Source organism: Nymphaea colorata, chromosome 12 (assembly GCF_008831285.2).
Source record: "Nymphaea colorata isolate Beijing-Zhang1983 chromosome 12, ASM883128v2, whole genome shotgun sequence".
NCBI lineage: Eukaryota > Viridiplantae > Streptophyta > Magnoliopsida > Nymphaeales > Nymphaeaceae > Nymphaea > Nymphaea colorata.
Window position 1 is genome coordinate 17,823,019 of NC_045149.1, and position 140,769 is coordinate 17,963,787.

At 39.3% G+C, this 140,769-nt stretch overlaps 11 protein-coding genes, 1 non-coding gene and 2 pseudogenes across 19 annotated transcripts; 2 read left to right on the plus strand and 12 right to left on the minus strand.

Moving 5' to 3' along the window:
- The first annotated feature begins 8,074 nt into the window (after positions 1-8,074).
- Positions 8,075-9,968, plus strand: LOC116265582 (chalcone synthase 6-4-like). The gene is made up of 2 exons (XM_031646288.2): positions 8,075-8,315; positions 8,704-9,968. The coding sequence occupies exons 1-2, from the start codon at positions 8,138-8,140 to the stop codon at positions 9,702-9,704; spliced, it is 1,179 nt and encodes a 392-aa protein (XP_031502148.1). The 5' UTR covers positions 8,075-8,137; the 3' UTR covers positions 9,705-9,968.
- Positions 9,969-15,225: 5,257 nt separating this feature from the next.
- Positions 15,226-16,718, minus strand: LOC116265584 (chalcone synthase 6-4-like; annotated as a pseudogene).
- Positions 16,719-19,545: 2,827 nt separating this feature from the next.
- Positions 19,546-21,287, minus strand: LOC116265581 (chalcone synthase 6-4-like). Its single transcript, XM_031646287.2, has 2 exons — positions 21,044-21,287; positions 19,546-20,729 (listed from the first exon to the last, which is right to left on the minus strand). The coding sequence occupies exons 1-2, from the start codon at positions 21,219-21,221 to the stop codon at positions 19,729-19,731; spliced, it is 1,179 nt and encodes a 392-aa protein (XP_031502147.1). The 5' UTR covers positions 21,222-21,287; the 3' UTR covers positions 19,546-19,728.
- Positions 21,288-24,265: 2,978 nt separating this feature from the next.
- On the minus strand, positions 24,266-28,216 carry LOC116265579 (beta-glucuronosyltransferase GlcAT14A). 2 transcript variants are annotated; one of them, XR_004175147.2, is made up of 5 exons: positions 27,494-28,216; positions 26,660-26,735; positions 26,429-26,544; positions 24,564-25,138; positions 24,266-24,464 (listed from the first exon to the last, which is right to left on the minus strand). XR_004175147.2 is itself a non-coding variant. In XM_031646286.2 (4 exons), exons 1-4 carry the CDS (start codon positions 28,056-28,058, stop codon positions 24,627-24,629), a joined length of 1,269 nt encoding a protein of 422 aa, XP_031502146.1. In that variant the 5' UTR covers positions 28,059-28,216; the 3' UTR covers positions 24,266-24,626. The 2 variants fall into 2 exon arrangements, 1 of the variants encoding a protein (XP_031502146.1); XM_031646286.2 differs by having other exon boundaries at positions 24,266-25,138.
- Positions 28,217-30,238: 2,022 nt separating this feature from the next.
- On the minus strand, positions 30,239-31,857 carry LOC116265583 (chalcone synthase-like; annotated as a pseudogene).
- A 2,998-nt stretch (positions 31,858-34,855) lies between these two features.
- LOC116265585 (uncharacterized) lies at positions 34,856-39,836 on the minus strand. Of its 2 annotated transcripts, XM_031646291.2 has the most exons (9): positions 39,742-39,836; positions 39,385-39,453; positions 38,418-38,499; positions 37,116-37,147; positions 36,448-36,489; positions 36,148-36,228; positions 35,579-35,667; positions 35,403-35,453; positions 34,856-35,212 (listed from the first exon to the last, which is right to left on the minus strand). In XM_031646291.2, the coding sequence occupies exons 3-9, from the start codon at positions 38,489-38,491 to the stop codon at positions 35,192-35,194; spliced, it is 390 nt and encodes a 129-aa protein (XP_031502151.1). In that variant the 5' UTR covers positions 38,492-38,499; positions 39,385-39,453; positions 39,742-39,836; the 3' UTR covers positions 34,856-35,191. The 2 variants fall into 2 exon arrangements, with proteins under 2 accessions (XP_031502151.1, XP_031502150.1); XM_031646290.2 differs by lacking the exons at positions 39,385-39,453; positions 39,742-39,836 and adding an exon at positions 38,588-38,737.
- A 1,077-nt stretch (positions 39,837-40,913) lies between these two features.
- Positions 40,914-45,755, minus strand: LOC116265429 (MDIS1-interacting receptor like kinase 1). Its single transcript, XM_031646021.2, has 2 exons — positions 42,340-45,755; positions 40,914-41,499 (listed from the first exon to the last, which is right to left on the minus strand). The coding sequence occupies exons 1-2, from the start codon at positions 44,972-44,974 to the stop codon at positions 41,111-41,113; spliced, it is 3,024 nt and encodes a 1,007-aa protein (XP_031501881.1). The 5' UTR covers positions 44,975-45,755; the 3' UTR covers positions 40,914-41,110.
- Positions 45,756-48,983: 3,228 nt separating this feature from the next.
- On the minus strand, positions 48,984-69,096 carry LOC116266278 (separase). 6 transcript variants are annotated; one of them, XR_007575043.1, is made up of 28 exons: positions 68,292-69,096; positions 67,879-68,056; positions 67,652-67,762; positions 65,849-65,983; positions 65,299-65,741; positions 65,061-65,160; positions 64,855-64,980; positions 63,322-63,621; positions 63,110-63,229; positions 62,378-62,599; positions 62,143-62,256; positions 61,885-62,031; positions 61,358-61,732; positions 61,185-61,274; positions 59,113-59,373; positions 58,896-59,019; positions 57,749-58,675; positions 57,431-57,662; positions 57,238-57,340; positions 56,635-56,835; positions 55,567-55,622; positions 55,253-55,485; positions 54,901-55,144; positions 54,253-54,655; positions 53,931-54,179; positions 53,418-53,502; positions 49,546-50,589; positions 48,984-49,444 (listed from the first exon to the last, which is right to left on the minus strand). XR_007575043.1 is itself a non-coding variant. In XM_050080975.1 (27 exons), exons 1-27 carry the CDS (start codon positions 68,960-68,962, stop codon positions 50,087-50,089), a joined length of 6,732 nt encoding a protein of 2,243 aa, XP_049936932.1. In that variant the 5' UTR covers positions 68,963-69,096; the 3' UTR covers positions 48,984-50,086. The 6 variants fall into 6 exon arrangements, 2 of the variants coding, with proteins under 2 accessions (XP_049936932.1, XP_031503286.1); XR_007575044.1 differs by having other exon boundaries at positions 48,984-49,447; XR_007575045.1 differs by having other exon boundaries at positions 49,529-50,589.
- Positions 69,097-72,214: 3,118 nt separating this feature from the next.
- LOC116266389 (uncharacterized) lies at positions 72,215-74,811 on the minus strand. The gene is made up of 4 exons (XM_031647588.1): positions 74,705-74,811; positions 73,856-74,334; positions 72,514-72,772; positions 72,215-72,419 (listed from the first exon to the last, which is right to left on the minus strand). Exons 2-4 carry the CDS (start codon positions 74,138-74,140, stop codon positions 72,400-72,402), a joined length of 564 nt encoding a protein of 187 aa, XP_031503448.1. The 5' UTR covers positions 74,141-74,334; positions 74,705-74,811; the 3' UTR covers positions 72,215-72,399.
- Positions 74,812-80,411: 5,600 nt separating this feature from the next.
- On the minus strand, positions 80,412-92,359 carry LOC116266049 (beta-adaptin-like protein B). The gene is made up of 15 exons (XM_031647119.2): positions 92,034-92,359; positions 90,039-90,236; positions 89,587-89,700; positions 89,223-89,473; positions 88,319-88,454; positions 87,178-87,357; positions 87,005-87,097; positions 84,050-84,261; positions 83,888-83,951; positions 83,632-83,811; positions 82,717-82,809; positions 82,255-82,643; positions 81,972-82,161; positions 81,687-81,890; positions 80,412-80,860 (listed from the first exon to the last, which is right to left on the minus strand). The coding sequence occupies exons 1-15, from the start codon at positions 92,118-92,120 to the stop codon at positions 80,564-80,566; spliced, it is 2,688 nt and encodes an 895-aa protein (XP_031502979.1). The 5' UTR covers positions 92,121-92,359; the 3' UTR covers positions 80,412-80,563.
- Positions 92,360-94,110: 1,751 nt separating this feature from the next.
- On the minus strand, positions 94,111-97,898 carry LOC116266070 (ras-related protein RABE1c-like). Its single transcript, XM_031647146.2, has 9 exons — positions 97,747-97,898; positions 97,497-97,634; positions 95,709-95,781; positions 95,523-95,623; positions 95,243-95,308; positions 95,050-95,147; positions 94,907-94,969; positions 94,722-94,814; positions 94,111-94,636 (listed from the first exon to the last, which is right to left on the minus strand). Exons 2-9 carry the CDS (start codon positions 97,564-97,566, stop codon positions 94,553-94,555), a joined length of 648 nt encoding a protein of 215 aa, XP_031503006.1. The 5' UTR covers positions 97,567-97,634; positions 97,747-97,898; the 3' UTR covers positions 94,111-94,552.
- Positions 97,899-107,863: 9,965 nt separating this feature from the next.
- On the minus strand, positions 107,864-108,970 carry LOC116265919 (zinc finger protein ZAT5-like). The gene has a single exon (XM_031646918.2). It carries the CDS (start codon positions 108,867-108,869, stop codon positions 108,096-108,098), a length of 774 nt encoding a protein of 257 aa, XP_031502778.1. The 5' UTR covers positions 108,870-108,970; the 3' UTR covers positions 107,864-108,095.
- Positions 108,971-118,823: 9,853 nt separating this feature from the next.
- Positions 118,824-118,897, minus strand: TRNAT-AGU (transfer RNA threonine (anticodon AGU)). The gene has a single exon. It is a non-coding gene; the product is annotated as a tRNA-Thr (tRNA).
- A 9,891-nt stretch (positions 118,898-128,788) lies between these two features.
- Positions 128,789-137,075, plus strand: LOC116265466 (transcription factor FER-LIKE IRON DEFICIENCY-INDUCED TRANSCRIPTION FACTOR-like). Its single transcript, XM_031646065.2, has 6 exons — positions 128,789-128,794; positions 129,903-129,950; positions 132,826-133,175; positions 133,301-133,498; positions 135,879-136,052; positions 136,790-137,075. The coding sequence occupies exons 3-6, from the start codon at positions 132,981-132,983 to the stop codon at positions 136,883-136,885; spliced, it is 663 nt and encodes a 220-aa protein (XP_031501925.1). The 5' UTR covers positions 128,789-128,794; positions 129,903-129,950; positions 132,826-132,980; the 3' UTR covers positions 136,886-137,075.
- Positions 137,076-140,769: the final 3,694 nt, after the last annotated feature.

The window sequence follows — 140,769 nt, forward strand, 5'->3', positions numbered from 1 at the left end:
GTAAGATAGAGGCTGTCCTATGGCCATCACAAGCGGCACGTATCCAGATCAAATTTAATTATCCAGATCCAAAAAGTAACAAGGGTTCCGCTTCAAATGGTCCGAACATCTATGCGTGTGGTTCATTGGCAGCGCTATCAACTACGAGATAATTTATTTAGCGATCTGCTTCGAGTTAATTAACTAGCCAAAGACTGAATCGGACATAACAATTTTCCGGGTCATTTTCGGCTGGATAAGCATTTCGCATCTGATCTATAAATCCACTCCGACATTTGGTAGTCAATCAAGAAATTGGAGTTGGTATTGGATCGAAGTTCAGAACTTGTGATCGGATTTTCTGCATGGTACATACATACAAGTCATGGTTAACAATATTGGACAGAAACCCAAACCCTCCAGGTCCGTGGCCTGTGACTCCTATGTGTTCAAGACGTCAAGGTCCGGACCAACTGTGTGTGCTCATCCAGATTAGAACTTGGATCAAACCTAGCTAGACAACCAAACAGAATTGATCCAATCCGTATTAGCTTCCTTGTATCCAAACCTAATGCATACATCCCTTCATCCATCCTTATCCATTATCCACGGTTCATGTGAGAGTTTTCTGACATGAGAAGGCAGAGGGCAAAGATGAACTACAAATTAACATCTTGCGTGGGACATGGCCATATACTGAAATAAATCATGATCGTCTGATAAAGAGCTTCATGGTAACTGATCTATATATAGGGAGGGACTCTAAGGAATGGTGGTAGAGAGGGTGTTACTCTGCGCCATTTTTTTTGCCTCTGTTCCTCCAGTTACTTCACCAACAAGAGTGGTTCCTCTAATCCTTGCATAGATCCACCTCTCCCAAAGTGGCAAAAAGGGGTGTGCGTGTGTGTGTATGTGCTGAAAATTGGGTGGGTGGAGCACAATCTGCGGCTAAGCATGTTTACTTTAGGTAAGCTAGGTAGCATGAAAACCAAGAACTCACACCTGCACGACTCACCCACACCTAGTATCTGTTCCTTTAAAGGATTGTTTGGCATTAGGGATACTATATGAGTGTGTCATGAATCCGACCCAAAGATTGGACAGATTCATAGAACACTAAAACTAGTATTCCATGAATATGCAGAATTTTTGGGACAGTATTTTATGAATCTGCCGAATCTTTGGGCAGATTCGTGAAACATTGATGCCAAACAACCCTTAAGGATTCACCAGCAGTTCATATATGCTCATTTGAGTTCATATAGGCTTGTTGACATATATTTTGAGTTCTTTTTGGAAGTAGAATGAAAAATATAGCCCACCACCATCATAAGATCAAGCAGGGTAAAACCCAACAGATCCTTCTTTATCCCAAGAGCTGCACCGATTTGACTCGCACACTATTATATATAAGTACTTATCTATTTTTCATGTTAATTATGTGAAGACCATGTAGTGTTGTACATGTAAACTTTTAGGGCATAATGCGCACATGCATATTCTTGTTGGCTTATTGTGAATTCACAAACCTTCTTTCTCTTAATGGATAGGTGAAATGGCAGAATGGCTTGACATAGCAGTGTAGGCAAGCATGAATGCACTTTGAGCATAATGTGTATAAATTAATTACTAGATTATTGCTTAGCTAAATGAGCCTAAAGTCCATCTTGGGGTGGTGCATGCTAGCAAAGGAGGTCACATGCCTGCGATGCTAACAGAAGCTTCCTGGTAAGATAGTTGCGACCATTGTTTGTGCGTGTTGCAGGTATTGAACATGTAGAGTGCGGCTTTCACATATCAGCTGATCTCAGGAATACTACAAAGATAAGCGTACTCAGATGAGAGTAGTATTAGAACAAATAACCTTCTAAATACTCGTGTAATGTTCCTTTTTCATCTCATGTTGCACCCCTTCTTTCATAAAATGTGTATACATGTATAGGTGGTTATATATCGTTCCGCGGTTCAGACTACATTGCCATTTGTATTGAGTTAGTGTGACTTGCATACAATATATGCAATTATCTTCTTTGTTGACAAGAGAGTGTATATGTCTAGGGGTTATTGTAGATTACATTGAGCGAGACTCATATATAGTTACTAAAAGATATGTTCTCTCTTTTACATAAATTTATTTGCCCTGGAACTTCTGTTTTCCATTATTGTCAGAGCGGCATCTCTTGCTCTAACCTACTTAACAATATTTTTCAAGATGAATTGCTTCTCTGCTTTCACTGCAAGTACCAACTTCCACATCTTCTTGATTCACCTGTAACTTTATGCCAAAAGCTCGACAGTATTGCAAGTTTGCAACCTAATGGTCAAGTTTTTTTTTTTTTTTGTTATTTTTTTAGGGAAATGCAAGTGTATGTTTCCATGTCACCCGTGCAAATGGGGATCTGTCTTTCACTGTTTTCGCAGAAGGGTATTTTTGTCTTTTTACAAAAAATCAATTCTTGAATCTTGCTGTTTATAGAGGGGGTCTTCTTTTTTACCATCAATATTTTTTTATTATTTTCGGCCGCTAACACATTGTCTCATGTTAAGCCTAACATATACCCTGCTCAGATGAAAAGCTGTAAATCACAGTTGAAATGTTATAACCTACTTGTTCCCGACCAGTAAAGCGATGAGAGGATATTGACACCATGAACAAAGATCATCAATCAGGAGAATGACAAAGTTGGAACTTGATTCAAGGTCTTCAACTTATAGAACTCCTCCTCATACCATCTCTTCAGTACCCAAAATATATGTTTAGTTCCATATATACAACAAAATTTATTCTTTTGGAAAAATAATATGTGCAGCAATATTAGCAAAGAAGGGACATACTGGACCCAGATTGTTAATTTCGACAACAATACGGGTGCAGGTCTTCGGTTTTAATAGAAGTAAATTTGTATTCTTATAGTTCGATCCCGATCCATATGCAACCGAAGTAAATCCTTGATCACTTCATTTTTAGGATCGCCAATCTGGGTCCCCATATTCTATGAGTGGTCGGGGGTATTTTGGTCATTTTCATTTTTTTACAAGAACTACTCCTTTTCATCTAAGGGGGACATTTGCATAATTTCAACCCCTTAACATGCAGCACCGTGTTAGGATCCGAACATGCGAACTCCTCCGGCCTCAGATTGGCCTCTTTTAGAAAAGAAAATGAGAACAAAGTCTTGTTTGAAAAACTAGATATGATATTCACATGGTATGCAATTGACTAGACATTAATTATGGTGCTTACGTTTACTGGGGACCGGCAGGCCTATAGTGAGTTGTGTGCCTAGGTGAATAGCAACGAACTGTTTCATAATTCAACCTGTCTGCTGATTAATGGAACAGTTTTTTTTACTGTTCCCACTGCCAAACGGCCTTTAGAAATAACTAAGATGCTTCAAAGAGGTTCATCTATAGGGTCTTTAGTGGTAATCCTCCGAAAAAACTAGTTTCTCAATGAAGTTATCCGACTTTATGTTTATAAGACTAATCTGGTGCACGCTAGTTTCAGTACTCTGGTCTATTAGTTGCTGTGTTTTGGTGCCTCTTGTTTCGTCTAATTCAATATTATAACTCATGTTGTTGAGTTTTACTGACTTGGTAGGCTGGGTACTTCATATTTCTTTATGTGGTCTTTTATGTGGTCTCATGAAAGGATTGCCAAATGAGACAACGGGCTCGGTAGGAGCTTCCACTCTTTTATAATGATAGTAAGATGAAATACTTCTCTGGACTACTTGATTTGATGGACAGTCTTAGTTCAAGCCCCATGGTTGTCAATCCTCCGTACAAGGTCATCCTAGCTGCCATATTAGCATTACGGTTTTACGTCACCCAGCAAGCAACAAAGTTTCCAGACCCGGGTGCAGTTTCCCATGTAACAAACAAAACGAAACACAAAGAGAAAAGTATATCTAAAGAGAGTTACCACCTTCAATAGTAGCAAACTATTCAATGAGGCAGTTGATGAAAGTCAGGTTTGCTTGCAACATGGGCCCTTCTTGTTATTTAAAATGAATCAGGTGACATGTCAAATCACCAATCCTACCAGTCGATCGATCGACCAATGAATCTCCACTAAGCACCAAATATATATGCATTGGATTCATGTAAGTGGATTTCAGATCTTAATTAAAAATCTCGATGTGTCTCTGCTTAGCGCCAAGTACGAACTGGATGGACATAAGTGTGTCTCGGACCTTAAGCTCAATTCGTTTCTGCTTAGCGCCAACCATGACTTGGATTCACATAATTGTGTTTTAGATTTTAGAGGCAGCAAGCAGGAAAGGATCAATAATCTAATGTACACAAATGTTTCAAAAGCTTGATCATGAGGGCACTATCAATTATTCAAACCTTTTACTAACTTTATAATGCACAATTATTGCCAACTTAGGGTCCGCGCTATCATTCAAGTTAGTGTTTCCCTAAAAGGACATGTAGACAACTATTTTTGTTTGGTGCATGGCTCCAATTAAGTGGGATCTCCCCGAAAACTGTTGGCGTTTTCTGGTGCTCTTGACCGTCTTTTTGTGCATCACCACCATTCGTAAGTCATGTGGCTTTAGGGCCCAATGCCCATTGCTCATGCCAAATTATGTGGGGACTAATTGGAAGTCCTTGTGTGAATCATTCTTCTCTTGAATCAAAAGGGAAGGATGCCAAAGCTTGTAATAAAGAGGGGGCTTGCTATGTCCCTTTCATAATACTCATCCGTGCCCATACATTCAATATTGATCGAGTTATTTTCTCTAGAAGTTGGCTTAATCAACATATCATAATCAAATGTGGAAATTATACTGAGTTGGTAAAGCTCAAGCTGAAATCCTCCGGCCATTTTGAGCTTCATTCAATTATGACTGCATGATACATTGCATTGAGTAGTGTATTGTGAGAAACCTTTCTTGTCCAAACCCCAATGGAGAAATCCACAACTCTATTATATATATATATATGTTCACTGAAGATGGGTGTATTCAGATCACCGGAATGATCAGGGCTAAATAACAAGCGCGAGAAAATGGGGGCTATATATACCACGAAGCCTGTTATGGATGTTTTTTCTTTTTTATCTCAAAAGTTGTGCCCAGATGAAAACTGATGTATTGTTTGAATAAATGATATGGATTTAGACTTGTCATAATCCAATTGGCCGACAAACTCAAACTTATGCAATCTCCAATGATCGCATAAGGACGATGTGGCTGCATAATGTTGACATAAAAGACGGCAGACGACACCTTCAATTACGTGAAGGCATGATTTAGAGGTTGACCAAAGTAGAATTACGTAAGGGCAGATCTAATTCAATTGTTGCAGAATGATCAACAGATGAACTCCATTTTGTAAAGTTTTCAATATTAGTATTACACTGATATTAACTTTGGATGATGAATTCGAGGAGTGTTTCATTCTAGCTACCCTCACCCCTTCCTCTCCCGTCCTTGAGGTTTAAGGGTCTTTGTTGCGCTTCAGCTCATGCATGACTTTCTTTTTTTTGGAGCAAGGGGAGAGCATCCATGCAACTCGAACTAAGGACCGACCACATACCAGCCACTGGCCTGAGTAGATCGTGCCACTGACACTCAGTATTGTACTGGCATTAACTGGCTAAGAAACACGACTGAAACAGGAAGGTAATTAAATATTAAAAGAACCTATGAAGTTACGATTACACACGTGAAGAAAGGATGATAACTAAAGATGCGCCTATTTGTTTTTATTGTTAAACACAGACCTGGGTTTTTTAATTCATAATGAATAAATTAAAAACATACATGCATTCATTTCTACCAGGAAGCTGTTTATTTAGAAACTCTTCTTTTAACGCTTAAAGAAAGTGCACAAGAAACAGATTCAGTTTCGCAAATACAACTAAGTTTTCGATGGCACAACATTTTGCCATACTTGCAATAAAATTTTTAACTAATTTTAATAATAACAAAATAAGCATTTGAATGCAGTTGACCATGAATTGAAAATGTCACTTGATATGGTTAAAAAGCTAGTGCAACTTAACTAGAACAAGATTTGCTTATACTAAGGGTTACCTCTTGTATCTCGTTAAGCCAACACAAATTTGTGGTAGTGTTTAATAGACGAACAAAAAGGTATAGGTGGTGTTTTAACAATATTAATTGACCAACGATATAGTTTATAGTGTTGGCACTTGATCAATGTCCCATTCCTTGTTCCTCAACCACCATGTCCAATTGAACAATAGATGAAGCGCAACTAATTACTTGAGATGCATATATATGAGATCCATCTCTCTCTCTCTCTCTCTCTCTAGATCTATACAGAGTATCGAAGCATGGGCCGGTGAACCATTAATTAATGGGCTTGTTTGTTCTCCCGTGGACTGGATACTCAAGTCCTCCAAAGGAAGGGGAGTAGATAGAAGTCATGAACTGGAAGGCAGGAGATGGTTGGTGCGGTTGGGAATGAAGAAGGGGGAAGGGAAACACGAGGTGGAGAAACCTCACTACAAAAAACTGAGGAATCACTGACGGCCAGAAAATGTTGGTAAAACACATGCGTTGATGAAGGTTTTTCCAATGTCTGTTTTGATTGTCTTGAGGAAGGGGCATATTTCTTGGATCGCGAGAAAAGGAGAAGCTGGTTATATGCATCTCTCTGGTACAGAAAAAATTATGCACTAATGAGCAAAATGCTCCTGATCGTTTACATAAGGACAAACAAAGGTAATGAAAAAAATTTAAAAACCAGAAAAGGAAATGCCCCATTCCCTCCTTTGTATTTTTGGGTGCATATCTACTTCATGTATTAGGGTTAGTTGGAGGCAGAGCCAAGGGGATGGGGAGGGGCCTTGCCCCCTTTTCAAAATTTCAAAGAAACATCATTTAGCTCTATATAAAAATTTTGAAAAATTATACTTCGGCCCTTATTAAACTTTTGAAAGTATAGTTGGATCTCCCTAACAAAACATTTCTAGCTCCACATCTAACCAAGATGGTGGTTCCCACAAAAGACGATCCCATCAATGTGTACATGACCCGCTGTGTTAAGGAACATACTGTTGCCATTGCACATGGTGCGGTCACTATAAATGGTGTGCAGGTGTGCTAAACATGGCGTGGTTACTACAAATGGTTGAAATGGGTTATGCACAATCTTATGCACCAAAAAAAAGTGTACACAAGAATGTGTAATTACCAAAATACCCTCATATTACAGATGCATGCAGAAAAAAAGAATGGTTGTTGAGAGGTAGTTACATGCATCAGGGTGCACCGTGCAGAGGGTACATAATGCTCTTTTGATGGATGATGTGTTTTTTTTACAAACTTGGTTATATGCGTCATATTGATGCACAAATTTTTTGTGCCTGTTATGACAAAAATACTTTCAATTCACGCAGGAAAAAAAAAACTTTTTGTGAAAACAAAAAATGAAATGTAAAAACGACTAGAAAAAACAATTCCATTTAGAAAATTACTCGAACGTTGCTCCACTTTTATTGTGTATATAGGTTGTGTGCACGTAACAGCGCATGCAACTCAATCCGATTTCCCTGACCCACTTCCAAAGTAGGTGTTATGCATTCAGACCTGACCTGAGCTTGTGTGTCCATCAACGTCCATAGTGGTTGGTGGATGATCCGAAAAGTTACAAGCTAGCACATAAATGTACAAACAACAATTTCTACCAATGAATAAGTCCATTGGAGGTTTCGAATTGCATCGGCCATTTAAATTAGTCGTTGGATGTGTATGCATGGTTGAATTTCGTGCATAAAGCTATTCTATAAAAATACTTTTGAAAGGATGAAATGACTTATTTTGTTATTGGGGAAATTTCAACAAAAAGGTTTTCTGTTTACTCATCTCCCTTTCTCTATCCAACCTCCCCTTTCTTTCTCCAATTGAAACAGAGAAAGGAAATGATGATTCTGAGATTTTGACACCTCGCTTTCTGAAGTTTAATTGAAGAAGAAGTGGGGTTCTATTCTCCTTTGTTCGATGCATGCTGCCAACAACATCACGTGGAGTTGTTCCCTACCGTCTTTTTGCTTTGCGGCAGCCCCCACTCCAATCTGTATAAAAAGGCACCGCCACCTTCATCCACCACCAACCTCAACCCTCCCTCCCCCTCTTCGCCGCTCCCTTATACACATCTCCGTCTCTAGATCTTCTACAATATGGGGAGCATCGCCGAACTCCCAAAGGCAGACAAGGCCTGCGGTGTGGCTACGGTGCTGGCCATCGGCACCGCGTCGCCGACGCACGTTGTCGACCAAAGCACCTACGCCGACAAGTACTTCAAGCTCACCGACTCCGAGCATATGATCGGCCTCAAGGACAAGTTCAAAAGACTCTGTAATTAATTTAACTCCACTTCCCACTTCCCCGACGGCGTTAGACCTTCTATATATAACTTACAATTGCCATGCACTTACATAGACATATGATGCTTCGATTGGATTCGCACATTATTTGGACTAGTTTTACGCAAAGACATCGATCGCCCGGCTTGGTAGAAACCCACCCTGATGACCGACGCTTCGTTTACTTGATCCAAGAAACGAGAAAAGTAGAAAAAAGCGAAGCTGATGACGCATGCCATCTTTTAACTAAGGAAAATGGAATAACAGAGACACTGCAGGAACCGATAATAATGTTCTCAATTGGCGTTCTGCTATTACTTTCTTCTTTGTTTTTTTCTTCAGAGACATTTGACTCTGTGTGTGTGTGTGTGTATGTGCAGGTGAAAAATCGATGATCAAGAAGAGGCACGTTTACATGAATGAAGAGATAGCGGAGAAGCACCCCAACGTTAGGGCCTACATGGCTCCCTCCCTGGATGCTCGTCACGACTTCATCATCCCGGAAGTGCCCCGGCTGGGGAAGGAGGCCGCTGTGAAGGCCATCGCGGAGTGGGGGCAGCCCGCCTCCAACATCACCCACCTCATCTTTTGCGCCACTGGCGGTGTTGACCTTCCCGGCGCTGACTTCCATGTCTCCAGGATGCTGGGCTTGCAGCCCTCGGTCAAGCGTTACATGCTCTACCAGCAGGGCTGCTTTGCGGGAGGCACGGTGTTGCGGCTGGCGAAGGACCTAGCGGAGAACAACAAGGGTGCGAGGGTGCTCGTCATAAACTCCGAGCTCATAGCCCTGATCGCTTTCCGTGGACCCAGCCTGACCCACCTCGACAACTTGGTGGGTCAAGCCATGTTCGGCGATGGTGCTGCTGCGCTCATCGTGGGTGCTGACCCTGTCCCCACGCTCGAGAAACCCATCTTCGAGATCTCATGGACGGGGCAGACCATCCTGCCGGAGTGCAGCACTGCCATAAGGGCCCACCTGCGGGAGAGTGGAATGACCTTCCACCTTCGGCCGGAGGTGCCAGCGCTGATAGCTGGCGGCCTGGACAAGATCCTGGCCGAGGCATTCGGCCCGCTAGGCATCTCCGACTGGAACTCCATCTTCTGGGTACCGCACCCAGGTGGCCCTGCCATCTTGGACCAGGTGGAACAGACGCTGAGGCTGAAGGAAGAAAAGCTGAGCACCACAAGGGAGGTGCTCAACCAACATGGCAACATGTCTAGTGCCTCCGTGTTGTTCATCCTGGACGAGATGAGGAGGAAGTCGAAGAAGGAGGGGCTCGCCACCACTGGGGAAGGGCTTGACTACGGTGTCCTTTTCGGGTTTGGCCCCGGCATCACCGTTGAGACCGTCGTCCTACGCAGCATGCCAATCGACGCTTAGCACTTAGCAGGAAGGTCTATATCTAAATATATGCAGCGTGCAGTTCAATAATCTGCCATTTCATATTCTTCCAAAGAAATACTGTCTTGACGAATCTATAGCTGTCTTTGAGTGTTCTTGCTGCTGTAAGCTTGGCTTCTTTCTTATGAATATCTCACATGGGTTTAGTTGGTCGTGTAACTCTTTCCTTTGTAGATAAGCTGGACAAAGGTGCACCGTTTGGTGCATCCTCATGAATGAATAAAATCTGGGTTTCATATTTTATGGACTGCGGCTCTTGTTTCCAAAGAAAGAATGCCCAATTGTTATTCTCCCATTGAACTTCAGTTTTTTATTAGATTAGAACGGAATATCAATTGTGCAAACAAAGTTAAACTGTCAACAACCATCCTTGCCTTCCTCCGGAACACATTGCAATATATAGTATGGAGTTGTGAATGCTAAGTACAAATGACACAAGACAAATGGATGGTCAAATGAGACTTTTGAAATTTGTGGTTGTTTGTGTTATTGGATCATAAGAAGTTAACTGCATGACACTTGCAAGTTCTTACTTAGTCTGTAAATTAGAAAATGTTCTGCTCTTTTTGGAAAAAGGCTGTTGTTTTCAATAAATATAGTAATGCTTTAACTCTTTGCCGGCATAAACAGATTTTGGGCCCAATAGGACATAATGTCCTGAAGTAGTTATTCGTGGCACATATAATAAGCTTTAAGACGTAATCTCCCCAAAATTCAGTCTTTACCAAAGTTGGGCATTACTTATGCTCTCCCATAAATGAGCATAGTATAAGTAGCAGTAACAACTATATTTCCTTCATATTTCTTCATATTAACGAACTTGCTCTCATCACTAGTCTTGTGATTTGAGCGTATAGAATTAATCCCAAACAATCTAAAATTGATATTCTGCTCTTTCTTTACTAGATTTATATAAGAAAGCTTGCATCCTTCTACCAACTCTTGCATGGTCATTTCTTCTGCCTTGATCGAGTATAGAAGTGATATATATATATATATATATATATATATATATATATATATATATATATATATATATATATATATATAGATTTATATAAGAAAGCTTGCATCCTTCTACCAACTCTTGCATGGTCATTTCTTCTGCCTTGATCGAGTATAGAAGTGATATATATATATATAGTTTTAGCAACTTCTCCATGTTATGAACCACTCGCTATGACTACAATTTTTTCATCTATCTTGACTCTGCAATTAGCGCAAAGTGTCTCAGCTTTCACATCTAGAACATTTCTCTTTTGTGGCCACTATTGTGGCTTTCCTCTTCTTGTACCTAGTGCACCTTTTTGTCTATTTTCTTGAATTTTCCTTTCTTGAGACCTTGAAATTGTCTTAGATGGTCTATGTGGTCTTGATTATTATTAAGCATTACTTCATTGCTGTTTATTTTTTAAGTAAAAGTCTCTTCAATTGTTTTGGTAATGTCTCTTGATTAAGAGATTCTCCAAGTCTTGAACATCAACCATAATGTGGCTAAAACTCTAGATGAAGTCTACGCTTAAGAATTCTCTACATATGGGTCTCATATAATTTTATACATATGGACAATCTGAGAAATCTCACGACAACAAATCAGTAGCGGAGCCACGCCAGCCCAAGAAAGCTCCACAGTGAAATGGAGCCTCAGTCTGCCTCACACCCGTGTTGATGACGTGTTGCCCATGCCAAAAATGGATCAGGTCCAGCTGTCCACAGCGATCCAACTCCATAAAACATAAAACAGTCGCCCGCCCAAATTCACTCGAAAGTAGAAACTCCCGAAGGGCGAACAGGCGAAGCAGCGAAGGGCAAGGCCTCAACCTCAAGGCGCAGCCGCGCAAGCCGCAAGGGTCAAGCCTCCAAGTCCAAGGGCGGCAGCAGCCGGCAGGGTGGCGCTGCTGCGGGCACCAGCCGCTAGGTGCTTCTTCTTCTTCTTCTTGAATGATTGAATGAACCTTTTCTTCTTGAATGGTGTTGGGTTTTCATGTGTTTTCCCCTTTTTCAACGCTTTTGCCTCATGCCTCTTCACTTATGTCTCTTGGTCTGATTTTTGTGCTAAAGAACAGAAGAAGCACCCAGATCTCGCCTACGCAGTCGGTGCTACGGTGGTTGCTTTGTCTTTGTCCCAGACTGGGGCTGGCAGACTCCCTGCTACGCCTCTACGGTAACTAGTTACTACGGTTTATCTTCTCGCTCGTTTTTTTTTTTTTTGGTTTGTTGCTTTTGTTCTTTATGTTATATTTCGTTAGGTTGTTTTCATAAAATACCGATTGTTCCCTTGGTTTGTTGCTTTTGTCTTCTTGAACAGTGTCTCACATAAACGATCCTCTAAAGACTACTTCCATTCTGTTTTGATACTTTTGTCTGTCCTATTGCCTATTGGTACATACTACATAGAGTCTTCAATCGTAGTCTAGTTAAGGAAAAAAATCAATCAGTCTTTTCCTTTTTCTCCCTTGTTAAGAAACCTAAATTGATTGCACTGCTATGCTATCAGATTTGGTTACAAATTCAGTTGACCTGATATTGCTTAATGAGAATCTGTGTCAAATTCAAATTTAGTTGTTCATAGAAGCTTGAAATATATCAAATTCAGCATGAAAACTTTGTACCAAATTCAAATTAGAATAGGGATTAAGCATAGACTTTCTTATTAAATTTCAATAATATATTTGAGTTCCAAATTTCCAATCAACTATTAAATATTCCCCAAATCATTTATGAGTTTAGGTAGATCCAACCGGCTTGTGCCAACGGATTGGTCGCAAGTATTTAGACAGAGCTCTTGTTGGCATCAAAAGTAATACTTATAACAATTATTTTTAACAGACATAAGGAATTTCAGTCATCCAATTGACTATTTTGATGGCCAATTGTAATTTTGTCCACAACACTAATGATATGATTTGCTTGTTGGGGCTCATTGTAAGTTTGTTTACAACTATGTTTATTTGTTTTATTTCAAAAAAACATACATTTTAGTTTGAAAATTTTTTCACATACTATGTACTATTGCTCCATAGCCAAAAATTTCTGGCTCCACCACTGCCACAAATAAAACTTTTGCGAACAATTGGAAACTGTTTCTAGAAGTATGAACGGTCATTCCTTATCAGAACCATTTTGCACTTTCTTTCGTTGAAGACAACTACAAGTTTGATGTTGTTTGACCCTTAAACACGTGATTAAGACAACCCTGCTCGTGTATTGAAACAGTTTTTTCTTTTTTAAGTTAGAGGGCTACTTGAGTAATCTTAATATTCAATCTAACAAGGTCATGTTTATTAAAGGTAGTGTGTCCCTAAAAGGGTTGGCACAATAGTCGAGGTGGAAGCTAGTACACTGTTGTTCTTATTTTGAAACTCTAACGGGTCAATCTCTTGTGTCGCAAAAGGGGTCACTTATACACAAGTTTTTGTAATGGCGGCACCTTGATGCACCAAAAGCATGCCCTATACCCTAAGGACAAGTAAGGCTGGGCATCGGGCCGGGCCGGCCCGACCCGGCCCAATAAAAATGTAAAAATGAAGCCCAATAACCTAAACGGGCCGGCCCGAGGCCCGGCCCGATTAATAATGGGCCGGGCGGGCTGAAATGGGCTTCGGCCCGGCCCGTTATTGAAAAAACTCAGACACAACGAATGCAGGAGGCAGCACAATTTACAGCTTCAGATGATGAAACACCATGGAGTATCAAGTTCTTTTATAGGCACATTGATAGTTTACAGACTGAAGACCTTCACGGCAACCGGCACACGGTCACCGGAGAAGGCAGTCGATGGCGACGGCGACGACCGGAGGAGCAGCCGATGGGCGAAGAGGAGGCAATGCCGCAAATGCAATGTCTCGAGTCTCGACGGGCGACGGTGACGACGAGTCTCGACGGGCGACGGTGACGACGGAAGGTCGAAAAGTAAACCCTAACTCTCTAAGCTCAAGTTCATTTTTATTTAACCCTAGGTCCCTAACGAGTAACGAAGTTCATTTAAAAAAAAAAAAAAACAACGGGCTTCGCGGGCCACCGCCGATCAAAGTGGCTGGCCCGCGCCCGGCCCGTTAGTTACTGGGCCGGGCCGAGCCCGGTAACTAACGGGCCGACTACTATAAAAGCAAGGCCCGGGCCCGGGACCAAGTCGGGCCGGGTACCCGGCGGCAGCCCGGGCCCGGGACCAAGTCGGGCCGGGTACCGGGTACCCGGCGGCGGCCCGGCCCGGTGCCCAGGACAAGGGATTGGGTTGGGAATTTCAACTTTTTTTTGGGCAGTAGATGAAATACTCTTTTTGCTCTCCCATTTTAGTATTAAAGGTGGTGCGTCCATGAGGGTTTGAAACACATGGTGCTCTAGAATTAACGCGAGTCTATTTAATTATTTCTAAAACTATTTACATGGTACGAATTTATTTTATGAACATTACAGTAGCCAACATTTACAAGTAGAATCCTTGAATGCCAAAAATGTAAACTAGTAAATGGCTAGGTGATTCAAGGCAATCCAGTTTGTTCTCCGAGGCTCCTCTGACACTAGAAAAGAGTCGATGAACGAATTTATGTGGAAAACATCTGCCTAAGTAATCCAGGCGATTGGCAATGGAAGCACCGCCGCTAGCTGGCTCTAACTTTGATGGAACGTATAGTACTAATCACCCAAGCAAATGACGAGCCAAGGAACCGCAGTAACAATGACATGATTTCGGCATAGTTAAACGAGGTATATGAATTGATCAATCATACAATCGTGATAATCGACCATAGATGAAGCTCGGCATATTAATCTTTAAGTTTAGTATCATGAATAGAATTATAGGACCTCCATCCTCATCATCATCATTTGTAAGTCATGGCATAGTGATCCAGTAATTAATAACAAAAGATTTTCTACTCAGAAACAAAATAAGAACTGACAAATTAATACTTCTTATGATCCGACGATCGACATAAAGAAGCTCAAGTTTCTACAAGTCTCATTTAAGCCTCCACTCGTCCTGTGTCGTTCGTACTTATCTTTCACAACTCTATCAGCAACTATAGTGTGATAAGGCGTGTGGCAAGGAAACAAAGGAGAAAGCATGAAATAGTTAGTGCGAGAAGGCGTGTTGTTCACAGGCACTTTGAATTTTGGCATAATTATTGTTGGTTAATAATTTAACTGTAATGGAAAAAAATAATATTCTGTTCCAACAAAGTGAGAAATTTTCTGTTGGAACCCATCAAGAAGTAGAAGGTTATCGGAACAATGACACTTGGGTTTTCTTTCTTTGTAAACAAGAGCTTCAAAATGCATAAAGTACATGAAACCCTAATTTTATTCATTCATGAGGATGCACCATTACATAACATGAGAAATTCATAAGAAAGAAGCCAAAACCTACAGCAGGGAGAACACTCAATGATTGCTATAGAATCTTTGAGGCATTATTATTATTATTATTATTATTTTGGTGAATATCACATAGAAGGTAATGAACTGCATGGTGCATATAGTCTGGGTGTAGACTTTCCTGCTAGGTGTGGATGGGAATGCTGGGTAGGACGACGGTCTCAACGGTGATGCCCGAGCCGAATCCAAAAAGGACACTGTAGTCGAGCCCTTCCCCGGTGGTGGCAAGCCCTTCCTTTTTTGACTTCCTCCTCATCTCGTCCAAGATGAACAACACGGAGGCACCGGAGATGTTGCCGTATTGGCTGAGCACCTCCCTTGTGGTGCTCAACCTTTCTTTCTTCAGCCTCAGTGCCTCCTGCACCTGGTCCAAGATGGCAGGGCCACCTGGGTGCGGTACCCAGAATATGGAGTTCCAGTCGGAAATGCCCAGTGGGTGGAATGCCTCGGCCAGGATCTTGCCCAGGCCACCAGCTATCAGCGCCGGCACCTCCGGCACCAGGTGGAAGGTCATCCCACACTCCCGCAGGTGAGCCCTTATGGCATTGCTGCTCTCCGGTATGATGGTCTGCCCCGTTCACGCGATCTAGAAGATGGGTTTCTCGAGGGTGGGAACAGGGTCAGCACCCACGATGAGCGCAGAAGCACCATCGCCGAACATGGCTTTGACCCACCAAGCTGTCGAGGTGGGTGATGCTGGGTCCACGGAAAGCGATGAAGGCGAGGAGCTCAGAGTTTATGACGAGCACCCTCGCACCCTTGTTGTTCTCCGCTAGGTCCTTCGCCAGCCCCAGCACCGTGCCTCCCGCAAAGCAGCCCTGCTGGTAGAGCATGTACCGCTTGACTGAGGGCTGCAAGCCCAGCATCCTGGAAGCATGGAAGTCGGCGCCGGGAAGGTCAACACCACTAGTGGCACAAAAGATGAGGTGGGTGATGCTGGAGGCCGGCTGCCCGCACTCCGTGATCGCCTTCACAGCAGCCTCCTTCCCCAACCGGGGCACCTCCGGGATGATGAGGTCGTGACGATCATCCAAGGAGGGAGCCATGTAGGCCCTAACGTTGGGTAGCTTCTCCTACAGCTCATCGTTCATGTAAACATGCACACACACAAAATCAAATCTTAGTTCGTTGGGTAGCTTCTTGATGGTCGATTTCTCACCTGCATGCACACACAAACACACACAAAATCAAATCTTAGTTCGTTAGCAGCCGCTCTGTTTCCCAATTTAGCTTAATTCAAAGATGACATGCATGATCAGCTTCGCTTGGTTTATCTGTGAAGGACGATGTCTTTACACAAAACCAGTCTAAATAAAGTGCCATCCAAATGAAGCATCATATACGTGCAAATGCATAGCAAATAGGTTGTATGTAACGTCTAAAGCCGCCGGGGAAGTAGAAAGTGGAGTTAAATTGATTACAGAGTCTCTTGAACTTGTCCTTGATGTCGACGGCCATTTGGTTGGAGTCGGTGAGCTTGAAGTACTTCTCGCCGAAGGTGCTTTGGTCGACCACCTGTGTTGGCGATGCGGTGCCGATGGCGAGCACTGTAGCCACACCCCTGGCCTTCTCTGCCTTTGGGAGGTCGTCGGTGCTCCCCATATTGTTGTTGGAGAGAGTGAGAAGAGAGCAGCAACCTAGAGAAGCGAGGAAGCTGAGAGGGCTGAGGTCGGTGATGAAGGTGGTGCTCTCCATGGCCTTTTATACGGCGGACTGAGTGGGCGCTGCCTCTGGCTTCCTCATTTTCATCATTTCATGTTTGTTCAATGAGAGTGGGAGGGAGAATTGTTTTTATCACCGTGAAAGTGCACCTAACTTGCCCAACGCAGTTGCGCACAAGGTGTGTATTGGTTTAGAAAATATTCTGTGGTTTTATCTCCAGTCTTAGATTGTATATGTCGATGATTTATTGGTAACATTCATGTCTATCAAACTTTACTTGTTGATTAATGAAAGACATTTTTGTTGACAAGTTTTTTTTTATATACATACAGGTGTAACGTAAAACTATATAACTAGCGTTCCATACGAAACTTTTGTGCCTCCACCCGACATCCAGCACCAACTTAACACTAGCTAACCCTCAGTTTAAGCAATTTTCTTTTTCTAGTAAATTCACACTACCTTTTTAGTTATGTCAATTAATTTTATTAATCCATTTTTAGATAAATGATTTTCCCGGCAACCTTATAAGGAAGTTGAGCAAGAGAAACTTGGGTGTATTTGAAAAGTTGAAATACTTCTCATGTTCTTTCTTTAAGTGTTGAAATAGTAATTTTACTAAACAGATTTTTCGATAGAAATAAACTTATAGATGCATTTTTTTTTATTAACCATGAATGAGCAACTGAGTTCTGTTTTTGAAGACAAAAAAGTTGAAGTGCATTGTTAATTATTGTCAGCCTTTAAGCGAACTTTCTTAATACTGCCATGTGCCGGATGTCGCACGCTGTATGGTTAAATTTTGAAAATTGACCATTAAAAAACAGTCGCTAAATTGGTGTCATGGTTTATGCTGCGGTGAAGGTTTATGGTGGCTTTATTGACATTTTATGTTCGTTTTGGAGACGAAATTTAAATTTAAGTCATCCAACAATCATACACTGCAGCATTGATTTCTATTTTATTGATCAATAAAAAGGGTTATGGGGGCCCTTCACCCCTGCAGGCTTGAAATGGAATTTTGTTGCTTGCAGAGAGATAGATTCCATGGCAAATCATAGGTTTTCAAGCTGGTATATACTATTTGCCATTCAATTGTGTTTTCATTCTTCATAAACAAGAGCTTCAATGCACAAAGTACACGAGATCTGTGAAACCATCCACACCCACAAAACACATACACACAAGAAAACTTATCCTCATTTCCACAGCAGCTGAAGAGATATAAAGATATAAGACTAAAAAGAACGCCCTGCCTCCTGCTGCAGAATATTGCTGTCATCTCTTTCTCTCTCTCTCCGTCCTTGCAATTTTTTGGTAAGGATTATTTCATCTGGCCCATTGAATGGTTCAATGGATTGTTGGGATTGAATGGGCTTTTCCTTCGTGTAGTTTCAGAATCATGACTGAATTTTGAAATATGTTAATCCGTAGATTATGTATCTGTGAAGTTTGTCATGATTGTGCTTCTTCTTGATGGAGAAGAAAAGAAAAAGTAAAGATATAGATGTACACTGATGACAGTATATAAACTTCAACTTTAGAGACATCGACTTTTGATTGTAATTCATTTTTTTTATGTATAAATTGTGTAATTAATAATGAAATTTCAATTTTAAATAACTTTTCTCTTTAATTGATATATATATATGTATATTTACGCAAGTATAGAAGGATGAGGGACTTTGCCCGCCATTTGAAAAGAGTCGGTGGTTTCCCCAACACAAGCAAGCCCGGCACTTGTCAATTGACGGTAGATGCTGTTTGTGGTGTTATTGGATGAATGCAGAATTCAAATATGGGCATCCTTTCGGGTTCGAATGTACTTAAATATCCAATTATATTTAAGCACAGATTCGAATCAGATTTATTTTCAAACCAATATCACATAGCAAATTCAGTTTAAAATTAAGATTTAGATTGTAAAATCGGATTTCAGATTTAGATATATTTTTTCTCTGTTCGTATTCAAATCTAAATATATAAATATCCCAAAAAGTGGATAAAATCAAGGGTATATCAATTAGAATCTGATTCATTCACATCTCTAAATGGGAGAAGGAGAGAAGACAAAATTTTTTAAAAAAAAGGAAGAAGTTTTCTTTTTAATATTCATAAATCAAACTTTGTCCAACCAAAATTTTTAATTTATATCGAACGAAGTGGAGAGAAGTTAAGGAAGGTACGCTGCTACATTTGGTAAGGGATAGGAACATTCTTGAAGGGCCACCTTAGAATGCGTTCGGTCACTGCTACATTTACTTGGGTTTCTTGTTCTCGGGATCAATCCTCAATCAGGCTGTGAGTTGATCAGTAGAGAGTAGAGACGTTCTTTTCTCAAATGTTTCAATGTGTTTTCAAAACCCTTTTGAAAAAAGAGAAAAACAAGAATGGTTTTCTGGAATTAACAGCAATTCTAGAATTAATTTAATGCCTGTTCAAGTTTTCAGTTGGACAAATATGCAGGAAACTTTTTGCGCCTACGTTTCTTTATCACAGAAGCAACTCCCTATAGCATACCCCAGCGAGAAATTTTCCATTCCAACCCATCAAAAGGTTGAAGATCATCGATCGGAAGAACGACAATTGGGTTTCTTATTTTTCTTTGATAAACAAGTGCTTGAATGCATGACCCAGATTTTATTCATCCAAGAGGATGCACCAAACAGTCCACCCGCGCCCAACTTATGCACATAACAGAGAGTTATATAACCAACCAAAACCTTGTGAGAAATTCGTAAGGAAGAAGCCAAAACTTAGAGCAGGGAGAACACTCAAAGACTGCTATAGAATCTTCAAGGCATTATTTATTCGTGTGAATATCACGTAGCAGTTTATGAACCGCATGGTGCATCTCTTTAGATGTAGACTTTCTTAACATGTATCGATGGGCATGCGGCATAGAACGACTGGCATCAACGGTGATGAACTGTATGGTGCACATATTTAGATGTAGACTTTGCTGCTAGTAGGCAATGGGCTTGCTGCGTAAGACGACGGTCTCAACGGTGATGCCGGGGCCGAATCCGAAGAGGACACCGTAGTCGAGCCCTTCTCCGGTGGTGGCCAGCCCTTCCTTCTTCGACTTCCTCCTCATTGCATCCAGGATGAACAATACGGTGGCACCGGACATGTTGCCGTACTGGTAGAGCACCTCCCTCGTGGTGCTCAACCTTTCCTTCTTCAGCTTCAATGTCGCCTCCACCTGGTCCAAGATGGCAGGGCCACCTGGGTGCGGTACCCAGAAAATGGAGTTCCAATCGGAGATGCCCAGCGGGTGGAACGCATCGGCCAGGATCTTGTCAAGGCCAGCAGATATCTTCCCTGGCACTTCCGGCAGAAGGTGGAAGGTCATCCCACTCTCCCGCAAGCTGGCCCTTATGGCATTGCCGCAGTCTGGCAGGATGGTCTCCGCCGTCCATACGATCTCGAAAATGGGTTTCTCAACGGTGGGAACAGGGTCAGCACCCACGATGAGGGCAACAGCCCCATCGCCGAACATGGTCTGACCCACCAAGTTGTCGACGTTGGAGATGCTGGGTCCGCGGAAGGCGATGAGGGAGAGCACCTCAGAGTTGATGACCAGCACCCTCGCACCCTTGCTGTTCTCCGCTAGGTCCTTCGCCAGCCGCAGAACCGTGCCCCCCGAAAAGCAGCCCTGCTGGTAGAGCATGAAACGCTTGACCGAGGGCTGTAGACCCAGCAATCTGGAGACATGGAAGTCGGCACCAGGAAGGTCAGCGCCGGCAGTGGCGCAAACAATGAGGTGGGTGATGCTGGAGGTAGGCTGCCCCCACTCGGCGATTGCCTTCAGCGCCGCTTCCTTCGCCAGCCGGGGCACCTCCGGGATGATGAGGTCGTGGCGAGCATCCAGGGAAGGAGCCGTGGGATCCCTAAGGTTAGGGTGCTTCTCCAACATCGCCTCCTCCAGGTATGTGTGTCTCTTGTGGACTGTGGATTTTTCACCTGCATCCAGACACACACAGTCAAGTCTCTCGTTCTCCTTTGCAAAAATATTGAAAACAAAAGCAAGTCGATTTGAGAATTTTATTGGTTAATTCGGTAGCAGAGTCTCTGTCACCCGATTTAGCTTAGTTCAAAGATGGCATGCATGATCAGCTTCTCTTGGTTTATCTGCTACACGAAGGCCACTGTCTTTGCATAGAAGCAGTGTAAAAGCATCATATAGATGTAAATGCATAGCAATAGCAATGGGAAGTTAAGTCGTATGTAAGCTCTAAAGCGGCCGGGAAGGTGATAAGTGGAGTAAAATTAATTACATATTCTCCTGTGCTTGTCCTTGAGGCCGGCCATATGTTCGGCCTTGGTGATCCTGAAGTAGAGGTCGGGGAAAGTGCTTTGCTCGATCACGTGCACCGGCGACGCGGTGCCGATGGCAAGCACTGTAGCCATACCACTGGCCTTCTCTGCCCTTCGAAGGTGGCCGGTGCTTCCCATATTGTTGTTAGAGGATGTGATAATAGAGCAGCTGGCTAGAGAAGAGATGGGGCGGAGAGAAGCCGAGTTCAGTGATGAAGGTGGTTGTCTGCATGGCCTTTTATAGAGCGTACCGAGTGAGGGCTGCTTCTTAGCTTCCTCATTTTCATCATTTCATGTTTGTTTCAATTAGAGAGGGCAAGAGAAGTGTTTTTGTCAGCGTGAAAGCGAATTAAACTTGCCAAACACAATGCGTGCGCACAAAATGTATATTTAATTGAGAAAATATTCTATGCGTGATTTTATCTCCAGTCTTAGATTGTATCGATTATTGATGTCAATTAAACTTTACTTGTTGATTGAAAGAAATTTTTGTTGAAAAGCCCGAAGAAAGACGTTTGTTCACTTTTTTTGTTTAGTATGTTTGCATCTTTTCATAAGAGGCATACACTTGCAATACTAATCAAATTAAATAGCTGATACGTTTTGAAACCTCTGACAAACTTATTCATTGGTTGAAATAAATTAAGTGTTGTTTATATTTTTATGGGCTTGTTATTTATAAAGTGATCATATCATTGGACAAAAGCCAGACTGATTACAAATGTTAATACAATCTAAGTCTGTTGAAGTAGTAATACTTTAGCAACTAAACAGCTTTTTTTTATACACATAAAGTTATGGATGGATGTTTTTTTATGAACTTAGCTCTGCTTTTTACTGCATAAAAGAGTTAGGTGCTTTTAAAATTGTTGTGAGCCTTTAAGCATGTTTTCTAAAACGTCTCTTCTTCTCTTTAATTAAATTGCTTCTCCAAAATAGTTTAATATCGGTGTGTCGGATGTTGTTGTATGGTTAAAAATTAAAAATTGATCTAAAAAAAACTAAATCGGTGCTTATTTACATTTGACAATTGTACAGTACACGAAGCATTGGCTTTTCCCTTATTTTGGTTCCATTTCTCAGCTCACACTGCTCGTCCAAGTACTGCAACATTAATCTTATTGAAAATTTTACAGAATGGGGTGAATGGCGTCTGTTTTTTTATTTAACTTTTTACAGATCGACGCCTTACTTTTCATCTTCTCAAATGTCACCTCATATTATCATTTCAGTACCGAGACATCAATTTGATGGAGCAAATGTTTTTTGTGCTTCACTTGATGTTTCTGTTTGCTTGTCATTTTTGTTTTTTATTTTTGTTCTTCCTCTTCTTTCAAAAGGGTTTGAGGACACATTGAAACATTTGAGAAGAAGAATCTCTGGTGATCAACTCCCGACTTGATTGAGGATTGATCTCAAGGGCAGATGAACAAGAAACCCAACTAAAATCCACAAAGCGCCAACAAACGGAAACAAATAGAATAATCATATGTGCGACCGTCCGCATTCTAAGGTGGCCCCCCAAGACTGTTCCGATCCTTTTCCAAATGTAGGCAGCGACCCTTCCCTAACTTTTATCTCTCCTCTTGGTGCTCTCTAAATTAAAAATTCTCCTTCGACAAAGTTTGATTTATGTATAAGTGAATCAGGGAGTCTTCGTATTGCTTTTTTCCATCTTCTTTAGTGAAATGATAATCTTAATTTTGCTCTTCAACGGACACTTTTGACGATCTAATTTCATCAATACAAAATAGCAGGTATACGATAGGGCAGTCAATGTATCTAATGTGAATCAGATATTCGACCGAATGGTTTCAAAAATGATGGATATGGAAAAAATTTTAACATCTGAGTAAGATAAGATGAAATGGCATGTGATCAGATTCAGATTTAGACTTAGATAACCATAAATATCTGGTCAGATTCAGATTCACGTCGGAATTTATTTTTGGATTGTGAAGTCAAATACAGTTAAAACTTTTCTTTGTTCATACTCAAATCCAAATTTGAATCGAATTATATGAATATCGGAAAAAGTGTCAAAAGTATATGAATATCCGAAAAAGTAGATACATTTAATTTTAATGTTTAAGAATTAATAATGAAAAGCCTGACGCAGAGTTCTATGTTCAAGTGTGTAAAGGGGGGAGTATTTTTTGTCATCTAGGAAAAAGAAGTAGGTAGATTTCTCACTATTGGAAAAAGAAAACTTTGTCCTTTTTATAAATTTTGTCCGCTCTCCTCCCATCCAAAGTGCGTTTTCATCCTTCTCTGCAAAAAATTGAGCCTTCAAGTGTAACACGACAGCGTGAAATGGAACTAACGAGAGTGAGGAATTTGAGGTGACGGACTCCGGGCTATTCCGATCTAACCCGAAGTGAGATGAATCTGAATTGCATGTAAAGCATGGAACAAAGAAATGACAATGGCTCTCAGATGTGACAATGCTTTTTTTTACATCATCAGAGGAAAAAAAGTTCTTCGTGAAATGGAATACCAAGTCCAGGGCCCTATTCACCACCGGTCGCTAGAGACAAGGGGAGGGAGGGCTGGCCATTTTTTGAGCTGCTTTAAAGCTCACCTAAATTGTTGTCTTTATAAAGCTTGGTGGTTGGATATCAGCAGAAAAGACAACCTATCGCATGTGAAATAATACTAATGCTATAAATATTGGTTTCTATCTATCCGAAAATTGAATGGTAGCTGTATCACCCATACACGTCGGCTTGTGGACTGTATGAATATTTTGTTACCATTTCACTGAATTACCAGATGATGTGAAGCTGAATCCGCCAATCTGGCCTCGGTAAGTTCGGCTCTATATTGGTACACACCATATCTGCAGACATGGTCGGATGTTGATAACAGTGAGTAAAAAGCATTTAGTGACAGAGGCACGAAAATAATAGTAGCTGTCTCTCGAACATCACTAATATCTTCGTTTTTCTCGAAGCATAGGAAGCCATCTCTTTCATATCCCTGATCAATGCTCAGAATATCAATCACGAATAGAAATCAACCCAGGGACAAGACAGGTGAGGAAAATGAAACTGAGATGGATAAAGGAACTGAAATGGGTACATAGATGATCAATGGTTGAAGCAATTTTGAGATCTTAGCATTCAATCACAGCTCATGAATCTGATCCATGATTTTACGAACAAAAATGGGATTTTCAAATATCTTCACAAACAATTAAAAATTCAATTAAGATTAGATTTTAGTTCTTTACAAGCGCTTATGTAAACAATGAATAAGGAACCCCTTGTTAGTAAAGGTACATGACATGCCCAGTCTTCGGTGAGTGAAACTCGCGCCTGTTCCTTCCAATTGTGAAAAAGAAGGCAATGGACGAAAGGCTTGCATCTTCCAGGAGAACACCTGCCATCCCAGTAAATCAATAAAACATCTTGGTTTTCATCTCAGATTATGATGGGCTGAACAAAAAACAGCCTCCTCTCTCGCAAAAAAGAACCCTACCCCATCCGCTGGTGAAGTATGCCAGAAAATATACTTTACTGCAACCAATGGGCAAGGTGTGGATTATTCAGATAGACACTGCATAGAATGGAATGTCTCATTTGCAAGGCTTTTGATCAGAAGCCTCTCAACCCTTCTGGCTCCAGCTCCAGGCTTAAGAATATCAGCATCTCCCCACACAACGCAGGGGTCACGTCCCTTGCCTATGCACCATGCACCAGGAACAACCTTCCCGCTTTGACGGTTTAGCACCACCTCATCTATCTTGTCAAGCACTGCATCATCTCGTTTGAAAGATTGAGCAAATGCTGCACCACTTTTTGTCATGTTGTCAAGATCAACCAATTCAAGCATTCGATATGTTGACTTCAGAGGACTGTCCCATGCAGCAAATTGTAGATTTTCATTAACAATTGTTCTTTTGAATTCTTCTGCATTGCAGGCTACCGTATGAAAATAACACTCATGTGAAGCAGGAACATTTGTATAATACATCAGAAGAGTCCTTGGCAAGTTGTCCATACCCAATATGCAGTATTCAATAAACTTACGACTCAAAATAGCAAAAGCAGAACCTGCACAGAAGTTAAATATATATTCAAGACTGGCCAACCATCATAATGTTAAAGATACTCTGCAAGTTCAAAGCCGTAAAATGATGCAGCCACTAATATAAATGCTTTAACCGACTAAATCTACAAGGTTATCCGAACAAACATTTATCCTCTAGCAAACAGTATCAACCAATCATGTGTTTCGGTGTTCAGATAAAAAATGAAGACAACTTGGGAGAACGTCACTGTGTTAACAGGTTCCTGCAAAAGATCGTAATTTTCCAATTCATGAAGTCAGGAGAACAGATAAAACAACCCATCCCATACAATATGGAATTCCTGATAAATCCAGACTTTTCATCAAACACAGAGACAAACATTTTGCAGAGACAAACATTTTGCAGGTAAACCCTTAGAAGCAACATATGCCAGCACTGAGAACATCCCTCGCTAAAAAAGTAGTTGAGATAATTAGTAAAAATCAAACAAAAACATCGCATAAAAGAAACACCAGGCAAAGAAGAATGATCAACCAGGAAACTTTACTCTCTAGCAGCCTGATCAACACTATCAAGAGGAGAAACATGAGAAAAACCAAAGCATGGCACTACCAGAATTACTGTTTGTCAAATGGTATATTAAGACAATGCTCACAGGACCAAGATTGTCTATGAGCAGAAGTACCTTGCTGTGAACAGAAACTCAAAACACTCCGATATTTTACTATGACTAATGACTGACACTGGTAAGGTTAAGCCAGCCAGTATCAACCACGGTAACTTATCCAATTTACTGCACGTTGAATTAGGTCATCTGACTATAGAAAAGGATGCTTGCAAGTGGCGAAACAAAATCAAACTTTGAAGTACATGTCACTTATTGGTTCTCAACCAAATGCTTCAAGAGCCTAAAAAACATAGCAACAAGGACATTTCTTCTTCTTCCCCACATTCATAGGACAATACTACATACAGATATTTAATAAGGAGATTTTTCCAAAGGATCACTCAGGATAATAACTAAAGTGAACACAGATTACAAAAGAATACAATATACAGGCATATAAAATGAATGAGTTGCTGAATTTGCTGAATTAGACAGCATAAAGATTTTGTAACTTATCATCCACTTACGTATCTTATTCTCAATGGTCAGAAACTGTTCTGTGTACAAAAATAAAGTTCATAACTCTAAATTCATAATCCGGTGTACAGTTTCCTTTTCCAATTCAATTATTCACCAGTTAATTTGTTTGTTTTCGGATGTAGAACAAAAAACAAATATAAACAACCTAATCAATCAACCTGATACCTGTAAAAAATTTGTAGGCATTAGGCATATCACGCCTCTGTGTTCCATAAAATACATCACTCTTGGATAAAAGGTAAAGTCCGGGGTCAACAATAATTGGCTTGAGCTTCCGGTACCTGCAGTATCAACCTTGTAATCATTAACCATGTGACACTTAGACCACGTCAGGTGTGGTGCATTATATCTGAAAAAATAAAAATCAATCCATGTATGAGTTAGTTTGATGTATACTCTTTCCAACCAATATGACTTGTGTGCTGTATAAAGTTTAGCTCCCTTGGTACAAAGGATAACAAATGAAGCAGATCTGCAACCAAAAGAACCAAAATCAATCAGTTCCATAACTGCCGGAAAATGAGCTACTAAGTGCACGCAAAACATATGCATTCAAGGAAAACTTCCTCTTGTAGAAGTATGGTAACTAAGTATTTCGGTTGCACGTTTTGAACAAGCCAAATAGATTATTTTTCCTAATTTTCATGTTCATGTGAATCATGTCAGCACATCATGCTAGTTGAGCAACTCCAGTCTTACAAGGCAATTAAGCCCTTGAAGACCTTTCACTGATTACTACTACAATACTTACAGCCAACGACCCACATAACATTAAGTTCCAAAGTAGCTTCCATTGGCTTAGCAGAGATGCAGAAACAACAGCATAATGACAATAACTGCTTAAATCATGCTTGAACAAGGGTACGTAAAGAGACGAGCGTGGTTGAGCCTTTGCTGCAGAAGGCTCGAGCAGGGGGGAAAAAAGGCAGGCCAAATCGTCGCAATGAATATCTGAATCAATCAAGTTCCTTGCACATTATGAAGCTGCTTTGAAGCTAATTTTTCAGAAAATTCCGTACGGTCTCTTGAGATATAGCCCCAACCGGTGATTGGCGAAGGTAATGAGGAAATCGCAGAGGGACATAACCAAGGGGTGGATCCAAAATGGTTAAAAGTAGAGGTTTCACCATATAATAAATGCAGAAAAATGAAGGCAATCGCAAAATTAACGAAATGGAACTCCAATGAAGCTAAAAAGGAACTAATCATAGAGAAGGAAAAAATGCATACCGTCCTGAGTGATCAGCGGGTAATCTGAGGCTGACAAGTTGATGAACCAATCCCACTCTTCCAAATACCGAAGCATGATGGCGGCCCCATGGAGAGTCGCGGAGACGACCGTCGATCCCCGGGGGTTGACGGTATCCGGCTTGCCCATGACGTCTACATTTCCGGCAGCCTTAAACACGGGGACGGACTGCACGGCGAGAGCAAGCCGTTCCCTCTGGTCCTGAGAAGCGGAGCTGTCGAGGTGGAGAAGATACCGGTTCTTCGGATGGTAGACAGCGTGGAGAAGGCGAAGGACTCGGTCGCCATCGCCGTTGGAGCCGGAGATGAAGTAGGCGAGAGAGGGAGGCGGTGGAGTGGTGGAGGCGGAGGCGGAGCTAGGCTCACGGAAGGGGATCGGGGGGTTGGACTGAAGGCGGGGCCTGGAAGACAGAGGGGAAGGCAAGCGGCAGGAGAAGGAGAGTATGAAAAGGAGGAGAGAGGCAAGGGAGGCGGAGAGGAGGCAGAGAAGGCGCTTCCCCTCCTTCGTCGACGTCAGGTTTATGCTTAGGGCGTGCTGCGGCTGCATTTCCCCTCTGGTAACAGCGCAGCGGCGGTAGTCGGATCGGTGGCGGAAGGGGCAACCGGTGGGTGGCGCTTCTGTACGGGACCGCCGGTTCGTCAGGGCAACGTGTTGATATACCGGACACTCACAGGCCACCGAACTGCTCTCCTTCCCGTTTCGGTGCCTCCAGACACCCCATCATTTCCCTGAAAACTACTTAAATGCCACTGTTGAATCAACCCCCCAGGAATCGAGATGGATATGATTCGACCATCCGACCCGAAGTTTGAGGGTCGGTTCTGGATTTCGGACCTGGACCAGACCAGGCTCAGTTCCCCATTCGGTAATAGTTTGTTAGGATTTACGTCCATAATTATACGTGCATTGAACGGTTTAGTACAATTTGAAACTTTTTTATTCAATTTTAGCTTCTTCGAATTCGACCCATTTGCAAAACAGGGTTAAGATATGTACAAAGACAAACAATATTCAACTTGAATTTAAATTCATATAGCTAGATCCGATGATAAGATTCAGATATAATTAATTATTGATCGGAAAAAGGACATGGTATGGGATCGATGTAAAAAGCGCAATTGAACCATTTTTCATATTTTCCATCTAAATATGATTCAGAATAAGCTAAGTCATAGTAAATCCAATTCGAATTCAATTTATTAACATTACGCAAGTTAATTTTAGAAAGTCAATTTTTAGTTCGATTCTTGTGGATGTTAACTTCATCCAGTTTTGGACCCTAGTGAAAAAGAAAAAAATTGAAAGAAGAAGAGTTTTAGCTTCTTGTGTTTAGCTGAAACTGTTTACACATATGAAATCTAAAGCACTTTTCTTTTTCATTTCTGCTTTTGTCTTTAGTAAACTTTTTAGGTTCTTGTCTCGCTCCAGGATAACTCATTAAGTAGTTTGTTCATTGGAAGGAGAGCTGTTGGAAACTCATAGACGGAATGTCCGCAGCGTACTTGAGACCAGAGAACATGTTCTGGGGACGGGGCCAAGTCAAGGCCGGACAACTAGAACGGGACAAGTTGTATGGTGCAGTTTGGTCAAAGTGTAACTGAAGCAAATGGAGGGCCTGTCTGCCTGGACTCAACCCACCTGATCAAAGTAGCTTGTACTAATAAAGCCGACATCTGGGCCTGGTCTTAATGATTTCTTAAATGTCTTCATGCATAATAACTTGGGCATAGCATGATTTGATTCTCCTTACGATAAATTATACGCGATTAATGTTTTATCATTTTATAAGGTTAAATGATAAATTAAACGTTCTAATATTTCAATTAATAAACAAATTGTTACAAAATCTTGTTTGCCAGAGAAAAAAAAGTCATATAAAAAAAATAAAACGATATTTTGCCTCCAAAACGCCTAAACTTACAAGTAATTTAAACCTTTGCAGACACTTGCATCAAAAAGTAAGCGTTATTGAAATGTGACTTAGGCTTAAATTTACGATTAGTCTACAAAAGTTAGTTCAAGTTTTTAAAATATTTGCAAACGCCTATGTATCTATTGAAATAATTTAAAAGTCATTTGAGCAATTATCTGATAACAAACAACCAAAGTTGAATGTATACCACATATAAATCCTAGTTAAAATATTAGTTGTTACTTTTCCTTTATCTTGTGAGCAATCATATGAGGTTTCTACCAAGTTCTTATGAAGTTTTAGGAAATACATTTCTTCCTTTTCTCTGCGTACGTAGCAATTTCATCGAATAGTCACAATGTGCTGTTGATTAATGGTCGCAACTGCCAATCTTCAATGCCCGAAACTTTTCCCACCTGCTTCCACCAACTCCTACCTATCTGTTCTTAATCTTTTCTTCAAAGTAATATTTTCATCATGTACATCATACCATCATACTGCTTTCTTTCTTTCTTTATTTATTTTTTGTCAGAAACGAATACATTGTATTTTAGACTTTCTCCAAATTTAAAGCTTTAAGACTAAACCCTGTCAATATAGTTTTTTAGTTCTTTCTTGTTAAAAATCTTAAATCCAACCCCTCGATTAAATGGAGCTTGGAAGCAACAGTTAATCACTCTTCAAAAGCATTGGATAAAGAATTTTAAATCTTTACTACTAATCGAAGACTTGAAAACTTGGAATCTGAGAACTCAAAATCTCAGATCCCGTAGGAATATCTTAATCGTTGCATCAAAGTTAATCAAACACACCATCACATAATTATTGTGTATTTGCTGGCAGGAGCTGTTATACATGAATCTAAAAGATAAAAGAGTACTCAAACCTGCAACTGTTTATGATTTTGCAAGGATATAACAAAGGTCTAAGCGTCGATGGGTACGCTACGTAGGACGACGGTTTCGATGGTGATGCCGGGGCCAATGGCGAAAAGCACGCCGTAGTCCAGCCCTTCCCCGGTGGTGGCGTGCCCTCCCTCCTTAGACCTCCTCGTCATCTCATCCATGATGAAGAGCACAGATGCACTGGACATGTGGCCGTACTCGCTGAGCACATGCCTGCTGGCGCTAAACTTCTCCTCCACCTGATTCAGGATGGCAGGGCCACCCAGGTGCATTACCCAGAATATGGAGTTCCAGTCGGAGACGCCCAGTGGGTAGAACGCCTCCGCTAGGATGTTTTCCAGCACCCCCGCTATGAGCCCCGGCGCCTCCGGCCCGATGTGGTAGGACAGCCCACCCTCCCGGAGGTGGACTCCTATGGCCTCACCGGTATCCGGCAAGTGGTCCTGCCTCGTCCCGACGATCATAAAAATCGGCTTCTCAATCGTGGGGACTAGGTCCGCACCAACAATGAGGGCGGCAGCGCCGTCGCCGAACAAGGCGTGACCCACCAGGCTGTCAAGGTGGTCGATGAGCTCAGAGTTTATGACCAGCACCCTCGCACCCTTGTTGTTTTCTGCCAGGTCCTTGGCCAGCCGTAGCACCATGCCCCCTGCAAAGCAGCTTTGCTGGTAAAACATGAAACGTTTGACGGAGGGCTGCAGGCCCAGCATCTGAATGATGCGGACGTCGGCCCCAGGAAGGTCCACCCCGCCGGTGGCGCAAAAGATGAGGTGGCTTATGCTGGAGGCAGGCCGCCCCCACTCGGCAATGGCCTTGACTGCTGCCTCCTTCCCCAACCGAGGCACTTCCGGGATGATGAAGTCTTGGCGAGCATCTAGGGAAGGAGCCACATAGTCCTTAATGTTGGGTGCTTCTCCACCATCTCCTCGTTCATGTAAGTGTACCTCTTCTTCACCGTCGTTTTCTCACCTGCATGCAAACACACAATCAAATCAAATCTCTCTCTCTCTCTCTCTCTCTATATATATATATATATATATATATATATATATGAGGAGAAGCATGTGGAAAGATAAGAATAAGAAGAAGCAAATTAAATTTAGCATATATGTATTCTTAGGATTACTGCAGTCTCTGTTAGTGCATTTCAGCTAAGTTCGAAGATGGCATGTATTATCAGGTCCACTTGTTTTTTCTACCCTTTTTTTTTCCTTAGCACAAATAGGAGAAGCCTCTGCCATCTGCATGGATTGCCACCATCCTGATTTCTTTGTGTAAAAATAAAGTGCAAGTGCAAGTTAGGTTAGGTCGAGGCAGCAGCAAGCGGAGTTATCTAATTACAGAGTCTCTTGAACTTGTCCTTGAGGCCGATCATGTGCTCGGAATTGGTGAGCTTGAAATACTCGTCGGCGTAGGTGCTGTGGTCGACCACCTGCGTCGGCAACGCCGTGCCGATGGCCAGCACTGTAGCCACACTCCTGGCGCCGTCGCCGACGTTCGCCATATTCTCACAGAGAGTTGGTGATGAAGGTGGTGGTTTGTGTAGGCTTTTATAGAGTGGAGTGGAGGCGTGTGGGCAGCCGCCCACGCAAGCGCGTACATAGCCCTGCCACTGACTCTAAGTGAAGTGACAATTTTGTCTCCATGATTAAATTTGTCAAGTGAGAAAGGATCCCACTTCTTTTTCAGACTGCTGAATGCTAGGCTTCATACTTTCTTTTCATTTCTCTTTTTTCATGTAGACATTATTTTCGGCTTGGAGGCTGAAAATAGTAGTGCGCAAGAGAAATGTTGTGCGGGCCCCTTTTCATTCGGGAGACCAATAATGCGACCGGCAGCGACAACACATCCTTTTCGTGAAAGCAAAAGGAGAGTTGCCATCGTGCAGACCACGAAAAACTAAAGAACAACTGCGCCAAGTTTTATATGCAATAGTTGGAGAAAAAGGGCGTGGAAGAAAAACTCACCCATGGGAATATTATATTTTTAGAAAAGGTGAAACTAAAATTTTTTAACTCCTAACAGGTAAAAAATCTTGTTTTTCAATATTCTTGTAGAAGCCTTTTTATGTGAATTAGTGGCTGGCAATTTTAGTTTTCTTTTAAAAGATTATTATTGTTGTAGATGTTAGTGTAGTTCGGGGATCGGTCAAGCAACGTTCTGCTGTTACAATCATAATAAACTGGTTATATGCGTCATATTGATTCATCAATTAAAAAAAAAAATTTTTAAATATATAATATAATAATATACTTTTTAAAAAATATATCTAAAAATTATTAAAATGTCCCCTTACTCTTCCTATGTATTTGATGGTACATTATTATAATGTTGTTGGTATGGTCCGACAGAGAGACGTGTTTTTTTCAAAGAACTTTTCTTTTTAATGGCCAAGCATTTTCGTCATTTAACACAAAATCATTGGGTTCAACTGTCCATGCTATTAAATGAGTCTTATGTATGTACAACATGACCTGAGCCTTGAATGGAGACTTTTCGAGTGATGGGACCTGTCTTGTCTTCTGTATATATATGAAAACTGGTAAAAAAAAATTCTCAGGCATAAAAGTCTGACTCGTTAAACTTAATTATTAAAATAACTTTTCTACAATTTAACCTCATACATATGATTTAAAGAGCGATTTAGTGATAAATATATATATAATAGTGATTTTTTTACTTTAGTAATGTTTTATTAATAATAAGAAATGAACGGCTTTTATAACATCAAAATTTTGATAATCAAGAAAACAAGTTTTTTACAACAATAACTTAAACTGAAACATTATTTATAAAAAACCAATGTTTATAAACACATTAGTAGGTTTAAATTTTGTTTAAAATACTTTTTCACATATATTTAAAAGGTCTGCTTTCTATCCTTAGTTAGTAAGTGGTTGGCATTCCGTATTATAGAGAGAGGGAGAGAGTTGAAAAGAACTGTATTAAATGAGACAATAACTAAAAAAAGTGGATGGAGAAAAGTTATAAAGTAACACAAAATGGGAATAAAAGATTCTCACATCAAAGAAAAGAAGATTAGCCAGCAACCTTTACCACAGTAAAAATGACAAACCAAAGAGGCTGCAAGAAAAGAGGGAAATTATAATGCATCCCACAGAACAAGATGTCAATGTCATTAAAAAAACTGATTGGAGGAGAAACCACCACAGGGCGAGAGAGAAAGAGAGGAGGGTGGCCTGTCTACAGAGTTGCCGCCCGTGAGTCCGTGGCCTGAGAACCAGCCGACACTGGTGAGAGGCCGCCTCCTTGTAAAGTGGGGGTGTCCTTTTCTGAAAGGTGGAAGTCCGTTATTAGTAGTTCAAAAAGGACGATGTTGTAAAAAAACAAAAATTATTTACAACAGTAGCAACAATACAAAGTGAAAAAAAATATGAGCAAATACGGCTGTCAATATCACTTTTACTTGTTGTACAACAGCAACAGACGAAACGGATAAGAGGTTTTGCCGCTGCTCCAGGGTAAATACATTAAAAACAAAACCGAAACTACGTCCAATGTATTAGAAAATAACAAAAACTTCAAATTAGATCCTGGCTCATTTCTTAGAGCACCTTTTGCAGGAGGATTTGTCAAGCATGAAGCTCTTCATATATACTTTCCTAAATAAATCTAAAATCTCCATGCTTCTTTTTCTTAATGAATGACCTCCATCTCATGCATCAAGTTCATTGTAGTGAATTTTCACTGTATGCATTCTAAATTGAGAATCCGAGTCTGCCTGTGTTGCACAATGTAGCGGAGAGATAAGCAACCTCAACCCACTGAAAACATTTATGCTGATGGAAGCACGTCTAAGAGGTTTTGCCGCTGCTCCAACAGATGAAAAGTTCTTTGTGGCAGTTTTCCTGAGTAACAAGGAAATGAGTTGCCGAGTCCACAACAGTCAATTTTCTTGCTCAAACGTGGGGCGGACTCCGTCCAATCCCAACCAAGGTGCTTCACCAGTTGGCTCCGAAGCAGAGTCTTCAACTAAATAGAAGAAACTCTCATCGATTGGCCTTGCAAGATAAGCACAGAAAAGAAAAGAAAGCCGAGGACGACGGTCATTTCCTCTTGGTATACGAGATAAATATGAACATGGGGTGTTCAGCCACAGCTAACTCTCATAAGCTCGTTTGTGCATATATATTACACACGCCATGAAACTTTTTATCACATCTTCTGGTTATGCCAATGTGTACTCGTTCTCGATACTCCAAGCAACGCCGTAAACATCACGTTTCTACCGTATCATAATTCATAATCCTCAAATCCAACATACATTGGCCTGTACAGAGCCATATTGGCCATAGAAATGGTAACTAGAAATACAGGGGTGTATTGGCAGATACAGGCCCAATGATGGTGAATATTCCACAGGAGCAATATTTGCCCCCCTTACCATTTTCGCTTTGCAGGCTGCACGATGCATACCAGCGGGAAGCCAATACACATTGATATTGATGACATCGAATCTGGCTTCAAGTCATCAAAAGCAAACTATCAACCAACTTGATCTAGAATTAGAATACTGGCCAACCAACAAGAAACTTTCAAGTATTTAGCTTTGTAAATGTACACAAATGCCAATTACATGCAACATATGGCAATGTCTTCTTTCCAGTACGACAAGTTGGAGATGCTCGACTTTATCATGCTACGGCTGTTTCTAGCAATTTGGATGCATCACGCTCGGTGTGGCCTCCGACAAAAGAGAGATGAGTGACAGGGTCTAGAAGGAAATCCCCATTTTCAGAGAAAAATGTGGTCCTGATCGTACAATAACTTACAAGCAGAGAGCAAAATCTGTTGGTGGTTTCGATGCATGGCATGTGCAAGCAACCGATGTCTTGTTCCTGTCAACCAAGGAAAGACAGAATCTGCAAAGGGAAGGAAGCAGAAGAAACAGCCGCATAAGAGCATACTCAAAGATGCTACTAGTTCTATGCAGTAGTTGCAGTAGGTAATTATATATTGGCTATTTAACCTGCCAAATAAATCTCATCAAAGCATATAAAACATCCGCATATTTTGCTCCACGTTGCACCTAGGAAAAATTTCTGCTGTTACCTTGTCCGCGAACTCTCTGAAGGACCCTCCTTCCATGGCTTTCTCCAGTTCCTAGTAAAATGTGATGCAGCCACCGCACTTTAAATAGCATTCCTTGTGAAAATGGAAAGTAAAGAGGAGGAGAGGGGGAAGGAAATAAGGGGCTGTTAAAGAATACGATATCCAAAAGGGCTTACATCATATCCATTTGTGGAACAGTCAATTTTGCATATAATTTCTCGAAGTTTTTCGTCCCTCAATGCATCTCGGATTTGATCTGAAGATGCTGAAAATAAAAGGAAAAGAAAACCTTATCCCACAGTTAACAAAGCTTACATAATCAATAATATCATCATCACCATACAGCGTTCACACGCCTTTCATAAAGGTCATATTTGGAAAAGTACAAGAGGCCCATTAATCAATGGCAATACAATGCAGACAAGTCACGAAGATAAGCAACAAAACAAGTGGAAGACTGGAAGTACTAGGATCATCGAAAATGTGAGTGGATCTACACTCGTCAATATGTAGTATATATAGGGAGCAAGGAACATGCAGATAAGTATTTCAGAACTCTAAACGTCAAAACAGACAGGTAAAACAGAAAAGACATACACATTCTTTCAGTGAAATAAATTATACACGACTGCTAACACAAGCATAAGGAATACACCTGCACAAGCCACTCCTGAGAACAATCTTAAAATCTTAAGAAGTTAATGAAGATCATGCTTCCACAGTCCCTGAAAATAGAAAAAAGTACCTAATAATTCGTACTGTTTTTTCTGAAGCAGCCAATCTTGTTTATCTACTTGCAATGGCCTTTCAGGTATTACAACGGGCACTGCAAGACAGTGAAATGATTACATATAATTCAAAAGCCTGAGAAATAAGGAAAATGTGAATTAATCGCAAAAAACTGGACTATTATTAGTAAGCATAACCAAATCTAATCAGATTGGCAAAGATTAATTTTCAAAAAGTTATAGTAAAAAACTAAAGCATGAGAAAAAAATAAAAAGGAGAAATGGTTAACAAGTTCAAATGTTGGTAGAAACCTTACCCAGCTTTGCCTCAGAAATTGATGGTTTGGAGCAAGGAACTTCTGCATTATCAAAAGGTAAGTGATTCTCTAGTACTCCAGCAATCAAATGTACAAATCTAATAAAGATCATTTTGAGATATACAACACAGATATAACTGTTACTTGGAAACTGTAAATTCTATACCTGAATTTGTAATGACAAGGCCAAACAGAAATATGAAGAGAAAATGATTTTTTTTTTAAGAACTTATTGAGTTATTGTCCAGAGGTTCATGTATGGAACTATTGAAAGATGAAATCCTGGTGCACATTTGCACTAGTCAAAGACCACGGTATACAAAAGAGAAATAAATGAACAGAAAGAGAGCAGTACAAATTAAAATTACAGGGCATATCACAAGAGAGGGAGATGCTTACAAACACAATACGGAAAGAAAGGCTACTTTATTTTATTTTTATATGTAGGTTGCGAGGCATCATGCAAATTAAACAAAAATTCTTAAACTTTGTCCTCATTGGAACGCAAGAACAGCCAGCATTCACTATTGGCAGTTGGTCATCTAAGGTTCAAGCTTCTCACAACCTTGATTTCTTTACAGACAGGATTAGCTATAAATACACATTATCGTACATCTATTTGGAGGGCTGCATATAAAAAAAAAAAAAATCATGTGTGAAGGGCATACCTTTGTGTTTCTTGAAACAGGCAAGTGAGCAACTGCACATTTAAAAACCTTTATAAATGACAAACTGAATAACTTGGCAGTTCCTAAAAAATTAACTTAGCCAATCCTCCAGTATATCAAATAAGCTCACACAACTAAACTTAACAATAAGAAACTACATCTGGACCAGCCAATTGCATAGCAGGACATCTCAAGCAACAGCATAGACGGTTGCAAACTGTCAATTAAATTCAAAACCTTCTCATGTGATGTCTACAAAGGCAGTAAACTAATCAAAGGAAGTCTTCAATCCAACGATTCATCAAGTTTACAGAACTGAAGATTCAAGTATGTCTGTGTCGAGCACATATAAGCATCCCATCAGCAAACACCAGTCCAAATCTTGACATTAAGATATGCCTCCGGGTAATGAAGGATTCAGACGCTAAGTGCACACATTGGAAATTCAAAATTCAGAATTACGTTAATAAAAAACTAATAATTACTAACTGAGTTTGTGCGTCAGATTGTCAACAAGGGCTCTCTTCAATGGTCATACAAACTACAATTTTGAAATTATGGAAGGGAAGAAGCAGAGCAGAAAAATTGGTCAATGAATGTCCTGACATTGCGCCGAAAAGAGCACGGGTTGTTTCTGCAAGCATTAAGCAGTCGTGTCATATCTAGACATCCAGCAGCTTAAAGCTTATAGCCGCTAAAGCAGACCCGCCAAATGGACACCGGTCTTTTGGTTCAAACATCTAGAAAATGTCGTTTGTAAACTTCAGATTTCCCCTCCTGGTTTAGCATAAAAACTTGTCAATCCCACATTTCTAGTCACGTTGTCACTCTAACCCAAATACGAAGCAAGCCAAATAAATTAAAAACATCAAGAAACATTTAAACCAATTAAATAACAGAAGTAAGAAAAAACAAGAAGGATACACCAAAAGATAAAATCATAATCCATTATTGCGCGGTGATAACAAATATCTCCTGATAATAGCACGGACTACACTGAGACGTAGTTGAAAACTCAAGATGAAGCCAACCGACATTAGCAACAGTGAGTATTTCAAATTCTTTCAATGGAAAACTAGTAAACAAACGCAAAGAACCCACAAAATACTCAAAACCCAAAAACACTAAGCTAAATTATACAGTCCAACTTCCAACCAACACCGATGAGCAAACCATAAACGAAAGCTTCCAGAAAAGAAACAAAGAAAAAAACACATACACACTGATACAGGCACTGTTCAATAGCTTAAAAAGCTGCCCAAAAGAAAGAGAAGATAGACATGGGGAGAGGGATATTCTTACTATGGAATAAGACATATGGGACACTTGTACTTGGATTGGACTTCCTCACACACCTGACATTGTCGAACACCCATCCTATTTCCTGCAACTCACAAGAGGAGAATATGGGCAAGCAGATAGAATCAATTAGAGGGCAAGCTATTGAAGAAGATAGCGGAATTTCATCGCACCAGGTGGAGGGAAGGTGAAGAAGAACAGGACACTCGAGAAAAAGCGAGGGAGGAGAAGGGAGCAAGGACGATCCTCGGTAGACGGTAGTACCGAGAAAGAGGGAAACGCGCAGCCCACGTTTTGACTGGCAACGTTTCGGTTCGGGCTCTGGGTCGAACACCCGTGTGACTCACCGTACGGGGTCTAAGACTCGGCCGGCTGGATTTTTTTGTGGGGGAATTTTTTTAAGGAAAAAAATTCATGGTAAACTGGCATGGGAGGTAATTTTACTTTTTTTTTTTTTTTGTTGGGATCATGTTTGATGGCCTAGAATTTTTTTGGAGGATAAAAAATTCATAATTTAATAAACAAGAAAACATGGCCTAGAATTTTTTTTGAGGGTAAAAAATTCATGATTTGATAGACAAGAAAATTTTTTTGTAGACAAGATTTTTGACAATTAAACCTCCCTTTTTTAAAAAGTCAAATAGAAACATGGCAACCTTAAACCAAACATTATAAACATTTCACTGTTAAGGAGTGTGTGTATAACGATGTATGTTGGATACGAAAATTCGAGTAAATTGACAGTAATAAAATATAACACCAAATAACTTACAGTAACGAACCAAAACGGCTTTCTGTTCTTGTTTCACGAAGTGCCCATAAACAATGAAATGAATGTAGTTCTTTTTTTCTCGTTTTACGAAGAGCCCATGAACTCCTAATCTAGATAGAACAAAAGGGAAAACCACACGAAACGGAAAACAGAAAGCTGCAACTGTAACAAATTCTGGTTTCTGATTCTGCTTCTTACCATCAAAAAACAAGGCGATGTTGAAGAACAATTACTACTCGTATCAATTGCTGTTCATCAGTATATGCTCTACAAATAAAAATGCAGAGAGTAAATTCATAAACATATTAGCATATTAGAACAAAATGCAAAACAGGAAAAAATGGTTTCTAAGAAAAGGAGAAATTTGAAGAGCGGCGGACAGAAGTAGAGATGGGGCGAGAGAGGAGAAGTGGCGGACACACAGTTCTCCTTCCAGGCGTCTCCTTCTGATGTGTTCCTATGGACACAATGCGTGCGGTGGACACACAGAGGGAAAGGCAGAGGGAGAGAAACAGGGTAGAGATGGGGCAAGAGAGGGGAAGTGGAACGATCTACCTGTGAAGAAATACGATCGCCCCGCCGACTCTGTGATGAGAAGAGAATCGAGGGAGCTCGGTCGATCGGAGGAGGAAGAGGCAGTGGCGAAGGAGAATAGAGACCATTGTTTCCCGTAAAATAAATCTTGCTTGGAAGCAGGGGCGGAGGGAGGTGTGGGTTACGTGTGGACAGTTGCCCACACGGTACCCAATTTTTTTTTATTTTGTATTGATTTTTTTAGTAATTTTTTTACTTACATGTTGGTGCTCTTTCAAATTTAAAATTTTACATTTGGTGCCCATTAACCAGAATTTTTTAGCTCTACCCCTGCTTGGGAGTTTGGAAGTTTTGAGAAACATAACTTTCCTGTGTTCTTATAACTATTTTCCCGGATTCATATGGTTACAATCTTTGAAATTGTTTGGAAGCACCATTTCGTGTATTATTTAGCTTTTATATTTTAGAGATGGGTGATATTTTTCCAAACATGCAAGAACATTCATGCCATACTAAAGCATCACACGAATACATAAACGGAGTAATAAGCACTAATTTCAACTCTCTGATCATAGTAGGCCGTGTGGTCAAATATTGTGGGATTGTTGTCAAAGAAGTGATCGTTTTGTCTACTAACTTTTGCATGTGTTCACTTGCGAGTCATCTGGTCATAGCATAGTGCTTACATCTGCTGGTTATTGCATTCCCTAACATGTAGTATAGTCATTGACTACCTACTGGCTATCAAGTTAATCCCTGGTGTTGGGCTTGAAGCTGGTCTGGTAACGCTTATCTGCAGATTCTGCACCAGTGTTGTGTATTGAAGAAAATTGGTGTTTCAGAACATTAGACTCTCCGTATTTATCCCCTTTTACAATGTTTTCGACTTTTTAGGGAAAAAAAAATTCTCATTTCATTGTTGTCCTTACAAGAGGGATCGTTCCCTTTTGTCATCAAACGTATTCTTGTCATTTTGGGCCTTGAACATCGTCTCCGTCTTTGAGGCCTGAATGTACATCCAGCTTTGAACTTCAGACCAGCCCATGGCAGATACTGTCATGTACCTGCCATTACCTATATGTTACACCTTGTTCTAGACCTGATGTTCATGACCCTGAAGCCCAATATACGTATGCAAAGAAAAAACAGAGAAGGAAAAAGATGCGAGCTTCAGATGGAACTAGCAGTTACATGAATGAAGATAGAATGTTTACAAATATCATAAGGGCAAACAGTAAATACAAAAAAAAATTAAGAATGATGGAAAGCTTGTTCTCCGGCACTTTCTTTTATCCAAGATACATTTAGATACCAAAGGAGGGATGCTAATCCCCATAAAGAAAGAGGTACATCGTTAGACATGAATTAGATGTACACTTATTCTTGTTATCTACAAAAGACTAGAAATTGGAGGTGGAGTAAAAATTGGCCTCTCTTTGTCATCACTGCTCTTTCTCCTTGGCTTAGCCTCCCCCAGCATGGTGACCACGTCTCTCATGGATGGTCTGTCCTTTGGCTGTTTGGCCGTGCACAAGAGAGCAATCCTAAGGACCAGAAGCATCTCTTCTTGGACATGCCTGCATTGGCCTGCTATATTTGGGTCAAGAGCTTGTTCTATCCCAACTTTGTTTCGAACCATTCGGAGAATCCACTCAACTATATCTACACCCTCTCCAAACTCAGGCTCTAATGGCTTCTTCCCTGTTACAAGCTCCATTAGCACAACGCCAAAGCTGTATATATCGATCCTCTGGTCTACTTTTGATGTGTACCCACATTCTGCAAGGAACCATTATTATGTCAGGTGAAGTTTACAAAACGAAAATATTGACAGAAGCACAATAGCAGGATAGTTTTCAGAAGATTGTTGAGACAATTTTGGCATTGGACATAATAGAAATTTGGTAAAGCCAAAAAATGGTATCTGGATCTATCGATCACTGCATGAAAGATTGAGAGAACATTAGACTGCCAAAAGAATTGCTTGCTTGATCCTCCTCATGGCATCCGTGTCAGGCAAAAGGGACCCAAAAGGGCACGTAAAGGCCAAAAAGACAACAAAAAAGGAAAAATTAAAGAAGAGAACATCCACGTGGGCCTGTGGTTAGCCTTTTGGAATCTAGCAAAATAATTCAAACTCAATGTGCCACGTGCACGTGCTAAAGGGAAGCATCAAATGCCACATGGTATCCTCAAATTAAGAGACTTAATGTTTGAGATGGATAATAATGACTCGTTCAATGAAGCAAAAGGACCATTGCTTCAATGAAATCTGACCCTGCTGTGAACTAAGCTATTTAGTTAATGAACTTAAATTATTGAATATTTGATATTTATGATATGAATTCTCATATCTGCAATAAAACAAGGGTTTGCGAATTCAACATTTTTAAAATGTAAGAACCACATCTTCAGTTGAAAAATATATCTTAAAGATTTGTAGGAAACTCATCACCATGAATCCATCGGTGCATCAAAATTTGCTTAAAACAGCGGACAGAAATGAGTTTTTAGTGCCTGCAAAATTCGGGATAAGACGGTACTAAGAGATGATCACGGCAGTGAGGATCAATAAAGTGAGGAAAAGGAAGATCTGAATCTTTTTCAAGTCCAACCCACCTGGAGCAATGTAGCCACAGGACCCAGCTACTGTTGACATGGTCTCATACTTCCTCACCATCAGCCTCGCTAGCCCAAAGTCAGCTATCCTTGCCTCCAGGTTCGAGTCGAGCAGTATGTTGTTGGACTTGACGTCTCTGTGGATCACCGGAGGGTAGCAGTCATGGTGGAGGTAGCAGAGCCCTTGCGCCACCCCGATGGCCACGTTATATCTGGACACCCAGTCCATGAGCAGGCCGCCTCTGCCATGCAGCGCCTCGCCCAAGCTTCCATTGGGCATGTATTCGTATAGAAGCATGGTGTTCACGTGGTTGTGGAGGTAACCCAAGAGCCGCAGCACGTTCCTGTGGCGGAGCCTTCCCAGGAGGTTCACCTCTCCGATCAATTCGCCATTTCTGTCCATATCATCATCCGCAGTTTCCATCCTCCACAGCTTCTTCACGGCCACTACCGAACGGGTTCGAGGGATTTCAGCGCGGTAGACGATCCCCGCTGCTCCCATTCCGATCACGTTCGCTTCCTTGATGCATGCCACCACCTCGCTGCTGGTGAAGCTCAGCCTCTGGAATGCCGTCAGCCTCCATGGCCAGTCTCCCTTGCCTTCTGCGCGACCGCGAAAAAATGGGAGGAAGAAGCCGGACTCGCCGTTCAGGTGGCGCTTGTACGCCCATCTCCCTATGGCGACGGCCAACCCGACGGCCGCCACCGTGCACATCCCGATCAGCCAGCCCAGGAGCACGTGCCGGACGTGCCGCCTCTGTGCCGCTGAGTGGGCGGCAGAGCTGGCACCGAGGCATGGCGGTAGAACGCCCCCACACAAGCCGACGTTGCCGATGAGGTCGTTGGGGTTCACCGTCCGGAGCATGCCGTTCATCGGCACTGGGCCGGAGAGGCGGTTGTAGGAGACGTTGAAGGACTCCAATGTCGGGGAGCTGCCGAAGTTGTCCGGGATCCTTCCGGTGAGGAGGTTGCTGGAGAGGTCCAAGATGGCAAGCGCCGGCATCGTCGCCAGCGTGGCCGGGATCTCGCCGGTGAGCCGGTTGTTCATGAGGTTGAGGGTCACCAGCTTCTCGCAGGACCCGAGGCTTGCCGGGATGTCGCCGGAGAGGCGATTGTTTGACAGGTCGAGCACGGAGAGAGATGGGCAATCTTGGAATTGATCAGGAATTGGTCCCGTAAGGTTGTTGTTGGAAGCTAGGAAGCTCTGAAGGTTAGGCATGGAGACTATGCTTGATGGCAGTGATGACTGCAGCATGTTTCTTGAGAGATCAAGGAATGAGAGAGATAAGGACTGAGACAGGTCGGTCGGTACGCGTCCTGATAGGCTGTTGTTGGCTAATTCTAGCCTTTCTAGCCTAGGGAGTGTTCCGAAGCCAGTAGGGATGCTACCCACCAAACGGTTGTCTTGAATTCTAACTCTCACTAAAGATGCACACCTAGAGAGACCCGCCGGAATACTACCGGAGAAGCCGTTGTTGAAGAGAATGAGCTTCGTGAGGGCACCACCATTGCACAATGCCGGTGGCATTTCGCCAGAGAATGAATTTGATGAGACGTCGAGCCATTGAAGAGCTGAATGCTGGCCAAGATCCGGTGGCAGCGACCCAGTGAACGAGTTGTTCCACAGCTCCAGCACCTCCAGATTGGCCAACTTGCCGATCCCGGCCGGTATAGATCCGTTCAGATGATTGCACATCAGGTTCAACAGCTGCAAGCTCTTGAGGTTAGACAATTCAATCGGAACCTCGCCGGAGAGTAAGTTGTCTGAGAGGTCAAGCATCGCTAAGGATGTTATGTTTCCAACTTCTGGTGGGATCGAACCCTCAAGTTTGTTCTTGTAGAGGAAGACGGTGTTTAAATGCGGTAGACGGCCTAATTCCGCCGGAATTGTGCCGCCAATGTTGGCAAGAGCAAGATCTAGGTACTGCAAATTGGTCAAATTGCCGAATTCAGGCGGGATCGAGCCCTCGAATTGGTTGTATCCCATTATCAAACTTTCCAACGTTTCAAGTTGGCCTAACTCAGCTGGAATCCGACCACCAAGATTGTTGCCTGACAAGCCGAGAAACTTGAGAGTTTTCATGTTCTTGTAAGATACAGGAATCTTACCTCGGAAAAGACTTCCCCTCAGATCCAGGATCTCAAGTCTACTGAGATTTCCAATCTCTTCAGGCAGGAAGCCAGTGAAATTGTTGCCGGAACCATTGATGGTCACCAAACCAATCGCTGCATCCAATCCAGAAGGAAAATCTCCGGCAATCTGGTTTGAGCTAACATCGAAGTATGTCAGCATTGCCAACTTTGAAACCGATCTTGGCAGTGAATACAATGAATTACAGCACAGGTTGAGGAAGGAGAGCCGGTGGAATGACTGTATCGCATCGGAGACATTGCCAGTGAGATTCATGTTGGACAGATCAATACCAGTGACAAGCCTGTCGGAGTCACAGGAAATCCCGGTCCAGTTGCAGTGTGACGATTGGTTCTCAGAACTCCACCCCTTCAGGCAGTCAAGTGGGTCGTCTAAGCTTGACTTCATAGACAACAAGGCTGAACCCTCATCATCAAACTCAGTGCTCTGTGCTCCGGAAATGCAGAAGACTGCAACAAGCACAAAGAGCACAACCGGAGGCATTTTGCTTTTCGCTTATGCCTCAAACTTCCTGCATTTTTTGGCACTGCAAAGCCGAGGAAAGAAGAAGTGGGGACGACTACCAAGAGTGCTATGTACTTCAGGAAGACGATGATGCCGTTCGGTATCTAACATTAAAGAAACCATGCACCTCGTGCAGCCTAGGAAGATGGAACAGCCTGTTTATTACTTCATTATTGAGGGGTAGCATTTTCTCTAGTCATGAGTAGATCAGGAACTCATTCTACAGTAGCGACAGATAGAATGTGATTAGCCCATGGGAATTACCACAAGAGATAACTCTTTCTCTTGCCTAACGCAAGAACAAGAACTATCCTTTTGTAAACATGGTTTACGCCACGGAATTTCCCGTGTAAGAATCACCAATAGAGGGCTTTCTTATTATTTGACGGGAAGCAAGAAAGCATAGGGCCGGAGCAAAAAGCTCAACAAGTTGCAATTGGTGAGTAGAAGGGGATTGAACTTGGAAAAAAAAAAGAGAAGAAAATAAAAGGGGAGGAATCTTTGCATGTTAGGAAGGTCTAAGCAAAAGCCAAATAATGGATGTGCAGCGAAGGTGCGTGATGTATGATAGCAGTGATGATGGTGAGGGTAGAAAGCATAAAGTAATAACAACAATTATAGTATAGCAACAGACCATGGGCTGTGAGGCAGTTCGCCTCCCACTCCCGTCCCTTTCCACATGCGCACATGATCACAGGCGCTTCTAAAAAATGCTTCGATTTCAGTAATAAACGTGGGCTCCATGTGACTTCTGACAGAATGCCTCCAAGGAGTCTCTCTCTCTCTCTCTCTCTCTCTCTCTCTCTAGCATAATTGAGTGCGTAGAAGCATCCTACACACATGCAAGGTGCAATTAGGGAGTGGTTGAATCGTGGATTGCTTTCATTACGATGCATTATTTAGCCATGATTAAGAGGCGCGGGGAATTCAAGGGGTGCCAGAGGTAGATGAACCTTCACCATCATCTCTCTCTCTCTCTCTCTCTCTTTTGCTTGCATGATGGGCAGATTGGGTTGTAAAATAAGGCACCTTTACGTTGGGGCAGCATGTTCAGAAGCGTGTTACGCGCAGGAACTGTGCCTCCTTCTCTTACTAGAAAAATGCCCTCGTGCTTCGACAGTCTGCACAAAGTGGAAGGAAATTAGTAACAAATTTTAAATTTAAATGGACTGTGGTTTACGAATTTGTTTCGCGTTCTTTATTGATATATCCCTATGTGCTTTACATATACATTATAAAGAAAAGAATGCAGAAACTTCGCTCCACTATTTTCCTTCAACTTGCACACAAGTGTCATGGTAGTCCTTCATTTAAGCCATCCAAGCACTTGAGCTCAAAGTCCGTTCTCTTGAAAAGCTAAAATAAATTAACTGCGGCCTCAAAAACTTTCAATCATCTTAAACTTTTGAGAGCATTTACGTAAAGCGTGTGATCAAATATGAACAGATAACTAACTATAAATTAGTTATATTTTTGTTTCAAAAGGTTAGACTGTTTATTAGGAGGAAGAAAGAAATATTAGGAAATTAATTAGGAGAGACAAAAAACTGAAATAAAATTTCTTTAATAAATGACGTAAAATTACCCTTAATTTTTCTGAAATTTTATATAGAATGCCATGTGTTTTACATACTATAATGCCTAAGATGCCCCGATAAAAGTTCAGAATTATAAGAATTTCAGGGAAGTTGATGTCACTCTCAACATATTATGAACAGTTGACTGATTCATAGTTGGCCATATCAAGATTTACAAAGTAAGGATTAGATTAAAAAACTGATAAGATAATAAACATATATTTTACCTCGCGAAAGAAATTCACCGCTGAAGGCTCCACATTGATTTATTGGTGAAATCAATCGGAACCAGGGTGGGCATAGGCTTCATATTCAAGTCCGACCAAATCAACTACCCAGATCAGGGATTGTTTCCGCTTTCAGATTCGGCAAGCAGGAAAACCAGACGCTTTGGGTTTGGATTGTACGAGTTCACAAAAAGATAACGGGCCGCTCATCATATTAACGACATACAATTGCCTTGCTTTCCTAATTCCTTTCCTCTTTAGGTCCCGTTTGATTGGGAAGACAATTCATAGTTCCCAATTCTTCTTCCCACATTGTTAAATGAAATCATGCTTAGACATAAAAACAACTATTTTGCTTTCCTATTTCAATCTTAAAAAGGAGCACTTTTTAGATGGATTTTATTTGTTTTCCATACATATCTATATAAAAGCTTCATAGTTCCCAATTCTTCTTCCCACATTGTTAAATGAAATCATGCTTAGACATAAAAACAACTATTTTGCTTTCCTATTTCAATCTTAAAAAGGAGCACTTTTTAGATGGATTTTATTTGTTTTCCATACATATCTATATAAAAGTGGCTGAATCAGCATACTTGAAGATGGAAAATCAATTCAATTCACAAGAATATACAACTGTGTCACGTGTCACGATATTTATTATTTTAAGGCCTTTCTTATTTTAAATTACTTTCATAAACTTTCTTCTTTCTTTTTTCAAACAACTCTGAAGTCCCTGAATCAGCCAATTCGCTGAATGAGAAGCTTGGATGATTTGGTTCAGTAGTGAAATTTTACAACACCTACATACTTAGTGTCTTTCATCAGCACCTTCTGGAGCTCCGAAGTAGAGGTAGAAAAACTTAGGGCTCCATATCCTTCTGGCGCGCCCTCTCAGAAGTAAAATCTCTAGTACCAACATGGATATGGAATCAAACGGCAAACGACCAGCAGATTCAAAGAACTTCACAGGGGAATCAAGTGCCAACCAATGCCACCGTTGGGAACAGGCTAAAAGTGAACCGCCAAAACTAAGCAAACCATGGACATAGAATCAAGCAGCAAATAACCAGCAGAATCAAATATCTTGACAGGTGAATCAAGCGCCAACAATCTTTGAGCACAGACTAAAACCGAGTCACTTGGATATAGTTTAATAGACGAATGTTAACAAAAAACTCATCTAATCATCTAAGTATCTATTTGATGCACCAAATTATCCATCATCTCTGATTCATATCCAAACCATAACAAACAATCAGTAACTGGGTTAAGTCAAAAGATGATTTTATCTAAGGATCTGAGATTGAAATTTAGCTCATTCAAGCACGACAGAGACAAAGTTCGAACTGCCATTCCCAAACGCCAAGGAGTAGGGAGACCGACCAGAGATCTGAAATTTCATAAAGTGAACTATTTTCAAGAACCCAATGGACCACGGAAGGGGAGTACAAAACTTTAAAATGGCAAACACTTGCAGAAGTAAAAGCTGAGGAGCACATACATGGGGAATTTTTCAAAACTTCTTCATTTCTCACTCACCCACTTTTTAGAGAATGGCTGAAAGAAAAAGTAAAAGAGAAAAAAAGTTGAAAAAAAAAATGTCGTATCTATATATAGATATATAACCCCCCATACTGATCTCCCATATTTCCTTCACAAAAATCATGAACAAGAACAGTTAACCCAACTTTTACAAAAAAAAAAAAATGAAAGAAAATGCAAGCAAACGACTACCCCTTTAGCCGGCACATACCAGCAAAGTCTTCTGTTCTTTCAGTTTCCATCTTGTACATCATTGTCAAACGATCAAAAACCTTTTTAGTAAACCTACACACGTCCAAAAACTTTAGATCCACACAATCATGTGGCAAGATGATTTTGTGGCGAGGCATACAAGGAGCTCAGGACGCACATATAAGCAAGGAACAATTGAAGACTATGGTAACCGTTTAACAATCCATTTCAACCGAAAAAAAAAAAGATTAATAAAATGCAAGGCATGTTCAATTCATAATAAGTTCCAGCTCAACTCAAACAACCACTTGTTCGCAAGCCATTAGAGACTGAGGCTGATTAAAGCTCCACCAGTCAGTTGAAACTGCTTAACACGCCCCACATTTTCCAGTCTAGACCATGTTGAGCCCTGATTGAGAAAATACTCCATTCCCATGCTCGGTCTTCAAGAGAGATAAGGCGTATATGTTTTATATACACTCATTTTATAGAGAAGGATCTCAGTTAATTCATGTTCATCATCACAACTCAGTCTCTTACATTACATTCCTAATCCTTATTGGCTATTATGATCATGAATTTCCAAGTCCGGATTTAGTGGACTGCCACAATAAAATTAAAACAAGAAAAAGCGTTGGATCGGTATACATTTCTCAGTGCCACTTCTCGACACCTAGATTATTATGTAACAACTAACACTCAACAAAATAATAGATGCTTTCTATCAAAAATTGACAAACAAAATTTCTAGTTGTCCAACTAGAAAAGAATCAGACTTACATATTAGCTTCTGCCCTTCAGATATCCAGCTACCTTGATCAATAAAAAATATGACTCCGAGCAGCATGCCAGGTGAACGGTTGATAAGCCAAATATTGCACGCCAACAGGGATTAATTTTGTACAACACTGCTAAGAGAAGGAACAAACATTTTACCCTCTGGCACAGACCAAGTGAGAGATAATCATAACAGGATGTTATGAAGGCAGAACCTGTCTGCAGTTTATACCATAATTCCCAGAGGTTCCGAATCGCTTCACATTTTGATTTCCCTTGTCTCTGAACATGTCGATGTGATATAGTTGGAAAACCACCTTGCTGAAGTGTTACCTCCATGGCTCCATCATTTCATTGCAAAGAATTAAGTATAAAGAATCATAAAAGCACAGCAAACAGAGGATGAGGTTTTGCCTCCATCCTTACCAAAAGCATAAGGATTTCTCAAAGGGAACACAAAGCAATCAACCATTCCGATCTCAAAAATATAGCAAGTCCCCCCACCCCTTCACATTTAGCCTTCAACCACTGAATTGATTCTTCATTATTTGAGATGATACAAACTTTCTGCTTGCCAACTAACTGCAATCTGCCCACCGTCAATTCCAGCACCTGCTGCTCCATATGAGGACCATCCTTGTCAAACCAAAGGACCCTAGAAATCCATTTTTCCCAACTCAGAAACATACGATGATACGACGTTAGGCCCCACCAGGAGTAACCAAAGAGCAGTGCAGAGTGCAGACATGTCCAATAAAAATGGGCTGACTTTTCTATTTACCCTTTTTGCTGAGGAAAGTGGGCACGCCATAACACACACTAGATGCACCAATCAAGAATGGGAGTCGACAGGCATCCCGAGCTTTTCCCATGGAAGATGCAACTCGGAGGCTTCCTTCACCATCAGAAGGTCGAAATTTATGATTAAATTGTTGAGCACTGGTAGCCTTTTTATTGCCCCTAGGTGCTTTCTTCCTCAACTTAGTTGAGGACGCCACCTCTAAATTTTGAAACTTTTCCTCCAGAGTGCATGCTGTTGAATGATGTTCGAGCCAATCTTTTAGCAGCTGTTTGCTGAGTTTATCAATATCTTTGTCTGTAACATCCCATAGATTGGAAATAACAGCAGGACAACCAGCAATGAGATAGGATAATGGGATGCCTTTCGGCAAGTAACATCCTTGATAGGATAAACAACCACTGCTGCATCCCATTAAAAGAGCAGCTGCACAATGGTTCAACATTTCAATCTTATGCCTAGAAAGGTACTGCTCTCCTGCAAACCACAATGAGAAATATCTGTTTTATGACAGCACAAAAACTGGACGATTATTACACTAAAAAAAATTGGTGCTAGGGTATTTTAGAGGCTCATAACAGAGTCCAACTCTTTTAATTACGAGTGTCATCCACATGCACACACAGAAACTGAATCGTGTTTCCTGAAATTCCCACTCCTGCTACACCACAAGTTAAAGCACAACTCCTTCATTTTCACTTAATTTAATCGCATAGACAGATTCAGACTATCTAGAGATCATGCTTTGGATCACATCTTTCAAAAAATATAAAGATGACTTTTAATTCCTAACAAAAATATGACCATCTGAATGAACTCGTGGCCAAAGAATAAATATAGAGAGCATATTTTTCACAAACATGAAAAGTTAATGGCTTAACTGTAAATAATGCTTACTAAGAAGAGAGAGATGATAGGAGAACCTATTGTCACAAAGATCATTCTCAAATTTCTACTGGCAATGTTTTCTCATGTCCCTTATGAAAAATTTTTCTCAAGAAATTCTCAAAAATGCAAATATACATACATACATACATACATACATACATACATACATATATATATATATATATATATATATATATATATATATATATATAACGAAAATAAGACATAAGCTATGTCACATAGGTACGAGTGCGGGTGCTGATACGAATCATTTTCCAAAAACTTGGGTGCGGGGTTATGGCCGTACACACATATATATATATAAATAAATAAATAAATATTATATATATATATATATATATCAAAAAAATTACAAACAAAATAGCATATTCATAAATCATTAAATCATGATCCAAAATTTGTAGATACTAAGAATTTCAAGACAAATAATCTGTCCTTTGGGAGTTCCAAGGGGCGAAAAGGCGAGGAATGAGAGGGGCAAGGGGGGAGAGGTGAGAGGATGAGAAAGACAAGAGGGGTGAAAGGGGCAAGAAGGCACGGGACGAGAGGGGTGAGGGGGGTGAGGCAAGAGGGCAAAGGCATCGTACGAGAGAGAGGGAAAAAAATGGTTTTTTAAAACGTGCAATGGACGATTTTAGACTCGGTCAACTTTGACCGAGTCTGAAAATGGTCAGATTCGACCTCGGGTACTTTGACCATACCCGACACGGTCAACGCCGCACCCATGCCGTACCCGACGCCGTACCCGTACCGGTGTCGTACAGGTACGGTCCGTGTTACATAGGACATAAGTGGTTGTGAATTTTCTATCAATTTTCTTACAGAAACATTGACACAGGCTTTAATTGTTAAGAGAAACAACAAACCAACAACAAATGTAATAAAATAAATCAAATATGTTTTTTCAAAAAAAGCAAGAATGTAGGATTTTTTTTGTTTGAAATATTTTAAAAGCATCATGATATCTGAGATAATGAGGACAAATACCTAGAGAGTAGAATTAGTCTCATGTATTAATGTGTTATATGCTATAACTAGTAGCAATAGTATTTTTCTAAGATATTTGAGTAATTCTGATCATGCAACAGCAGGGAAACTAGATCCTGACAATTACATACATGATGGACCTAGACAGCTATCACTTTCTCCCAGCATTCAATCACCATAGAGAGCACTCAATGCGAAAGAAAGAGAAGGATTGTTCGGACATCACATTTATAGTTGTCAAGATCAAATTTCTCTTTATAACACATATTTTTAACAACTTCAAAGCTTGAGGGGCAAGCTTTTTTCTCCAAAATCAGGAGGTATTTGTAAATTGTAAATAAACTGATATCTAGCCAAGCGTGTGTAACAGGACGATATTTCTTTTTATTCAGAAAGACTTTATAAACCACTATGAACTCTACCAATAGCCAAATGAAAATTTTGTCCTCCACTGCCCTTCATCAATCCTCAAAAGCATGTGCATCGTGCACACCGGAATGCTTGGAAATCTTAGATAATCACGCAAGAAGTAAAAGCATGTGTCTCACCATCCTATGAAGAACATCTCACAGGTGAGGCACATGCCATCATTTGCAAAGTTTCTACATTGTTCGTATTATTTCATTTATGTGTCTCATGCAGTCTGCAGTGTTCACTTTTTCTGTATTGTTATTTTTCTCCTCATATACACGAAGGCCATTGCGGTGGAAATTAAGCTGTAAATATAGAAGCCAAGTTTTTTTTTTTCAAAATACCCTTCAAAGGAGACAAGGGGACTGTTTAAGAAAATTCATCTCTCTCTCTCTCTCTCCCCCACCCCCCCCCCTCTCTCTTTAAAAGGGATTTGAAAATATAGTTTGGTTTTTATATTTGTAACTTATTCTCCACCATCTAATCTCACTGCAATCAATGGCCCAGATAATTCCCATCAAAGTCTGGTATACGAGGGAACAACAGCTACCTGTTTTTCTATACACACTTGCATACAATATAAATACACATGCATACTTACAAATATTGATACATACATAGATATAGATACGTGCTGGATTTTGTGTGTGTCATATATATAAATTAGCTAAGTGGTCATTGTAATTGTAATTCATGAACTGTGTCTATTTCTATATATAATACCTTTTGATTCTTTGTGCTATTATTTATTTGCTCATAGGTAGATTATGTGTGTCCAATTTTTATTTTCTCGAAAAAGCTCATGATTTAAGCTTTGAGGCTCCCACCTCGCTTCAAGGCCGTTGGGCTCTGCTACAAGTCAATGCTTTCAACAACACTAACATATAGTGAATAACCAATAGCCAAGGCCAAGCTGGTAAGCATGTACTTGCTTGATGCCAATGACACAGAAAAGATGAAAATAGGAACTGTGAACCACTTATATTAGCAGAACATACCACTTCCATGACCAAAGTAAAGGAAAAGATCATGTTTTTCCAAAGCCCAAGCCAGCTCTTCCTCCGAAGGAATGCTTATCCTTCCCTGTAAAACATAAAATGCAAGTCAACTTGTTGATCGCTAGAGTATGTAATGATACAGAAAACACTTGGTTACAACTAAGCAGTATGCCTTCCCGAATTATGAATCTACATTGGGTCATCTACAAATTTACTTTTTGCATCCTAGCATCTGATTTTCATTTAGGAATTTAAGCTGCCTAAATTCATTTCTCTTCATCTTCAATAAATCAGCATGTCAACATACTATGGTATAGATTCCCTCACGTCAATAATCATTTGGATCAAGAAGTGAGAATCCCAAAATGCAGGTGTCGTAAAGCATTCCATGTATCATGCAGGAGACATAATATATCATCAAATCATATGGATTATGCTCACTTGTAGCGCACAAAAAAATTGGAAGTCTAAGAACATTGGCAACATATACCTCTACTCCTAATTTCAACCTACCTCCCAATTTTGACTTTTGAACCAATCCTCAAATTCAGCTTGGGTGCCGCTTAAGTCACCGCCAGGATTCAATAAATAGAACGCATCAAAGAGGTTAATACATGGAAAATTGCCACCATCATCAATGCCCCTTCTAGCCCATACTTCATTACTACTCCATCGGTTGAGTGTTGAAAGTACACTACCTACAGATGGCATACGATATACCTCTTGATTATGCAATACGGGTAAGCTCTCCCAAGGAAGCATCTGGAAACAACAAAAGTTAGTTTGATAATTTCTCAATGAAAGCTGAATCACATGGCATTGATCATACACTTACTTGCACATCAATATCCAGAACCAAAATGAAAGGTTCTCTGGGTGCTTCAGGTTGTTCTTCTAGCTCACTTAAGGCATTCAAAATCAACTGAGAAGATGCATCAAGAGATTCTTCTTCATCACTGCCTGAAGAAGGAAATAGGACCCTACCTTTTGTCCTACTGCAACAATCCCCAAAACCCAACCAACCTCCATATGACAGCAACTGAGAAACACATGCTTCAGGATCAGCAACGGAGCTAGCTGAACTAAGAACTACACGTAGTAGGCTCTCATTGACTTCAAAATTGCAACTCCTCAGGTTAGCCATCAGCTTCTTCAACACCTTATCCAATGATGAGCAGCACACAAGATCCCCAAGTAGCAAACACTTCCATGGTCCAAACCAAGATTCTTCAATATTCCTGAATACAAGCATTCTTTGTTTTAAATCCCTACACTCCACAAAGCCCTCAAAAACAAAAAAGGTCACCTATACAGAGATGGCCACTAGATTCACTGTGATGAGAGGGTGATGTTACTAACAGCAAAATGAACTAAAACAATTGATGGAAGACCATAAACTACTATACAAGACAAAATAAAGGCTTGCAACAGCAAATTCTTAATGTCAAAGTTCGATAAGCTTTGATTTCCAACACGAGCTTACCTCAGCAAATCATCAAGGTGTTTGTTTAGCAGTGTTCTCCACTTCCACCATACAGATCGGTTATGCCCTGTATCAGCTAAAAAAAGTGAAGATCCAGACATATAGTTTTCCTCAAGTATCTGGCGAAATCCAGGTGAAACTTCATCAAGAATGGACCGACCCCAAGGGCACACCCATCGCTTATTAGAATTTCCTGAACTAGAAGCCATCGGCACCATAAAATCAGCATCAACCTGACCAATTTCTGATTTAAAAGAGGAAAAAGAAGGCCTAAAATATGTTAGTTTCAATAAATAAAATTTACTTTAAGGTGCGTGTGGGTTGTATGTATCATGTAGTGTATGTGAATCACCTTGAAAAATTACATCCACAGGCAAAAGAAAAGAAACAGGTTGCTGGTTTTGAGCTAGTCTTGATAGAAATATCCATGCTGAGACATGAGCACAAGGTAGAAGTGACATTTCACTTAGAAAGTTTGCACAATCACCGCCAATTAAACTTATACATAAGATAGATGTACTTGGAAGATGCTGAAAAAATCCAAGTACAAATCCTTCAAGTTCACCAATGTTATTAGGTGCAACCCTGGCAAGAATAAAAGGAGAGTTATGCACCTATCCAGATGATGCATAACAAACATACTCATGTAAGCTTTTCAAAAATAACCTGAGAGAGTCGCATGCCTCAACTAGCAAATCATCTGAATCTGGAAGACATGGTTCCTGAAGATAAAAAAGCCGTGAATACAATAACATATAATGCTATGACCATATTCATATGATGTCCAGAAAAAATATCCGTTGACTGATTTGGGAAATATTATTTCTTGGTAGATGACAATCAAAAATTAGAAAATCTCACAGGTACAAACACCAATCTTGACCATTTTTGTGAAGGTTGTTCTCAGAAGTTTTGAACATTTTGTTTCTCTCACAAAAATTTCAGCAAAATATAAAAACTCAAGAATGAAAGTATAGAGGATAATAGAAAAAGTAATGAAACCATGATTTTATTTTACCGTCATTTGATATTCATAATTTTTTTTAAATAATAAAAAAAGTACAATTAAAATATCTATAAAAGATTTCTTACTTTACGGAAAAACATTGTGATATTATTGCAACATCAACGAAATCATATAATGATATTGATTTTGTAGCAATATCTTAAAAACATCATAATATTTTGATATCAACTAGTTTCAAAATGTCGATGAGATAAAGATATCTTCAATATATAGGCAGTATTTGACTATGAATTTTCAATTATAAGCAATGAAAATTTAACCAGTGCCAACTCTTTGTGGGTGTTTTTGTGCACACAAACGTGCTTGCTAGTGGCAAAACGCCACTTGATCTGAGGTCAAACAGCAGCAAATTGCCAACAGATTTTCATGGTAGTACTACTGGGAGTATTGAAACCTGTTACAAATTGAACAAAGCAAGGGTTCAAACTTCAACTTCAGCTTCACTGGTTGCAGAATGCCAATCTGAAACTGGTGTGAAGAAGATAAAATATCTTTTTCTTTGGTTCACTTGTTTATGCATATGAGAATAATATTTTCATCCCAATAAATGAACATCATGGCAGTCTCTTATAGTTTGGCATCGATTTTGAGAGCCACCACCGCAGAAAATGAATTGCGTCAAACAATTTTATTCATTTTTTTAATCTTGTGATGCATAAAAACTTATTAAAAAGGGGAAAAAAACGCTGTTGAAAGTGAACATAAACCTCAAGATTAGACGAGCCGACCTGTTCCTGCTTTTTGCCCAGAGCAACAAAATTCTGGTGATGAAGATAACTACCAATGGAGGCTTGGTGAAAGTACGCAGCCCAATGGATTAGAGAAAGAGAACTGCTCGTATCAACTGGCAAAGAGAAAGGGCCTCCTGGCATTGAAATTAAGTGTATAACAGCAAGCAGCCTAGACACCTACATCCACTAATGACCATGCATAAGTAATGCAAAATCCATGTAATGACACAAACTTCTGAAAAAGAAAATAAATACTTTTTGGCAGGAAGCAAAATAGAACGCAAGTCACAATAAAAACTGAATGCTTTATGACAAGTTTTGACAGTTAAGGTTGGTTGATTGAAGTAAAAAGACAAATTAGTTATCGAGGTAATGATTCCTGCCCGATACATACAACTATTCTACTCAAGATTTGCCATGAAAATGCAAAAGTTAACTATAAGCAAGTCCAAAGCTTGTCATTCACCATGGCTGAAATATATAACAGCAACCTTACAAAATATTCACAACGAAGAATTATGGCTAGAACTGTAAAGTATAAAACTAGAATAAAATCATTGAGAGAGAGAGAGAGAGGACCTTCTGAAAGACCAAGGGCACCTCGCGGCAAATAATGAATGCATGCAACAACAAGGATACAATAGTTTCTAATGGAACATTATGAAGCCCGCAACTGCACATCCTGAAGTTATTGATGGCCAATGTGGAAAGAAAAACAGTGTAAGAATGTGACAGTTTTTACACAAAAGCCTGAAAGAGTTTCACCACTCACTTAAGCTGGTCAGATAGGCGATGGTCCAAACAGAACCAGCTGATCTGGTACAAAAGCAAAGCATGATCAACGCTGAGCAGATCATCTTTGTTCCCTTCTCTGATGTAGTCAATGAGATGATGCAAAACACCCGAATGAACCACAAAAGACGCATTTCTATAAAATAAAAGGACAATGCTTTGACAAAATATGGCATGTGCCTCCTCAATTTTCATCAACCTTCTACATTTACCTGAACACAAGAAAAGCACGATCACAGGTGGTTTCAAGAAGATGAAACATGCAAAAAAAAATTTTTAAACGCCTCCTTCACCCTACCCATCTGAATCAATAATTTAAGGAAGAGGTTTCGCCAATGGTTCTCCAATTTCAATAAAATAAGATCCACAATGCAGCCAGTTTGTGTCACTTCCACATTGAAGCATCGCCAGCAATCTGAACAGGATTGTAATCTCAACCCATCACCTCCAAACTTGAGGCTGAAATCAGCATTTACTTCCTGACATGATGACATTCTCTTAGGCATAGAAGGACGAGACAAAATTTGCTTTTCAGATGAGTGTAGCTGACTTGTATCTTCTTTTTCTACTTGATGGTTGATAGGCGTAGAACTGAGATACCTTCTGCAACCCCTTGCTGTTCCTACGCGCTTTCCTTTGGGCAACTTTTGTTTTGCTGTATCAAGCAACAGGCTCTCAGAATCTGAAACCAGGTTCTTTGAGCTCCTAGTTTTTCTAGACCTGGATTTTTTAGATCCATTGTTCGGATGTATCCTTTCACCTTCCATCACATCACCTAAGCTTTCTATTTTTGACTGATTTGATCCACTTCCTAGACATGCATAATGATTGTTCCATGTAGCACAAATTCCACACAGGCCTTGCATGCTATCCGTTGAACATATGCATGTATCCGTTTTGCTCCAATTACCATCATATGCAACACAATTTCCTTTACAACAACTTCTAGAGTTTGGTTCTCTATAAGAAATTATCTCAGATCCAAAGGTATCCAAATGCCCTTTTGCCAACTTGTAATGCTCAAGAGCAGGAGCTAGTGTTCCTTCCCTGGACCACTCAAAGCGACTCCTCATTAAATCAGCAAGTCTCATTTCCAAAGTTGATTCCAAAGTCAATTTGCACAAGTTGCAAAATCCAGTGCCAGTACATTCCTTCAGCACGGTCTTGCCATAGAAAATTTCCTTTTCTGATAAATCCCATAGTTGCTTTCTCCGATATATATGCCCTGAAAAAAAAAATTATTTATCTTAGCACTATTAGAAAAACACTTGTTAGAAAAGTTGTTTAAAACTACTTAGAAACAACAAAATCTACATTTTTGGAGAAGAAAAGCTTCCAAAAAAAAGAAAAAACTGTCGAATAGGAGCCTGAGAGGGAAAGCCATAAATAGCACGGAATATGGACAAAAAAAAAAGTGAATCTTCAATAAATTAGTCTTGTATTACCTAACCAGGAAGAGAATAATGCCTCAAAAAATGACAAGCCTTGCAAGTAAGATATTTTTTTCCCAATCAGAAAAAAGTCCTCAGCGTCATCGCCGTTTCCAATCAAATCATGAATAATTCCAACCTACCAGTTCACAAGCAAATGGTCACCAAAATTTAAATTTCAAGGGAAAAGGCTAAAACAGCCTTGAGCACTTGTTTACATGGTAAACCAGACCTGCAAAGAACTCTCCAGAAAGCATTTAAGCAAGGACCAAGAATTAAAAAAGGAGCTTCTAGGATTCCCAGACTTAGCCATGTCTGCCCAGACTGACTTCATTGCAGCTCCCGGCGCCTCGACATGAACATGATAAGATTTATTCTCTACAATAGCTTCATCAGATCCGCCATTTATAGTCTTCTTCTCAACAGAAAAAGGGAAAGATCTTTGCAAAAGTTTCCTCCTTAATTGCAAAGCTTTTCTTGAGTATAAAAGAGCCTGAAGACAACTAAAAGTCTGTGAATACAGGCGAATACAAAAAAACAATTGCAGATGTTACATGAGAACAGGAGGAAGACTGTAGTTTTCTCTCATAGCAGTGTGAAAAGAAAGCAGGAGATGCTTATTCCACTCTCCTTTCAAGACATAAATAAAAACAAATTTGTTCTATGTAAATACATAGATATATATAGCTTCCCATGCCCAAGCTTTTTCAAATTGCTTTGCAATTACTTAGTTTTTGGCAATGTTGCAAAAAGCGTAGGTAAGCCGTATCAATCAGGCCAATAGATACTCCGTATCGTAAAGTATCATAATGTATCATATCTGTATCGCAAATTTATTTTTTTAATTCAAAAAAATAGAAAAAAATAGAAAAAAAAAATAGAGACAAATCAGATAAATCAAGAAAAATAAAAATTGTCTTTTTAATGAAAAAACATGTTGTACATAATGGCAAGTTTATTATAGGTATGAATTTACTTCACAAACATTAATAAATAATAAGTGGTCATAATATCATATAGCAACACAACATGAAATAAGACATCAAGAAACATAATCTATAAGATGATCTACATAATAACTCATAAGTTATAAGATCCAATAACACATCAAAAACCAAGTTTTACATACACTATACATCACATCACAATACAAAATTGTTCAATGTTAATGCAAATAACAAATGAAAACAGCTTCGTTCATAATCTTTATCATCTCATTCTCATTTTCATTTTCCGTAGAAGATATAAACCCTCTTTATCTAAACAAGAATCAACCATCCATGCATAAATCTGCCCTCAAATTGACGATTTCAAGGTGAAACTGATTATTCCTTTTGAAAATTGCCACAATCTCCCTTTTCAACTATTAGATATGTTCAGAAATGAAGAGGGAGGCAAGTTTTAAAAATTAGCTTGAAAAAGGGTGGTTTTAATCCCATATTTTTCAAAATAGACATGTATTGTGCGATACAGGGTGTATCGCCCTATATCATACGATACAGGTTGTGTATCGCAACGATACAAGCGATATACATATGATACACCACCTGTTTGCGATACAGGTGGTGTATCGTATCGTAAATTTAAAACGATATGAAACGTATCGTACGATACGGGGCTGTATTGTATAACGCGTACTGCTTTTTGGTCCCATGAGACAATAAATAAGAGAAAAAATAAAGACCATATACACGAAAAGGAATCCAAACTGTTCAAAAACATACAGAAAATTAAATAATGACATCTTGAAAGAACCATGGGAAAGAATGCTACCTTTAGTAAAACCACCACAAAGTTACTTGTTATTGAATATTCAACTTTCAATAAGTAGAGCTATAATCTACTCTTACGAAACAATCATTTAAAATCTTTGTTTGCAATTTTACTGGGAATTCATATCAAATGGTCTCAAAACTCGAAAGTGAGAATGCATGTCAACCCTCATAAACGAATTGCACAGACATGCATCAAAAAATAAAAAAGAACCACATGAAGTCAATAAATAACTGACAACCAGGTTTACATGGGAAAACCAAAAAGGTCCTCGCTTGAGGCATGGAGAAAAAGCACTAAAGAAAGTACGTTGAAAGACGCATCGAGTTAAACAAGCATTTTTCATTGTCCAAAAGGGGGGGAATCTTAGGTGAATGAAGCACTAAACTAACAATTATATGTGACATTTTCTAGTACAAAGGTGAAACAACAAACTTTCACTCACATATCAACCCAAGAAACTTGAATGTGAATCCATCCAAATAAACAAACCAACCTAGTTTTCTGATATGTGATTCCAGTGTACCTTACCTCATTCAGCTGCCCACGTGATGAAAGTTGATCACATAAATCATAATAAAGATATGCAACCATGAAAGTTGAATGGCTGTCTCTACATTCCTAGAAATAACAAAGGTAAATACCTCAATTAGTCAATGCTTCAAATTACATGATCTCAATAATAATATCCAAAGACATCTTACATTTGATGATAAAGCAGACACGCTTGCTTTTAGTTCTTCTGTATTTTTAAAAGATACTGGTGCAGATCCTTTCCATATGCCACAAGATCCTTGTTGAAAGACAAAATGTGATGGAATAAATTCCTGCTGAAACCCATGGAGTGACAATGCATCCACTTTCACACAAGACATCCAGAAAGCAACAGAACAGTAAGACACATCAAACTGCTGCTGCAGCTTCAACAGCAATTCTTTATCAACAGGTAACAAACAAAATGTATGGTGAAGCCTTCTGTATCTGCATAACATCGCCAAGATCTCCTCCTCAGGTATCTCCTTCAGCTTGGATAGCATCACTATGAGCACCAATATTTCGTAACGCAAATGCCAAAGGCCCTATTATACATGCATCAAGAATTAGCTCAGCAGAAAATACTGGCATCCAAAGCATAGAGTATGAAGATATGTTTTCATGAGACTGACATAGACATGCCATCACAAGAATAATGAGCTAAAATTTACTGTTCTGAGCCACAGCTGCAGCTCACCTTCACTGCTAATAAATCAGCCGTATGGTACAACAAAGGCAGTTCATTGCCAATGACCAACCCAAGCTGGATATTTGAAAAACTCATATCCAAAGCTTTCATGCTAGACCATAACTCTAAAGCAGAATAAATATCTTGCAACACAGCCTGCTTTGAAAAAGAAGAAGAAAAAGGATTAATAAATGTCAAAAATATTTTTTAAAACAAGTAAGATAAATCAAAATGCATTACCCAAAGACAACATTAATAGCATACAACCTCTATGTTTTTATCTGCTTCACTTGAACAAAGTGCACGCAAGCAGTGTGTTAGAGCCAACAGATGAAGAACTGAAGCATTTCCACTTGCACGTGCCTCATCAAGGTTATAATTCTATTACAATAATAATTTGTTTAGTATCAAATTTAGAGTGAAAAGAAAATTGTTAACGAGGTTAGCTTGAGATAATAATAAAGAATGAATTACTATGAAACATGGGAAAGAAACAACTCACGAGTACAGAAATTGCCTCATGTAGAGAATCTATACTACATTTGAGGCCTTCCACACCATGCATGCTAGCAATCTGGCTCTTAATTATGAAAGCCTTGGCTTTTTGGAAATAAGAATCAGGGGTAACATAAACATCTGACAGGAGAACATTTGTGATCCTTTCCTGCATTGCACTACAGAAGGATGGGTAGGAAGGACCCAATTCTGCATAAGCTAAAATCTCCTGCAACCAACAATGTCCCAAAATTTCAAGGTAGTCAAATCACCGATCTTGCCACAAGAAAGGGCAGATTATATCACTCTGAAACATTGTCACAAAAAATTGTTTTTGCTTATCTGTTAGAAAATTTTTCACAGATATTAATCGGTAAGTCTGCTTCGTCCGGAAAATATTGGTAATTCAAAATTTAAAAAATATAGAAAAAAGTAAAAAAATATGAAAATTTGAGTTCTCCACTAATTTTCTACAAAAACCATTGACAAAATTCAAAATATTTAACTATATGTTAAAATATATATCAAAAAAATTAAAATATATTAAAAGTCATTTTTCCAAAAAAACGAAACGCAATAGAACTGTTTTATTTCATTTTTGCATTATTTTAAAACATCATGATTTTTTGTGGGTTTTTTTCTTCTGGTCTATGCTATTTTTTTGTTTTTTTTGGGGGGAATGCAAATATTTGTGACAGCACTCTAATGTGAACAACAGGACGGTGGAAATAAAGCATACCTCCTCTAAAATTATGCCCAGCTTCTGGTCCGACAAATTGGTATTGGAGTACCTTAAAACAGAATAGAGTGTCGGAGCATCCTCAAACAGGCTATTATCCTTGAACTCTTCACAAATCATCTGAAATCAAGATTATGGCTAAATCAAAGTTGCAAGAGAATAAAGAATGAAAATAAAATAAAACAAACCGAAAATAATATTTCAAACACTACCTTAGCCCAATGCTTAACCAAGGCCTTGGGGCGACTCATTCCTCCTAACTTTACACATGCATCAGACCACCTTAAAAGACTTTCCACAACCATGTTCTTTCTAGATGGGCTACCACATAGATTCAGAACCTCTAGAAAGAAGGCAGTTTTTGAGCATGCATCAGCAATAGAATCTGCATCTTCTGCTTGAACTGATAAACCATCATCAGAAGACTCCCCTAAACTCCTTGCAGACCTCCCATAACCAAGTGAAACAAGAGCCCATGATGCATGATAGCATGCCTCCAATGCAACAGAGGCCTTAAATAGAACACCAACAGATCAAGAATTATATTAGCAAAAGATTTAAATTTCAAGCAGGCTATGTAAAAACAAGAACAGATTTAGGAGGGTCCAAGAGAAAAGAGCAATGGTGAAGCAACCAAGCATTTCAACCCACAAGGAACAAACAGATGCACTTGAGAAAGAAAAATAGAACGAATACTGAAATATCAATAACAAGGATAAAGTTTCAGTTGAAAAAATGGAAACAGGAAAGCTACCCATGATACAACAACAAACATAATCCGGCCAGTTCAAGCAAAGAGTGCAAACTGTGCGATATTACAGGCTTTGTCACATGGGTGCAGGGGGAGCAAGGAGGTGTGTATGTTTGTGCATGTACCCATATATATAAGCCTCTTCTGTAAATTGTGATAAAAGAGAACTTTAAAAATAAAAACGTAAAAAAGATTAAAAAAATCATAAATTGTAAAATAAGTCTTTCTTTATAAATTGTAATAAAAGAAAAATGTAAAGAAAAGAAAAATAATAACACATGAACCCAAAAGCATCTTTAACTTTTTTATCCTCCCATCCACAGCCGGTCTGCCTCTCCTCCTCCAAGTGCAGCCAGGTACTCTTCTTCCTTTCTCCTCCTTTTTCTTCCCCTTCTTGTGAACTTTCCCGCTCCCAAGGAGCACTGCTCCAGCATCATGCCATTGCAGGTGCAGCACCCAGATAGGCACTTCCACGTGGCATGGACTACATGCTTAAAATTGATATTCATCCAACACGCTTAACAACAGCAAATGACATTACATAACTTAAGCCAGATTTTTGCCATTAAATTTTTAAAGAACATAGAGTTCAGATACCAAAATTATGCGAAGCTATTTTTGGAGGATGAATATACAATATTGGAAATGATGGAAACTTTTAGAACCTAAGCAAACTCTGGACTACTTTATTTCATGAATTAACAGTACATATGAAAATCTAACACATTTACATGCCTATAAGAAAAGCCAACACTGTTGGCATCTAATCTTTAAATACAAGAGGTGGGACCATAGATGTAGCTTTTTGGAGAAACCATCCAGACACAACTAAGCCCAATGTCATCAATGATCAAACCAAGATCAATCAGTAAAATCATCTTTTCACACTCAATACTACATTTAACAAAAATAGAGGGATCAAAGCATTTTCAAGTTTTATTGCAAGAAATATTATTCACACAAAGGTATTTTTGAGATAATCATGGAAATGTACCTTGTCTAATTGATTTTCTTTATAGTTTAATAACCCAGCATTGTAGAGAGTTGATGTAAGAAATTTTAGATCCTGCGGCTGGATCCACTCTCTTGAGATAATACATTTAATAATGCTCAAAATTTTCTGAAACAAGTAAACCAGCAACCCTCAGCAGATAAACAATCAGTTGGAGTTCAAATATTCATAACAGAACATGTCTTTACCTCTGAATTGCCATCTGCTACAAATGAGATTTTTAAAGCAGCCTTAACAACAAGCAATATTCTGCCACACATTTTCTCTCTTTCCTTTATAGACATGTCACTGCATCCCCAATACTTCATTGTATAAGTGTCCATACAACATTTTCATACACACCATGAAAATGACAAGAAGCTGCAATTCAGACTAGTACAAGCTGTACCAGAGACTGGGAAAAAGACAAACATAAAGGTAATTTACCTGAATCCAGTCACAACGGCATCACAGAAAAGGTACAACACATCAAGGATGTGATTGATGCTTCCAGAACTTAGTACTTCTTTCTTCAGACTCATATATTTCCACTCTGTTTTTGCTAGATCTGCAAATGGCTTGCAGAAGAATGCTAAGCCATTTAAGTACGATATCAAAGACAATTTTCCATGAATAACGGTGCAGAAGTCATTGCTCCTTGGATTAACCTTTGAAGTTCCACCCAGTACACCTCCAACAATGTCGCTATGGATCAAATTTATTGACATAGACAAAGTATGGAAACAATTTTCAAACTCTTCACTATAAGTGGATGCACTCAGTAAACTCCCAGAGATGCACTCTTCCTGGTTCCCCAGTACATCACTGATCAAAATGAATAAACCAGCAGAGTACACATTTAGAATTGCCGTCAGAGATGGTGATACAACCTGATGAAAATTGAATTGACCATATATAGTCAATAACCATGTATCAGTAGATATAGGACTCAAGTGAGCTACAATCACATGAGACCTCGTAAAAGAAATTAAGGTACCTTAAGAGAGCTCCTGGAAGCATTGTCCAAGAGAAGAGCAGCATCCTTTTTAACGGCCCGAGTTGCACTTCTCAGGCTGTTCATGCAAAAGTTAACAATTTCGAGGATTTGATTTGAAAACAAAATCATACCATGCTGTCAAAGTACAAAAAGACAATGTCCATGAATGTGTTTTCATAAACAAGTTCTAATGCAAGCATGCATATAAAGCATACTGTCGTGCAACCACAGAAGTATAGTAATTATAAGGAAAAAGAAAAAAACTGCACTAAGGAGCCCATGTTACAGGGGCATCACACTGTATTATATCACATGATCAAATAAAAAATAAATAGTTCCTAACAGAGTCAATATTCCTAAACATCAGATAATGTGACAAAAATCATAAAAATTGTTAAAAGTCTAAAAGATCAAACTAAAGCAGTAATATCAACTGGATGCAGATATGCAATATTACAGCTTGTTAAATGACATACAACAAATAGGAAGGTGTAATCTAGACATTGAAGAGCCATCAACAAGTACCACAAAAGAAAAAAGTAGATCTAAGTCTAGCATCCCATTATTTCATGACTGATGCACAGGATACAACCTCCCCCCCTCCCCTCCCCCCCACCCTCCCCCCAAAAAAGAACCCCGTGGGTGGACCTTAGCATCCATTCATGAAATGGTATACAAGATTTATTGTACTCTCTCTCTCATTTCGTGCAATGTACAAGACTTATGTACTCTCTCTCTCATTTCGTGCAATGTACAAGATTTATGTACTCTCCCTCTCCCCATCATTTCATGACCATTGTGCAAGATGCATCCAGATACAGATGGCAAGAAAAATAGGAAAAATTGGAATAACCAGAGTAGTATCACAACCCACAAATATAGAGAAGCAGAAAATGCAAGTTGTGACATGAGGGAAATTTTCTGTGGAAAGACAGAAAAACAAAAGTCCATCTGAACTCTCTCCCTGCCCTCCAAAAGCGTCGGCGTCCCATCATTTCATGACCCATGTACAAGATTTAGTGTAATACCCTTCCAGATATCCAGTCAGAGACAAAAAATGAAGGAGTATTTTTTATGTAATTTTTTTAGTCATACAGCAAACCAGCAGGTGTCAAACCTAAACTTGAAAAACTGAACGAATGTCATCAATTTAGCAGCTAAAGAAGCCTAAATTATTGTAAGGATCATTGCCTAGTCTTTCTGGATTTCATGGAATATTTCTCCTCACTGTTCATTGTATGCACTTTCATTAAACATCCAGATATAGATGTCAGGAGAAATAAGATAATCTGGAATATAACCAGACTAGTACTGCGACCCTTAACAGAGAAGCAAAAAAAAAAAGTAATGTTTGACATGAGGAAACTTTCCTTGAGAAGGAAAAAGAAAAATCCATCCAAACTGGCAAAATCTAAACAATGCTCATCAATTTGGCGGCAAAAAAAGGCTACATTATTGTAAGGATCATTGCCTAATCTTTCTGGGTCTCATGAAATATTTTTCCTTAGTGTTCAATCTATGCAATACCCGCTAAACATCCAGATGCATGTCATGAAAAACAGGATAATATGAATTATAAGCAGAGTAGTACCATGACCGATAATAGAAAAGCATCACAAGCAAAGTCAATATTGACATGAGGAACTTTTCCTTGAGATTTAAAAAAAAAAACATACGAAACAGGTGACCAGATAAGATTTAATACATGTATACCATGCCAAAGTAAAAAGGAAAAGCACACCAGCCAAATTATAATATATATAATGGTTAATGATAACTGCACATTAGTTGGCAAGAGCAAACCTTGCATTTGCAAACAATGGCTTCCAAAACGTACTTAATAATGTCAAGAATGACTGAAGGCATAAGGTTACCACAATGTGCCCCCAAGGAAGACGAAAGTCCACACACTATCTGTAAACCATAGTGTTGCGAAATCAAAATATATTCTTAGCAAACAAAAAACCACCATATGTCTCAAATGAAACAAAATGCACAGAAAGAAACTTTCAAAAGTATAAAAATCTAACCGTAGTGAACATATCCTTCGAGTGTGATCTCAGGCACATAGAAATGGTATGTATGCAAAGACGGCTTACCACATCTCCTTGAAAAAATAGAGATTCTCCGACTACAAATTTAGTACAATTATATACAGCTTCTAGAAGAATGCCATGAAACTTTTGAAAGGTTTTCTGATCAATGATACTGCAGTCCAGAAAAAAAAAATCAACAAACGGAAAGACAAATAAGTACCCCTTCAAACTCATCAGAAATTCACGATAAACAAATGTTGACACCTCTCCATTTTTATTAACATAGTACTCCAGGTCAGGAACCAATAAAATTGGCACTACAACAGCATACATGAAGCATATGGAGATGGAACCCAGAGGAAACCGCAAGCAAGATGCAGGCGACTCTATGTTACAAAAATGCATACCTCAGCCATGGGCAGACTTGCTCTATTAAGATCAGAATTTTATCATATTCTTTCATTTCCTTGCACTTGCTCTTGAATGTACATCGGACAATGCTAGCAACTATCTCCACCACCAACAAAGCAAGCTCCGGATCGCACGTTGCAGCTTTATCAGGAAACAAACTTGGACTATCTTCCTCACTGCCCATGGGCTCAATTTCACTAGAGAAAACATGCGACCGAAGGCGTCCAAGGATCAAGTAGCACTGCTTCCGTGCATTATCGTGGAATTTCCAGCCCTCCAACCTGAGGACGAGACGATACCGTTGCAGATCGACCTGGAAGGGCTTTCCATCAAGACAGGGGGAGACGCAATCGAAGCAATCGAGCGTCATCTCGAAGATCTGGAAGAGCACTAGGGCGCGAGAACGCGCGTCCGCGTCTGTTGAAGGGCTGGAAAGGAGGTTCGGGCAGAGTTTGAGGAGGCGAGAGAGGATGGGGAGGAATTGCTTCGCGAGAGCGCGAATTTGAGAATCCTCCGCCGCCAGCCCATTGTTTTTCGCAGTCGCCTTCCTTTTCTTCTTCTTCCCCGCCTGATATTGGAGGAGAGGCTGGAAGAAAGCGGAGAAATCGTGACGAAGGCCGTCGGTTTCGAGCTTCTCCAACCGAGCAATCAACCCATCGGCGTCCATCGAGAATTAGGGCAATAACCAGAGATTGGCATGCGATCGGGCAGAAAGAAAGAGACTGCGAGAGAATGAGGAGGGAAGGAAGCTTGCGGGAGAAGATCGAGTGGTGGTTTGGGCGGGAAAATGTTCGCGGAAACGTCGACGATCCATAAGGCGGTGCAAAAACGGATCTGATCCACATCTGATTATATATTCGAAATGAATCCGAAAAACTACACGTTTCGAACATTAGATCCGATGGATTTGTGAGCACAGCTCAAACATTTTGTGATCTTATCAGATCCGATCAGACGTGCTCCAATACCATATCGGATCCGATAAATAAGTATGAAAAAGTGTGCATTTTGCATGGAAAGATCACGCGTTTTCATAGGATGTCCATTTTTTTTTTTTTTTTTTTTTTTTTTTTTTTTTTTTTTTTTATATAGGAGCGATTTAGAACCGCATTAACTAACTATAGCATGAGGTCGAGCTACACCAATCAAATCCTCTTCAATCCACACACATATTAGCTTCTCTGTATGTATGACATAAAACACACTCTCAGACTCTCAATCACGTCTCAGCAATTCTTGACACTGTTTCACTATCTGGAATAAAGAATCACAAGACTGCAGGTCTTTTAAAACATTGTTCACAGCTAATAAGGAATCTGATTCAACAATAACTTTACGAAAGTCACGTTCCTAAGCCAATTTCAAACCATAAAGAATAGCAATAAGTTCTTCATTAGTTACATGACCATAACCCGCACAACAAGTAAAGCCAAATAACCATTCACTATTATCATTGCGAAATAAACCACCAGCCGCTAAGTCTTTTGGATTTGTTATAGCAACCACATCAACATTTAACTTAACAAACCTCAAGGGAAGTGACATCCATGCAATGAAGGTTTGAACTTTTTGTTGAGATAATCGAAGTTGGGTCATATGGTTTCTAAACTCTCCAATAAAAGCAGTTATGTAAAATATAACATCATAAAAATCTTCTTCAAATACAACTCTGGGTCTTCATATATAAGCAATCTGGATTTAATTATCAAGAGCAGTCCTGATCTGAATCTGAATAAAACAATAAAATCCAAATCCAATCGATTAACTCGATCTGCTAAGTGCCCAATATATTTCATGAAGAGATATTTCAAAAACATTATTTTAGGTATCATTTGACTTATTATTAGCGCAATAAAAAGTCCGTCTTCACATCGCATGCTTTTTCAGAATTTTTATAAATAGTCCTCGTCCTATAAGCAAGGTGCCATCTGTTGATACTTCATTAATCCTCCTCTTACTTAACAAGGCAGTTCGTTCTTATTCAGGTTTGAATAATGTCAATTCTTCGTCCTGCATGCAAGTTGAAGCACAATGGTGATGGAGCGATCCCAGAACAAGTCATTAAGCTTTCAGTTGAGTGGTAGATCGCCTCGGCACACCCGGGCCAAGTCATTCCATATACTGCTACTTTATTCGGTCAAACATCCTCGTCCATAACGGGGTATTTGATGATCGAAACACTCACACAATATAGCATGTTGTGTTGGTACGTTGTTAATATATGTTGAAGAGAGGGGGCAGTGTTCCATAAATCTGCTATAATCTTTAAAACAATTAGGACTAAAGCTGAGCACGAGCCAAGTCGAGCTCGATCTTTGAGCTCTGTTGGGGCTCAAGTGGATCTTTAAAATGTCAACTCAAGCTTGACTCGATATACCAAGTGGGAGCTCAAGCCCAGCTCATCTAAGCTCATTTATCCCACCTCTTTTGATCTTTATTTGCTTGCTGAAACTCATAGCATTATGAGAACATCGAGCAAATCATTCTAACCCATTGGTAATACATAATCCAAGGCACTGTCTGAACAAGATGCTACTTTGGTTCTTGAAAGCATATTTGGAGGCCTTCTTGAGTAGGCATTCAGTGGCAACTTACTTGCCCACATCTGCCACTGCCTCTAAATAGAAGAGGTTGGGCAAAAGGAAAGAGAAAGCAGAGAGAGAGAGAGAGAGAGAGTTAGACTTTAACCTAATAATATGTTAAATCAAGTCGAATAAAGCATAGAGTTTGAGGCGAGACAACTCAAACTCGACTTAACAAACAAGTCGAACTCCAGCCAAGTATAGCTGAAAGAGTTCCAGTCGAATCCAAGTTGGCTCCACTTGGACCCCTTAATTGGAGCATATTCATGCAACACTAAAAGTTAATAATACCCCCAATATTTAGTACAAAAAATTTAACCTTAGATGCTTCACTATGGATTAGATTTTCATGGCAACATTGTATATATATATATATATATATATATAATGTTTCAACTTTGAAATTATATAGCAAATACATTTATACAATTTAAAAGCTGAAACAGAGTTGTATATGCTTATAAGTTTCTTAGAAACTCAACATTTTTAATATTTGGAAAATATTTAAAAATATTTTTTAAGGGCATCATTCACATATGTCCAAATTTGAAGGAGAATTCATATACATAACAGATCAAATATTTAAAAACGCTAATTGAAAATAAAGAAATGTTGAGAGGCTGGTATAGACAACTACCCATTCAAACTCATATGTGGCTCCAGCTCTCCACCTGTGGACATGTGCCCCGACCAGTCCTGACAATGTATGTGGGGGCATATGTCTGTCTTTTGACATATAAACTAACTCTTCGTGACACAAAACTGTAAATGCTTTCAACTTTATTGCAGAAATAGTTTTACTTTAGGCTTTCTGTAGAATAAGAGGCATGTCGATAAGAAGATTGAGACTTGATGCAGATAGTTGGTTGATTAGCACATTACATCTCTGTGCATATTTTAAGATCAATACCCACATGTTTATGCAATTGCTTACTTAAACAAGTTTCCCTGTTGTGAATGCCATTACCCTTTAGTATGCTTATGAGCTTTATTTGACAATGACATTTTGTTGCCAAGTTACTCCCAAAAAATGCGCAAAAAATAGTTGAAAATCTCCAGTCGGTGGCATTTCTTAGCCAACGTGCAAATGAATTGGGAATAATGGGAACGTTAACACAGAGTTATATGAATTTGTCCTTAAAATTGTAACGGATTCATGGGATACTAGATGCAACATTTGACCAGGGCTAGGGCTCTAAGGGTGCGGGTGTACACACACATATATATATGGTATACTGCAAGAGTCAAAATTTTCAATTCTTTTGTCCAGCATTTCTCACGAAAGCTACTAGAGATTCACATGCCAAATATACACAGCATCCCCAACTTGTCGACCTGAAAATTCATCATCATCCTCTCAAAAGAGATGATTTGACCTCCTACTACTAGTATCCCCAACTTAATTAGCATCCTAAACATGTAATGATATCAATCACAAAGCTAAATTTTGTTGAAGCCTAAATTTAAATTTCTGCACTGCAATCTTTTCGTCCGCTTCCCTCCATCTTGTGCACTCGTCTGTTCATAATTCAAGCACCACAACTGCACATTAAGAAATGAGAATAAACAAACTTATCAGGAACAACAGTTTTTTGAATGCAGTGACTATAACTGTGTTTGTTAAGGGCAAGCTTACAGTCTGAGTCTGTAGTGATCCAGTTCTCTCTCTTCATGACCATGCACTCGTCCACACTGCATGCAGAGATTGAAACTTTGGCTGGGGGAAGAGATGAGTGTCTTGTGATCATTCTTTCACTCCTTACAGAAATGGGGGAGCAGGCAGATGAGGCAGAGCGGCTGCCAACATCAAACTTGAAGCTCATTTTGCTTGAATCTGACGCTAATTCATCGTCACAGCGGCCTCTGAGCGCTCCTCGGTTCCGGAAGTACAGAACCTTTACACAAAATGAATATTAAGTAAATATACATATCCAATGGGTGTCATCAGCAGCCGGCAAATGACTTCTACCGTAACATAAGGGGCACACGTCTCTCTCTCTCTCTTTATATATATATATATATATATATACATATACAACAGACAGAAAGAGAGAGAGCTTGTTTATTTTAATGCAGGGAAGTGGCATCAATTTGATTGTGAACAAGGGTCTCTATATGCTACACCACCATATGCCTTTTGTTTGTATCCATGCATTTGTGTATTCCTCATTTTATATGTATCAAGATTTCGTGACCTTTCCCGCTAGAGAGAAGAACTTCTGTAGTTTTACAATGTTCTTCCATTTCAAGGAAACCCCACGACTAGATTGATGCATAGACACCGGCTTCTAGGAATATGGCAATCTAGAAGCTGCACGTTCTGACCTTGAACAGAGGACCCTGTTTAAGTTGTTCACTATGGTTTCCTTCCCTTTCATCGAGATTGAAGCCACTGGTATCTAGGAAAATGGCAATCTAGAAGCTTCATTGTCCAAGAGAAGACTAGCATCCACTATGACTGATTCGTTTCCATTTTTGGCTAAAACCAAGTCAGATGATCCAAGTTGCCATGGCTTGGTATAGCTGAAGCCAAGCGAAACCCAAGGTGCATTACTTTTCAGAGGGTTTACTGAACTAAAATTCATGCCCATTGACACAAGGACTGTCAACTTTGTACTTCAAGTTGGCATACACAGTAGGAACACCGAATCTCAATGAGTTTGTGCAGTGAACTTGGGTGAGAAAGTGTTGATTCGCTTTAAACGTGAGATCCGACGAAAAAGACAAGTAAAATTCTACACTGCAAAGTTATACCAATGAATGTGATCAACATGATTGATTTTGTAAGAATCAAAACTTGGTTTTTCAATCACGATGCATAGTTTTATAAAGATTTGGAAATTAACGGCCTAAAATTTTTCCAAATATTCTAGCCTCAAAAAATTATTTTTCCTTTTTAACATAAAACCATGACTTGAAAGTCTTAATTTTTTAGCAAAGTGGAACATGGTGAATGCGTCGGTGGTGTTGCAACTGACCTTCCAGCGTTTGCTTCCCCCTTTGTCAGGGTTAGATGATGCTGCCCAGCGAATTAGCTCCTTCATCTTTGACAATGCTCTTCTCTTCTCTCCCTCCTTGTGGGAATTGTTCTTGTGTGGGCATTCATTTCCAAAGTTGCTCTTCTTTGACCTGTTCTTTCCATGATCTGTCTGAGCAGATGAAGGTGCACTTGCATCACACACAGGCAAAACCTTACCACCGACATGACGAAACTCTGCCATGCAGTTGTGGCCCATGGTGATGTTGATGAGGTCTGCTCCCATTGGTATCAAAAGTTGCTTCAAAGTCAGTCTGCTGTAGAAGAAAGTGGAGCTGTTAGGGATCCCCTTCTTGAGAAAGATATCTGATTTGTTGCACTTTCCTTCGTCTTCTTCTTCTGCACTTTGTTCTCGGTATTCTTCTGAGTCTATGGATGCGCCGGCCGTGTTAAACAAAACAACATCCTTGGATCTTGCTTCTGTCAAACCAACATATCGTTGAGATCACCAAAAACAGGTTTAAGTCTAAAAGGAGTCCTACGAATGCCAGCATTACTCTCTTCTTATCAGTGAAGAAGATAAAGTCAAGGATCAAAAAAAAAAGGGAGAAAAGAGAAGAATCAAGGACCAAATAAAACACAATTAGCTATATTTGGTCACTTATTGAATACATGGCACTCATTTCACAATGATGAGTAGAGGAGCCAAGGAGCAAGTTTATCTTCTGCTACCTCACTATGCACAATCTGAAGAGCTTCAACAATGAGCGCTTGGGAATTCGGTTTGGTATAATTGTTCAGCCTAAAAAGCTATAGACAAAATAGAGATATTGGTCTTCACCAAACATACCTGTTAGAGATACCTTACTCCCATTGCTAGCCTCCTTCTTATGATCATGTGCTGCCTTAAGAAGCCACTGAAGGATCTACACCCAAGATTTTTTTGGGTCAGACATGACTAAATTGAAAGGAAAAGAAATTCAGACAATGCGGATAGTTCCAGTACCTGCATGTTGCTCAATTGGTTACACTTATAGAATGGATGTGATAGGGGAGGCAAGCAATGAGACAAACAGAATACAAATTCTTTTTTCTCTTGTGTCTGTACAAGAAGAGCAATGAGATTCCTGTCTCCTGAAATAACTTTGACTGATTCTAGATAATGTGGAGTTCTGAAGAACTGAGTTGGCTACTGACACTCCCTTCAGTTTATATAAGCTGCCCATGTGGGGAGGAGATAGACATGGACCATATAAAATTGCATATTTTGTAGCTAGTCTTTAGAGAGCATGTGTGGGCACAAACTCCTGGGCTTCAGCCCACATGGATGACTCATCAGCTGACCTCATTCTCCCCGTTCGGCTTTGATTTAGACAACACCATATCTGTGGTCAATACGGGTAGAGATCTTCATTCAGGCATACTCTAACCTACATAACCATACGTGAGTTTCAACCAGCACCATCCATCTGAAGGAGAGATCAAGAGGGGCCCTTTGATTGGTGAAAGAATCAATGACAAACGGTTTCAAATCACTCAAATTGTGGATGGCCTCTATGGAATTACAACACTTATCAGTAGGTTGCCCCCTAACAGACAATCAGAAGAAAAGGGTACACGTGCCCAAATGAAGGCGCAATATCACCGATAACGTTAGTCGAAGGTTTCGCATTCTTCAGTAGTCAAGTAATTGATTCTCATTCTCCAATTATTATCAACCCATTTGGTCATATTTAATTTGTCTATTGGATTTCTAACATTAAGTCAGAAGCTAACAAGCTTCGAACTGCCAAATTTCAATTAACAAGATCTGGGTGTGTGTCTCTGCGTTTTTAATGCCAAAAAATCAATGACGTAAATGCGTTGTACTCTTAATACTTTGAGAGACATGTAAGGCGGTAAATCTCTGCTTCTTTCTAAAACATGCATCAGTACAGATATTGAGATATCAGGATTTAAAACATAATTTTCACGAAGTAGGAATCACTTGCATAAAATCCTAGTCATGAAATACTAAATTGCTGGAACAGGGGGTGAATCTGTAAACCTTAGATCATTGTAGAGCTCCATTAGTGAACTGTCTTTCATGAACAGGATTTTTGCTGGAACAGGGGAGAATCGTTAAATTTGTAAATAGATGATTTTGTTTTTACTCCAAAAAACTACACATCTTAAAAGATAACTGAGTTCAACTTGCCCTTTTTTTTTTCTTTCTTTCTTTAGCTCCATCACAGGTCGAGAGCAGGTGAAAGATGAGATTTGCCCAGAAAAAATATCACAATGAAAACTCTAGATTAAGATCTATCCCTGCCATTTTGCAGACAGCTCTCTGTCACATTTTTCCTTTTGGTGTTTTAGAAAAATTCGTTTTATCTTGCATTTTGTCTTTTCCTTTGAAACCCAAGAAAATTTTCACTCAAAAAGTCTGTCGCTGTAAAAGATACCTGCTTCAGGTTGAGGCTGATTCTTTCTTCCTAACTAACGACAGACGACGCTCTCATCACCTCACCACTGTTCTGTTCCCCAACGCTTGGGGAGTTGTTGGGACTTGGGAGGCCCTAGGAGATCCATAAGTGCCGTGAATGACCAGGTCTCAACTCTTCAGCTCCAGCCCGCAAGGTCATTGGGCAGGGAAAGCCCAAGGCTGTCACCTTCTAGTGCTGTTTGCCTCACTTTTCAGGAACAAGAAGTACAGAGGAATGAGAGTTGCTGGTCTTCGACGTGCCCCCTCTGGATCTGTTCTGTGGTAACAGATTTATCCACGTTTTGGCTCACATGTAAAATCCCGAGAAGTACTCTCTTGCATGACCAATTTGGCAAAAATTTTTAGCTGACCATCTTGGTAGTTGCACTTGATGGGGACAAATTTTTGAACGTTTCCGAAAGTTCCTGCTTCTCAGTAAGTCTAACGGGCTGCTCTTCTTTTCTTCTTCTATTCTGACAGGTGATTAAGCTGCGATTAACTAAGCAAGCACCAGTTCATCGAAGAAAGAAACTTTGGTTATTGAAATCGAACTCTTGGTCGCCTGCCCCAAAGGGTTTTACATGGCTAGTGGGGCCGGTGACTGGCAGGAGGCCTGGTTAGATTTTCATAGGCGTCAATCTTTTACGTTAGTCGATGCAGCCCTCAACTCTGGAGGGCAATGGCAGAGCAAAAAATTTTGGGTGGATGGGCTCTAATTCAATAATTTTAATGTTTTTAGGGGTATCAATATATATAAACAATCGAATATATCAAAACATTTATAAAATTAATGTAGGCATCACCTGGTGGGGGCAAGAAAGAAGGGAGTCTAGATAGCTTTTAATTGTTCAATGAACCCTTGGTCGCTGCAATTTGGAAGCCTTAAGTACAACTCCTAGTGAGGTTGCCCAAATAAGAAAATGCCGTTTCTTAAAACCAAAAACTGAGATAATATGTGAAAAAGATCCTTTATAAGAACAAAATGACCGAACACACGAGCAGTGTATTCTACCCCGAACATGCAGCGCCTTCTACTAGTTAGGTAGACCGAACTCTTGTCAGAAGGCCACGGATCTCACTGTCACCATCTGCACCTTTGACTCAACATGTGGCTGGTAGTGTACCCACTCGACGTTGTTAGCATGCTCGCGAGGAGTAGTTTCTGTTTGTAAATGCTCTGGACAACCAGAAGGCACTTTCAAGGACCCCACAAAAGAATGTTCATGACTTTCTTGTTTGTTTGTCTTTCTTTCTTTCTTGGTCAACATAATTTCATTGATGCTTGCAGTGCTGGTTTGTATGTTTCAGTTGGACACTTCTCAAGCCATCGCCGGCCGGCGACAAGTAAAGGCCTGGACCCTGCAAAAGCATGCACGCACATTCTTCGCCGGTTCACTTTCACAGAATTCAGTTTGTGAATGCTAACGTTCATGCATCTTTCACTGGGTTTAGATCACAGCTATGTACTGTCTGGTGCTTTAAAAACTACATGATCGTTCGTTTGTGGATATAAATAAGGTCCAGCAACTGCAGTTAGTTGGATTAAAACTTCAAATATTTTTTCTTTTTTTCTTTTGGGGGTCCCTTGACTTCAGCACTAGCAATCAGTACTTTTAAAATAAGTGGTTGAGAGATAGTATGCGTGTTCATGCACCAAACCCCATGGTTAAGCAGATTAGAAACATACAGACCGAAAGGAAATCTAAACAAGCATTAATTATTTAAGGACCTTTTGTATCGACACTTAGATTGGTCCCTTCTTATACTTAAGAATGTCAATTTGTACTTATAATATGCTTATAAGCATTTTCTAATCCCTGTAATCTTGGTCCTTTTCGTTGTCTGCTAGGCAGGAAATCCCTAATCTTGCGGATTGCAAACACAAATAGAAGGGAAGTTGATCTCAAAACCTGGTTATTAGCAACGCGAAGAATATGCTGGGATTTTTGGATCCCCAGGTTGGGTGCCACGTCTTATCACTTGCAAGTGGACGTCTAAGGCTACCATAGATGTGTCATTCTCTTGGGAATGGCAGATAAACTCTAGGTAGATGTCAGCTTGTATATTTATAGCTTTTCCTTTACAAAAAGTGATGCATATGGGAATTAAAAATATGTGAATGATGAATAAACGAAGTTGAATGAAGTATAAATAAAGGTGAATGATGAGAGATGGAAGAAAGTAGTTCAGTACATGTGCATAAAGTACTTGTTTCAATTGGAAAAAGACTAAACTTTCTTTCTAGATTTTGACTACATATTTATACAAGTTAAGGACTTAATGCTAAAAAATTAACTAGCTTAAAACAGATTTTTTTAGAGGATTGTGTTTAGCTGAGAACCTTCATCAGTCATCCATATTTTGTTGCATAATTTGACAAAGTATGACTTCCTGTATATACGACACTCACAACCTGCCCCATTGTACCTATCCCTTGTGAGTCGTGACGATTTAAAGACCTGCCTATTTGGTAAAACAGTTGAGTTGCTTCTGCCTCCTGTGGAGCACTTTGGAGAAAATACTGTTTTTTTTTTAAAGTTTCTCGTGCCACAAATTCTAAAACTCAAATCCTATTATCAATTTTCTGAAAATTTAGAAAATTAACATTTCATACGCTTGATCTTGATTCTTGTATGAAAAAAAAAAAAAACAAAGATATTGGAATAGACACTCTACTTGCCAGTCGAGGTTGCTGTCGTAAGGCCACACAGTGCCTTGGTCCGCAGAGGAATATAAAATAAGTTATACGAGATTTGTTTAAGCCTCAAATGGGGATTGCCGGATTGTCCGTGCAAGAGAGACAACAGCTCAATTGACCTTCTTCTTCCATGGGCAGGCCAGTAACTGAGACACCCAGCAATTCATCACCAGAAAAGGTGCAACATGCAGTTGCTATGCAACAAGTGCTTATTATATTTGTAATCTGGTTGTAGTTGTACCGACTTAGTTGAAGAAGATACGACTGCAATTACTGCTTTGAAGAAAGGTTAAAGACTCAATTTTTGGAGGCCAAGAGGGCCAACTTTTTGCCTTTTTCGACTTCCAAGGAAAAGTGGGCCTTTTTGAATGTGACCTTTTTGTTCACAGTATTTTCAGAAAACAAACTTTTTGATCAAAATCACCGAAGGTTTCTAAGCCAAACAATTCCCCAAAACATTACCCCAACACCTCGTAGTTTCTTTTGATGTAGCTTTATGTTTTTCCCTGAAATGTTCTCTCGTTTGATTCCTGTGAACGTTATATTTTTACGTTTTAAGTGGTGCAGTGCAGTACATAAGTTGAAAAATACACCATTGTTATTGATGATGCCGGTGCAGCACAAGAACCAGAAAGCAAGGGGAAGGGGAAATAGGGGACCTTTAGGCAGCAGGTTGTTAACCTCAAACTCACCCTAAAATATTCAAACTGCTAACATTTTTTGGGTCTCCCCTTGTAACATACCTTCTCATGTTATTTCATTGAGCAATTCCGATGCCAACAACTAAGCGGCTGGTCATGGGTTCGACCTCATTCTAGTATTCTTTTTATAAGGCTGCCTCTGCCATGCCTGCTTGAGTGATGGCTTTCAAGCCTTTACATTATTGAAGAGGCGATCTTAGATACATACAATAAGTTAAAACCAACACCAGGGCCTTCTAGAATTTAACATGAAGAAGGATATGCTTTCGTTACCTGAGACTTGTGACATGATTTGATAATGATCTGCCAAGTCTCGCCCCTTTATTAAATAAAACTTGAAGTATACTATTTAAGCCATGGGTTAGCAGATGCTAAAGCCCTTGTTCTTCCACATATAATCCTTTCATTTCGCAAGTCCACACTCGATCTCCTCCTTATTTCCAAGAATTAAAAAACGAAAAAGCCAAATGATTAGGACGATTATTGAATCAACTTGTGATTCAGAATATGAACGGGATTGTTCTTTGCCTTGGTGTGACGGAAACATTTCGTTCCAAGCATCTCCGAGTCACGGAAAATATAACATTCCTTTAATATGGCAAAAGAATTAAGAAAGTCGCCCAAAAAAATGTAAAAATGATCAGAGGACAGAAAAAGGTAAAATGGGATGACTGATCGAGAAAACACCAAATCAGAAACAAGGGTATTGCACCTGCCCACAGAGAGCGAAAGAGCACCCGGTAACTTTTACTCATAAAAAAATGCAGCCAAAATCTAGGAACAAATATACAATAAGAATAACAATACATTTTACATAATTTATTTTTAAAGGAATGCTTAACGACGTCATTTTAGAAGGGACTCCATAGCTTCAAAGAAGAGAGGTGCCATCTCTGGATTCGGGGTCTTGATCGAACACTTGACTCCAGGAACGCCGACTGCAGCGGTCAGTTCTATTAGGAAGATTATATTGCGAGGCACCTTCGCAGACAGGTAGATAACTTCTTGATTTGCGTGCCTTCGTTTGGCTATGAAAAACATGTTGGAAGCACCCAACTTGTTAAGTATGGCATCCACACTGTTGATCACAGCACTTGTAAAATCCTTTACAATCTCGTGGGTATCAGGAAGAGACTTCCATGTCTGTGCATCAAACAAGATAATTAGATGCAATCAAAGAGGCAAGAAACTCAATGAAATCAATCCAGAATCAGACGCTAATTTCAATTTGTAAATGTTTTGTAGGCGCTTGATGCATATTTTGAGCTACAATCGCAGGTTTTCAAGTTTGAGGGTCCGTTGGTACACTAGCTCAAACAATCCAATTATCACTTTATGAAATGGCGGCAACTTTTTTCTTAATCCATACACCTCATCAAACACCAATTTATTGCAGGATGCTATCCGCTTGTCTTTGGGAACCCACTAGGGCAGGGAAACTTTTCTAGATCCGGTCTTGCAAAACTGAGTGCTGGACAGTGGCAACTGCGGTGCTTTACAGCTATGTACTCTTACCACTCAAAGTTGCAATTGTGTAAACAAAAATTCTGTACCCTTTCTCTTCTCCCCATCTCTCTAAACACGTTTCAATGGTTAAAAAGAAAAAAAATATGCAATGTCGTGTTCTTCCAGGGCTCATGCTTTGGTGTAGCTGTATTGCCCAGAGATCAATCAGCTCACACTTCACAGCAAAAATTTATCTCAAGCTGCTGCCCATCACATCATGCTTTGAATCATGTACTTCCGTCATGCATTAGAACAGTCAATTAAGAATTATCAATCAATTAAACATAGGAAGTTCCTCCAGATAAACCTTATGATTTTCATTGCAAGAACTAAATCAGTAAGCAGCAAATCTAGTAGCCATTCAGAAACAATGTACAAATTATACATGGGAAAAAGATCCATATCATGGCAAATCTACGTGCAAATGTAAGCTGCCAATAGCTATCAAACAAAATTAGCATACCTCAAGGAAACTTGCACGCTCCATTTTTCCGTCTTCTGAGAAAAACATTTGCAATGAGATCTTATCATTGAAGTACCACACTGGCTGCTGATTGTTTTTCACAGCAACCTGCAGGAGTGAGCTTGGAGGTCCAGGTGATATATTTTGAAACACCACCATTGGAAGTAGGGTACTTGCAGATGCACCCGGTTGCACTTGTCCAACCTAACCAACATCACAAGATCCCTTTTACTATTTCATTTGATACATTCTATGAGAAAAATATGAAAATAGAATTGTTCTCACCTGAAGTGGTCCAGCAGCTGCCAGCCCAAATGTATTTTTGTTGAACTGAATCATGAACCCATCCAGAACAATAGGTGAATTATTTTCAAATGACATACTGTAAAATATTTCGCCACCACGCCGTGTGAGCTGCGCGCTAATTTGGAGTCCTTGACCAGAAGATGATGGAAGCAAAACAGGCAAAGGAGTCCTGTGTAAACACAAAGAAACCAATTTTTAGCAGCTATGGAATCAGATATTGTGATTTCAAATTAGAATATCTTAATCAGTCTATATAACTTACTCAGAAGCTGCAGGCTGCTGTTCAGCAGGGACACGTGCATTATCAAGACCTATCAGATCACCAAGCAAGTCCGGCACTGGAGAAGTAGCAGAAGGTGCTGGTGCCGAATGCTTTGGTGAAGCATATGAAACATTACCAGAGCTGGACATAGCAGAAGCATTGTCAACAACAGGTACAGGATTTTCTGAATCAATTCCATCAGGGTACTCATCGTCTTCTGGTCTCTGGACTGCTGTTTTGACATGGGTTACAAATACATCCGGGGGTTTATGATAAACCGATGAAAGGGTTGCAATATTTGCCAGAAGCTCATCAAGAACTGAAGGATCGAGTTGGTTCGAATCATCACTGATCACAGGCTTCTCAGCTAACACAACATCTTTAGCTGCCTGCAATAAGCCATTTAAGTAAGTCATAGAGCCAAACATTTATAACAACACATTTCACATTCTGCTAATATACCTCTGGATCAGTCGAAAGAAGACGCCAGTATATGTATGCACGATCACGAAGGTCTGGATTATCTGTTTCTTGAGTAGCATTATTCAGCACTACCTGCAAATAGATGAGATCCTATAAGGGCATACTCATAAATCTAATTCAATGCTACACAAGTAACACAACATACACTTCTTTAAGCATGAAATGTCATTGTTTGACATTTCTATACACAGACTCCAACACTCTTTTGACACATCTAACAGTTGTCCCTTCTTTTCCTTATTTGACAAAAAACAGAAGGCCCTCACCTTCTCTATCTCCTTTTTCATTAAGCTAGAAAGAAGGCCACGGCTAAGGTGCTACCTCTTATCTACGCTCTTTCAGGCAGTTATTCAGTCATAAAGAAAACAAATTTCTGCCAAGAGGACATGATGCATTTCCGTTGTGATATCGTCAAGGTCAATTGGACATAGTTAATGGAGCTTAACACTCTTCTAGACTTGGACACGGCCATACAAGGAGATCAGAATATGCATATTGCAAAGCTATAAGCATTTCATACAAACTAAGCATTGGGAACCATTTTTTCACACCCCCATAAAACCTCTTCAGAATGGTTTGTTCCTAGGAATGGGACACAAATGTTATCTTCTGACAAAAACACTTCCTTTTTGAGGTTTCAATATGTTTAAAACCATCGCTAGTTTTTGCTTCATGTGGGGACTCGTTGTCCTGATTTTGACAAAATTCTCAAATCTGCACCTTATGACTGTTTCCTTGTTCATCATCGCATTATTTAAGATGAAATAACATCCTAAAGTCTTCAAAAAATGCATGTGACAAAGTCTGGAAAAGAGACCATCTTTCCTTCCAGCAAAAACATAAGCAATCAGTCAATGTTTTCAGGAAAGACTAAGAAGCAGTTTACAGAAGGACCTGAATCATCTGCTGCGGCCCTTCTGTTGGTTTCTTAAGAAAGAGCTTAACAGTTGCTGTCAATAGCTGTAGCTGAACAAGGGCTGGCTCCTCAGGGAAACTCTCTAAGAAGCTCTCAAGGAGTTCATCAGCATTATCGATTCTTTCTGCATATTCACCAATAATCCAAATCATTGATGCCTGCAAGAACCATGCATCGAACTTTAGCTTATCACAGCATACTATAGTCTTTAGAGCAAGATATGTTGACAAGCACCTTGGCTTCAGGCTCATCCAAAGTGTCTAAGCTTTCACACAAGGTTGCAATGATTGACTCATAGCTGCACATAATAATGATATGAAAATATAAGATCACCGAGCTTTTAATAACTACAGAACATAATTATACATTTGAAAACAACTACGGACAATAACTCACGTGTTCGGGTACCGTCTGAAAATATCTTTTATCACTATTATAGACTCCTGTATGACATAATTAACTTTAATCTTTATCAGTTCCAGCAAAACACTAATGCATCGCTCAGCTGCCCTTTCAAGCTTTATGGCACATCTACCAATAGCACGAACAGCCTTTCTGACAAAATCTACATCAACTTCTGTTGCGTATTCCTTCAATTCCAACAAAACCTGCAGCAGTTATCAATTGAACATCAGGAGTCCCAAGAATGTGAAAAGTAAAATTAGTGACACAGATGGAATAGAAAACATATATACTGTTAACATCAAGCACAAATAAACAGAAGTAACAAAGTCCTTAATGCTGAAATTTTTTAGCTTTACAAGATCATGAGGTCATTCACCTTCAATACGGTAACTTTTGCAGATTTGGGACCTCTAACATAGAACAGGAAGGATAGCAACAGTGCTGAACCTAGAAGCCCTAACTGACAGGTGCTGGACTCACAGAATTGTCCAGTATGAGCCACTGGCGAGAGCATGCTAATCAATCAAGGAGACATGAGAGCTGGCAACATTATATTCCTCGATTCCTTCCAATCTCAAAGATCCAGCTGCAATATTATCTTCTTTTAGTTGGCAAAGAAAGTTCAGATACCTTTGGCAGCAGCCTCCCCAGCTTCCTTTTGGTTAGGAAATCTGGAGTTTGCAAGGAGATGACAGCGGGAGTTGTTCGGCAAGTCTCAGCTACCCTATGTCACATGGGTGCTCCTAAACAGCTGCTGCACCTGTGTGAACACAATATGGGTGCTGCTCTATCTCACATAGGGACAAGAATGGGTGTGGAGCACTTTCAAAAAATTTGGGTATGGGGACACGACCATATATATATATACACACACACACACACACAAAAGACGATAAAGAAAGTACTATTAAAGAAAATTAAATCGCCGGTCGCCGGAAAATCTCATCGGAAAATCCTGTTGAACAAGTAGCGTTGGGCCACAGAGAACATGAACAACCTTTTAATATCTGCCAAGGACTCTTCAATTCCATTGTATATATATATATATATATATATATATATGATGGTTTAAAAAAAAACCTAATTAGTAGAAAACAATAAACTTGGTCAACTTTGACTGAGTACATAAAATGACGGATACAGCCATGAGTGCGTTGACCACACCCAACACGGGTTTGGCTGTGTCCAGGCCATGTCCAAGGGCACACCTGTACCCATGTTGTATACATGTTGACACGAGTACCTCACCCAAATAAAGGCACCCATGTGATAGAGGTGCTGGTGCTATAGCAGCTGCAGCTCCGACATGGCATGTCCGAGAGAGAGAGAGAGAGTGAACCATGACTCTATAACTTATTTGTCAAATAGACAACTGATCAGAGCCATCTGATCGACAGATCGGACGGCCCTCATGCTCTGCATCTCACCCTGATCCTCCCCCTCTCCCTGACTCCCTCCCTTCTCACCTTCAACACCGGCGGCTACCTCTCCCCTTCCTCAACTCCTTATTTTTTTAAGAGAAGATGGGTGGAAACTCGGGTCTGCCGGTGAGGCGCTGGGCGGCAGCGGTCAAGATAGGTAAAGTTTCCACCCATCTTCCCTTTAAAAAAAATGAGAACAATTGAGGAACCACCACTGACGGCCACCGGCGCCATCCCTGATGCCGGCGGGCCGTGGTGGTGGAAGTTTGAGAGGGAGGGGGGAGTTGGGAAAGGGAAGGGAGAGAGGAACCATCAGGGAGAGACAAGTGAGAAAAAATTAAAAAAAAAAAAGGACAGCATGAGTGCTCCGATCAGCTGTCCATTTGACAAATAAGTCTTGGAGTCATGGTTCACTTTCTATATAAGAGAGTTTTTTCTTAGGAATAGTACAAGAAGATTGGGAAAAAAAATCATGTAAATTTTAAAAAATTTAATTAAACCTAAAGATTAGGGAAAATAAAAAATGAGAAACTAATAAGGCAACATCAAAAAATAAGTAGATAAGCAACAAATCGAAATTAGAAAATGAAAACAAGCAGTCTGACGTTAAAAAACGTGAAAAAATGCCTAAAATGAAAAAAAGGGGGGAAACGAGTTTTTTTCGCATTTTTTTGGTTTTGGAGTTTTTTTTTTAAAGAACGATGTTTTTACCTTTTTTTCAGCTGACTTATTTTACCTTTTTTAACGTATTTTTTGTGACTATATATATATATATATATATATTATATATATATATATATATATATATATATATATATATTAAAAAAAATGTCGCATCTATACCCACATATACACCCGCACCAGCCCCCACACCCCATACCTATGTAACTTAGCAGCTGCCATACGGCCATGGTTTCACTAAATCCAAATCATCCAAGTGAATCATCTCTAATCTCAATTATCTAAATGCAGGCCTTACTGAAAAAATATGGAAAATTACAAATCTAACCAGAGAGAAAGTAAAAATGAAAAAAAAATATGGATTTACAATTTTCTAACAGAAAAGTGATGAAAATAGCAAAAGTTGTCTTTGAAAAGGATGAATAATTTCCCACATCCAAAAAGACTAAATGATGAATAATTTCCCATATCCAAAAAGACTAAATGACGTTTCAATTTGGAAGAAACGGAAAACTAACTCACTTACACAATAAAGTTTCTAGAATTAAATAAAAACAGGCATATATACATGCATGCATCCTAAAAAAAGGATGGTTCCAAAGTTGGGAAAAAAACTCTATCAGCAAGGAACGTTGCTTAAATTTCCCTTGAACCTCAAAATTCAAAATAATAAATGTTTTGGGACAAAAATGTCCTTTAGAAAAATATTTTTTTAATAAACAAATTAACAACCTTACACACCGAACATGTTGTATAAAAGTCATTACAATACAAAAAGTAGCTCAGTTAATTCCCCAAGAGATGCATGTGAGGTAAAAACAAAGAGGACTAAGAGATAAGGTACCTGGTCTATGTTCCGGTCTGAAGCAAGCTTTATCATTATTTCTAATTTCTCCATTTTCACATATATTGGGTCATTGTACTTGCAGAAGAAAACCTGCCAGCATTCGAACATTGATTATAATGAAGACAAATTCACAAATTAGATCTGGTTTAGCAGAGAAAATAGTCAAGGACCTTGATTTCATGTGCAAGAATAGTAGGCCATCGCTGAACAATGAGGTTGATATTTCTCAAAGCAACATACTGTATTTCTGGCTCGGCAGAAAGTAGAGTCACTAAAGGTGGAGCCATTTTCTTGCAAAGATTCCGGATTATGTCTGTACTGGTGATTAGCTCCATCTGCTGAAGAATCATCTGTGGAAGATAGGATCATGAAAAAACAAAGTACAACTATAGTCAGAATATGGTGGTGAAGCTTAAGTATTAGGATTGAACAAGATTCGTAGGACCAACACGAAATAAACAATGACATGTCAACCCAGAAACATGGATATGCAATTTTCTCTTCATGATCCTGGGTCAATATACTAGTTGAGCAATCATCAATGGAACTAGTACCATGTGAAAAGAATTGCCTGCCACGTGAAATTTTATCTACACAAAAGCATAAGCAGCCAACATCCTACGTCTATGCAATTCCTAAAAGATAAGCTGGCATTGTTTTATGAACTTAACACACAGACACCTTAGTACACAAGCAGGAGAATCTCAAATCACCACACTTGTCAGAGGTCTAGTTAAACTCAGAACCCATAAAATGGCACAAGGAGAAAAATTATGGATGTGTTTTTTAATTGTAGTTACCAATATCGTTCTTGGCAAGGTTCTTCTCAGGATATGGTTTCACTCTGAAAAAGAAACCAGAAACTTTAAAACTTGAAAATTTTTAGTAGTTTTCTTGCAAAAGTTAAAAAAAAAGAGTAGTTTATATAATATTGCAATATGTTGATTAATGGTGATATATTTGTAAATACAGCCACATTTTTCTAAGAGATTATGTACTGGCTTCACCATGTAAATAATATGGCAATATTTTCAAATTATCAGCATTACAGAGTGTTACGGTTTCAATACAATATTTTTCATTTTTGATGGTTTAAAAACAGATTACCAATTGAACGTGACCAAGGAATGGCTCAGTATGTCCAGGTTTGGAACTCCCAACACTGATGCAATTTATAGCTTCACAATAGTTAAGTATTTTCTTTGCAACGTTTTGCCATGACAGCAGCATACAATCATGTATTCACCACTTGGGTAGTCTGCAAGGGTATGAGGAGTTGAGGACAACTGAAAATACACAAAAGAAGCATACCTTGACTGCTGATAGCACCACAGCACAATTTGCATGTTGTAGACGTGGAGTAACACGCTCAACTATATTCTCAGCTTCACGGGCATCAGCTGTCTTATACCTTGAGAGAGCATCCAGAATGAAAACTTGACCCCATCTGTAAAAGAGCAGATAACAGAGGCAGAAATAATTAACATTAGAGAGGGCACAGTTGCATACCACACCTTTACAGCACATTTACTGTGGCTGCATGAATCATTTCTAAATTATTTAGCTAAGGGACCTGAGGAGAATTATCTGCTAAATTTTTGCTATCTGTTAAATCTTTGTCAACAAATATCCAGTTTTCTATTCATGTTTTCCAAATGTAAGTTACACGTACACATTTGAACTGTGAATTTCTAAATGGAACCTTGTGTAATGCAATATGTGATGCACTGACACATTTTTTAATTGAAGGACGTTATTGCATACTTAAAGAAGGAAAATTTTCAGTTTCTTGATGACATCTTATGTTGAAAATTTGAAGTAAAGTTAGTAAAGAGTACTCTTCGCCAGCTGTAAGTGTGTTCACGCAGTTGCCATGCTTAGGTTGTCACCCTCTTACAACAATTCCAACTGAAACTAGATCGGGTTTCTCAAAGGCTCAAAGCTTCTAAGATTATCATACTAGACCCTTCAGTAACAAACAAATCTCATTAATCACATAAAAAGGTCCTTGTGATGCACATGGTAATAGTTGTTTGGAGGATAATATTTCCCTTGCAATGTTATGTCCTTAAATTATGCTGCTAAATGAAATATGTGAAACCAACAGTGTAGACATTGATATAAAGTGTATATGCATCTGTTTTTACGCTTTGTGAAATGCTGCACCAAGAAAGATTCTGCAATAAAGGAAAAACACTTCAGAAGTTAAACTCACTCTGTACATTCATTTAAAGCAGCAAGGAGCTTTGAAAGCGTATGGCTAGTAACTTCAAATATTGACTGGCTGCTAGTTTCTTGGATCTCAGCAAGAGCTGCAACAGCATTTGCAACTACCATTGGATTGTTGTCAGAAATCAAGTCCTTCAACATGTCTAGAAAACCTCGGTCTTCCACAAGTTCAGCATTTAGGTCGTATAGTTTTGCAACACACATTGCTGCCGTCTTACGGACATAAGGATCATCATCCTAGTTGCAACACAAAACCAAATGGAAATTTCTAAATTAACAAGAATTGAAATTGCAGACATCAAATCAAAATTTTAAAATAAAAATTAATAACCTATGCAACAGGAAGTTACCTTAAGACACCGCTGAAGAGGATCACATAAATACTCTGTGATTTTATCAACACGGATGCATCCCATAGTACGCACTGCCAAAGCCCGAATAAGAGGATTTGGATCTTGTGAATCCTAGTAACAAGAAAAGGAGCATATATAACTGAACACATTAATTCGAAGGGGTGCAATATCCTCATATTGTATAGGAGATGTAGATGATAGAGGTAGATACCTAGATAAGAACTCAAAGAGAAAAAGGGGGAAAAAGAAAGGACCATTTTGCAGTCATTATCCTTAAAATCTTCAGGCCAAGACCAATTTATCAGATTAATAATAAGATATAAAAGCAAAATCATGCAACTAGGCTCTGAGACGACCTTTTAATTATTTCTGAACACGAGACAGCAAAGGCGGACAGGTATGTACACTTCAAAAATAGTTGGAATTGCAAAGTGTTCCATCATTATTACCTTCACAAATGTATTAACTGCAAGTATAGCCAGATCAGGTTGGCTTTTGGCATAGTTTATTAGATACAAATAAACTAGCTTCTTAAGCTCCAGATTTTCTGTCTGCATGCAGTTCACAACATCTGTAAACAATGATGAAACATCTTTACCAACAGTCATAGCAGCAATGACCTTCTTCACAGCATCCTTTCTCTTATCCTGAATGACAAAAACATAAGAGAATAAGACTACAAACAAACTCTTTAAAAGGAAAAACAAAATAAGCGTGTGACTTCAACAATATCACCAATACCAACTAAACATATGATGAACTTAAAATGTCTTGTCAAGAGGGGACAGGTGAAAATTTTAGTTGGACCTTGGAACACATAGAAAATATGGTAAGTTGCTAACTATTGTCCCACAAAACCTTCTCCATCCCTAACAGAGAACTGATTCCACTTGTGACACCATTGTTGCTCCAATACATGGAACCTACATTCCATCCTCAAATTACCAAAATGAAACTCACTCATGGCTGTTCATGTAACCTAGCAACAAAATTTTGTGGTGGCGGCGGAGCATCAAAGAATTTGGGATATATATATAAAACAAAAAATAAGATTTTAAACAAATAAAACAATATAGAAACTTATATTAAAGAAAACTAAGTTACCGGAAAATTGTGAGTTGCTGGAAAAATCTCGCTGGAAAATCCTGCTGAACAGGTGAACTTAGACCACAAAGAACATGAACAGCCCTTAGTGTCTATCAAGAGCTCTTCATTTCTATTGTATATACATGATGAGTTAAATTAGGGGACAAAAATGGATTTGCTCAACTTTGACCAAGTCCATAAACGGATGGACACAGCCATGGGTGTGTTGACCGCACCACACCCGATATAGGCTTGGCCGTGTCCAAGCCGTGTCAAAGGCGTACCTGTACCTGTGTCGACATGGGTACCTCACCCAAATAAAGTACCGACATGACAGACATTTGGCTAATCGCATAAAGAAATATATCAATTTAAAGAAAGAAAAAAGAATCAATCTTTCCATTCACACCCTCTTGCATTTGTAGAGTTAGAAACATGGAATGTCTACCACAAAGTCAAGCATCAATCAAGAATCAAATAAATCAGGCCTTCAAGATCAAGGTTTGATGTCAGTGTCTCTTTCACCTCCTGAAACAATGGGTTTAAGACTTCAAGTCATTCGAGATAATGAGCTTCCAACAACTTAAATACCAATAAGTTTTAGATTTTCAGCCACCAAAAACATGACACACTAACTGCAGTTTCTGATGGTCCAGTAACTCTAGTTTCTTTTATTGTCTGCATTCAATGTGGATCCCGAAGTGGTGCTATAGTACTAAGAACAAATCTGTAGTTACTCAAGTTGCTAAATGACAGTTGATAAGGGAAGTGGAACCTGAAATGAAATGTTGTCTACCTGAAATTAATGCCGAGACATCAAAGATCCAATTATTGGCTGCGGTCACAAGTTTCTTTAACGAATGAACAGGATACAGATTACATAAGCTGATTGATGTTCTAGTATCCAACTCAATGCGACAAGTAATGCCAGATTACTTATGTCGTCGGGCAACTTCACAGTTCCCGTAAACATGACGGAAGAAGGAACTAAACATCCAATTACACGGACTGTTCCATCCCAGACGAACCAAACAATGAAGCAGCAGCCGTGTAAGTATAATTCAGAACTGTTGGATCTGGAAACCAACTTTTAATCCGAAACCAAATTCCAATTCTTGGGTTATTTTTCCTCTACATGCAGTTTCTCCTAGAAATCGACAACGTTTATTTAAAGTAGTTTCAGCAAGCGGAAAGAATGAACATGATCGATTTTCTCCTACAAGAACCGCCAAATAGATAATTCAACCAACTACGAATCGGAAGCCGACCACAGAACAGGGAAAGCGGAATGATTTTCCTACATGTTGATTGGCAATCAGAAAGAGAGAGAGAGAGAGAGAGAGAGAGAGAGAGAGAACCTTGTATTGAGAATTGAGTTCGTCCTTAAGCTCTGGGATTTCTCCCTTCTTGGTGGTGGAGAAGTATTTGGAGTCGTGCCCGCTCATCTTCTCCCTCACCTCAATCTATCGCCTCCTCTTTCCAGCAGACGCTTCGTCCTCGCAGACGCACGCCTCCGCCTCTGTCTCTCTCTCTCTCTCTCTCTCCCAGGGGAGGTGACGGCAGTGTCAAAAGACTCAAACCCAACGAAGAGAAGGCCCGACCATGAGGAAGAAATTTGCGAAGACTTTTCCCCGTCCCTCCCCTGTCGTGGCCGCCGCCTTACTGAGACGAAGTTCCTTCATTACTATTATTCTCAACTTTCGCATTTCGTAAATATAAATGCCAAGCAGTCATTGTGGTGATATTGCATTTTACAGTTTATAAACATTTTCCATCTCTTTTTTAAGAATGGTATACAACATTCCAAAGGCTTCTTTGCTCCGGAATAATGAATTCCCCAGTCGTACCGCAACAAATTTTCGCAGTCATTAGCAATGTTCTCATTTCTCAAGACCAAGACCGAGGTGATTTGGGGACCGAACACCTGCCATAACACTTGTTTTAAATAGAAAAAATTATTAAAAAAATTAACAACTGGGCAAGTAAGAAATTATCGTTTAATTTTAAATCTTATCAGATAGCACTAAAAATTTTCATATATCTGCTTAGTGAAAAAAAAAAAGAACACGAATTGTTAGTATAAAATAACCAAAATAACCTTTCAGATTTAGATATTTCCTAGTTGCACCTGAGTTAACGTTTCGGGTTCCTGCATGGGTTTTGACCGCAGCCGGCAAAAGGAGACCGTGGAACTTTATGTGGACTTCATTCCCTCATCTAAAGCGTACACACTTTCTTGAGGTTTACCACACCGGGCTCACTACTTGATTGATGATGTGATACATGCTCATGTAAGCATATATTTAACCTGATATTGTCAAGTCTTTTTTGTGAATTAACCTATTGCATGAATCAACCAATGTTTCATGAATGGGTTATCAGCGGACAATGTGCGGATGACTTTCTAGATATAAGTTGATATAAGACTGAATTGGTCCTGCATATTACGAACATTTGAAAGAACCTGAATCGGCCCCTGCCTCCTTGCAGGGAGGGGTGAACACAATGCACATCGGTCGATATGCAAAATTCCTCGAGTAAATGCCTGCCCAATTATGACTATGACCCAATTGTTCAATGTTTAACTCACAAAAAGATTATTCAGTTTCTTCACAGCTCATCAGCCTGCAAATCTTGAGACAACGGAACCACAGACAGAAGTAAACCAATCTTGTCCGGGCAGTTACGGTTCAATTCCATGGTCACTTTGGTTCAAGCTAAAGCTGACAGAATCTCTTGTGCTCTGACTGCGTGCTTTGGTTTTTAAACTTGAGGTCATTGAGATCTTGGTATCTATAGGTTTAAATGGGCAGACCTTATATGGTTACCACCCACGCAGGAAAATCCATATATATAAGGTCGGACCGTCTCCTCCGTCTATGGAGAACAATGGTTTGGTCAAACAAATCCAACATTTTAACTTATGCAGTTTGATGGTATCGTGAATTTGGGGTGTGGTTCAGGAAAGACCTTGACAGTTTTACTGCTAGTCTGACCAAGATTGTGGACCGATTTTCCCTCCGGCTCCAACTACGTAAGGGAGAAAAGATGGTTACGGATTTGGTTGAGGTCAAAATAAAAGACAACAGCTTGTTTCAGAGCAGCAACGTCTCCAACAGGAATTGAGAGAGTCACCTGGTTAAGTGTGCTGCAGCACTGGTGAGGTGACTCGCAAGGAAATGAGCAGCCCTGTTACGTACCAGTGATTTGAGCTGCATCACTTGGACATACTCACTCACACTGCCCTTGTGGACTTAATGACCAAACCAGGTCCAACCGAAGCATATTTGGCTTTGATGCAGAATTCACAAGTGTAAGAAAGTAAATAAATAATTTGAGAAACGACCAAGCTCTGGTGCAGGAATATAGATCCACCAGGGAAAATTACTTTGCGCATTCTACCAATCAAACCAGCAAGGAAAAGAAAGAAGCATATGCAAGCAACTCACTCAAAGTTTAGCATAATGTTCCAGAAAATAATCAGCACAGAGGCTACATATTAGAGGGTTACAAAAATTGTCTGGTCTCCCCCTGTGTATATTCAGGGAGCAATGACAGTTTGTCACCAAAGGGACACTTGAGATATATGCAAGATAGGGAAGAAAAAAAAAACACTTAGACCATTACCAAGACGAAATAAGGGGGAAGAGACATAATGAAAGACACAAGGTGACTTCCAGATTCCAAATTCCCTGGGGTCTGGCACATAAAATGAGGTGGAAAACATGAACACCCAGAGAGTCCAAAAAGACAGGCAACAATAATCCAGACGGTGCAGCAAGTAGGCCCTGGCAGTATGAAAAGATTTTCCAACCTTTGAGCCCGTCGAGCATGCACAGAGTAAAGCTTCCAGAACTATTTCTTTTATGTACAAAGCTTAAGATCCACAACAAGCTGATTTAGCTGGAGCATCACCAGGAGCTGCAGCTGCATCTTGTTTGCTAATCTTGATGGCTTGGGGCTGCATTAAGATGAAAAAATTGTGAACCAAAAGGTTTCCCTCAATGTTATAAGAGCTTTCAAGATTCATCACAAAACTATCGAACCTCAGCTTTCGTATCACTGTCTGCAAGTCTTTGCTTTATATCCCTAGCAATTGAAAAGAACACCTGTTCCACATTGAAGTTTGTTTTGGCACTCTGCATACAAATACCATTGTATTTAAGCCAAAGATATACAAATAAGACTAATGATTTGCAGACAAAGAAGAAGCAGCAGGGCTGTAACTTACAGTCTCAAAGAACTTGATCCCATACTCATCTGCCAATGCCTGACCTCGCGATGTTGGCACAGCCTATAAAAGGAAAGATATTTTTATGAATTTTAGAAAAGGACCCAAATGGATTTTGTGCAAGAAACAACACCCTTGCTTACGCGTTTGCTTTCGTCCATATCAGCTTTATTGCCAACCAAAATCTTGTTAACGTTGTCAGATGCATGCTGCTCTATGTTCCTAATCCAGTTTCGTATGTCTGTGTGGATTGTGAATAGAGATATTTGGAAACAAATTCTTGAAAGATAGGCATAAAAAAGAAAAGGTAACAAGATTAGAGAAAGAAGTAAATACTGTTGAATGAAGACTCATCTGTGACATCATACACTAGCAAGATGCCCATGGCTCCCCTGTAATAAGCTACATACACAATGACATAAATTAACACAAAAATCAGAAGTTTCACACTTCATTCTTAATGCCTTTAGGTAATGATAAGTCTACCAACGGAAAAGTGAAAAAAAAAAAAAACATAACCCACCATTCAATCATTGATTATTTTGGCAATTTCCTTCAGTTTTAGAACAATGAAACTGAGAAAAGCAAAAACAACTGTGAACACACCATCATATACCTGTTGTAATTGTCCTGAAACGTTCTTGACCAGCTGTGTCCCAAATTTGCAATTTGATCCTTTTTCCATCAAGTTCAATATTCCTAATCTTGAAGTCAATCCTGATGGACAAATATTCAATTTTTCAGACTGTTCGGAGTGAAAGAAACTACCAAGGACTAGAGGATCTCAGTTCTTGGAGCAAACCCTATGGTTGTAATAAAACTAGTGGTGAATGAATCATCAGAAAAACGCAATAGGAGACAACTCTTCCCAACCCCTGTAAGGAAAAGAACACATTTTAGTTAATATTGCTGACGAACTTAGACAGTTTAAACCAATGAATCAGGTGCAACCTTCCATAACCCAACATTTAATCAAAGAAAATGAGATTGAACAATACTACGGAGAAACCAACCACAAAACAGAAAATTACCCTTAGTAACACAAACAAAATAAAATGTTCTGCTGTTCAGATTTATAAGACAATGCATGACCATACAGATTACAGTAACAGACTCAGCAAGGAAAATCGAAATGGGGAAAACTTGAGTTCCTATATAAAAATCTATCCAAAATGCATGTCAGATGACCAGACTAATGCTGTGGTTCTGTACCAACCACTTGCAAAGAAGCAACTATTCTCCAATAGGTGCATTCATCTATTCATTTATTCCCATATAAATGCAGACATTGCAGAACCGGCAGAGATGATAGCAAGTCACCTATTCATTATGAAAACACTTGATGATTAAAACGTCTAAGGATCCATAGGAAACTCTATATAAAAAGCACATATATTTAAAGAAATTGAAATCCTTAGCATAATTGAAAGCACAGACTCTATCGAGATCAGGCAAAGAAGCTCATTGCTTAAGCATGCTATTTGCTTATTAGTTATGCAGAAGGGACCAACTTATCAGCAGTATGAAAAACTCACATTTTATATAAAGAGTTAGCTACAAGTGGTTGATTGGATCATTGGACATATAACCTTGTTCAAATCATTCTGTGGAACCAATTTTGCCAAACTATAGGGCTGGGGAGTGGCTGGTAAGCCCATCCCTGCATTTCTATTTTTTGTTTTCTTATTTGTTCATTCAGGGAGCTATTAACACCAATAAGCAATCTTAGTAGCCCCAACCACAGACATTCTGTCCATCTTTACGAAAAGCCTAGCTCCACAAAAAATGAAATTTCTCGTCCTAGTCCACAACTATCAACTACGAACTCACATCACTCGGGAAAACCGTAGGGCCTGACCCGCAAGGTTGAGCTTTTCTCGGACCACTTTGCAGAACGGCGATTGAATGAAAAGCAAAAGAATTCGATGTCGATTTCAATCATTAAGGGCCAGATGAAGATGACAAGGTTTGGCACATCCGTGACTAAAGAAATATTTGGAATATAAATAGACATGCATAAACATATACATTACGGGAAAGCAAAATAAAACAAGTGGACAGACCATGACTTCTTACACCTCTAATTCCTGCAAAAACCGAACGAAGCGTGTGGATGGATCACGCTTAAACCTTTAAAAAAAAAGAAAAGAGAAAACCTAATTAGAATCAAAGCGAGACAAACAACAAAAAATTCGGCATAATTTTCCAAGCACGGAGACATGCCGATCTGCAAATGAGCCCGATAAAAACGCAATCCATTTTCCAAAACCGCTTTAATTCGGTAAAATTTATCTGCAATCATCCGATCATCGAACGTCTAACTCTTACCATTAGCATCCAGAACCGATCAGAAAACCCTAGTTTCTCATGGCGAGCTAAAACCGAGCCGATCGCTCGTTCGATTAGGGGACTCACAAAGAGATCAACACATGGAAAGCACAACAGAGGGCCACAGAAACAAGAAAAGGCGAGACCGAAGGCAGTGCATCAAACGGCAGAAGAGACAGGGGAAGAGGACGTAAAAAGAGGAGGAACAAGAGAAGCAAGAGAGGGAAACCCCAAAAAACGGGAGAAGGGAAACGGATCTTACCGCTGTCGCCGATGAGTAGGAGTTTGATGAGGTAGTCGTAGTCCGCTCGTGCTCTGGGCGGTGCTGCCATCCTCCTCCTCCGCGGATCGACGATCTCTCCTTCTCTTCTTTCCTCTCTCACACACACACTCTCTCTCTCTGGTTTGGAGGGGAGGGGGAGAGAGAGGATTCAAAAACCCAAAACAGGAAAAGGAAAAGGGAAAAAAGGAACCGGAGACCTAAAAAGGACAAATAAATCAGAGGAACTCACATTTTTTTTCCCCGAAAACTCGGCGAAATCTGAACGGTGCTGAACTACCCAACCAATCGTCGACACGACTCTCTTTCTCTCTCAACCCGATTCTTTGGAATCCAATATTTCTCCATTCGTCCGAGCCATTCGGTTCCCTTCCCCTCCTTGAGCGCTAATTATAATTTTTCTAAAAAAGAAAACTACGGAGAAAAACATTTTTCTAAAACAGAAGACGAAGGAAGGAGAAAACGATTAAAAAATTTCATCAACGCCCTAGAATTTTAGCCGTAAGTCCAAAAGCAGCCCTGATGTTTTGGGATACGGGGTGCGTTAATGGGTTGGAAAAAAACTGATTTGTGTGTTTGACTCTTCAAAATGTTGAGATGTTCGACCAAAATATCATGTATTTTCGAAACATTTTATCAAAGTATATATTTGAAGAACACAGTGCTTTTTTTTTTCCCCTTAAAGCATGATTCTATCACGTTTAACATTTGAAGATTAGTTCTGGGAACCATATTCTTAATCAAATCATATTTTTTGAAACAAAATGGCAGTGTTGTAGCACTCCATTATGAAATATTTAGGCTCCCATTGAAGATTATTTTTCATAACTTATAATAAAGTTGGTTAAGTGATTGATATCTTAGTTTCATCTTTTTGAGGCCGAAACTAAACCTATTCGAAGGCGGGTTCTGAACGGGCCTACTAGTTACAAGTGTTTTAAAACTATTTGTTATAAGAACATGATTTTTAATATAATAGTGATCTTGATCCTATCAAAAACCCTTTTAGTGTACAACATGGAGTTGTGAAACCATATGTGAGGAAAATTTTAGCATTTCACTCACTCCCTCTGGGGTTTTGCACCAAGTTGCCTTTTGAACTTGCATTGCGTTTTATCAAATTATAAATAACTGTAACAAGTCCATCAAATGGTTTATGCATTTTATCGTCGCAGGTGAAATGTCATAACAAACATCCTATTCCAACCAAGAAGACCATGAGTTTGCTCCTCATTTGAGAGCCGGTTACTCATGGTTGTTGGTCCTCAATAATGCAGGGCGAAAGATTTTTCTTTTGCATCCTTTAAAAATACTTTAAAAATTCCTTTAATTTAAAGCGGCAAATATGTCATTTTATTGATTATTTTAGTATTGTTTGCTAGGAAAGGGGGGCAGTTGCACGAGACGTAAATGAATAGTTGAACACTTATTTGGTTAAGTTTTCTTAACAGAAGCCGTGGTTTGTGGTTCACTCATTATTTGGGCGTCTTTTTGTAATAATTTCAATTTTTCGGGTCCATCGAAGCCAATTTCTGAGAAGGCTGAAAGCGTTAACTCCGCTGCGCTTACATTTAAAAGCGAAGAACGAGGACTTCACGTATGGTATCACATAAATTTAGATGAACATTTAATGATAAGCAGTGTGGATTAAATTTCCATGTAAGAACTAAGTTCTAAGTGTTCGAGTCGGGCGTTGGATCTTCGGATCAACTAAAGAGTGGGTTTAGTTCCGCAGATCTTAGAAAATGATTGAGATCAAGACCCATGGTTAAAACAAAACGAGACAGGGTTTGGACCAGAAATCCAAAGATCCGAAGCCACCGGAATTAGAGGACCCACCCCAAGGCAGTGCCACAACTGAGATGTCATGTGGGTGCTCACCGCATCACGTCTTCTCTTTTCCAGGCTAAGATGGACGGTGGTGGTGAACTGGAAGTGACACGTGGCAATATGTCGACCTCCCGTGAGCTGTTTGCTGGGGAATGGTAGGCTGGCAGATGAGTTGTTCACTCCTGCTCAAGAATCTTGGTTGGTGGACTTGAAATCTCCATAACGAGAAAGCAAGGATATCCATTAATGGTTCGAATATAACTGGATATTTGATTTCAATTGCATAGATTTGATAAGAAAAATTCAAATCCGAGTAGTAGTTAGAATTGAATTTGGTATAGATTTTCACAACAAATCAAAAAGTATTTGAGTTGGATGAAGATTCGGATCTGTGTTTCTTATTCGAATCCGAGTATGGTAATAATGATTTGAACCAGAACGGTTGACATGAAACAGACCTTACTTCGAAGAAAAAACATGGTAATTTTATTTCAGCGACAGAGATGTTTTATACAACTTGCAAGATAGACCTCCTATATATATTGAGATGTTACATTGATCAGGAAATGAAAAGTTTCGTTGGCATTTTATATTGGTAAATTAAAAAAACAGGTGATGTTAACAATATTGAACTTTGAGTTAGAGTGTTTTGAGAATATGATATTTTATAGTAAACAATATATTATTTCTTTTGTTTTAAGCTGAGAAGTGTTCTTAATTCTCGCCGCAGAATAAGAGAAGGATACCTACTATAATGACGTCAACCTGGCTAAGATTTAATTCCATCAAGGGATAATACACAAGGATACCTACTATAATTTTATCAAAAATTTGGATGAAATCTCCAAAACCAAGATTGTTAAATCCGTTTACGGCTCATATTGGCTCATTAACACACATAAGATTTTTTTACCGTGAAACAGACTGAAAAAATTATGAACAAAACTAAGTTTTTAATTTGGTTTTCTTTCCATTCGAAGAATATAAAACTTCAAATGCCTTAGTCTCTCTCTCTCTCATATATTGAGGTTTTCACATGCTACTCAAAGAAGAGAATATTCTCATAGTTATTTTCTAGTGCGAACATATCAGGCGTGATTGTTTCCATATCCTAAATTTAAGGGTCTGTTTGTACTCTACAGGTGTTCAATGATTCAAATGTTCATAAGTCATTTTCTTCGCGAAATAAACATAAATCACCTACATGTTTATCTGGTACTCAAGATTGTTGACATAAAGTAATGACTACATCAGCCACGAGCCCATCTCTTCATTTTGCTATTTACAAAGATCTTACAGAGTATCGTGGTTTTTCTCTCAAGATATTTTCCTGCTAAATCATTTTAGATGTTTGATTACCAAAGTCAATAGTATTTTCTAGTTTTGACTTTCTCTGCTTCATTAGATTTCTCTTCGGTGCTCATATCCAGCATTTTTTTATTTTTCCTCTTCCATTGATTACAACTAGGGCTCGTGCCAAGAACATCAAACCAAGATAAGATGCGGCACTGATCCTGTTCCAGTTCACACTCAAAGCCCAACCCGTAGGATCCAGATCTAGTGATAAAGGAGGAAGGTTCCTTTAACATCGGGTTCCAACTCCTAGGATTTGATTATTTTACTGAACCAGGAGTATTTTCTGTGGATCCGGGTCTCACATAAGACCCTAATCTGAAATTTTCTGGTTGTTTTACAGTAAGCTCAGACAGCGAGGCTTCAGGGCCATATTTATATCTGGACCCAAACTAGGTGGGGTCTTTACTCCTTATGAAATTTCCTTAATCTTCTTCTCTCTTTATGATATGGCAAACTTATGGTTACATCTTTCAACTCGAGAATAGCGCTCGCCACTCCTCGCGTGTTACAGTTAACAAGAGGAGCCTCATATCCGAATTGACGACAGATGATAAGAGATTTGGTCGGAAATAAACCCGGTACCGTAGAAATGACAAAGACCCTCAAACCAGATTAGGCACAGTTGCAGCCTTAGTAGAATAAGATTTTTTGAAGTTTGGTGGCAAGAGAAAGAAAACCATGGTTGAAATCTCAGCATCGGCGCCATGTGATTAGATCGGTTGGTATGATTCCAGACAAATAAAAACACGGGAGACCATTCATTTTTTCTCTGACTTTTATTGATCAAACATGTGGCCAGACTTAATTGAAATAAATGCTTTTTTTTTTTTTTTGCATTAAAACCAGCTAGGCCGTCCTTACTGATAACCTGTCTTCTAAACATGTTCAAAGTTTGGACTGAGGAGAGGTGCAAGAAATGTCACACATACATCATAATTGCTAGGAAAATCAATGCCATACGAGGCTCAATCTGAGTAAATTAAGACATCATAATTGAAATGCATTGTTTGTCCCCAAAAACTAAACTACTTGCAGGTTTGAACTTTGAGCTCTTCACCTTAGCTTGAGAACAATTGTATTTAAGATCTGAAGAAGACATATCTCAGTTTTGAAAACTTTGAAACTGGACTTTGTATTAGAAGTAAACTTCATCTAATGGTGTTCCTAACAAAATGAAGCTCGGCCGCGAATTTCGACCATAGAAATAATGCTAAAAAAGCCTTGATATTTCTTCAAGCATAAAAGGACTCTAACAATTTGCCAATAAGAACATGATTTTAGTGGCACTAGCGAAGGCATGTAATGATACTTTCTGTGGTGGATAGAGGTCCTTCCCCTTTGCTGGTCTTTTCCTTGAGTACCAGTAAGGGTGAAACATAGAACATCCAACTCGAATCCATATTAGATCTTGTCCACAATTCTTAGTCTAGCACCACATGGTATAGAACTTTGCCTACTAGCACTTGTCACACAATTTTGAAGAAGCTGCACTCGGGTTGAGAGACTTTGCCGTCCGGGCCACGGCGTAAAACTCAGAAGCTAGCTAGTACCCTCGCCCCTAGCTACACATCCATGGGAATCGAACCAAAGACTGGTCTCTCTGGCTCAACCTAGCTTACAATTTTGAATGAGCTTTCCACAAGGTGAACATGGGTGGGCTAACATACATACTCAAGTGGAATGAAGAGCTCCAGACGCCAACATCACAGGGACGCTCCAATTCAACCTCGTGTCGCATCCGCTCACACAATAATTTCCGTGTACCCGATGCACTTTCCGGCAATGTCGTGTCCGTGTGACATGAACTACGAAAGCGATCATTCCGGATTTAAGGCTCAGAGGATGACAAAGGGAGTATAAGCTTTGAGAATTGGAGTAATCCCCACTTGACTTTTGGAAGTGCATGGGATGTAGTAGGCTGTTCTCATCTAGAAGCCCTCTTGTGGTCCACATTGAAAGGCATAAAGTTAGATGAGTAGGCAAGCAATGGAGAAGTGATGTGCAAGGTGAGAGTTGTGCCCTGCCACACTCATGACTGGGTGTGCACTCATTGATTTCAAGTGTCAAAAGAGATAAAATTGAAAGAAAAAGGCGCTTTAGTGAACACTATTGTCCTGGCTTTCTTCACAAAAAAATTACACATCCCAGTGACATGTGCAAGTGCAACTCCTCAAAAAGGGAAGATCCAAATACTTTTTATGTTTATGATCGACGTAACTATCAGTACACACTCGCATTGCAAACACCTGCACATGCATGTATGCGGGCAAGAATACACACACACACACACACACACACACATAGAGAGTGAATTTTCTATGTGGGGTTGGTCCTAAGCAGTTTGTATCTCTTAAGTGTTTGTTAAAAGAGAAACAGAGGAATTTTGTTTGTGCTTTTGATGAGTATGACAAGCAATTCAAGTCTTTAGATCATGCTCACCACGTTTCAATCACTACCTTGATCTCTTCAACTTGAGCCACAATCTTGAGGTGGGGAGTTTTATAATAATTCATGATTTATATTCTTTTGAGCTGTGTTAAAGGGCAAATCTTATGACATGTGGATGATGAAAATGAAGATTAGGAACAGTGTGGCCTGTATTATACATGTGGATTAGCTTTTTGTGATTGATTTTGTTTTTCAGAAAAGAATATTTTTAGATCTTAATTACCCAAAATCACAGCCTTATCACAATTGGAAGAGCTATATATAAACAAAAGAATGATCTAGGAGGTACACACAGGTAGCTTGCTCATTGTTAAACAATGTTCATATTAATATTCCTCTTTATTTCCTAATAAATTCATTTTTCATTTGCATTATTTAAGATTCCAGTTTCTTCCAGAAAGGCCTATTCAGACACTTCCTATACAGATCACATGCAAGGCATGAATATGTGTGAAAGTCAGTTGCATCAGTTACAACCTTTCTTTATTCCATCACATAGATGTGTTTTCCAGATCATTACATATATAGTGATGCATGACTCTAGAACAGCACCTGCTATCTACATGGTGATGGATGATGGATCAAGCTAACCACCTTTTCATACTTGTGGAAAAAGCGGTTAATAAGACTGCAGTCGGTAAATGATGTATGATGAAACCTCACTCTCATGGACGCCATTAACACTAAGAGGCACCTAATCATGCCCTAATTTGCAAGGAATCGAAGACGATCACAAATTGAAATAGGGAGGATGGAATCAAGCTTATCTTATGGAAATATGATAGTAATTTCTACCAAAATCTGATGAAGGTGGTAAACAAAATAAGGCCCAATTAACTTGCATTAATCATATGCAAGATCCATTGTTGCTGTTTTGGTTTCAAGTTTTAAATCTGAAATCCAAATGAACTGTAATCCAGATACTCAATAAGATCTGGTTTTTTCAAACCAGACCCATTTACAGCCCCACAATCATGACTCCAACTTATGCATCTAGCAACCATAAAAGAAGAAAATTAAAGAAAAAAAATCAAATTTGTGGAATGATCTAGAACAGTAACATGCCACCACATCATCATCTCATACTTGAGATTGTACTCAATGATTCTTGGGAAACGCTTTGAGTCCCACATTAAAAGATAAAAAAATTTGAAGCACCACTTTGTTGATACATTTAATGGTTCAATTCAATTCCACTGTTTGCCTTGCCCTTTCATTCCGTGAAAGAAAGAGAAGCGGACATATATAAAACATATGATCTCATCAACCAATAAGGACAAGGACAATTCTCACTTATTTTTGCAGATAAATAATCAGAATGCGCACGCACACACGTGGTAGATAAAACATAATATATGAAGAATTTTGATGTCTATATGTTCTTTCTCAATAGGTGATCAAAAAGCAATGTATCAGATGAACGCACTAAAACTCAACAGCGAACAATTCAAATTTATCTATACAGTAGATCCATCCAATGCGTGTAGAGTGACAAAAAGACAACCGGAGAAGGGCAGGAGATCTAGTAATAGTTAGTCTTTGTGATAATTGATTAGACAGCTATCAGTTTATTCAAAAATCCAACTCCTGTGAGTTTCTTTTGTCCTTCTTCAAAGAAATTTCTCGCAACTGAACAAGTAAAAAGTTCTTATTTTTTGCAGCCCCACGTTGTTTCATTATAAATAGCAACCAAATGATATTGAAACAGAGGAAAACAAACTCAAGCGAAAAGAAATTACCACAGGACAAGGGGCCAAGAAACATGGGCAGAGTACTGATCAGTAAAGATATCTTTCTGAATGGAGACACGCAACTTCCCCCATCACAGAGAAATTTGGCAGCCGTCTCAAGTGATCCAACCTTTTGATCGCCTTTGCCAAAAATCGAAACGAATGAACGCATTGTGGCCAAGCAAAAAAGCAAACAAGAGAGCGACGCACGCAACTGATCTTCTCCACTTCCCCCATATTCCATACCCACATGTTCATTGATAGAGATTATCTTTTCCATATGAAAAAGACAATCCTGCAGCCATAGCTCTGAATCTCAGCCACCACTTTCTTGATTGAATCTCTGATCAGAAAAGAGGTTTTGCACTCAGAATAAGTGGAAGCATGTAAATTGGTTTTTCAAACTAATTTATGCAATATTAGTGTTTATCTTTGAGGCAGATTAATGAAACACTCACGAAATATTACATTTGACAAACGATATCACTCACACTTGAAATATTTACCTGTTAAAAGACATTCTAAGTTGACTTCATCCCCTTTCTTCAACGATTGGCACTTAAAAAAAAAAAGGAAAAAAAGAAGAAGAAGAAGTGAGAAAGTCTCATTTCAAAGTAAAACCGTGTGCTCATAATTGATTGATTGATTGAAAGAAGGAAGAAGAAAGGGAAAAGAGAGACGGAAGGAAACGCCTGTGCGCAAGAAGAAAAACATGCTTTGTCACATGCCATTGCAGTCCATGAGCTCAAAAGCTGTTCTATCTGCGCTTCATAACCTGCCAAGGATTGCAACCGACGTCTCTCAATAGGGGCAGGGAGTTACGCCTCCGCCCCAATTCTTTATTAATGTTACTTAATTGTGGGGGCAGTTTCTGTACACCAGTTTCCTAACTCCCTCACTCTTACATCAACCTGTAAATTTATTGGTCACGCCTTTGACAGGGACAACCATGAAATGTCAATAGCAGATGCAGCACGAGCGTTAGCTTCCACTTTGCTTCTCTCTCTCTCTCTCATATATATATATATATTCTATGAATTCTAATAACCCTGACTTCTAAGTTCATAAATAAAAGGAATTGTTTGTAGACAATGTTTGGAAGGTTACTTGCAAAAAGAAAATAAAGATAAATATGTAATAAGCATTAACTGGTCATATTCAATTGTCATACTTAACAGTCATAATCAGATTTATATCATGGACAGAGAGAGAGAGAGAGAGAGAGTTCATGGTTGAATCTAGCCAGTCTGCCCCAACGGAGTCAAGTCAACCGGAAGAATTCTGAGATTTCAAATGTAAAGTTGGGGAGATCCGGAATCAAAGGATCCAGATCACACGTTTATGATGCTGGACATGTCCCTGAAAATCTGAAACGCTTTGCTGGATGCATTCACTAAAACAGCCAGGTTTTGGGTCAGATCTTGGTGGTATCTATCCAAGTCTTTGAGATTGATCCCTTGAGTGGCGCTCACGTACGCTGAGGACGTGCTTGGTTCCAGGAACTTGGACGTCCAAGTTCACCGACTGCATGGTTTCAAAAGGTCCGGTGCTCCAGCCAGCCGGCGCCGGAAATTAAGACAATGCTTAAGTTAAATTGAAATTGGCGAGCTCTTGCTTTTCGCGAGCAGCCAGAAAAATTGGCTTGAGATGGCACTTGCTTTAACAAAGTATGGGCCAATTTATACATATAAAAGAATAAATATTTAAGATTTCTATTTAAAAATAAAAAAGTTTTAAGAGACTGGTGTGGGCAACTGCCCACACCAGCCACAATGCGGTTCACGAGCACACTTTCTTCCCCACCATGGCATGCCAAGATTCATATGAGTGGAGTCCAGGTTCAGTGGGTGAATGGACCTCACCTGCGCCGGACAGCTTTAAGGGAAAGTTGGCACATTGGCCGGCTAGGGTAATGTCCCGACCAAGTTGGCCGGCCCAAGTGACCCAAGTTGGTCCTGCATCGTCACTTTCCCTGCATGCAACGGATTCAGTATCTCCCAAAATGGCATCACGATCGGCCTGACTCCAGCAAAGTCGGCCCTGAGGTGATTGGGCAGCACAGCCTGAACCCATCTAATAAAAGTCGAGATCTGCAGATCAGTCAAGTACCAACTTGCCATCCACAACTCTCTAGAACTTCATGCATCAAACTTGGCTGAAGTGGGAAACCAACTTGGCACACATGAGATTCACCCCAAAAAGGTTGTCCCAACTCACAATCTCTATAAAAAAAACTCAGCTCATTCCAGTCTGTGCTTCAAGCTTCCTTAGGACCCACACGAGCACCATATTAAGTCAAATGCAATTATATAATACATAAGTTACATAGTACTTATCTCTCTCTCTCTCTCTCTCTCACACACACACACACACACACATATATATATATATATATATATATAGAGAGAGAGAGAGAGAGAGAGAGAGATAAGAACCGGTCTACTTGATCTTTATAATGACACTCCTAATTGTAAGATCACACACTACCATCAAGATAGCATCTTGTAGGATTGAAATATTGAACTAAAGACATGGTTAGAGTGAGAGAGAGAGAACATACTCTCTGTCTGCTGTTGTTTTTGTCACCAGTTGTTTACTTGTTTGCTTCACTCTCACACCTTTTTACCTTCCAACTGTTTTGAGTTTGGTGGGCCAATAATGAAACCTTGAACCTAATCCACGACTTTCTGGTGGTAGTGGTGGAAAGGTGAGGGCCTCTCTCTCTCTCTCTCTCTCTCTCTCGCGAGTGCTACAAGTCTCCACGCACTCTGATGAGTGACGGTGAATTTAAATCAGATGCAGAAAAGATCGGGAAGCAAATAATTAGTCGCTTTCTCTTTCCTTGGCTGTGGGGCAGATGATATCCTCACCTCCCCACGTTGCCAGATCAACACTTTGGGCTTGCCAGAAACACTCTACCGTGAAAAAGGAAAGAATGGCAGCCCAAGACACTCTCAGTAAGCAACCCACTCGCCCCAAGAACAATGAAAATAATACTTATAACAATTGTAGATCCAGAAACAGAAAATTTTAAAGAATTTAATCAATTTGTAACTGTTTTACTAACAAAGATGATACCCAATTCCATTTTGCTTCCCAATGATACCCAACCTAGAGAAAGAGAGAGGTGTTTGTTTGTCTCTCTTCTTCAATTCGCAATTTCTTGTTGTTGGTGCTGCTGCTTTTAGGTTGTGTTCTTCCTCATCTTCCGCCTTTTTCAATTGTGGCAATCCACCAAGGCCGCAAACATGATCGGCTGCTCCCTGGTGAATTCTGATCCGGTCTGGAACTTGGAGAACTCCACTGTGTCGGAGTCGTCCGGAGCGGGGAGATTGAGGTCCAGGGTGAAGACGCTCTTGGGCTTCTTCGACTCGGGTGATTCCGGCACCACGCGGTGGCGTCTCATGTGGCCGCCGAGCGCCTGCCCGGACGTGAATTCCGATCCGCAGATGGAGCACTCGTGCACCTTCACCTTCCCTCCCACCTTGGTCCCTGATCCCCCGAGTTGCTGTTGCATCAAGACCAGCCCCAGCCGTTCTTCCTCCGCCACCACCGCTCTCTCCTTCTCCTTCTCCTCCTCCGCCGCCGCCGCCGCAGCGGTCTTCGGCTTCTTGTGGCTCGCCCGGTGGCCTCCCAGTGCCTGGAACGAAGGGAAGCACTTGTTGCAGGTCTTGCACTCGTATAACTCCCCCCGCCTCCCGTTCGGCCTCGGCTCGGCCGCAGCTTCAGGCGGCCCCGCCGAATTGAGGCACGGCCCCCCCCCCCTGCCACTCTGCGCCAACAGAATCAGACAATTTGCCATGTCCTCGTCCTCCTCGGTGTTGTCCTCGCCGGTGGACGTCGTCGATGCCGGGGACGAAAGGAGCCGCTCGTCGTTGGAGGTGCTTCCCATTGCCAGCGGCGGCGACTGCCGCTGCCTCTTCGTCCTCTTCCCTCTCACGACGCGGCCATGACCAACATCCATGGCTTCCTCCGTGGCTTCCATCTCCATACTCGCTGCCACAAAGAAACAAGCAAAGAAAAGCAACAGAGAGAGCGAGAGAGAGAGAGAGAGCTTCTTTTTCCGTTTGCTTTGTGTGGTGGATCAACAAAGAGCGAAGGAGGGGAAGGATTTATAGTGTGAAGGGAAAAGAGAGAGAGAGAGAGTGGGTGCAGTCAAAAAGCCGACCCCGTGAAGAGTAATATGACCGTGAGAGAAGCAAGTTAGGATACCAAATGGCTTGGCTAATCTTTTTTAGCAACCCAGAAAAAAAAATTTATTAATTTACATTTATGAAATAAAATAAATATTTTTTTTTTTTAAAAAAAAAGAGAGAGTGAAGGAGCAGACACAGCGAGCCACGCATAACAGACATACTAAATCTGACCACTGAAACAAAAAAAATAACAGCACTTTACTAGCGTTTAATTTCACTCTCTATCTATAACAAAAACCAACCAGTGCCCACTTATATGGCTGGATTTGTGGGGTTTTCTTGGTTTAAATTGATCCCGGGCATTGATAGAGTGATTTGGACGGTTGCGATACAATTAAAGGGATCATTAATATGGAAGTCGGTTCACTTTTTTTTTCTTCGTTTAAAAAAAATGTTGGCAGATGTAGAGATCTCATAAATGGGTACTGCGACTAATTAGTGTAAAGTTTTAAAAAAAGGTCAACACAGATTGGAGTTACACAAAAGGCGTGAGTTCTTATTCACTCGCTCTGGAATTCTCGATTAAAAATAAAACAAGGGAGGCGCAGAGCAAAAGGGGAGATTCGGTTGGCTTGCAAGCAAACTCTCCAATTCTTTTTTTTTTTTTTTTTTAAAATTTATTTTTAAGAAACCTTCCGATTCTCTCGTATTAAGATTGGGCTGCAAGCCTGGAAGCATGGTGGCCCTTCACTTCACGTAAAACGCGGTGCTCCCCTATATTTTCTGTTTTCTTTTGCTTATTAATTAATTAATTAATTAAGTTATTTATTTATTTATTTATTTTCTCTCTCTAAAGCGAGGGAGGGAGAGAGAGAGATTTTTGCTGCGGGTATTGTGTGAAGAGAGTGGTGGGAAGTCAATGGGAGAGGGGAAGTGTGATGATGATTGGATTGTGGACGGCAGATTCTTGGCGTAACGAATTGTTTTGTTATCGTTGGTTGGATGTGGGGATGTGAGGGCAGCACGTAAGCCCAACGCCAGCACTACACTCACCACCAGCTCCAGCAGATCACCACGCATGTATATATGTGTGTGTGTGCATGCACGGGCTCCGCGCATTCACTCATATATATTAAAAGCATGCGCGCATGTGTATACATAAGATCAACCGAATAGGTGCGAGTGCTAGATCCATCAAAAATGATCTTGGCCGTTGATTTATTTTGCCAGAAGAAAAACACAAAGTCTATGAACATGTGTTTATGTGTGTGTGTGGGCGCGTGTGTATGCATGTGTGTTTGTACACGTGTTCGAGCATTTATGTGTGTGTGTGTGCGTGCATGTGGTGCACACTTGTGTGGATGGAGGCTAAAGGTTATGGATCGGTTGGTGGAAAACATGGGGCTCTTACTTTCTCAATCAATCATCATCATCTTTTAAATTCCTCTTCTTTGGCACACACCAACTGGTTGTTTAATCCACAGATGGAACCACTACTTCTGCCCCTCTATCACTACTAACCACCACCATCAACACTCACTACTCGTACTTCTGCTGTTGCTGTTGTTGTTGCTGCTGCTACTGCTACTACTACCTTTGTCCCTCTTTTTTATTCAAAGAAGAAATAAAGTAGTGGGGAAGTTTTTCTATCTGAAGAAGGTGCAAGGAGAGGAAATTAGGTAGATGATTAGAGATTAGAATTAAGACCTGTCAGAAGCCTTGTCAAGTTCTTAAAGGAAAAAGAAAAACTTTTATGCTGATGTTATTCTAGGGAAGGAAGATTATTATAATGAAAAGGAAGGGGTGACTTGAGGATGGGATTCAATTATGAATCTTAGAAATGATTAACATCACATGCAGTGTTGTTCAGCTTTTATACATTTGAAGTTCCACTAAAGTAAATTTACATAGCACTTTTTTTTTTTTCTTTCATTTTACTTAGGGGAAACAGTAAAACTCTTAAGACCATAACCTCATGCCTCTAAGATTCTGGCTTGCTTTGGGGCTTGGATAGACTTACAGTGCCTGCTACCTTTAGCAGCCTCTAGCAGATGTAATCTTCTATTGTTCCTCAATAGGCTCAGAGGTTTGAATCATACTAAGGGGCTCGCTTTGACCGTTAGGAGTAGGTAACTCGTTCCCTGTCTTTGTTTCTATTGCATTCTATCTCACCGTATGACATTCTTTTCTACGATATTTGTGAATCACCGTCAATACGTCGGTGTAGATTCGGGATAATCCTTTCTTCCATAGTCATGGGGCTATTTACAAGCAATAACACACTGGAATGTGACGACGGCCATGGGTTTCGAACTTTGAACCCCTTGAATGTAAACCACGGTACTGTCGAGTTACGCTATGTCCTTGTATTTAATTATTGTGCTTGACATGTGAGAGGGCAATTTACATATTTGAAGAGAAAGGAAAAGGCAGTGAAATGTAATTTTCATATTTAGATGGCACAAAAGTGAAAAAGGGACAATTTGGGTCCTTTGATAAGAAAAAAAAAAAAGAGTATATCACTGCTTTGTGTGCTGCACCCTAGGGGTCTTTCCCCACTCTTTACTCTACAGACAAGGGGTTGAGTCACCTGCTTGAAAATGATATTCATCATTTAAGCCAAAAGATTAATGCCTTTAATAAGTGTGAAGAGATGACCTTAGCCGGTTCGATGGTCATTAAAAATCACAACCTAATGATAATGATTCAACTAGCTAGCTAATCTAGTATCATTCATTAACATTTTAAACAACAATACCCCCACCCCACTTTCTCATCTTCCCACCATATAGTTTGCAACTTTACTATTAATATATTCCCACACTAAAGTGAGTGAGTGAGTGAGAGAGAAAGGGAGAGAGTGGCCAGAGAGGTGTGATACAAGTCACACAACTGATTGGGTCAGCAGCTGGTAGGGGAGAAGTCATTGGTTCAAACCTGACATCGTCCCTTCGTTGAAAGCTAGCACATGCCAGGACCTTGGGGGCAAGGGAATAGCCTTTAGCGGCGTATGATTCAGACAGTCGACTAAGCCTCTCAACCCAAATGGACGGCATTGGTTAGATGATTGTGAGAATCATCATATCTTATTCTTATTCTGGTTCAGTTTATATATATATATATATATATATATATATATATATATATATATATATATATATATATATATATATATATATATATATATGGTAAATAGTATAAGCTAGAGAGAGAAAGAAAGAGGGAGACAGGAAAAGGATAGCTGGTAAGTAGAAGGCTGAATACTATCTCTACTTCCCACGTCACCCACGAGGGCTTTAGTAACTTCTCAGCCACTCGTGTGTCACATGTTTGTTGCAACCCCCCATGAACCGAAAACCCACCACATCCATCCAATCGCTTCCACAACTGGAACTCTTACAGTATCTTCTTCGCTTCTCCTGTTCTCTTAGCTATTCTTAGGTGATCGATTGCTTGCATTAATTGGGCTTGGGGCGGGTGCTGGTAGGTCGCTAGTTTTGTTTTGAATTCTTAGAGCAACTAACTGAAGTTGAAGTATAGCGAGTATGTCTTACCTGAAGACATGGACCCTAGAGGGATGAGATTGGGGTTTCAGTCCTCTTGCTGCGCATAAGATGAAATACTCAGCAATGAATCTCATGCCCCAAAACAGTAAAGCTTCAACTATTTACAGCACAAAAAGTGAGTCAGTAGCTGATTTCAAACGTTTTAGGCCGTCAAGATCAGATCTGCACGACGGGACTCGAGAAAAAACTATAACTCATCTCAATGGTCCAACTTATCCAACGTTATGCGATTAAACTGCACCAGATCCGATCACTAGAGAGTGGGAATTGCGTGAGCTTGTTGCTTTGACGAACATGGGTTCATGAGCCGCACCACCTAGAGCTCTGGTCCTCACAGTTGAAAAAATAGACAACCCAAATGTGCATTGAGGCCACCTATACATGGACCCCATGAGAATGAATTCTAGAGAGAGAGAGAGAGAGAATGAATTCTAGAGAGAGAAAGAGAGTTCTAGAGAGAGAGAGAGAGAGAGGCCAATTGGGTTGCATGTCACATGCCACGAGACATTGAAAATGATACTGGGGAGTGAGAGTAAGGCCTTGTGGTGGGTCCAAGAGTTAGAGGGTGGCACACAAAGCAGGCCATCAGAAATAACATGAGGGCTAGCTTTGTGAAATGGACGTGGTGCCCCACCCTCCTTTTGATTTCTGGCCGTCTCTTTCCCCTACATTTATTGGGCAGCAGATCAGATCAGATGCTCAAGTCCTGGAAACCCCCAACTGGTTTATTCATTTCCCCTTTCCCATGCATGTGACGGAGCAAAGCCCATTGGTTTGGCAGTAGAAGACTCCGCTATCTTGCCGGTTTCACATGACTCAAAGTGGCGTGCTTGCTTCTAATTGGATTCAGATTCGGATTTGGATAAAGTAAGTGCATTTATATGAAACCGGATTCACATATTTTATTGGCCACACAATCTTTTTAAACAAAAAAAAAAACTATTAATTTGCATTGTCAGTTGCTCACTGGAGCAGATTCCAACTGCTTCATGTTGAAAAATTTAACATTCCATTAAGAAAACGGACCGGCCTTGGATTTAAGAAACGATACTGATCGGATTGGGAACCAGACTCGGTTTCCAATAAATATGCAACCGAATTCGAATACAGATTTAGTTTCAAATGAATATCTATGTCTTGAAAATCTGTTTTTAACATACCATAATACGATTCGGGTTGGGTTGTATATTGGAAGTCAGATTGGGATTCAAATATGAAAATCAAGGACAAATTCAGATTGGATTTACATTGCAAATTTAAAAATCAAACCCGGATATATGGAATATAGAACTTTAATGGTTTCTATTTGAATCCGAACATACGAAGATCCAGTAAATTAGTAAATGGTACATCGTATTCACATAAAGGGTACCTTAGATTCGAATCCAATCCATTAACGTCCCTAGTGTAATGCATGCCAAAATGACCAAGATTTAAGTTGATCTAATCAGCAATAAAATATGAATGTTGGATATGTCAAACTTTTGGCCCGTGGGCTTTTCTGACTTTGAATCAATTTTGAAAAAGCGTAGGGTTCTAACCCTAGAATCGGATTTGAAATATAAGGTTAGTTTCTTCTCTAGTGTACTTTGCAAAAGATGGCGCCTCATCAAGTGTGGGCACGATCCACTTATTAATTTACTCGTATTTTCTCTACTTTCTATACGTCAGCCCATGGTTGGAGCATTCCATCTACAGTATCACGCCCTTTGATTTTGGGGTATACGCCACTTGATATGTAATTAAATTCATACTGCTATTGAAAGAGAGAGGTCAAAGATGATGATAATAAATCGACCATTCAAGGTTGGCAGCATTTTCCGTCCAGCATTCTAGAAGAACTGGTTCAAAGGCGTCGTATGAGTATGAAAGTCGCCACAAAGCAGGTTTGCGTTTCATGAAGAAGAAGACCGCTTGATGAAGTTGGAACCAACTTAGAGAGGCATGAGAGTAGCAGCAACGAATTGGTCATGGTGGTGCCCAATCATGTGGCTCAACCTGGCGTCTTATTTGAAGTTGAAGTCATGGCAGGGGCGGAGCCAGGATTTTTTTTAGGGGTGGGTCAAATTGTCGTTCAACTGAGCCGAATTTATCCGAGTAGGACCAAACTATGAGCATGTTTGAGATATGAACAACTCGACCCACTTCAACACTGAGCAGCCTAACCGATAATAGTTTTAATTCCTTTTGCAAAACGAATATAAAGTGTGACAACTAATGTTTTAGCCAATTCCACTATAAACTTCTAAAAATCTTTAATATAGGACTAAACTTTTTTTTATCATAAGGTGTTCCAGAATAAAAGCAAGCTAAGTTAGTCAGACTTTAACCAAACCATTCTAGAAAGAAAGTGAAAGCGTACGCTTAATTATGTGGTTCATTTCGTCATATGTACACAACGATGTTCCCCGCTTTAACTGTTGACTCTAGACTTTTGGGAGTAAGAAAGTCGACACTTCTACCCAAATTAGCGATGAACAATATTTTTTTCTCCTTAATTACCTTAGGTTTCCAAAAGTCAAAATACAACACCTAATTTTTGTTAAAATTGTCGATTTTTTCTTTGCGTATCAGAAAGGTGAGAATGCTAAATACATCCAATCATGTATTAGGGTCTTTTTAATTGCCTAAACTATTTTTCTTAGATCCTATATTGAGAAAGGATATGCAGTAGTGGAGTCACATGTGAGCTAGTGTATGAGAAAAAATTTCATAATTATATACTAATTGCTCTCTTGTGTCTAGAGTATGATTTATTTATGTTGAAGTCTTTAGTTTATGCTTAAATGTTCACCTGTGACAGAGCACCCTCCAATCGGGTCCCAAGTGTATGTAATGAGATTCCATGTTTTGAGTAGTCAGCGGGAATCTTGTAACCGGCTTCAGCCAACCTTAAGTAAGAGAGTTGAGTTTATTTTCATTTCTTACCTCCATCGGCGATGTACAAGCTTTTCAATAAAAATACATTGTGAGTTTTTTTTTTTCACACTTTGGGTTTTTTGATGCATTTTGTTTTTCAAATAATCTCTCCACTCCTTTCAATTGTTTAAGGCGGACGAACACTAATACCCTAAGTTATAATTTGCATATATGTATATATAAATGCTTTTGAGAAACCAAAATTATTTGAATTAGTGCCTCGTCAGCCCAGAATTTCATTCTTCACCACCAATGTCATCGTGGACAGCGTGCATGAACCCGACAATTAGTCAAAAGTGTTGGTTGCACACTAAGCCAGATATATCGGATATAGATCAATATCATATCGAAGATCCAGTAACTATTTGGGCTAGTATGACTTAGCCGATATAGAGTGCCATTATTTCTCCGGCCAGTTGCATTAAAGAAAAAGAAATGACGATGGTAGCACAGCAAGACCGCCTTACACGACGTTGGTCCACGCACCAATCTCCAGCCTGGCTGATACCTAGCGAGGAGGACCACTAACTAAGTGAGTCTGGTCCAAGACAGCTACATGGTTGGGGGCCCAATACCAGGCGTACCTAGGGGTGCACCCATTAGGGTCGTTTTGATTGCGATCCGTAGTCAAACTTTGACCACTCCCGTTCAAGATTGACCTCAGATGGGTTCGACCACAAGAGGTCCATACACTTGGCTTTGCTAGGCGGGTTGGTCAACCCATACCACACGATATTCAATAAGATAAACATGACTGAGAAAGTCTTTACATAGTTTGATTATGAGGGATTTATTGATAGCTAGCATAGTGTAGATGGGCGGGCTAGGGGCTTGTATAAGGCAGGTTTCTAGTTCGATTTTGCTATGCTCTTGTGGTAGGACATAACATTCAAGTTGAAAGGTGCACCGTTGACACAACTCAAGACCTCAAAAACAAAAGGAGAATGAGAGGGTCCTTGGGCCTCGCTTCCCACACTCGTATGGACAATAGACACTAATACTCTAAATGCAAATAAGTAACAAGATATGAGATATTATTACACAAATAAACAATTTACGTGGGACTGGTGTAGGCAATTGCCCACACAGTTAAGGGAGTACCTAAACTGTTTTGTATTCGTAACCTGAAATTAGGAAAAACAATACACATTTTTTCCCCCTTTTTTTGTTGGTGAATATTATGAAATTAGGAAAAACAATACACATTTTTTCCCCCTTTTTGTTGGTGAATATTATGACATGAAGTCCGAACAACTTTTCCCCAACTTTATCTGTAAATCTAACCTCCAGTATCGATGGTCTCCTCCGTTTTCAGAAATGGCAATAACAGAAAATATTCATTCGGGGGCGAACTGTCCGATCATGGGTTAAGAAAATTTGCTTCTGGTTTCAAATTAAAGTGTTTGTTCACTTCCATGAAAAAGCATGTCAGTGTTCATTTTATCAAACACGAATGATAAAAATTAGGAACTTAGTTTGGCAACGGTAGGGCACAAATTTATATACATATAAGAACCGGGCGGCCTACTTTTGAGATCATGAAGTCATAAGTGGAAATTTATTAGCAGTAATAATATTAATAATAAATGTTAACCATAGTAACTTTGGATGATAGAAAAGCGGGGAAGGCAGCAGGCTCCGTATATATAGTTCAAGCCAAGCAATAACCTTTTTATTTAAAATTGTTTATTGATTTCTAGTGCTCATAACTGATGCACTACATGATGGCACGCCCGTTGAACTCTTTAAGTAGCTATCAAGTCAGCGATATATATATATATATATATATATATATATATATATATATATATATATATATATATATATATATATATATATATATATATATATAGAGAGAGAGAGAGAGAGAGAGAGAGAGAGAGATTTATTTGTTTGTTTGTTTGTTTCAACATTATAAAATGTAATCTTAGAGGATTCCAAGATCTCAATACAGCTAGATAAACCGATCTAACATATGATGCAGCAGTTCATGGTACTATGAGGCCAATTATTGACAGAGACACTCTTTGTGAGTGTTTTATAAATTTGCTCTAAAAACTGAACACCGAACATGTTCTTGAGTTTTATAAATCTGCCCGCCCAATATTCAGGGCATATTTATGAGATACTCACAAAGTGTCTCAGTTGTCGGACAACCCCTATATACCATCCATTCTTCCAAATAAGTCGGTTTGAGTGCTTCTTGTAATGTACGGCGAGAATGATTGGATCCAGTAATCAATAAGATCCAAGTCTAACATGGCAACTCTGCATTTGGATCTAGATCCAAACCCCGTTCACTAGCACCATTTGAACAATTGAACTTGTCTTCATCTCGAAAGCTAAGATATTAGGTCCCCTCGGTTAGGTACTTGGAGGACATCAAGTTGAGTGGAATTGGCTGGATTAAAGATTACTTAGCCGATCCTTACCTAACTTGCCTGCAGAACAAACGTTTTTCCCGTAGCCAGAAACAATGAGATCTGACCTCCAAGCTTATTTACTTGCAACTGACCGCTTTGATTGCTTGTTTTCCATTTAATTCTACCAATAAATACAGTATTTACGCCACTTCGATTATTGAAAGGCTTGTGGTGCAATAAATCTCTTCAATTTTGTTCGACCTCCCTATGGTGCTTGAGTATGAATAATCTTGTTTAATTTTTGAATTTCTAACTAAAACCGTTAGTTTGATTCTGCAAATTTTAAAAATTTCCTGTTTTTTCTTTCGCTCAGCACAATAAGTCTGAAGAGAAGTTGCTCTTCTTATCAATTCAACTAAGAAACATTTGAACTTGGCTCAATAAGTAAGAAACTAAGATGGTTATGGTTATTCAGAGTCACCCAACCATTTAATCAAGGGTATGCATTTGAAGCCAAAAGAATGTTGAGGAAAAAAAAACAAGAAGAAGAAGTTGTGGATTAATATTAGAATATTCATCAATTTTTTTTTTCTCTTAATCATTCATCGTAATATATTCAGGCTCAAAAACGAGAGAACCATTCAATTTGCCTATATATATATATATAGGCGTGAGAGAGAGAGAGCTAAATGTGGTTAAAATATATTTACTAAAAGGCAGTCATTATATGAGCATTAGTGATAGTTTCCGGTACTTTAGTACCAATTTATGCGTCATTTGCAACAGATTTTTAATAACCTACCCACCAAAAAATATGAAAGGTCTCGATAGAGAGATTGCAAGAAAAGTTTATGCAGACCAGTCGAAGTTCGCCGGTAGTTAGGACTGTGTCCTAACCATTTCGAAAAAGGAAAAAGAGCGACGTAAGGAAAAAACAAATGCCAAAGCGGAAAATTGGCATTGCTTTCATTGAGATTCGAACTCAAGACCTCCCGCTTACTAAACGGGTGCTCTAACCAACTGAGCTATGAAAGCTTGCCGCCCTTAAGTTCCAGGCCTTCTGGGAAAGATAGATGAGTGGAAAAGAGAGCGAAATTTGCTTTCTAAACGCGACCCCGACGCAGGAAGTTTCAGTTAATCGGCTGCATCAATTTGAAATATGAACTGTTCTTGGTGGGAAAAAGATAAAAGCATTACTTGTTTGGACTACAAAAAGTAATAAAGAGAGTAACTGTTTCGCCCAGACCCTGACGTAGTTCATCTAAGATGGTTCAGTTTCGGACCCAAGAGTAGAGGGAAAGAAGGGGAGACCTTGTGTCTCTCATCTCACCCCAACAGTAGGATTCCTCCCATTCATCTAGAAAAGGTTCATATCGAGGTAACTGAGGATAAAGAAATTAAATGAATATTTATTAGAGTCGGTGGTATAGGCTTCTTCTCTCCCATACATCACCATCCTTGTTGAGTGTTGTCCACCTACCTCTTCATCTTGCCCTTGTATACTACTCAGTTTCTTTTGCTGGTTTCTTAGTTTGGTGTTATAGTCTGTCACGTTTCTTTAAATGCATTTCCATCTCTCTCTCTCTCTCTCTCTCTCCTGTTTTGTACTCACTGACTTCTTGTTATTAAGTTTTTGTTAATGATTTTCCATTTAGTCGGCAGCTTTCTCTCTCTCTGTCTTCCTAACAAAAGAAAAAGCTTTTTATATGCTGTCAGGATGAATCAAATGTTGTCGACATCAATCGCTTATGAGCTTGAAAGACTAAATCTAGCTGATGAATGCAATATCAGTGGGCAAACCCATAGGATGTGCAATGCGAGCGTTGGCAATTAACATTTATATCCATTAATATGCTCCAATCTTCGTAATAAATTTATAGAACACTGTATTTTTACCAATCGCAACACAAAAAATCACATCAGAGAACCTGATTTTTTCATGTCAAAATCCAGCTCTAATTTTATTCCAATTCTACGACTAAGACGCTAATTGACATAATTTTAGATGATCCATAATCAATAATGATCGCCGTGCAAGGTGAACCAGCATGCACAAACAGTAGTGCTGCCGTTAAGCCAAAAAAAAAAAAAAAAGAAGGGAAGAAAGAGAAGACAACCATTCATTGCCGGTGCGCTTTCGGCTTCCTTCAATAGCCGACCAAGTTCCAATAAACAATTGATCCTCAACGTCACGTCGAACCAGGAGGAAGGATGCCATCGTCGTGAGATGGTTTCATCATCCACAGAATACCACCAAACCAAACCATCTCCCTGTCTCATGACACACTAATGCCTCGAGTGTATTCAAGTCAAACTGCCACACAAGACGACACAGAAAATAATATGAACGACAGGGTTGATCCAAATCATTAGTTTTATTTGCTTCCCAAGACATCTAATTTCCTTACATGATTAATCACAGAGGTATGATCTCTGCATTTAACACCATGAAATTATACCAAAAAAACATGTTTTTGTGAAGCCTGGACAGCGATCTAGTGCCAACTTCAGAAATGCTGACTTTTGAATCCTTGTGAAACAAGTCTTTGAACAAGAACAAAACGTACATGATATTTTCCATTTAGTTAGTTTTAAGAACAATAGCATGTTTAGTTCCTGGCGCTAATTAGGTCGGCATCTTTGAAAGGCCTTCCTGGCGAAGAACAACTGTCACGACATTTGCCCCGGAAGACCTTGAAGATATTTCTTTTTATGGTGAAAAGCAACTGGGCCAGTGAAGTTCTTGTTTCTGCAGACAGCTGACAGCATATGTCCTTGAAGATCTTCAATGGTGAAGAAGAAAAGATGCCACAGTCAGTAAGTGGTGGTCACATCTTGCTATTTGCACCGAACACGCCAGGCTTTTGCCACGAATAGGCATCACCAACATTATAGTTTTCCCTAAGAAAAGTTGTTTCTGATGCAAGTTTTTCACCTTGAATCTGTTCAAGGAAAACTGGTAAAAAGGTTTTCCCAGAAATAAATGCTAAAGTTGTGTCTGAAATTCTGAATCAAGTTTGGTGCCATTCTGTATATCTATATATACCAAGTTAGACAGAGACAGAGAGGAATCAAAGTTACTAAGAAAGCCTGCAGCAAAAAAGGGCCAATCCTATGATCATTGGACTGTCCAAGTCGAGGTAAATAATAAGAAAGAGAGATTATATAACAATAAGTTAACAATTTGACTATTAAATCTTGGGTTTCAACTGATTAGTAAAAATTGTTCAGATCAATAGTGTGTTTTGGCAATTAAATAAAAGAGCAAATGGTTATAAAGTAATGGGTTGCAGGAATTATGATTTATGAGCATGCTGGTTTACTAAATTCTTCGCCTACATGTGGTCCATTACTGCCATGGCCTCTCTGCTGGGTGTAACAACAGTTAAATGTTCCCAATATGTGAGAATATGACTGCATAATTTGGTTGTGAAAAGTTTTAAATTCGACCTTACTTGAACAGGATCTGTTCCTCATGCAGAACACTGCACGTGACCAAGTAAGCATGTAGCAAATACGGAGAATCAGCCATAATAGAACCACAGTAAATATACATTTCTTAGTTCTAAAATCACGTTCTAGTTATCTAGTGAGAAAAGATCCAAGTTCATAGTCATAGTTCAAACTTCACGGTTCGTGGTCATGGTGCCACAGTTGGGGAACTATGCATGGAAGTTGTTAAGATCCTGCAAGGAGACCTTTTCATTTTCAGCAGTTACGAACTCAACCTGGATCTAACTCTTTCTCTACTTAGTTGTTGCTCGGACGATTTCATAGAAAGCGCGGTAACTTCCCTATCGTAGACGAGGAGAAATTGGTTTTCTAAACTTCTGTGACAGTAACAAAGGAAACTTTTGTCCACAAACTTCGATGTAAATAATGGTCTTAGTTGGGGAACCTGACCTCTATAAAGGAAATGGTTCGTGGCGTGCAAACACTTATCTCATTTATGTTTTCCTACCCAGTAACTCGAAAACTTGACTGAGCTTGAAAAGTTGGCTGAGCCACCTGTTTGAGATTTCACTCTAGAATATGCCTCACTTCTGTGCCATGAATTCTGGTAGCTTAGCAGGAAAGCTGCCATAGTTACCGATTTAGACGATTGATTTCTTGCAGTCTAATACGGCAAATGAAACAGTTATCAGCCTTTCCAAGGATGTTATTCCTTTTAACAGATCAACCATGACAGTAATAGACCAAGGAACCTCCAAATGCTTTCTCCAAACTTGAAATCCTGAAGGCCGCATATGTTTCACATAGTGTTCTGTGAAAATGAACCATTCTGTATAGAAAATAACAAATTTTCTTGGCTGAATGTAGCAAACAACAAGAATAAGAAAACAGGTGAAAAATTTCCAGCAGCTTCCATATCCATAGAAAAGTCACCCCTGCATTCTGGCCTCCATTGATATGGGCATAAAAAATTCCATCCCATTAAGTTTTTTTGGTAATCAATAAGCAGTTTGTCTGATCAATCTTACTTGTGGCCTACCGTTGGCACTTGATTTCCCATTATATGAATCTTTTGAAAACCTTGTTCATCTTTTAAGCTGAGACCCGTAGAAGTAATGAAATTAGAAACCCATTGCCAAGGATATAAAACGGATCTGTATATTTGAATCAGATTCAGCTATTCGTGAAATTAGATTAGGTGGATATACTGCACAACCAAGCTTAGTTTTGCATCTGCAGTGACACATAAATAGTTGCTAATCAGGTTCAGATTCTCTTCTCATGTCTTTATTATTTTCCTATCAAAACTTGGGTGTGTTTTTGTAACATTTTCCTCAGAAAATAAGACACCAATAAGAGTTTGAAGTAAGATGTGATTACATAAAATCCAACTAAGTTGAATTTGGTTAAGGTAAGACACCAATAAGAGGTGCATATTCAACTTTCATAACACATAAACAGATTTGCCTCAAACACCATCTAGGCATTACCTCGTCCAAATCCTTGTCACATCATTGTTTTCTAACTTTCACCTAAACTTAACAAGTAGGGATGTCAATAGATCGGATTCAAATCAAATGTGCTTTTAACTATATCTGTTTTGTTTTCCCAGATGTTTACATATTGAGATTCAAATTTAGATTAGAATACAAATGAAAAAGGTATATCCAAGTCCAAATCAGAAATCCGATTTCACAATCCAAATCTGATCGGAAACCAATTTTTAGATTCACATCAGAATCCAAACCCAAATTTTAAACTAAATCCAACCTACTTTCACAATGTAAGGGCATTGGATATAAGATATTTATTTGAAACTAAATCCTATCCAAATCTGGTCTAGATATATATATATATAAATCTGACATGTGATTGGATGTCATTTCTTAAATCCCAATCTGATCCAATTTCTTAATTAGATATTAATTTGTTTTCTATGTCCAATTTTTAAAATGGAATATCAGATTCAAATCACATATATTGCATCACTATCAATAAGTTTGAAACCAACCCTAAAACTAAGCTTCAATCGCAACTATGTTTCACATCAAGACGAATTTGAAGAAAATATCGAACCCAATTATGGATATTCCAACGTTTTGAAGAGAAGATTTGGGCACCAGCGATCTTTCTTTCGATTATGAGCCGTTTAGGTTTAGCTAGTTGTTGAGATACTTTGGGAGCAATCTTGAATACGTGGTCCGTAAACGGATCCGGCGTTTCCAGGACTCATGAGTTATGACCCGATCCGCGGAACCCTTCCACGTTTCGGAATTTGCGCGCGCGCGGGAGATCAAGAAGGATGAAAAGCCTCGCTGTCGCATTGGCTTCCCCTTTCATCCTCCTCTTCTTCCTCTCTTCCCTTCAGTTCGCCGTCCGTCCGATTTCTCATCCCCTCTCCGTCGTTCTTGCCCGATTGATCCAAGCTTTTTTCAAGTCTGTGTTTCACCGGGACGCGAACTCCGAATCCGCTCCCTCTCTTGTTTGCCGTTGCCCCGGGTGTCTCGTTTGCTCTGCTATTGAATACCTCGTTTTATCGCTTTCATAGTCGCCGATCAAGGATTCCGCCATTGTCCTTGCCTCGCTCCTTTCCTCAGGCAGTTTAATTTTATCCCTAACTGTCTTTTATTTGGGTTCTCCATTTATAGACGGTGAGCGTGACTGTTTACGTCTCCGTGTGTGTTGATTTGAGCTTTGTTCGACGGAAGAGGACGAGATCGAGCCTCATTTGAGGGATTTTGGGGCCAAAACCGTCGAGATAGTGAGGGTTTTGGCGGCGACTTTTCGGTTCAGGAGAACTGCGTTACGTGTTCTGGTTGCGGTTGTCGGTGAGCGTCTACGGGCGATTTGTCCACACGGTATTTCGCTATTGCTTAGATGTTCTGCGATCTCATTGTTTGTTTTATTCCATTCTCTTCCCTTGTTGTTTTTTCTTTTCCTCTTTGTAATTTGTTTCAGTTATAGATCATTTTCGCTAGCCTGGAATTTCTATTTTAGTGAGTGTATCGTTCGATTTTAGTGTGAGCAACTAAAAATGACCTTGAAAAATTTGCGTTAGTATTTGTTGCTGACAATCACTATGACCTTTAATTTAACAAAGTACGAATATGTGTTACTATTTACTGTTTCGTTTACCTATTGATAAGCAATACGAACTTTCGTTGTTGAAATGAACGAAACGCGAATTTTATTCCGGCTTTTGTCCTAATCCTCGGTTTGTTCCATTGTTAATGTAAATTATTTTGCTTTATTACCTGTTTTGTAGTGGTTATTGTGGATTGCACGTGCTAGCATTTAAAGACGGGAATTTTCTAGTGAAATCACTCGGACGCTTTTAACTAGTATACTTCTTCGAGCACGTTAAATTGCACCACTTTGTCCAATGTTCTAAGAATCGGCATGGATAGACCAAGTTCAGTCTAATTGTTGGCAAAGCAATTTGATTCATCGATTGATACAGTAAAATGTTGTATGCCGATTCATAACTCAATCACTGAACGGCAGCCTAGGAGATTAGATTAAGTTTTCGATTTTTACAGCATCGATTGCATATCTTGATCTTGAAAATTGCAATGTTAAATGAATATTTCACTAAGGCTATTGAAATGAGCGGCCACGGGCAACCAGAGGGGAATACTCTCGTACAAGACAACAATTTGCAGCAGCATGGCTTGGTAGTTTACAGGGAGCAGAAACAGAAGGACGTGATGTGCCACTAAGGATTCATGACTGAAGAAGAGAAAATGCCTATATCGAGGTCCCCCCAAAGAGGCAAAACGAGGCTATAGTAGGAGGGGGAGAGAAATATCCCGCTGGTGGCGACCTAACTTTTGAAGGAATCAAATACACAAACTAATATTTGAATATCTACGTTTAGGCAGATCGAACTAAGCTATATATCATGCCAAAAAGACGGTTAAATATTATTAATTTTATTTTCCTGTTCTTTTTTTTTCCATTTTTTTAGCTAATTATTAATGTTATCTGATCACGATCCCTTCTAGGTGAATGTTATTTTTATTTTATTTTGTTTAGTTCCTCTAAGCACATTATCCATTCGGGGCAATAAACTTGATGGCATGAGTTTGAAGGTACACATGCTTTTCCTAGTTTTGGAGCTCAAGATCTAGAACTTCATTTATCTTTGGTATTTTTCGTGAGTATATCCCTAGATTTTATTGTATGCCTTCTAATTTGCCGCCAAGCTTGTATGTGAATCTTACTAAATTAGTTGTCTTCCACAAGAATTATTGGTTTTGGCTTTATTTAGTTGGCAACTTGGCATCTCTGTTAGTAATGGTACTGTTAGCCTGTTTCAACTCATGCTGTTTGCAACATTAATTGATTTTGTACTGATATTGAATTGTTGTCTAAGGCCTTGTGGCTACAGTGTTGTCTTCTTATAGGAGAAATATGATTGTTCGCAAGATTCTGTTTTTTGCCTCCCGAGTATTTGCAATTCTCACTTAACGATACTGATGACATTTATTTTCTCTAATGACATGTCTATGTCTATACTTAATGCTCGGAGCATATCTGCTTTGCGTTAAGGCTTAGAGGAAGATTTTCTTGGTGAGGTTAAGGGAGGAGAACTGGTGCCTTTACACCTAGAAACAACCAGAACAGCAAATGAAAAACATGCTGTTTATTGCAAACTTGAGGTGTTAGAAATTCCTAAATTAGGATAGCTTAAAAGCTGTTTTCCTTTGTTGGGATTCAATACTGGAAAGAATACTGGAAATCTATTCCCCAAGTTATCTTTTTTTCGTGCTCCCATATTTATAAGGAGGAGTTCTTAGTCTAAATTTTTGTTTTTGTTTTTTCTTTTCTCAAATTTCCCATCAGAATGCTTATTCATGAGACAAAAGAATAAAATGAGAACCTGTTCATTCGCGAAACAAACCTGGAGGTTAAGGTATGCTTGATAGTAATTGAAATAACCAGCAGTCCATGGTGGTCAGCAGAGCCAATTAGATCGCTACTTGATTCTACTTATAAAGGTTAAACGCCAAAAAGCCACAATTTGCTTGCCAGTGTATCATCAACAATATATTGACACCCATTGTAGTGGTTCATAATGCTGTGTCATACAAGGTGAATGCATGTCAATTGGTAACATGTCCTAAAATTTCACCAGATAAGAAAAAATTGTTTGTCAAGGCTCAGACAGCTTACGATCGTAGTTAGTGGAATCCCGTATGCATTGCATGACTGCTACTGCAAACATAATGTCTAAATGCCTTCTTGTTGGTCCCCAAAATTGATCATGTATTCTATCTTTCTTATAGATATCTGATTTTATTTCATCCACAGCCAGCTATCTTCTTGTTATGTTAGTGCTATTTTTTCGCTCACCAATGCAGTTATAGTCTGATGTCTCTCTGTATGTGGTGCAGTTTATGAGAGATACTCCCTTTTTTGGCACTTCTATACGAAATAACCCCCTTCGGTTTAGATGCTGTGATCAAATTGGCTTCCATGACCTTCTGACTCAAAAAACCAGTTGAACGGGTGATGGCCAATTCCTCTATGCAGTATTTGTTCCTTTGATTTTTCTCTTGTTGGGCTATGTTCTAATTGTGCAGGGGCGCAAACTATTTTTTCACAGGATGGTGGCCAAGATTAGAATGTCATAAATTAAGGGATGCAAGATGTTAACCTTGGTCCGCTAAATACACTGGGCTTGTATCCAGATCGGGTGCAGAAAGGAAACTGGTAAAAAGGCTCGTAACAACTACTGACCACTTTGCAGTCACAAAGGTATATGACGTCTTTTTTCAGTCAGGCTTTTGGTAAAGGTCCTGCTTAGTGAGATCCCGTCTCGTGCAGTTATTGAAAAGAGATCTTCTGGGAGAAGAAACCACATTAGCTGTGAGTCATCCTAGCTATCGTGACAATTGACCTCCTTTGTAGTTGTTGCAAGTTGAACCACTTCGTCAGCTGGACAGAAGCATTGTTAACGTAGAAAAATGAAATAAGTTGGGTTATGTGTCAGCAATTTTCAGTAGTTCGAGGGGGTTAACTGGAGGTGATAGTCTTGATCTTCTCCAGTACGTAATTACTTGGCAAATATTTGAGATATTCATCGAAGGTGATGTTGGAATTGCTGATTTTTCTGCTTAATTTTGCAGGATCTCAACGATGTGCCTAAAAAATAACCACTCTAACTCTAGATATATGCTATTTGGTCTGTCTCCCACGGTCACAATCAACTGGACTGTCCTCTCAGAGCTAATCTGCGCTACTGAATCAAGCAGGACGATTCTCTGTTGTCGTAATTCTGGTGGTGGTGATCTACAGGTGCATTTTAACTTCACTTTCTTCTCAAATGTTGCAAAATGGCATTCTATTCAAGTAATTATTTCTTAGCAGTTATAGTGTTATACACACAAACACACTTTTAATAGAGAGAGAGAGAGAGAGCGCACATTGGCTGATATAAATTCCTATTAGGCGAATGCAGATCAGGTCACTTGGTGCTGCTTGGAACTTGCCCATGAGAGACCATACTTTTAAAAAGTTTAAATTTTAGTACTTATTCCAGCTTTTAACCATATTGATGTAGTCAGGTTCCAAAATCAAGAGTAATATTTTTTAGAGAACACACTCTTAACATTTTCACTAAACGTCCCCACAACAAAGCTGTTAGGAAGGCAACAACAACAAACCAATCGTCCAGGGAAAAGTTCACAAAATAGACAGTAGGTACCCAGAGTTGCATTCTCAAATCAGCCAGTTTGAATGTGTGAATGAATTATTTTATAATGTACACATTTTGAAAATGGTATTAGTTTTAAATAGAAAGCCTGCTTTCTACAATTGAACTCGGCTGGCTCTGACAGATTAAGTATATGAAAAACACCTTCGAAGTAATCTTACTGAATCAGATGTAGCAGGTAGGCATTTGCTTAGCCCAGTTTATTGGAGGAGGATAAAGCTTTGGTGAGAACGTGGTTGGCCTGAGCCTCGGAACATAATCTTATCTAAGTCGCGGCCGTTCTTGTTAAGAAATCTATTGCGCATCTAATTGCCATGGATACGATGAGCAATCCCGCATAGTTAAGTCATCATAAGATGATATCTCATATAAGCAATAAACAAGTACGAGAACTGATGTCAGCCATCTAATTTTACTAAACAAATGATTATGAAGGTTGTCATGTAGAGGAGAAAAGTGAGTTAGCCCCTTTAACTTTTGTGACTGAGGACTCAAGATAAAACGTCAGTAGATGTCTACCTTTTTTTTTTTTCCCTTCAAACTGTTTTAAGAGATAAAGAACCGGTAAGGTTGAACCTTGACCTGACTTTAGTATAAAAAAGGTACTTCCATTCATGGTATGCTACACATTCCTGCCTTATCATGAGAAGATCTGCAATATGGAGCTTTGTCCTTCTAGCAGAACCTGGGGATTCTCGAGTTAGTGTTCGGGCTGCAAAGGTTTGTCTGTCTTCTACAAAATTCACACCGCGATCAAAAAGGTAATCCTTGTCTACCTTCTGATAGGCTACGGAGTTTTATAGCCGTCTTCTACAAAATACACATCGCGATTAAAAAGGTAATCCTTGTCTACCTTCCGATAAGTTACTGTAATTATTCTGATTTGTGAATCATAGCGTATTAGCTGAAAAAGTTAGGATGATCCTTAGTGCTCTCACATGGAAACGTTTGTATTTTAGGAGCCTTATATTGGTGGGAAAATTATCATTATATTTGTGTAACCGTCCTAATTGGATATCTCATAAAACTAATTGCGAGGATGTGATCTTCAAATCAATGTTAATAAACATTTCATAGACGCCTGAATTTGAGGACTTAAAACAATTAGCGGTCCGAGGTCTTTCGGCTAATATAAATCGTTTTTTCTCTTCAGCATGGATCTCCAGCTCTTGAATTATTAAGATTATATTTGTTCGGCATGTTTCGCGAAAATCATCCTCCCAATGAGACGTTAAGCTAATTTTTCATAAAATGTCTGGTGTCCACGACCAATTATCTTTAGGAGACTGCCCTTTTCATAAACAAAAGAAGAAGCTCTTGCTTTGTAGTTCTTTTGAGTCCACAAAATTAGCTGAACTTGAACGCCAAAACTTGGTGACCCATTTTAGCTGGTTCATATCATCGGAGGAAGCACCTCACTTCGAGCACCTTGAGGTCTGCCAATCCTAAGCTGAACTGCGTACTTTTTTTTTCACAAAAAAAGAACTATCTTCTTCCAACATGGCAGAAAGAGCTGTACTACTTTGTACTGCAACATTGGCAGTGTACTAACCTTTTTCCAAGTTCAACTTAACTAACCAAATTATTCAATCACAACATAAACAATTCAATAATGCCACCCCAGTTACAATTATTGCTCATGCACTTGCATTTTACAACTTAACTTTTCAAATTTTCTGGGAATGCGCGATTTCTAGGTTTAAAATATTCTTTTGTGAACTCAGCTTGTAAGCCCAAAGAATTTTGATGAATGAATTTAGGCTTTTGTAAGATCTAATTTAATACCTAAAACTCACCGTCTCTTACATGTAAAATTTACACTCATCTGTAAGCTTGCTTAGTGCTGCTTCTTATCTTTTTTAATAACAGGAAGCCTTTTTGAGGACCCAGCCACTCGAACGGTTCTGCTGTTAAGAGGTAATGACAACCGTTTCACAATACACTCGAATATATGCATTTTACTCGATACGCTTCTGAAAAATGCAAAACAGTTCTTAGTAGTGTCACTTCACAAAAATTACTGTTTTCACATTTGAGTTTCATTGACTAGACCTCGTATATATAATTTACATCATCTTTTAGTGCAAAGCAAGAGTTGGATCGTGTGAGTTTGATGTGCACGCATTAAACTTTAATTGCTCTTGAAAATCAGTGGAACTAGTACTATATGCTAGTTTCATAAGTAAATCATATTTTTACATAAAAAATTGTTTACAAGACGGCCTTTGTTAAATAAGTTATGCTCAGGCAGAACTTTCGAATTTGATTGAAACTATTCCAATGATTTATAATTGATTGTAGTAGTTGATTCTTGGACACATATACTTGGAGTCTTCTTTACAATATACATATATAGATGTGTATATTATTAAACATTAAATATTAATGGAAAGAGTTTTATGTAGCATGCGCCTCAAAGCAGATCGGTTTTAATTGGAAATCTAGTTCAAAACGGACCTGTTATTTTCGTACTTATGTCATTCGAATAAAATCTGAATATGCTTGTATCATGCTTTGCTCCCCTTTTAAGATTGTTTTTTTTAATATAAATCATGACTTGAGTTAAAATACATTTTTTTGCACTTCATATCACAGTTTATATTAACAAAATTTCCACTTTTATTGTTTCAATAATATCACGAAATTTCTGGTTCTGTTTCAAGAATACTTAATTGAGTCTATTTGGATTAAAATTCTGATTTAATCCGAGTATTTTGGACAACGCTTTGGGTTATGGATTCCGAATGAATGCGATCCTGTAGCGTCGTTTGTGCGCATGTCTGCAACAATTAATTAGTTTTTGAAACAATTACTGAAGATGTCGCCATCACCTTCTTCCTATAGCACCAACTTGCAGAATAAACAAGAACTGGCTTTTGACTTCAGTTTCTGCACGCAATGGGACATGAATCATTGATTAAAAATGGAGTACCAAGGGTCCGCTTTGGACGAATTTAAGCCACTTCATGGAGTTAAGATAGAGAGAGATGATCCTTGTGATTATCTTTTCTTTTTTTTAAAAAGGTTACTGTCTTCAATTTTATGAAATACGCCAATTCCATTGAATGGCTGAAAGAGGAGCGTTACCAGATTTCTTTTTTCGGTATTTTTGAATATTGTAAGATTGTAGCAGCGTTTGGATGACAAACTGTAAAAGATTGATTTTTTTAATCAGTTTTTAAAAAACTGGTTTGTGTTTGGGGTAACAGGACCAAACACTTTTTTTGTTAATAACGTGAGGGAAGCTAGATTATTTACTTTCTTTTGAAGTTTTTATCAAAAATAAGTTTTGGCAAAACTCATTTTTGGTATCATAGCAATACAACTGCAGTGCCTTTTCAAAGCACAACCACTTGCCACCTCCACAAACGGTTTTCGCGCGTCATGCAAAGCCCCCTTTTTGTTATTTTAATATATCTTTACTGTTTTTCTAAAGTAAATGTAAAGTTGCACTGCCACAACTGGTTTAGCTAATCAATTGTTGAATCTGCCCAATTTGCCCAACATATATATCGAACCTCCTTTTGAAAATTCACAACTCGTTTGAAAGCCGAAAATGTAAAGGCTCATTATCATAACTGAATCCCACTTTATGAGTGATCATGAACTTGTTCAACTTCCTCCAGGAATTTATTTATTTGTGAAAGTTCTGACCTCACGGTAAGTGCAAACGACTGTTGTAAAGAGCTGCATCCGGAGTAGTGGTATTGTTTTTCTGAAACACACAGAATATGGCCGTCGTGTCTGCTTGTGTTTCTTTCTGTATTGGTACATTTAGATTTCTTATTTAAAATTCCAAAAATATTATTTTATTCACATATTTGGATTGGCCGATTCAGAGTCTGTCGGCGAAACCACGTATGGTTGATCTAACCTTGATTATGCTTTGCAACCACAACTAACTTTGGAAATGAGGAGGAATGAGGCGAAAAAAGTTCCATCAGAAAGGTGGCTTTGTTTTTATGAATGAAAATTTGGAGCTCCACTCAAGCGCCTCCGTAACAAGCTTGAACCATCTTTCATAAATCCTATTGCCTTTTTTTTTTTCAGAAAAAACTGGGGCAACTTATTAGGTCCAAAAGGTGAGAAACGATTTTTTGGTTGCAACATCTCAACAAGACGATCACTGGTTGTTCTTGTCAGCCAATAAAATATTATTTTATTAGTCAAACTATAGATATCTAGCATCTGCACAGAAACGATACGCTTTTAAGTCCAAAAGCTTGTGTAGTTACACATGTTCTCCATAAGATGTCGAATCAATGGCTTATATATATTTAAATATGCTGTATTTATTAGCAGAAACCAATTTTATGTATTTTTAAAGTATGTATTAGTATTGGAATATTATCTTGTGGCATAAAGCTATAAACACATCCATTATTGAATGTGTGAGGAGCAAATATGTCAGTATGTCACACACTACTTATGACTGTCCCGCGCCATGGGGCATCATGAACTTCGAAGGATTAAATTTGTAGCTAGGTTTGAAAAGGTTATGATTTAATGGTTTTAGGTTATTTTAAATTTGTCAAAAACTATGGAATATAAAATTGAATAGGTGCAGTAGATCTCGGTGAAAATTTTCAGGGTTATAATAAAAGGTTGAGCTTTTTCACTTCATTACTGTAGATTTCAGAAAGTTGGCCAGCATATAGTCAGGCAGGCAGTTAACAATAGGACTGTATTCAATTAATTAATTATATATATATATATATAGGGGAGAGAGAACCTAATCTCTCCTAGATCTCAGAGAACTTAATCTAACCTAACTTGATGACTCTCGTCACAGGATTGGAGGAGGTGCGGCAAGACCAGGAGGACGGTCGGCAGCAGCCACCATGCACCAACAGACTCCCTCTCCTGGAATCTTTACTGCTGCAGACTTCCTTCGATGTCAGCACGTGCCTACCAGAGACACCCTTCTATGAAGCACCCTTCACCGAAATGGGCTTGGATCAAGAGATCGCCTGTTCCTCCTCCAATGAAGAGCTCCGCCACCCCGCCCTCCTCTCCTCTTCCAGCAAATCTGCGACCCCATCTCCTCCCTTATCCAGGACTCTGCTTTCAGAGAGAAGAAGGAGGGGGAGTATGAAACAGAGGCTACTTGCCCTGCGTTCTTTGGTGCCCAACATAACCAAGGTCGTCATTTATTGTGAGAATTTTGTAACTGCAAAGATGGAAGAAAAAACTACCATTTTGATTGGAAGAAGAAAGAAAAACCTATATACATACTGATGTCGTTTTCTGTCTAGAATTGGTTGCAGATGGACAAGGCTTCTATAGTTGGAGATGCGGTGATTTACGTGAAACAGTTGAAGAAGGAAGCGGTGGAATTGTCACAGGAAATAATTCATCTAGAATCTTGCCTACGAGGACGAGAAGCCTGTCGACTAGATGAGGTTCCCATTCCAAAGCAGGACGATGTTGCGGAGAAGGAATCGAGCAATAGGAAGATAGTGCAGGTAATAGCGAAACTTTGTGTCCCGTTAACATTTACTCATTTTGTTTGCTTCTCATAATCTCTAAAACATGAAAATCATAAAGTTTGAAATGAAGAAGAAAATTTTTACATGTAAAATCAGGGGTATCTTTTCTTTTTGGTCATATCAAATTGGCTTCGTTCTTCTTTATTATAGAAAGACGTATTTGTGCTGAAATCTAGTTGTCGTAGAACTGTTTGTGGAGATGGCCGCTCGTTTGTTCGTTCATCATCTTCATCACTGTCAGTTTCTTTTTCTTCTTTCCAATCAGGTTTTGAAATCTAAATTTATCATCTGAGGTTTACCTTCCAATGGAAAAGAGAACGACAAACATATTCTCTAATCTTACACTTTCGTCGGGTACTTCCTGCGACAAGCGTATCGTTTGTTGGAGTTAAAATATGAACATTGCGCAACTTCGGTACATATCACTTTCCCCTAATTGTTGTATGTGAAGTTATGTGAGATATGACTACAGATTCCAGAAGGGAACTCCGTGATCCATTTTGGGATACTAATAGAAAGTCTCGGCAGGGGAATGCCGCTTACTTTTTACCATGATGCGCATCTGTTTGCGTTTTCACTATTACAGCTGTTGGTAGTCCTGTTTTAAAGTTAATCGTCCTTTGTTTTTCAGAAACATCTATAAAATTACCGCTGTTCTTGCAGACAAGGTCAATTTAGCGTGATAAAATGAATAGTTTTCAAGACAATGATTTCCAAATACTTAAGTTATCACTATGCTTGGATTGTTGATGCTGCATTATGTTTTCCGGTCCCTCACCAAGGGGATTGTCTGAGGGAAACGCTAAATTTTAGATGATTCAAAGTAATGCTATAATTACCACCACCTGAGTTTGAAAGCTACTATATTATACTTCGATTCAAACTCCGCCTTTCCTGAATGTGCTACGTACCGATCATCCGAGTTCTAGTTCTTTATATATGCTGTGCTCCTTAATGACACTTTGAGCATCAACACTCTTGTTGCGCGTACATTTGCCTCCCTTAGTATCTCTAGTCGCTTTTACTTTCAAATAGTCACGCTTGCCTTTTGCACACCATAATTTTAGTTGCATTTTAGTTCCTTTCATGGGCGGGCGTGGTGAATTTGTGAGGAGCAAGTTCTTTGTGTGAGAAACATCTTCTTGCATTTTATGTTGCTTCTTATCATAGTAAAAAAATGCATCGCACGCACAAAATGCTTTAAAGCATAAATATTTCATGTCCACTGCAATAATGAGAAGGTTATGACTGCACTGTTCCCGAATTTTTGAGATCATTAATTGTTTAAAAGTATGAATCCATTATACATGAAAAAGATTCTGAGTTCAGCAAACATACATACCCCCGCATGGGAACCTTTCACAGTAAAGAGTTGATTCTCATGCGCGCTTATGTACTTTCCCGTGCCTGACATTGTTATTTTTTTAAAAATAAAAGACATGTTCTTTCAAGTAATAAATATTTTCTCAAATTTTGCTTGTTCATGCCTCAAAAGGCCTCTGCACATTGTCACTATTTATTGTTCCTTGAGTTGGTTTTTACGAAGTCAAGTTAAAGGCAAAAAACCCAGTTCCGAAGTGTCATCCAAACGCGGCCCATAAATTACATCTTGGGAGAAAGGAAAAAATGTCCCTCTCTCACACAATCTCACGCACACATCTACACACGTGGGACATCCACAAAAGAAAACGTGAATGCTCTCACCGGTGTCATGTGGTGTCATTTCACCTCATAATACTCTAATCTTTCGTGCAAGTAATGTTAAACTGGTGAGATTGACGATGATGTTTAGTTGATACCTTGCTGGATGGATTATTTTATTGTGATTAGATATCTGATGGAAAATATTAAATAACTAATAAAATAAGAAAAGGCATGCCGAAAATGGTGCAGTTAATACGGTATGACAATAAGGGGCCTTATGAATACAGATACATTTCAAAAAATATTTCACGATGATTATGAAATTGTGTTCTTGAAAACAAGGATCACTGCTCGTATGCAACAGATACGCGTATACATATTTCTCTGTAGTAGTTTATCTTAAAAGTATTTTTTGATTTTTATGCTAAATCGCCATAGACATCCTCGAAAATAAAGATCAATTGCTTCCAGAAACAATGGGAAAATATCTTTGCCCACTGCAGAAGTTGAGTCTGGAACGGCCGTATTAATTATCAGAGTGAGCTCACAGGTAAGAGTTGTAAGTAGCCTTGCCAGCCAGAGTTTGTACTATAGCATTTTTTTAGCGACGCTTTTCGTCGGAAATATTTTCCTGCAAACATTTAGTTACGGTGTGACCTTGAAGGCGTCTGAAACTAATCATAACTCGACCTCGGTTCGCTTCTTTCTGCAGATAACTCTGGTCCGCGTAGATAACTGCGAGTTCTACCTTAAGATCATGTGCAACAGGGCAAAAGGAGTGGTGGTCGGGTTGTTGCAAGTTCTCGAGTCTCTCGAGCAAGTAATCGTTCAGAGCTCAAACGTAACTGCCGAAGGCGAACATATCAATTTGACTTCTACGATTCATGTGAGTGGTTCTGCTTTATTTCTCGTAGCTCAGTCTTAGCGTGTCTGTGTGCTTAGTGGAAATGAGGCAAGTGCGGGCTCATATCCAAATGGTAGTCGCTACACATTTTATGCACTTGTGGCAAAGATGCCCCTAAAGCTTACAATTCAATTAGCAGCTTTCCGTAGGATGGAAAGTAATGACTTTTGCGGGCTTGGATACCTATCAAAATCCAAGCGGAATGATTTGTAATTATGAAAAGTCTACTGATCATAAGCCATAGTCATTTTATTCAAAGGTTGTTACCCTTTATGATAACCATCTATCCTCCTTTTGGTTTCTTTTTGTTTAATCTCTCAATTTTCTCACCCGTAGCATAGTTAGTCCGATAGGAGGTGCTTAAGGCTGTGTGTCTCACGTTTGATTTCCGTGGGCATTACTCTTCTTGAGGGTTGAACTTGAGCATAAGCGTTTTTCCTCCCCCTTCTCTCTCCGCTCAACTCTTTTCTCCTTCTCCACACGTGCACGCAGGCACATTAAACGTGTTCCATATGTCTACATTTCACATTGCCCGATTATGGCTTATGATCAGTACACCGATTTTCGTAACTACAAAACTATTGTGCTTGGATTTTCATGGGCATTCAAGCCCCAAAGAGTCTCTCTCTTCCTTTTTGTGTACGTGGGTGTACATGTTTTTGTATGTATATACGTACATAATGTGGATTATATAAGATGAGAAACTCTTTGTGCGTCAGGTGGGAGGCAGCGAGGAAATCAATGAGGCCGCGTTGAAGTTATCGTTGTTGTCCGGTTTCGCTATCCATGGATTCGGTACTCCGGGAATCCTATAGGCTAGACGGTCATGTGACATGAGGGCGGGAGGAGGGATTAGTTTGTACATATCAGTTCTACAGTAATAGTGTGCATAGTGCATACAACGTAGTTGATAAATGTGTGTGGGATAATATTTTTAGTACAATCTAGTTAGCTAATACGATATATAACAACAAGAGTTGAACATTTGACGAATAAATCATAGAGTGAATAGTTCACGCGAATTTCTTTTTCGTTGTCTTCTTTATTCGAAAATGGGGTTGTCCTTTTGAAAATGGAATACGTTTGTTTTTGTTGGTAACTTCATAACAAAGCTTGTCTTTTTTGGAAATCTTAAACTTTGTCGTAGGTCATTCTGACTAAAACGCCAACAATATAGGGCTTCCTTCATAGTTATAGCAGAGAAAGTGAACGGTTTCATAATTCTTTTTCTATAATAACTGTTATGTTATTTTAAGGCAGTCCATAATTCTAATTTTTTTTAGTTAATATCAAGTTCTCAAAAATTTTTATTCTGTCTTCACAACTGACCTCTTGACGCGACCCAATTCTCAAAATCTCTCTCTCTCTCCCTCTCTCGTGCGAGGCGCCAGCAGTACCAACACTCAATGAAAATTACACAGGGCACGGCAGTACTACAGCCAAGCCTTACAGTACTCACTGGGGCCTCCAGAAGGCTCTGTAAAGAGCAGCAGTACATTTAATCCTTGCAGTACATGGTACTGCAAGTTTATGTTGAAATTTCTCATTTGTCAGTCGGTTGGTCAAATTTCACATGCAAACGTAATGCTTTCGTTGTAAATACTGAATTTTAATTTTTTATATTGTGGAGATTCGTATAGAAAATTTTTAAACGCGGCACATATTTGTAGACACGGCCCCTATCGATTTCTCGACGATACGCAGCCGACCCTAATGGCACTGCTCATATTTGTTACTATTTTTTTTCCTGCTTTTGTGTAAAACAACTCAAAATCTTTTGGCAAATTTTGAATTTGCTTGTATTAAGCTTTTAGAAGCCATTTCGTGCGGTTCATCGTCAATATTTTCTCGCGATTGCGATGCACTATTATACTTTAAAATTGGCATGTGCCTGGTGCAGCCAGCAATCATCAATATATATAAAAGATGAAATAAGGAGAAGGCCCATATGTTAAACGTCAGGTGTATTTATTATATTTGTATGGATCATGGTATTTACGAATCAGGCAAAATTTTTGAAAAAAATGCCACGCGCTCTAATAGTATGAGATGTCTCAGCCAAAATAAATCACAATTGAAAGAGAATATGGCGAAGTTACGATCAAAATTCCCTCCTGAACTCTAGAAAATGGGCTCAATAGTTGTTAAGAAATTTTTTCGTTTTTTCTGTTATTTTAAACGGGGGATCTTCAAGGAGGGGGGTCAGGAATTAATAAGAAAACATCACCCGTTGGAAAACTGTTTCCAAGAAGACGCCTCTTATCAAGGAAACGACTTAAGTAGTCCTAGAAGTATAGCACAACCCTCAAATATAAAACAGTGAAAATATGGGTGCCCATTTTAATCTAAATGTTCAGTTCAAAACGGTGCCCAATTGGGAACAGCCAAACGTTCGGTTGAAAACGGTGCCCAATTGGGAACAGCCAAACGTTCGGTTGAAAACTGTGCCCAATGGGAACAGCCAAATCCATGAGTCCTCTGCATTGAGGTGTTCATATATTGCCGCTCAATATTTTTGATTGGCAATAGACAAATTTTACAATCTGACCGCACTTATGTTCTCCTATTAATTGTTGGGAACTATCTGTTCTAAGACATTGAAATTCAATGTTTTGATCAACTCTCTTTATAAAACGGAAGATATTTGAACAATTCATGACAAATAACTAGCTGTATAATTTCTTTGAACTATCAACTCGCATAAAGCCAATACGATAACAACGGCAATTAAAATTCCAAATTTAGTAAGCAGCAGCCTATTATTTGAGGAAAAAAAAGCTACTTAAAAACCAAGATTTTTAATTTACTCGTGAGTTGGTGGAGTGTTGAAAGCATATTGAACCTCATTTTATCTACGGACAAATCCATGGTAAGGAAGAAAGTATTCTGTCTCCCTCGTTCACAAGTTGCGTGGAATCGGGTAAAAAGGAGAACTATACGCAGTTTCCCTGCTTCAAGATGAAGGTGGTGACAATCGAAAAGCAAAGGGCAACGGTTTCCTTCAACAATGTCATTGAGTTCATCGAAGTCTACGGCCGGCGTCAATGGGAGGTGGTTATATAATGGTGTCCTGGAATTTTTCATAAAAAGAGCTGAATTATAGTTTCAAAATTTCAACAGTAACTCAAATATATATATTTTTTAAAAATTTTATATAGGATAAATGATTTTTTTTAATATACATGTAAATTTAAAAAAAAAAATTGAGGGGGCCAAGGCCCGTGGCTCTGCTCCTGGTGTCTGGGGCCTGAAATGACCAAAATGCATCTCTTTGAAGATGAAAACCAACCCTCTGTAAAGATAGAAATGATATGTAAAAACATTGTAAAAAAACGACTGAATTACCCGGACGAACACACTTTTTGGTGTTCGGACCCGAACACCCATCACGCCTTGAGTGCAATTGTCAGGGTAGGTTTCCCTTGGATTCCAATCTCCTTCATTAACGGTGTGTTTTGATATAGCTGGTCTATTTTCGTTGAACAATGTTAAAGGATTCATAACTATATTGAGTACAACAACTTTTATTCAGCAAAAGACAGCCATTTTTTGTTCTCATTATCAAACATTGACTTATTGACAGACCTTGTGTCGGGCTAATAATTCTCAATTTTTCCATATCACGAAACGCCATTTTCGCTTTGCCTAGCCTTAACCTTTCCAACGGCACTACCAATTTATTGACATATGAATTTTGTATAAGCTGATCGTCATATTTTTTCAATATGTACTCCTTACATTGTATGAAACAGTAAAACATGTCTGGTATCTCCTCTAACACTCCATTCTCTTCTCAGGTGCGATCATCCGAACCATACATAGAGTCCAAGCCCAATTTAAATTAAAATGGATGACTAGTCGACTGATTCTTACTCTTTCTAGACGCTGCACGCTGCATGCAACTCAGTAATGTGACACTATTCTTTTGCACTGCAAATGGTGGATAGACACACTCTAAGTACATCGCTTCCACCTAAATCCCAATGCAACTCTAAATTCCAGAGGCATAAAAAATGAAAGGGGTTTCGGCTTCTTTGAGTTCTCAAACCAACTACGGTGACAATGAGGTCCACCCACGTGAATGTGACTGTGTCACATCTTTGTCATGTACACATCAAGCCAGCCTCAAGCGGACCCAGCTAGCTTTCGGTCATCTATGTTGGGCCCTTTGAAGGATATGATGCTATGCGCGATCGGTTCCTCTGTCTTAAGATGTACAAATATTAACACGCTAATAATTTCTTATAGTGGCGAAGTAGGTAGTCATTTATATCCAATCTAAGATTAATTAAGTCCATTATTCTTGCCATTGTAGGTGCCCAGCACATGGAAGAAAGTGTCATTGATGATTTTATTAGTTAGCTCAAGTGTTTATATTTTGATTTTGGTTAAAATAGAAGCTGCCCAAGTGCCGACAAGTTTGATAATCAAGGGGAAATCAACAAACATTTTATTTAATCAGCAATTTGCGGATGAAGTGTTGTATCTTTCCAAAATTATGGCTGGCCAACTGGTTTACTTGCCCCACGGCTAGTTGTCATCACATAAATAAAGTTGGTGGTGCCATAAATAAAGGGTCCAATGGATCTTGACTCCAACTTGGGATTGGCATATTCCCTTTAGATCCAGACCTTTGTCCGAAAAATGGATAAGGGTGGGGATAGTTAGAGAAATCTAGATGTTTCAAAATATCATATTG

What these genes read in the sequence shown, in the direction of transcription:
- LOC116265466 (XM_031646065.2), top strand. Translation starts at nt 132,981, where the DNA reads ATGGGCTTGGATCAAGAGATCGCCTGTTCCTCCTCCAATGAAGAGCTC. An exon ending in TGGTGCCCAACATAACCAAG is followed by an intron (nt 133,176 to 133,300) that starts GTCGTCATTTAT and finishes AATTGGTTGCAG; the next exon opens with ATGGACAAGGCTTCTATAGT. An exon ending in GCAATAGGAAGATAGTGCAG is followed by an intron (nt 133,499 to 135,878) that starts GTAATAGCGAAA and finishes TTCTTTCTGCAG; the next exon opens with ATAACTCTGGTCCGCGTAGA.
- LOC116266049 (XM_031647119.2), bottom strand. Translation starts at nt 92,120, where the DNA reads ATGAGCGGGCACGACTCCAAATACTTCTCCACCACCAAGAAGGGAGAA. An exon ending in TGGTGCTATCAGCAGTCAAG is followed by an intron (nt 87,358 to 88,318) that starts GTATGCTTCTTT and finishes TATCTTCCACAG; the next exon opens with ATGATTCTTCAGCAGATGGA. An exon ending in TTCTTTCGACTGATCCAGAG is followed by an intron (nt 82,644 to 82,716) that starts GTATATTAGCAG and finishes GGCTTATTGCAG; the next exon opens with GCAGCTAAAGATGTTGTGTT.
- LOC116265919 (XM_031646918.2), bottom strand. Translation starts at nt 108,869, where the DNA reads ATGGAGATGGAAGCCACGGAGGAAGCCATGGATGTTGGTCATGGCCGC.
- LOC116265579 (XM_031646286.2), bottom strand. Translation starts at nt 28,058, where the DNA reads ATGCAGCCGCAGCACGCCCTAAGCATAAACCTGACGTCGACGAAGGAG. An exon ending in CCCGCTGATCACTCAGGACG is followed by an intron (nt 26,736 to 27,493) that starts GTATGCATTTTT and finishes TTTTGGTTGCAG; the next exon opens with ATCTGCTTCATTTGTTATCC. An exon ending in TGCCTACAAATTTTTTACAG is followed by an intron (nt 25,139 to 26,428) that starts GTATCAGGTTGA and finishes ACTTCTGTGCAG; the next exon opens with GTTCTGCTTTTGCTATTTTG.
- LOC116265581 (XM_031646287.2), bottom strand. Translation starts at nt 21,221, where the DNA reads ATGGGAAGCACCGGCCACCTTCGAAGGGCAGAGAAGGCCAGTGGTATG. An exon ending in GGACAAGCACAGGAGAATAT is followed by an intron (nt 20,730 to 21,043) that starts GTAATTAATTTT and finishes GTCTGGATGCAG; the next exon opens with GTGAAAAATCCACAGTCCAC.
- LOC116265585 (XM_031646291.2), bottom strand. Translation starts at nt 38,491, where the DNA reads ATGGGTGTTCGACAATGTCAGGTGTGTGAGGAAGTCCAATCCAAGTAC. An exon ending in GTTCCACAAATGGATATGAT is followed by an intron (nt 35,454 to 35,578) that starts GTAAGCCCTTTT and finishes ACATTTTACTAG; the next exon opens with GAACTGGAGAAAGCCATGGA. An exon ending in TCAGAGAGTTCGCGGACAAG is followed by an intron (nt 35,213 to 35,402) that starts GTAACAGCAGAA and finishes TTCCCTTTGCAG; the next exon opens with ATTCTGTCTTTCCTTGGTTG.
- LOC116266070 (XM_031647146.2), bottom strand. Translation starts at nt 97,566, where the DNA reads ATGGCAGCACCGCCCAGAGCACGAGCGGACTACGACTACCTCATCAAA. An exon ending in TTTCAGGACAATTACAACAG is followed by an intron (nt 95,309 to 95,522) that starts GTATATGATGGT and finishes TTGTGTATGTAG; the next exon opens with CTTATTACAGGGGAGCCATG. An exon ending in GGATCAAGTTCTTTGAGACT is followed by an intron (nt 94,815 to 94,906) that starts GTAAGTTACAGC and finishes ATTTGTATGCAG; the next exon opens with AGTGCCAAAACAAACTTCAA.
- LOC116265582 (XM_031646288.2), top strand. Translation starts at nt 8,138, where the DNA reads ATGGGGAGCATCGCCGAACTCCCAAAGGCAGACAAGGCCTGCGGTGTG. An exon ending in GGACAAGTTCAAAAGACTCT is followed by an intron (nt 8,316 to 8,703) that starts GTAATTAATTTA and finishes GTGTATGTGCAG; the next exon opens with GTGAAAAATCGATGATCAAG.
- LOC116265429 (XM_031646021.2), bottom strand. Translation starts at nt 44,974, where the DNA reads ATGCCTCCGGTTGTGCTCTTTGTGCTTGTTGCAGTCTTCTGCATTTCC. An exon ending in CTGTGGCTACATTGCTCCAG is followed by an intron (nt 41,500 to 42,339) that starts GTGGGTTGGACT and finishes GGTTCCTTGCAG; the next exon opens with AATGTGGGTACACATCAAAA.
- LOC116266278 (XM_031647426.2), bottom strand. Translation starts at nt 68,962, where the DNA reads ATGGACGCCGATGGGTTGATTGCTCGGTTGGAGAAGCTCGAAACCGAC. An exon ending in GCCGTTGTGACTGGATTCAG is followed by an intron (nt 65,161 to 65,298) that starts GTAAATTACCTT and finishes TTGGGGATGCAG; the next exon opens with TGACATGTCTATAAAGGAAA. An exon ending in GAGGCATGCGACTCTCTCAG is followed by an intron (nt 55,486 to 55,566) that starts GTTATTTTTGAA and finishes TATTCTTGCCAG; the next exon opens with GGTTGCACCTAATAACATTG.
- LOC116266389 (XM_031647588.1), bottom strand. Translation starts at nt 74,140, where the DNA reads ATGGGAGCAGACCTCATCAACATCACCATGGGCCACAACTGCATGGCA. An exon ending in GGGGAAGCAAACGCTGGAAG is followed by an intron (nt 72,773 to 73,855) that starts GTCAGTTGCAAC and finishes TTTTGTGTAAAG; the next exon opens with GTTCTGTACTTCCGGAACCG. An exon ending in GATCACTACAGACTCAGACT is followed by an intron (nt 72,420 to 72,513) that starts GTAAGCTTGCCC and finishes CTTAATGTGCAG; the next exon opens with TTGTGGTGCTTGAATTATGA.